This window comes from Nannobrachium achirus, assembly GCF_963921795.1.
Source record: "Nannobrachium achirus genome assembly, chromosome: 7".
Lineage (NCBI taxonomy): Eukaryota > Metazoa > Chordata > Actinopteri > Myctophiformes > Myctophidae > Nannobrachium > Nannobrachium achirus.
Window position 1 is genome coordinate 31,921,500 of NC_137816.1, and position 144,179 is coordinate 32,065,678.

Below are 144,179 nucleotides of genomic sequence, written 5' to 3' on the forward strand. Positions count from 1 at the left end.
TAAGTGCCTTATTAGCTGTTAATTAGCCTTTATTGAGGTACTTCATTATAAAGTGCTACCCAAGTAGGCCTACTTGTTTGCTCAAGTACTCAGCCCTACTTTGCATCCGCCTGATTTGATAGGCAATCTGTGACCAGAACCTTGAACTGTACCAGCAGTAAGTGAGAGAGGCTACGAGAGCAGTTACGCATTAGAGCAGTGGTTCCCAACTCTGGATCAGGGCCCAACACTTCAACATCTTGAAAGTGTTCCTGGACCACCCATCTGACCACTTCTTAGCAAGTATGAAGAGGCAATCACATAACACAGAAAGGTGGTGTCAAGGCACCTTGGAACCCATCCAAACCCTGGGCCTTTAATGCACTCGATCTCAAACTTTTACTGTATAAGGGACCACTGGAAAAACACAAAAGCGTTCACAGCCCACCCATCCGATGCATTTTCAGAGCATGTATAATTTTATGATCAGTCAATCTATTGTGCTCTGGCTTGGATCAACGCATAATGAGAACTCATTTTTCAAGGTTAAAAAAACAACAACAAAATAAAATCATATTATGTTATATTATCATTGAAATCGTAGTGTTTGGCAATTATTTGGGGGCCCACTTGCAATACCCTCACGGCCCACGGGTTAATTGAGAACACCTGCATTAAAGAGTCTGTTAACCATGTTAATGAATGGATCGATGCTGAGATGTAGGCCTATGTGACCACAGGCTCTGTGATTAATGCCAGGGACACATTTAGTGCTCCAGTTCACAGAGAATGGTGCGCAAGGTAGCATTGGAGTCGTAAATTTGACAACTCAAGGAGAGTGAGGAACAAGTTGTGCAAGCGCACAATCCCATGACATAAAACACGACTTTGACTTGAAGAAAAGAGAAGTACCAACAGTAAACTAAAACAGACAGCATTCATTCATGCATGGCAAGGCAAGGCAAGGCAGGGCCATTTTATTTGTATAGCACATTTCAACAACAGGGCAATTCAATGTACTTTACACAAATGAGGTGATCTGTGAAGAGTGCCAACAGAAAACAAAAAACAGACAACATGAATTCATGCATGAGGTGTGATGTGGTACTGTATGTTGCCTTCACATTCACTCATGACATTGTGTTTATAATATGTGGGTGCATTATTGTCTTAATCATGTTGTCGTGTTGTTTGCCATGCCCCTCTTCTGAGCAAATGATGCTGTGAGACGCAGTGTTGTCTTTTTGCCGAGGGCTGATAAATACACAGGAAAAGTGAAGTTGGCGCGACCTTTTGATGTTGTGACCTTGTTCCACTGAAATATGGCTGCAGCCAGCGGGCGTAATAGAAATCAATAGGTCACCAAACTTTGCGCAACACTCGGCGGCCTTTCACACCTTAAGTCCTCTAAAAAGCTCCGGTCGGATCAAGAAGCTGACACACGCTCAAACTGGCCGCTCAGAGCATTTCTGTGGAAAATCATTTCATTGCGATAGTCACTGCAGGAAGTGGAGAATGAGGTCTGTGTTAATATGGTGAGAAAGTGGACATATTTAACTAAAATCAAAATGTCTGCCACTATTTTGTCTCTCAAAGAGTTTGTTCAGCCTTCTTCACCCCTTCCTCAGTTGTACAATGCTGTCTTGTAAACAATCTACTCCACCCTGAGAGCACTCCATAGAGGAACACTACACAACGGATATGTATTATGTTGGACTGTCTTTTATTAACTCATTTACTGCTATCCCCCGAGGAAACCGAAAAAAACACTGCTGTACCTCTCTGCCAGGCCCGGGCATCCTGAAGATTTAATATGCTTTAATTGCTATAAAACAATTAAAAGTATGATCGCCGATCCGCCAAGTTTGTTTTCTACCTAGAGTTTATAAGCCGTTGGAACAGGATACGGATGTTCCTGGACAGGAAACAGGGGGCGGGACAACCACCCTTTATATCCTGTCCCTGAATGCATCACTTCCTTTGTTTATTCATTCATTCAACCTTTATTTACATTTCTCGGAGAGATCAGTTGAGGGAGATCTTCATTTACAATGATGCCGAGAGTACACATAGACTTAATAACAGTTGACAACAATCAGTTAAAACAGTTACATACGGGGCACGGTGGTGCAGTGGTTAGCACTTCGCCTCACAGCTCGAAGGTCCTGGGTTCGATTCCCGCCGGGGGAAGCTGTGGGCGCTGGGGGTGTGTTCCTCCACCCGCGTCATCAGCACCCACACCCTAGGTGGGGTTGGCGATAGGGCCTTTCTGTGGTGAGTTTGCATGTTCTCCCCGTGTCTCCTTGGGCATAGGCCCTCACACAAAAACATGCAGTAGTCCTGGTTTCTATACTACCTCCCCCTTGCCAGCCGGGTGCTCCCCAATGTCCCCTGGCGCGGCAGGGGGAGAGCGGAAACCAGGACTACAGGTTAGGTAGTCACCGGGTGAGAAGAAATGGGTTGCAAAAAACGTGGGATAAAAAACATAAAAAAAAAAAAACATTACATTAAAAACGTTACATACAGGTAATGCCTAAAATGGCTAACAGATGCTAGGGTTCTCATCTTAAAATCTTGTTGCAAGAGATTCCAGGAATCAGGTGCACTAATGCTAAAAGCAGTCTTTCCCAGTTTATGCTGCGAGCCAGCTCGCATGAATGGACGCATGGATTAACACGAATAGGCCTACTGTTGTTTTCGAGAGTTGATCACGGCATGATAGAAGAACGTTTGTGGTCTGTGAATCGCTGTGCGCGGTGGACACGCACGCGCCCACGTTAAAAAGTAAGGACATCGTGGCAGGCAACCTGAGTTAATCATAATGCATGTCCCTTCTAAGCCAGGGATAATCTTTATTTGTTGATGTATGTCAATATGTATGTAAATGCATTGTTATTTTTGCCTTACATCTTCAGGCACAAACAATTTAAAATGTGTGCACATTTCTGTCAACATTCATTCCTCTACATGTGTTGACATACTGTCGTGTGTAGAAAAGGCAGAGAAGCCTGTGGCATATGATTTATTAAAATCATTCCTTGTTTCGACCTACAGTAGTAGATAAAAAAAAGGAACTAGTCAATCTTGGCTCTGTATCGCTGCAGGGACTAAACCTAGTACGGACTGTAAGCATACACATAGCCTACAGTATGAGTCAGAGTACACTGCCAAAGAAACAGAATGTCAAGAGACACTGGTCTATAGTGAGAGACCATATGTGAGCAGCAATATATACTCAAACTTGTGGGCCGGGGGGGTCAACAGTGTTTTTTTTGTTCTTTTTTTAACATGAAAAATTGGTTTTCCTTTTGATACAAATAGGAATTTAATGTACACTATGCTTGAACACGATCAATTGATCATAAAAATAAACATGAACTGAAAATGCACATGGGGGCCCCCCCATATGACCAGGCGGTCAGGTATAGGGGCCATGTCTTTTTGGAGGTAGTCCACATTTTTAAACATGTTGCACAAAATCATAACTTGCTTTCATCCACCCCATGTGGATGAAATATCAGTACAAAATGTTCAAAATCTTTCAAAAAGTTTAATAAAGTAAAAATGGCAGATCTACAAGCTCAAAATGCATTGTGCATTGTGAAAAACCTCCAAAGCCAGGAACAACTGACTTGAGCTGCGGGAGTTATTTCACAACTAGCTTTGTAACTATGCTGTAAGCCCCATGCACAGTGCAAGTGAGGTCAGCAAATACTGCGTGACTGCATGTTTAACATTAATTTGTTAGTGAAAGCGTAACCTGACTCAACCTTTTACTAAGTGTGACTTAATTGGTGCTGACGTGACCGGGAGCACCTGTCTGACAGGTGCTGCTTTTGGAGAAGGACTTGACTGTGAGTCTGAGGATCTCTTGTGACTGGAGCACCTGGCCTGGCCTCACCTCTGAGCACTGGTGCAGCTGGATGATTCAGCCATTTATACCACTGTATGATTTGTCTCCTTCACTTTCTCTCACTTACTAAGCACGCGCACGCACGCACGCACGCACACACACACACACACACACACACAGTTATATCATTGTACTTGTGAGGACATAACATTTTTAGGGCAGCACCTGCTGGGGGGGGGAAGCATATCTAAAAGCTCACAACTCTAACTCCTAAACCTAACAAAACGTCTAATTGTCCTAATTGTAAGTCTAATAATATATACTGGTTATATATTTTTCACACCAACAAACAACTGTTTCTCTTGTGAGGACCTCACAATGTCTATTTCTCCAAAAGTACACAGCCTGGAGGTTCAAACCTGTTACTTTCACATGCAAACACACATTCCATAGAACCTAGTATTCCCAGCACACACACACACACACACACACACACACACACACACACACACACACACACACACACACACACACACACACACACACACACACACACACACACACACACACACACACACACACACACACACACAATTACTGTAACACGCAGCAAGCCTCATTGAAACCTCAATCACACAAAAGTAGCAAAAATAGCTCACGTGTCACATTGTGACGCGTTGCGAGCTGCTAGTTTTGCTAAATTTTATTTTGTTTTAAAGTGAAAGTCTGTCTGTGGGTTTTATAAATATTGGATCGAAGCGTGTGACTATAATAACTACATGGATCCATAAGATTATTATTTTTTATTTTTATTTCCAAGCAACAGTTTTGGCCATATAAGGTTTCAGCGATAATAGTGACGATACAGTACACATGGCAAAGAGATATCGTTCATGCAACCACCACAAGTGCCTCTAGACACATACACGCATGCACACTTATATCCATACACACTCTCTCTCATATAAGGTAAGAGATAAGGTAAACCTTTATCGATCCCCTTGGGGAAATGCATCTGCTTCAGCAACAGCAGTAAGCATAACACAGGAAAGGTAGAGGTAAAGAGCGGACAGATAAGAATGATATCAAACACAAATAAAACTAGAAAGGTGCAATTCTGGGAAATAGCAAGAGTGTTTGCACTGACGCGAATCGCAAGGAATCCGCTGCGAAAGTAATGTGTACTGTTCCTGATGAATTCCGTCTTACTATTTACTGTATATTACATATTGTGATTGTAATTCGTAGGTTTATTATACTAGAAAGTTCTAGTTTTGGAAAACTAAAAATTCAAGTTTTACAAATCCCCCGAAAATCTGAATGAAATTACACAAGCGACTGGACTATAATTAGGTCTATGGGTTTTATAAATATTTAACCAATTAAAAGTATTAACAAGAGCTTGTGACTAAATAACGGATCCATTGGAAAACCTTTCTTCATTTCCTAAAAAAAATAACAGTTTTGGATATTATAGGATTTCCACTCGACAGCAATGATATATAGAGTCTATCAACAATGAACGTTTGAGAAAATATAAGTGAATCTCACAATAGTTATCATTAATCTTGGTTCTAATAGCTTGCAGCACAGTAGTATGTGTGCACATTTTCCAGAGTCAAAGCAAGACTCTGTAGTCCCACTCCACAGTGAAGCTGTTAAGTTCTATGGAGGTCAGACCTGGTTGTTGCGTCTGATGGCTCCTGGCACAAAGGACTACACGCACACACTCACACACACAGGGGTGTCGCACCAAAGTATGGGCCCTGGGTACAAGGATTCACTGCGGCCCCCCCATGAATTATTTTGTGCTTTAACTATTGAAAAATAGCAGATCTAAAAGCTCACAGCGCGGGACCGAGTGCCACGCTGCGAGCTTGTAGATCTGCTATTTTTGAAAAATCTAGATTTTCTTTTTGTCAGTGGTGCTTTCACAGCTTTTCAAAAATAGCTGCTCTACAAGCTTGCAGCGTGGCACAGCTTGTATATCTGCTATTTTTCAATAGCTAAAGTATAAAATAATTAAGGCCCCTCCACCTTGGGCCCTAGTAACTCAGTCCCACTTTCCCCCCTTGTGACGCCCCTGCGCGCACACGCACACGCACACGCACACACACACACACACACACACACACACACACACACACACACACACACACACACACAGGTGAAGAAGTGCGATGCAGTCAGTGTCCATGGCTGATTGTCATGAAAATGAGCGCTGAGCTCCACAAAGCTTCTCCAACAGTATGTTGTCAGCCAGGCCAGTGGCTCTGCACTCACAGCACTTCCTGTTTACTGTTTATTCCCGCAGCAGGCTGCAGAAGCTAGATAACAGCGTGGCACAAAGCATGCTGGGAGATAAAGGCGCACTGCGAGGTACACAGGGGAGACCCCTGTAGTGCCTATCTTTTACCCCTGATGGGGCATCAGTCAGACTGAGATTACAGTACAGATGATGACGAGACAGACTGACAGAGAGACAGACAGACAGACAGACAGACAGACAGAGGGACAGACAGAGACAGAGCATTTGATTTACACTAAACTTGAACTGCACCGATTTAACCCATAGGTGCTGCCTATGCTTTCAACGCTCTCCATCTTCATGACAAATCCGAACCCGGACCAAGTATGTTTATGATCAATGACCTTATGATACAGTATCCTTGCCTGAAGCCAAGGGATTTGTTTGAGGAATGGATCCAGGGACTGAGGCTAAGGAAGTTCACTTGGTAGTGGGAAAGGCAGCAGATTTCGGTATACAGTTACATTGAGAATATTCCTGTGTTGTTAGCAAGGCCATTTGGTAGGCCTGTCAAAATGACATGATTGCCTGCATTCTTTGTAATCACAATTATTTTTGCATGATCATAATAATCATTTCCATGTGGAAAAATGCTCCTACATTTTACATACATACATTTAGTGGAAATTACAGATCTAGCTCACATCACTTTCTTCTTCTTTTTGAAGTACTGTCCCTTTTATGCACATTTATGGCCACCTTTCTATGGCATTTGATTGTTATGTGGAAAATAATTTCACCAACTTTACACCAGTAAACCTTGAAGTTGGTCTACCAACCAAAAGGTAACTTTTTTGATTCACCAAAATGGTACGTTAAATTGTACAGTATCTGGTGCCCACCCACACTATAGTGAACTGTACCTGACTAAAGGTACAGCAAAATAAGTACATCTTTGGAGTTCTTTTGAGGACAAAATTGTTTTATAGTCGATGCCGCTCTGCATTGAGTGCTGAATGCTAGACCCCGCCCGCCCACTGTATAAAGTGCTGGAACTGTGATTTTGCCACCTGGACCTCCAACGTGCTTTGACATAATTTGTCTCTGAGATTCCGCCATTCCTGGCGACAGACTCAGTAGATAAAGTGTGCCATCTCTCTCCATTAATTAATTGCCATCTGGTTGTGTTTGTAGTACCTCAAAGAGGGACCTTCTCAGCCAATAAGTCTTCAAAACTGTCCATGTTGTTGCCAGCAGACACACAATCACCTCAATGTGTCTGAGATGATGTTCAGCTAGTTAGAAAATCTTGGAGGTGAAAAAGTACCAAAATGAACTTTACCAATACACGTGCATGTGTTCCTTTCCTCTGGAATTACATCGTTTTGCAGAGGTAGTGTCGGCAAGAAGTATATTCTGCAGCCTTCAGGCAGTGAACCACAAACTGCTCTGGGGACCCAGCACTGTGACCACTCGGTCTCTCTCTATCTCCTCTTGACAGCTTGTCTTTTAAACCACATGTTGAAAGTCTGGTTAGGAAACTAAATGAGAGGTTGGATTTCTATTTCTGAAACAAGTCATGTCGTCATGCCTCCGCCAGAGACAGCCATGGCCGGAGGTATGATTCCTTTAATCACTACCGTTTTTTACTTTTTATGATTATGTTTTATGTATGAGTGCCTGTTCGCAGCAATACACCTGTTGGCCACTGCTTGCCATGGTGTATTAAGATTCACTAATACAGTAGTAGATCACTTTGCTGCTGTTGGGCAGAAACCTCATATCTCAATTCTTCTATTTGCCAGACCCATGAAATGGGTAGGCCTACATAAGCAAATGTCGGTCTGTCCCTTTTCTATATAAAGGGTATATATGATGATGACATGATGATGACATGCCTACAAAAGGCATGATGTCATAAATGATGATGACAGACAGGGGGTCTGGCACAACCAGGTTGACCTGGTCTAGTTTTTATATATATTCTTTTTCTTGTCCTACTTCATCATACGAGTGTGGAACAAAAGTAATGAAAATAGAAGATCTACGGACACCCGCTGGCCTACTGGTCCAGGCGCATACCATTATAGGCATTGCCATATGGGCATGGATGCCTGGCGGCATTGCCGGTTCGATTCCTGATCCGGATGACCTTTGACACGTGTCACTCCTCATCTCTCCCTACTGTCTACTGTCCTATCCAATAAAGACATAAAAGCCCAAAAACAAATCTTAAAAAAAAAGAAATAAAAGAAAATCTACTCACAGATCTACTCACAGCGCATTAAGATGCGTACGTTTTGTGAGCTTATAGATCGGCTATTTTCAAAATGTTTTTAAAGTAGTCAAACACTCTGCATGTGAAAGTCAACTGGCCGTCTCTGACTGCCCGTAGGCCGCTTCATTGGAGCTTGCTGCTTCTTCTATCAGCCTCCTTTTAACCTTGGTTCATACATCACGATTACATCAAACCCATCTGACAGCCTACGATCATAGGACTATGTACTGTACATGCCTCAGTACCCAGAACCCGCACTGGGTTTGGGAGAAGAAAAAAAAAGGCCTTTGTGTAGTCTGCTCCCTCTGGCTGGAATGAACTCAACCAATCCCATTCATTTTCATGTATGTTCTTGACGTTTTGTGTATTGTGTCTTATATGTTTGCCTTTTAAATGTTGCTATTTTGACCAATTCTTCCATGGAAAAGTGATCATTGATGTGACTACATGGCAAAATAAAATATCATGATGAATATGCAAAATCTAACTAATTCAATGCTCTGTAGTTTGATAGTGGTAACATTAAAGTTTACCAGGACGGAGCACAACTGATAGTTTTGGAGGTTTGAACACAGCAGTGGCACACAGCTGGAGCTAAAGGACTAAAAAGGTGGGACTAATATGGGACAACCCTCCACAAGAATCTACACACCACAAAGTAACTAGTCCTTGGTGCCAGTAACCATATTAGTCCGGGAAAAAAACTGTGATTTTTGGCTGAAAGTGGTTTCGTCTGTAAAAGATTTTTTCTCAACTGATTCCTGATTCTTGTAGCTTGGGGTCACCTCTTAAGGATTCAAGAGGATGACCAGTGATATCCATTGAGCATTTTTTATTATTAACCCCTTAATGCCTGAAACATGGGCTCCCATTGACTTTCTATACAGGAGGAAAATACCCAGAAAAAGATTATTTTTCTGGGTATTTAAGGAGGATCTGAGGGGTCTAACTAGGGGTTTGTCATGATGCTGAATCCATTGCAGGCATTTGTTTTGCACAAAAAACATTCCGTGGGCTAGAAATAGCCTCAGAAAACAATACACGTATGGGTGAGTATTCATGTTAGTCGGAGGCCTTAGGGTTTTTTTTCTCGTGCTAACCAGTCTAAAAGTGCAAAATTTTGCACAGATGTAGCTCAGGGCTTGCTCTAATGATTTAGCTAGGGCGCCCGAGTCTTAGCACGAGAAAAAAAACCCTAAGGCCTCCGACTAACATGAATACTCACCCATACGTGTATTGTTTTCTGAGGCTATTTCTAGCCCACGGAATGTTTTTTGTGCAAAACAAATGCCTGCAATGGATTCAGCATCATGACAAACCCCTAGTTAGACCCCTCAGATCCTCCTTAAATATCCTGAAAAAAAATCTTTTTCTGGGTATTTTCCTCCTGTATAGAAAGTCAATGGGAGCCTATGTTTCAGGCATTAAGGGGTTAATAATAAAAAATGCTCAATGGATATCACTGGTCATCCTCTTGAATCCTTAAGAGGTGACCCCAAGCTACAAGAATCAGTTGAGAAAAAAACTTTTACAGGCGAATCCACGTTCACCCCCATTTTTCCCGGACTATATGGGCCAGTGACCTCATATAAGATTTGTGTTGTTCTAAAGTTTTTTCAAATTAATTTCAAGATTTATTTTTTTACATAGTCGATGTACTGTATGTACTGTAAAGTGGTTAAACTGATTTTAATGCTATTTTATCTCATTTAGCTGGGGAACCGCTCAAGGACCCCTGGGGGTCGCCGGACCCCACTTTGGGAACAACTGAGGTAGAGAAACATTGGTCTCATATTCACTGTTCATATTGTGTACATATAATCATTCATAGGCTACCTTCATCTGTGAAATAGATGTGCATGCATGAGCAGTATTCACTGAAATAGCGAAATATCCAGAGTCGTCTTTCACACTATGCTGTCAAACCTTCCCCTTGAGCCATAGCTCTGGAGGTTGGCTATTCAGATGAGGAATCAAGTTGCCTGCAACACTTGGGACACATCACATGGCCTACAGGGAAGGACCTACCCTGTGTGTGTTCTCCCTGTAGAACACAGCTTCCTGAGGGTGCCGGGGGTGGCACTTCACACTCGTCAATGACCCACTGTTTTGCACTGAAGTGTAGGCATTTTATTTTATTAGACTTTCATAGTATTCTTATCCGTCTACTCTTACCCCTACCGATCCTGTGTTTCACGCTTGCTGCTGCTGCTTCTACGACACCTCAATTTCCCCACAGGGATCAATAAAGGTTTATCTGATCTTATCATCACTAGCTTTCAATGGTATTTTCCAGTCTATGCGGTTTTCCTAATAACGTGAAAATGGACGTGATATTGTTTGCTGGTTAGATATGGTGGCTTTCTTTGGTCAAACCTGCACATTGTCCATTAAATATTGCTGTCACACCCATATCAGGAATATCACCTCATGTGACACATTGTGTGACAGGCTACATTTCAGTCCCGAGTCAGAGACACCCATTCAAAAGGTCATTCCATGGATAATGTTTTGTGGTAGAGGGAACTACTGTCTGCTTCTCCAAAAGAGTTGAGCAGGCTCAACTTTTTGAAAGGGCAGCTACAGCACTGACTCTAACTTCAGAATATAACCATTCACCTGAAATATCACTTCACCCAAGAGGCAAACACTATGGGTAAGATATGAAGATACAAAGAGATAAACACCTTGGGTATGATATGCAGATACATGCAGACAATAAGAATGCATGGCAATATGTATAATATGTATATATGTATATATATATATATATATATATAGGTCAGGACTTTAGAAGGTGTTTTTAGAATGGGCCTCAGGTCTAAATGGGTTAATAGAACAAGCGAAGCAGTACGCAGTTCGTTTAACTTCAAATAGTGTACAAATGGAACCAACTCTTTGGAGTTTAATGAACACAGAGGAATTCACTGTGTAGCAGAGCATCTAATCATGGCTGCACTCAGGATAGAGCTGTAAGTGTCTGTGCATATGTCTGTCGTTAGAGAATATGCCTGTCGTTACTACAACAGACTAATTATGTTTCAGCAGCGGTGATAAATGTGGCGGAGGAGCAGTGATTTACCTACAGCTTCCCTCACTAGATTCACAGCCTGCATTCTCTCACCATCTCGCTCTCTCACTGCTGTCTGTGCCTCTCTGTCACGCACACGCACACGCACACACACACACACACACACACACACACACACACACACACACACACACACACACACACAGGCAATCTCAAACACACATGTGTGCAAGTGCATGTGCACATCGCGCACGCCACACACACACTTCATGAGAAAATGCCCCTGAGAGCAATTATGGCTGAGTTCCACTGTATATACTCGTGTTATTAATCTCTCCACTGACATTGCTGTGACAATAAAGCACTTTCTGCGTTATTTACAGAACAATTCCTGGCCAACGGGTTTTTAGTGCACCCTATAATTACAGCCACAAATACGCTGACATGTATATAAGTGTGGGGTGTGGGGGGAGGGGGGATATAAAAGAAAACGTGGCCAGCCCCATGCTTGTTAGTGAGGCCAGGCTGTCTTATCTTTATTTTATCTCCTCTCACCATTTCTTTCATAGATGGATACTGTAGATAGATACTATAGATAGATAGTACTGTAGATAGATACTATAGATAGATAGATAGATACTGTAGATCAGGGAGCTTCAACGTTTTCAGCCCAAGGACCCCTTAGTCGAGAGAGAGATGAAGCAGGGACCCCCACAACCTATAGATACCATATAGTTTCATCGTTTGACGGCACAATCAACAGTGTATTTTGGATTCATGTCATTTTGTGTGATCAGATATTTAACCACTTGAACCATCAATACTTAATAAACTTGACCTTTCACTCTGTACTTAGTCTGCTCTTTTTCTCCTCTACACCAAACCTCTTTGCCGTAGCCAATCTACAAGCTCACAACGCCTCGCAGTAGATCTGCTATTTTTGGCTTAAGTCTCAGAATATGGACACTAGGGTTCAAGTGGTTAATATAAAAAAGGAGAAAAAAAAGGTTCTATCACACAAAGATTTGGAGGACCCCCTGTGGTAACACTGAGGACCCCTTAGGGTGAATGATTGATAGATAGATAGACAGACAGATAAGACAGATAGATATATAGTTGGTTTGAAGCAAGTTACTGTAGGCATAGGCGATTTTAAGGGGTGTCCTAGGGTGCACGTGCAACCCCTGGCCGCCAGGCGGCCATTTTGATTTTCTTTTTTTTTGTAATGTAACTTTACATCCACTCAGACCGAATACAACAACACCCCCTAGTGGTAGTGATAGAGGCTGGCAGCTCCAGGCAGCCCCCCCCCTCCCCTCCTGATGTGATGTCATATCCACGCGCCAGTATTGAAATTGAAAACAACATCTGTTAAAAATAAAGCATGGAGTTCGAGCTCTTCACTACTATGGACGTGACTACCGGTAGATATTATAATATAGCTGCTTGCCCTGAAACATCACATGGAGAGGATCATTTTGTACCTGACTTTCCTCTACAAAACACAGACCTCAGGCTCTATCAGCCAGGACTCTTGTCTCACTGTGCGTGACTGAACCATTTCCTCCTGACCAGCCCAAGGTAAGACTAAGACAGTCAGATCATGCTTTTATAAACCCTATTATATTAAGCCCAAAATGGTTCTGCCGCCGTGTAGAACCGAACCGATTTTAACTTGAAAAAATGCATAATTTGCCCGCAAGTAACTTATTTTTACATTTGGGTACAAAATTAACTGCAGAACCGAGGTCGTGCACCCCTTGCTGGAAGAGGCTAGAGTCGCCTATGACTGTAGGTACAGTATGTAGTAAGATATACCTGTATATACACAGTATATTCTGTACACATACAGTACAGTAGCCTATATACAGTATGCAAACCCTGTGTTTGCTGTCAAGCGTTACAACTGTCAGGTACAGTACCTGTAGGTCTGGCAGCTCAGAGGACTGAAGGAGGGGAGGAGGTCATGAGAGATTTGGTTAAACACCAGGGGATGGAAATTAACAGATGGTCCTTCTCTGGTCTTCCTCCACGGTTCCCTGGGCTCGCTGGCTCTGCCGTCCGCCATGTCCTCCCCTACCGTTCAGCTTCTCCTTCTCTCCCTGTCTTCCCTCTGCAGCACCACATGTCCACATGCAGAGCCCATCGTTGGCCGGCGTCCGTTTCAGCAGCACGGCGGCGAGCGCCACACTACATTTCCTGTTTACTGTATATCGTCACTGTCGGGCAAAAACCTTGTATCTCCAACTTTCATAAAGTAAAGCCCTGCTTCATCGTACAAGACTAACACAGAACTAGTGAAAATAGCAGATCTACAAGCACACACAACGCCTCGCACCGCGAGACGTTGTGTGCTTGTAGATCGGCTATTTTCAATATTTTAAATTGTTTTAAACATAACAAAAAGGAAGGTTTTGGACATACAAGGTTTTCACCCGACAACGACGATATGCTTGTTTGAGAGTGATACCTCGCTGTAGGAGAGAGAGAGAGAGAGAGAGAGAGAGAGAGAGAGAGAGAGAGGAGAGGAGAAGACCAGGTCGAAAGTTGTTAATGCGAACAGCCAAAGTATGTCAGTTACTTACAGTACAGTACAGTACTACTTAGTCCACATATTTTCCCTGTCCAGACTTTCACTGGCTCCAACTTCACCCATAACTTTTAGAGCAATCCAAAGAACTATAACTAAGGCTGGCTGATATTGACAAAATCAATCACTCTAATGCCACAATATATTACTCAACTAATTTCAGAAAATGTTTATCACTTTCATTTATATTTTTTGGATTTTATGCCTTTTTATTGATAGGGATAGACAGTAGGCTGACAGGAGATGGGGGAGAGAGATGGGAAGTGACATGCAACAAATTAAGGCTGCCGGGATCGGGACTCAAACCCACAACAGGCTACAGTAAGCCTAGGTGCCTGGACTGCTAATGTTTACCACTTTAATGTAGCATGCAGCCTTTAATACAAGGAAAAACTGTTTAGCAATATATCCTTTGCTATTTTAGCAATCTAACTTCACAGCATTCATGTGAAATCTGACAACATGGAAAGACAAGAGTCTAAAGGCAGATGGAAGACGATCACACTGGAATACTGTATTATTATTATTATTATGTCTGTTTGTTTTTCTACAATTTACATCTTTGGCTGCAGTCACAGATTCACCCTGTGTCCACACTATACTCCGCCAAATCTACATTTTCTGCTACTTTCATTTTTAATATAGTGCAGTACGCACGCACACACACACACACACACACACACACACACACACACACACACACACACACACACACACACACACACACACACACACACACACACACACACAGTGTATTTTTCAGTTACAAGAGTAAATTGGAACAGGAGGTCCAAGGCACTGCTTCTAAGGGTAATTAAAAAGCAATTAACTTGTTTCCTGAATGTGCCACGACCTCCTTTAATCGTATACTAATTGAGGGCCTTGTTTTAAAGTTTTAAAGTGCATTCAACTGTGGTCTGGACAGCATAGAAAGGTGCCTGACTCTCACTCCAAACCAAATAAACTGGGGAGACTTGAACAAAGCTAACTTCAGTTCAGTAATATTTAGATTAATCACGTGAGAACTTCTTTGCATTTCAATTAAAACCAGTGATGCATAAAAGCGAAACCAAACTCATTTTCCGCCGACAAAATGTGCAATCATTATCTAAAACAGAAAACAAATATCCCCTGTATTTCTTTCCTCGCCATTTTCTCAACAAACTAATTAACAACATGCAAATAGCATGAGTTGATAAAGAGTCATCAGTAACCAAAAGACATCTACGCCTGACAGTGGAACCAACCCACATCACACACCCTCAACCCCTGCATCCTCACACACCATATTTACTCATACGAAACATACATTAACCAATTAAGCCATATTTTATACTACGAGCTCACAACGTGTCGCATCGCATGTACAGATAGATGTGTAGATCTGATTAAAACAAATGTTTTTTGAAAGATGTCAGAACCTTTACTTTGGTACTGTAAGTATATTTTGACGACAATACTTTTGAATTTTTAGTAACAGTTTTACTTCTAACAGAGTATGTCTATATTGTGGCATTGTTTCTTTTACTTAAAGGAGTAGTTCACTTCCATTTTGATTACTCACGCCATGGAGTCCAATAATATTTTTAGGTTTTTGTCGCATTCCTAAGACAATAATTTGATAACTATACATGTAGATGGGGACCCAAAGGCATTCGGGTCCCCATTCAGAATCAATGGGGATAAATGTACTATAAACTATTTTTTGTCTTAGGAATGCGACAAATGCAAAAAAATATTTTTGAACTCAAGTCTCCATGGTAATCAATAGAAAAAAGTAATTGTGGGGGTGAACTACTCCTTTAAGTAAAAGTATCAGAGGGCATCTTCCACAACAGCCATATTTACCTGTCTATTTTCATAAGGGCCCAACACAGTCGCAGCTGCATTGTCAACAGCAGGCAGAAGCGTGAAAACAGGTGGGCTTGAGCGTCAGGACAGCAACATAATCTCCTTTGCTCAGCAACTCCGTTTACGGAAAATGGTTCGCGGCAGGGTGGTAGATCCTCTGCAACAACAACATTTAGACCATGTCACAGCAAACCCTGTGAGACCCTGGGGCAAGCTGTTTAGGCTGCAGTTAAGCTAAGCCCACCCTGCTTGTCCAGTAGCAGACAAGGAACACTGCTCAGCACAAATGGATTCTTCAAAAAAAAAAAAAAAAAAAAAACACAGTTTGACGTTTGTCGCACCAGGCTCGAAAAATTGGATATTTATGTGAAAGCCATCACCTCTAAACTAACTCAGGCTGTTATTCAAAATCGTTACATGACAACATAACATCCATATTTGCAACAGCTCTACAACATCCACAGTAAAATGCAGCATGCTGACAGGTGCGTAATTCATACATTCCCTAGGATGGGCATTGGGCAGTGCGACTTATACGGTTAAGTTTCTGATTGATCAGAAACGTAACCGTACTTGACTGTATAACATATTATATCAAAGTGTTTAGCATCGGCCACTGTGTTATATGAACAGTCAAACCCGAAAGGATCCATTCCATTCGGTTCCATTTGTACACTCTCGAGAGTTATCAATCATTTGATTTACCCTTGGATCCCCTAAAGGGCCACTGGGGGGTCCCCGGACCTTCGGTGCCTAGTACTGTTAATAGTCTACTATGTTTGTCACCTGAGCCATAACCTACCTTAGTCAGCTATAGCCTCATAGCTGAACGGGGACTAGGTGGGATGAGATGTGGTCTTTTTGTTTAGTTTCCTTGATTTTTTCAAAGAATGAATACATGTTTCATCTGCATTGTGACGTTAACACCCCCCCCCCCCCCCCCCCCAAGGTATGAAGTCAGCTTAACTACCATAAGATTCAGACAATTAGCATTAACCTGATCCTTTTTCAGCCATATTGACATAAATACAAATCTTATCTATCTATAAATGCGAGAAGTCTCTGCGTGTCTGTGTGTCTGTCTGTAATCCGCGTATCTCGAGAACCGTTCGTCCCACCGGCTTCAGATTCGGCACGCGCGTTCCCCGCCGCGGCACGGAGTGCAGTGCCGGGTCTCGACCCGACCCGACGCGCGGTTTTCCCGAACCGGCGCGAAACGTTCGGAATCTCCTTATGCGGGGTTGATTGTTGACATCAGGCTGTTCCGGAGGAAATCGGCGAAAGCTCTGACTCATAGTGACATCACTTCATAAAAGGCTCTGACATCACGTACGCCACATGAGTCAACAAAAAATCTCTGTGAGTGTGTATGTATGTATGTAATCCGCGTATCTCGAGAACCGTTCGTCCCACGGGCACGCGCGTTCTCCATATATGGGCATAAAATGAATGCCCCCATATATGGGCATAAAATGGATTGCAGACAGACAGATACAGACATCTCCATATATGGACATAAATGGACAGAGGCAAACAGATGGTCAAAGATCTCCATATATGGGCATAAAATGGACGCAGACAGACAGATACAGATATCTCCATATATGGGCATAAATGGACACAGGCAAACAGATGTTCAAAACGGGTCCTATGACAGGTATAATGAGGTTTGCATTAAAGGGGGAACCGGCACTGTGTCTGCAACACAGTTGGAGGCACAGACAGATACTCCATATATGGGCATAAAATGGGCGCAGATAGACAGATGCCCGTATGCGGAGCTGATGTCTGACATCAGAGTTTTCCGCAACCGGTACTGTGTGTGCAGAGATCTTCATATATGGGCATAAGTGGACAAAGACAAACAGACGGGTCCTATGACAACAGGTATATTGGGGTTTGCATTAAAGGGTGGGGCATTCATGGGGTTTGCATTAAAGGGTGGGGCATTTATTCCCTATTTCAAATTCGGCATGCATGTTCCCCACCGCAGCAGGTAGTGCAGTGCTCGGCCTCGACCCGACCCGATACACGATTTTCTGGAACCAGCACGAAAGGTTCGGATTCTGATGTCTGACATCAGGATTTTCCGGAACTGACACTGTGTCTGCATAGATCTCCATATATGGGCATAACATGGATGCAGACAGACAGATACAGATATCTCCATATATGGGATAAATGGACACAGGCAAACAGATGGTCAAAGATCTCCATATATGGGCATAAAGTGGACGCAGACAGACAGATACAGATATCTCCATATATGGGCATAAATGGACACAGGCAAACAGATGGTCAAAACGGGTCCTATGACAACAGGTATAATGGGGTTTGCATTAAGTTTGTCTCCTCCTCCATCTGTTTGTCTGTGTCCCTTTATGCCCATTATGGAGATCTCTGTATCTGTCTGTGCCTCCGACTGTGTTGCAGACACAGTGCCGGTTCCCCCTTTAATGCAAACCCCATTATACCTGTTGTCATAGGACCCGTTTTGACCATCTGTTTGAAAAAGCGACAGAGATCTCATATATGGGCATAAAATGGACGCAGATAAACAGATATCTCCATATATGGCATATATGGGCATACAATGGACGCAGAATCACAAAGATCTCCATATACGGGCATATATGGGCATAAAATGGACCCAGAACTATAACTGCAGTGATCTCCATTAGGGATGCGAAGATATACCGGTACGGATCGTAATCGCGATACAAACGTCCGCGATACGGTTGAATCGGTTCATTCAGTGTGTACCGGTACAATAGACGGCCGAAATCGTGATGGATCGTACCGTGAGTGTCTGGATCGGTAAATTCCGCGATTGTATCGGTTCTTCCATATAGTATTTCATTATATCCTGTGTTTCCGAGGCGCCATGAATGCACCATCATCAGCCGTTCAACCCCCTCCCCAAAAGCCAGTCTTTAACGCGAGCTGCGACTCGGACAGACGGACAACATCTGCACTCTGCATGCAGGCAACCAGGGAGACAGACAGTGCAGCGAAATGCAAGTGAAGTGAATCAACAGACGAACTAGCAGCCCCACGGGTTAAAAAGATGCAAGATTAGTTGTACAGTACTTAGCTTTATATCATCCAAGTCCGCTGCGCTGATTGTTGTCACAGAGTAGCACAGGCTGATCGAGTGATATGTAATCAACAGCCGTTTCTTAGCGAATCTCCGACGGACAATTGATTGAGATCATCTTCTGCGCTATATTAACTGCACAGTGCACACACACACAACAACAATGTTGCTGGGTGTTGTAGGACTACTGCTTGCATTTAAAACAAAGTATTTGTCACTGTTCTACAACTTTCCTGTTGATGCAAGCAACTCTCACTTGAAAGAAGCCTAATTTATACATCGCAGTACAAGGGTGTCGCACCTAAAATAGCAGACCTACAAGCTCACAATGCGTCGTGGATGCGACGCGCTGTGAGCTTGTAGATCTGTTTTAAAACATTTTGGCTATAAAAATTGCATAATCCTGGATTAAATATAATATAATATTATATTATATTATATTATATTATATTATAATATAATATAATATAATATTATATAATAATACAAACCAGGGAGGGACTTTATTGTTTTTCAGGTCAAGGACCCCTTAGCTCAGACAGAGATCAAGCAGGGACCTTCGCTGTAGGCTAGGCATTATAGCCTACTGTATCACACAAATATTTGGCAGGCCCCCTGTAATAACCCTGGATTGGGGTCCCTGACTCCCAGTTGAAGACATATAGGCCTACTAATAATGACATACTGTAGGCCTTCTATATGATTAGTTATGAAACAATTCTACAATAGCCAGCAGCTTTGTGTTCTTCCAGAATACTATAGGCCTATGTTGGGTTGTTAGACAGAGCCTAGTACTACAGTGAAACAATAAATTGCCTTGAATTTAAATTTCATAAATTTTTAGTCGCTATGTTTTGTACATTTTGGGATTTGGGCTTGAATCGTGGTGAATCGTGAATCGTATCGCATCGTATCGGGAACAGGGGTGGATCGCGATGTATCGTATCGGCAGGATTTCAATGTATCGCAATTATATCGTATCGCTGGCAGTGTATCGAGGTCCGTATCGCCTCAGTGGTCGAGATTCGCATCCCTAATCTCCATACATGGACATAAAATGGACGCCGACAGACAGACAGATACAGATATCTCCATATATGGGCATAAATGGACACAGGCAGGCAGATGGTCAAAACGGGTCCTATGAAAACAGGTATAATGGGGTTTGCATTAAAGGGCGGGGCATTCATTCCCTATTTACATTGTTCCGAGTTGGCCAGGTCGCCGACTAGACGCTAATTGTGGCTCTATCCATTAATTGTAGCACATAGCCTTTGGTTTTCCGAACATGTGAGGTGAGCGAACATGCACACTAGCAGCACTCTGACCCTGACCTGACCGTACACAACTTCATTAGTATAATTGGTGGTAGCACCTCAAAGAAGGACACAACATTACACAACTTCTTATGGCAATATGGCTGCCATGAAAAAGGTTCAATAAACAGGATGCAATGAACACTGACAGGCTAGTCAGTAAGTACCTTAAACTATCCCTATATTACCGGTAAACTAGTTAGTGTAGTGTCCATTACAATACAATTATATTATGCTATTAAACCACCTGGGTAATTACCTCAAGTCAACAGCAACTTTAGCATCAGAATTTGGCTTCAGGTTTTCAGCATTGCTCAACAGACAACACTCTGTGAATGTCAGCTCATTCCAAATTCCCTTAGTACTAGGACTCAGTTAGGGGTGTTCTCTTTCTCTCTCTCTTCCTTGACCGACTGAAGAAAGAGGTCACCTGACCCATCTAAAACTCCCTGTCTTATTAACGGATTCGCCCCCTTGTGGCAAAAATTGAAATAGATTGTTTTCTAGCTCATGAGTAGGTTAGGAATCAGCTTTCATTGTTCATATGATTTAGGCATGAGTTTGGTGTGGTTTAAGACATTCATTGTAGTTATGGTTAGGTGCTGTTGTGATTACGTTAATGTGTTTGACATGGTTTAACTAATTCATTTGAGTTAAGAGATTAAATATTGTTGATATGGTTTAGGCATGAGTTTGGTGTGGTTTGATTAACACATTTTATTTTAGTTACGGTCAAGCACTGTTAGTACAGTTATGTTTAAGTGTGAGTTGTGTGGCAATTCATTCATTTTAGCTCATGTTAGACATCATATTATGGTTAAGTTTATTCATTTTAGTTAATCAGTCAGCCATAGGTTTGGTTGGTTTAACTTAAAGGCCCACATCACCTCTGGGAGCATGCATCATCGTATGATGCAAAATGCATCACTAGTCATGCTGAAATACTAAAATATTTCAAAACACTCACATCACAAAAAAATAACTCAGGATTGTGTTGATCGTGTCCCAAACAATAAAATAAAATATGGTTGTCCCAGAGGTGAAAGGAAAGGATACTGCATTCACCATGTGGTCCGCTGAGAATAGCTGATTATAGTCAAATTATCATTGCTAGTTGCTGAGTCAATCCCATCATGTGAATTGAAACGGCAGTGCAACAGAATCTCTGTATGCCATAAACTTCATGAAACAGCTTCCTGCAAAGCTGACTGTACACAGGACTAGTTCTGCATAGGCAAGATGTGATATAAATGATCTGTCTGTTATTGTCCACTGTAGGCCAAGGAAGTACCAAACATGCTTAGCAATGTTTGGTAACATTGCATTCTAACAATGTCACCAAACACTCTTAACATTAATTTGTGGTGTGGCTAAATAAATAAAAAACAAGTAACCAACATAGATCTGCATCTGAAAAGAAAAAGCTGTGCCAAAAATTGATAGCCTACAAGGAAAGAGGAGTGCTAGCTCACTGAGCTTGAGTCTGAAGAGTTGAGTTGTCAGGCTGTGGCGGAATATGAGAAGTGTGTCTGCAGTTCTGACTGCAAGGGGGAGCTTATGCCACAGCTTCATGGGAGCCAGGAGGAAGAGCCTAGGTCCTAGACTCATCCAACTGTCCACATGTCCTAGACTCTAGGACATGTGGAGGGTTGGATAGGGGAGTTTTAGTCAACAGCAACAAAAGTAAGGGACAAGAGAATGAATGGATTGGAATCTACCTGCCTCAGCAGAAACAGCAGCATGAAAGTTTATATAATGGGTGATGAGGGAATAGGCTAACTGACAACCTTGTTTATAATTCATGAACTATGATTCATGGAGGAATGAAGTGAGGCAAAGAAAGAGCCAAAACAAAAACAAGTTTTACTCTTATGTACCTGTACAAAAGACGTAACAATAAAGTACAACCATGAACCTTGAATAATTGTCAGGCGAATAATAGATTTTTATATTAGAAGCATTTTGCCCAGCGGGACTGCGGGAAGAAGGGGACAGTGGAGGTCAGGTTATGGGTACAAGTAGGAAAGTGCAAACACCCAAAAGGTGTTTTCTAGTTAAATCTACTGTAACTAGTGAAGCACACCTTGTCAGAGTACTTAGTGTTGCAGTACCCGTAGACATCTACAACGAGAGTACAATGATGTCAGTGCCATGATGTCAGTATACAGTGACTTTAGGCATGAAGAGAGGCCGACCCAGACACTCACCAACCAACAGACACTCACCAACCAAAAACGGTTTTCGCGTTATAAGTGAAACTTGACCAATCATGGAGATTGGCCCATTTATAGTCTGGTCGGCTGAAATGTCATGTAAAGCTCACCAACCCACCAATCCTCAAGATTGTCTGACATACAGTATGCCCGTTTATGCCCATCTGATTGGCTACGGGCATAGAAGGCCCCTCGTGGCCGTTATGACGTCACCCTTTTCCCCATGGCCCGTAGCCCGTGATTGGCTGCATGCATAAACACAGACACTAAGACACACAAACAGACATACATAGATTTGTATGAGCCGTATGGCCTTGTATTTTATATCAGGCCGCTCTCATTGATGATGACGTCACCAAGAATGCAGGTCCCTCATTGGCTGTTGATGGTGATGATGGTCACCCAGGTGATGACGTCACTCTGTGTTACAGTTCATATATGGCACCTCAGCTGTGGTGAGTTTCATTGTGATGAAACACACAGAAAACTAGTATATCTTTTTCTGTGTTGACTCAACCTTATGACAAAATGGCTCGGAATGCGTTGAAACGTCTCATGACGGAATATAAGCAGCTGTCTATGAACCCGCCTGAGGGAATTGTCGCAGGTCCTGTCACTGAGGAGAACTTCTTTGAATGGGAAGCAGTGATCATGGGTCCAGAGGACACGTGTTATGAAGGAGGCATGTTCTCTGCTATCCTGAGTTTCCCCTCTGATTATCCCCTCAGCCCTCCCAGGATGAAGTTCACCTGTGATATGTTCCACCCTAACATCTATCCAGATGGCAAAGTGTGTATCTCCATCCTCCATGCTCCTGGTGATGACACTATGGGATATGAGAGCAGTAAAGAGAGGTGGAGCCCTGCCCAGAGTGTGGAGAAAATCCTGCTGTCGGTGGTCAGCTTGCTGGCAGATCCTAACGAAGAGAGTGCCGCAAATGTCCATGCTTCCAAGATGTGGCGCGAGGACAGGGAACAGTTCAACAAGTTGGCCCAGCAGACTGTACGCAAGACCAGGGCTCTGAAGATGACGAAAGCTTCATCACCCTGTGACGATGGCTCAGGCGTTCATGCCGCCACGACATCGCGCGAGGAGGACAGGGAACAGCCAGCCAGACAGTACAGCCAGCCAGACCTGCAGATGTTTCTCAGGTCTGGGGCTCAAAGGACAGAGACGCCAATCCATGACGACGCCAACCTCAATCGCTTCTGCCTCTGTGTATGCATGTGTGCATGGGCGTATGTGTTAGTATGTTTGTACATGATGTAGGTTGTGCGAGTGTGCCTTTACTGCACCTCATCCTGTGGTGGTTGGTTCTACATTATTAGACTGTGGAAATGAATAACTTGAGGGGACCGACCAGGGTTCGGCAGGACCTGGTCAGTTGTCAAAAATGCAGAAGCAAGGAGGCACACCCGTTACAGTGCTTGTGATTGTTGGCGTCTCGTGGTAGCTACTGTACTGTACATATACTGTATATACTTCACTGGGCAGAATTGAAGGCTTATGGATATAAGTGGCTTTTTCAAGGATGAAGGCCACGAGGCTATGGTGAGTCTAGAGCAGTGTTTCTCAAACATTTTCATTTCAAGGACCCCCAGTTTGATATGCATTAGACCACGGACCCCCCATGTTTTGATATAATCTTTTATCACGCGGTACCCCATCTACATTCTCTGTGTTAATTACAGGTCCATTTGTTTCCATTTATACACTGTCAGAGTTACAGACCCGTAACGGTCCATTCGGTTACTAGCCATATCAATCATAGATGGGTATCCTCTGGACCCCCTTTAAGAACCAGTGGTCTACAGAAGGTGGTAGAATAGTTCCACTATCTCCTGTTGCTGTAGCAGCACGAGTCACAGCCTCATTAGCAAAAGGTTGACCAAGACCTCTTTCATCAAAAGAGCACATCAAGGTGCGGCCATTTTGATCCCAGCAGGATGCTGAAAAACGGATTATGCTTTTATTTAACCCTAAGACTCTACAGAGTCTACATTCAAAGTTCTGTTGCTATAGGCTACTGAAGAGAATTGGGAGGCGACAGCCATATCAGCCCTGCCTTTGGGTACTTGGCCCCCTGTGTCATTTAGAATTGATTTCAGTCTGTTTTTAAAGCACTAAATGGGCCTGGGACCCCATGGGCCTACTTGTACCTCCCCAACTCACTAACATCATGCCATGCCCCCAAGAGAAGTCAGGTCCTTTTCTGCTGGATTATTGGACTATACAATCAAAACCCAGAATGGTGATGCTGTATTTAGTATTCAGTAAATGTGTTTTCAACTGCTCTTCAAGCCAGCTTTTAATTCGCATCTTATAAGGCCATTCTATAGTATATTTATTACATTTTTAATTCATAGCTCCTTTTGTATTTTATTATTTATTTTTGCTGTAATGTACAGCAAAAATAATACACCAATGTCTTTTTTTGTGAGCAGTGCTCCTGGAAGGAGCTAAGCTCCAACATCTGGCCTTGTCCGGGCTCTGAAGCGTGGTCTACATCTGGCCTGCATCTTCGCACAAAGTGCTCAAAGTTTGTTGTATGCTCAGGGTCACATTGGCAAAGTACGGAGCCCCTGAAGTGACATGGTGCAAAATATATTTTCAAGGCGTAGGAACGTGATGTATAGTGTAGCAATGCTTTATTAACTTGAACGAACGAGATCCTAATCCGTTCATTCACTTTATTAAAGTGTCCATTCGAGATCCTTGTTTCATTTCATGTTTTGGCTTGATATCATGTAGTAGGCCTACTGTAGGTATCAAAGCGTCACCTACATGTTAGGCTACCGATTATAGAGAATGTTATATTCTAATTTAACAGCTTATTTCCTAAGCAATTAATTAATTAAACAGAAGGGAGGGAATGGCTTTGCGCGCTATATGCACGGGACACATCTAGCCTTGTAAACAGACACATCATTACTGAGCTCACCACATGCCAGTGACCACTAGCATCACCAGGAATGCTGGTCCCTCACTGGCTGTTGATGATGACGTTGACAGAAATCCTGCTCAGCCGAACGCAGTACTTGCTCGCTCTGCTGGCGCAAGTAATTCAATTCATTCATTTTCCTCTAGTTCTCTGCATGTCCAGTAGAAACTGATCAGCTGACCTCAGAGCTCCAGCTGGGGTGTGACAGTGTAGTTCAGCTACTGTAGATACAGAAGAGACAATCAGTTTAGAGCTAAACAAACTAATAACAAAAGCTTAAACCTTGGCTCGGAGCAATGGGGGAATGGCTATGCATGAAAAAGTATGTTGATGTCAGTTGTGTTTGTACCAGACTGGGAACACAATTCAGGGCGGGCATGAAAATGACAAGTGTCCACCATGTCTATTCAAACTGACTGAAAATAATACATTTATAGTCGGCAGCCAAAGCTTAGCAAACGGCTAATTAGCCAGTGCATGAAAGTAATACAAAGTAGACAATTTAAAGAAACTGCAGTGTGGTTAGTTAACCAGACGTAAGTTGTGAGTAACCGATAAATCACCAGGGAAAAATCCTTTCTATGTCACATGAGTGTGAGTATGTGTGTGTGTGTGTGTGTGTGTGTGTGTGTGTGTGTGTGTGTGTGCGCTTTTGGAGGAAGACAGCAACTCGAGATGAGGCTTAAAGAGACCACCGGGCGGGGTTATAATGTGCAAATTTGCCTTCCCCGTGTATTTTTGGTTATTTCCTGAAAGCCAATATGAAAGAGATTTAATGACATCATAAACTCATCCCCTCCCCTTTTACCATACATCCAACACTGTGGGTGTAGCTAGCTTCAGCTGGGTCACCACCCACCTGACAACCAGGCATAGTTAATGAACCGGTGGGTGTGGTCACATAAAAACATAATTTTAACACTTTCCGTACACTTTTTGGGGAAAAAAAAACTTCCTCCTAGTATAATCATAATACCTGATCATCATGTAAGGGGGGGGGATCATGGCACCCCATCTTTAAGTTGCTTGGACCTCAAGTCGCCTCAAGACCTCAAGTCGATTGGAGCGAGGATCAGCGAGGGTACTTAAAGTGTAGGCTTCGCCAACTTTCTCATCTCCCCGGCGGAAGACTATAGCTAAATTCCAATTCTCAAATTGCCACCCTTGCATCCTCCACTCACGCATTACCCTGCCTCCCAGCAAGGAGGTGAGGATTAGATGCCAGAGGAATCATGCAGGTGGGAGTGAATAAGTAAATTCCATTACTCAAATTTCCACCTACTCGTCTCCTCAAGATGTCATGTTGTATAGGCTATAGCAAGGGTCTTCAAGCTTATATTAACTTGAAACCTAGTGTCCATATTCTGAGAACTGTAGCCAAAAATAGCAGATTGTTGCACGCTTGTAGATCGGCTATTTTCGGCAAAGAGGTTTGGTGTTGAGGGGAAAAAGAGCAGACTAAGTACAGAATGAAAATTAGGTAATGACGGCTCAAGTGGTTAAATATCTGAAAACACAAATCGCATGAATCCAAAATACACTGATGATTGTGCTGTCAAACGATGAAACTATATGGAATCTATGAAAAGGTTGTGGGGGTCCATGCTTCATCTCTCTCAACTAAGGGGTTCTTGGCCTAAAAACGTTGAAGACCCCTGGGCTATAGGACACTGTATTCAAGGTTTTGGCATTTGGCATATCTGTTTTGTTATTGTACTGTATACTGCAGCGGACTTCCTCCTTGGGCTATAGAATGGATACTAGGCAGACTTCAAAGGGATGATTTAGAGCCCATAAAATATTTGATATGATCATGACGCAGAGTGTGCCGTGCATGTGTTACTGCTGAGATTTAAGTTGACTCTTGATTAAACTGGAGAGATGCGCTATAGACTGTATCTCAACAGTAATCAAAGCTTGAAGCAGTACATTTTTATTTTGTAGCAGTGGCAGTTACAAGTTTGAACACAAGATAGACAGTCAGATGGACCTTCAGATCCCCATACATGGAGTACTCTGAATATCATCAATATCACGTGAGATGGATCTCCATATATGGGCATAAAAGGGACACACACTGACACAGACAGACAGACAGACAGACAGACAGACAGACAGACAGACAGACAGACAGACAGACAGACAGACAGACAGACAGACAGACAGACAGACACATATATCTCCATCTATGTGAAAGGCACCATCTACATCTCTGACTTCAGTTTCAGATCTGGTACATGCCATCTTCAGAAGTTCTCAGACGACTCATCCATCGCGGGTTGTATTACCGATGACAATGATGAAGAGTACAGAGGTGTGGTGGAGAAAATCATCAGTTGGGCGGAACATAACCACCTAATACTGAACATCAGGAAAACCAACGAACTGGTGATAGATGCCAGAAGGAGCAAGAGAAGAACCACAGTACCCATAACCATCCAAGGGGAAGAGGTGGAGATTGTGGACTCTTACAAAGTTCCTAGGCCTCAACGTGAACAAGGACCTGGACTGGAGAGACAATACAGAGGCTGTCTACAAAAAGGGACAGAGCAGGCTGTACCTCCTGAGGAGGCCCAAGTCCTTTAATGTGTACATGTTTTATCAGTCTGTGGTAGCCAGCATCCTGCTTTATGCAGTTGTATGCTGGGGAGGGGGTATCAAGGCAGGGGCGTTGAACAAGCTAAATAAAACCATAAAGAAGGCCAGCTCAGTAGTTGGCCTCCAAATGGAAGGGCTGCAGTCAGTTGCGGAGAGGAGGATTAGGGATAAACTGAATTCCAACCTGGTTAACCCCTTCCATCCTCCCTACAGTGATATGCAGGAGAGAAAGAGCACTTTCAGCCAGAGCCTCACTTTCCCCCCGAAAATGCACACAGAGCGGTATAGACGTTCTTTCTTGCCAACTGCCATCAGACTTTAAAATGTACATGTATAAGAACTCTCTCCCTCATGCACAGAGTCAAGGATTGACTCCATGTTTGTGTCCATGTATCTGTTGTGTCCTTGTTTTGTCTAATAGTTTATCAATGTATTGTCATACTATGCTGCTGTAACACATTCATTTCCCTCTGGGATTAATAAAGTATATATATACAGTATATCTCATCTCTCAAATAGACAAGTACAATGGGTACAACGGGTGATGCATAACCGGAAGGGGCATTCATTACCAACTTGCATTATTCAAGACTTAGCCCGGTGCCCAACTGGTCAAGTATATTCTAAACCATTCCAACCCTATTGGTTTGCAAACACAACGTGAGCAGCCATCGGCTTTGCTAACAGCCAAGGTGCATGATTCAGCAAATTGAATTCAAACTTAATTTGCTTGCTGTAAACATATGATGGATATCCACCTAATCAAATGATATTTTCCAGACAGGGCCATTAGTTATGTTTTCAACAAAGGCTTGCCTCCAGGTTCTGTTTTAATGCAAGGCCTGTTATGCATTTCCACATTTTAATTGATTTGAGATGACATGAGAGAAATCATGCAAATCAGTGATGACATTGGTGATTACATGCCCATGCGTGTTTCTTTATTCACAGAGCTCATATTTTAAATGTTTAATTATGTCTTTGTGTTCTCATCAAGGTAAATGAGCTGAAAACAAGCTCAGATCTGGCTAACGATTACTACTGGCATCGCCCGAGGTTTGCACATTAGCACGAGAGAGCATAATACATTTTTTATGTGAACAGTACATGACCTGCTTTGAGTTGTGAACTTGCAGATCAGATATTTTCGACGAGCGTTGCGGTCGTGCGACAAAGTAAGTATATGTATTAAGGGAAAAACTTCAGAGCATACACGAATACTATTCACAAATCAAAATCCTTTGGCAAAAATAATTCACAAAAGATGACACCCAAGATCTGAGAAGTTTCATTGCCAACAAAGAAATCCTTGTCGATCAGTTGTGCCAATCCCTTAAACATTCCCTTATTTTATTGCTCAATACTGTTCTGTGTGAAAAATATGCATACTCTTGTATAGATATATGTTTCATGTGTATGTGCTTGTTTATATAAGGTAGCCAGCATTTCTATGGAGTATAAGTTTGGTTAAAATGTTTGTGCCTCTGAGACTGTTATCAGCATTGTTTTGGTAGAATCTCTCACAGAAAGCCATAATATCAAGTTAATCCTGGAGTTGTTTAAAGTTTTGGTGTCACACCAACCCTATAGTTGCCTAGGAAACGGAGCACATTAATATGTCGACTGATGGCTTGACGTAAAGACATAACCCTGTGTATAAAACCTTTGTATCACTGTGTTAACGTAGGAAGAATTGATCTGGAACCATGTCGTTCTGATGCTTGTAAGATCCCTTTCCTGGAATAAACACAAATACTAGTATAACTTGTATTTAACTTGTATATAACTGTTTCCTCCGTTTATGGTCAATAATTATTTCACTGTCCAATAGATATGGGGTACGAAAAACTAAGCTATCACCAGCCCTTCCAGCAGTGTTGTTTTTAAAGTTACATAACACAAGTTGTAAAAAATGTATATCACTAATCCCATCCCCGTGTTGGTATCAGTCCTAAATCCTTGTTACGTGTTTTGCATCCTGTCAATTTCATACACACTGAACAGTGCCTGCCCCCCCTCAAGACCCCCTGGTAATATCACACACACACACACACACACACACACACACACACACACACACACACACACACACACACACACACACACACACACACACACACACACACACACACACACACACACACACACACACACACACACACACACACACACACACGCCGTAAGGCTGCTGATTCTCAATTAGATCAGCCAATACTGATGGTGGTCAAGAGAGGTTAAAGATGCCATGAAATGGCATTATTAAGTTGCTAAGTGATTGTGGCGTGTTGTGCCTCAACCAATCACATGTAGCAGTCGACTGTCCTGTCCCCTCGGGCTATGGGATCGATGAGACACGTACAGCCAGTTGTTTGTTTCTCATCAGGAGAGACAAGGAGAGGCAGTGCTAAGGCATGTTCATTGACAGTTTTCACCTCAAATGTTTCAGGTTTTAATTACAGACCAGGAGAGAGGAGACCACCACCATCGACTGCAGATGAGCTGCTTATATTCTATTAAGACACTCACTAAAATACAGACTGGTTCACATACTGGTTTCATTCATTAAAATAAGTTCCAGATTGCAGCTTTAGGCTTAATGAAGGGAAACTGAACTGTCAATAAAACCACCATACAAAGGCTACCACCTCTATATTACATGAGGATAGTGCTCTCTCCTTATCCATCTGTTAGGGAGTGCCGATGAATAAATATGAATAAATGTGTATAATTGATCAGAATATAAATTATACATGAAGACAGCTAATGATATTCCTAGGTCAGCTAACTGTGGTGTTTTTCAACTTTAGTGCTGCAATGCCCGCCCTTAACTTTTGGGTAACATTTGCTTGCATTGTAGGTGTTGTCAGTGAGAATTAATTAAATAAATTCCAAAACAAATCAAAAACACTTGTGTCTACCATCTACCGTTTCTACTCGTGCACAAGCCCTCATTTATCACTGGAGTGTATTTTTAAGTCAACGTTTAAGTGAGATTTATCTACGCATCCTATTACAGTCAATCCTAGCGTAAATTTGATCTCAGCGTTGATAAATGTGATGCAGGCTGAAACCTAGCGTCATTTAATGAACACGGCCTTAAATATTCTCGAAACGCCCCGATTATATGACCTGAACAACTGGAATACGACCGAACAATGTAAGGAAAGCCAATATGAAAGAGTTTCCCCCGCATGACTCGCTGCCTTTCATGTCCGTGTCAGAGAGACAACACACGCACTCACACGCAGTCGCACACGCATACTTATCTGACTGTACACTACACAGTACACACAAAACAAATTATATATAATATAAAGGCTGTATAAAGATAAAATAAGTACAAGCCTGGCATAATAAGATAAGTAAAGAAGAAGTGTATCAAAAAGAATGGGAAGTTTATGTTTGACAACTGCCCACACGTTGCAGGCTTTCTCGGTCACTGTCTCACTGACACACTGTAACCTATTGTTCTATGGATGTTCTGTTCTATCCATCAATTCTCTCAGTTGCACTGCTTACAGCCCACATTGTTTCTTAGCAGTAAGTTGGACCTTTGTCATTCACCTGTGGTTCATGGTTGTCAAAGTTAAAAACTTAGATTACATATTCAAATACAACAAAATTAAAATAGTGATTAATATTGCATTGTAATGCTGCAGGATAAAATGACTATTGCAACTCCCTGTGCATCGGCAATGATAGCTGTTGTTTAGGCAACTGCAGCTCATTCAAAAGTTAAACGCTGCTGCCCGCCTCCTCACTGGGAAAAAGAAGACTTTACCCGATACTGTTGTGTAATGTTTTTTTTCTTCTCTTTTTGTATTTCATGCAAATATTTTGTTTTTATTCTATTACTTAGTTTTGTTTGAACCTGTATAGCACTTTGGTTGACCCTGGTCATGTTAAATGTGCTCTATAAATACACTTTCAGTTGAGTAGTGTTGAACGTTCAGAACTCCGGGTTTTGATGTTTTTGAGTGGTAAAGTAGCCCACGGCGGGGTGGGTTTGAATCCATCGTGGTGCATCCGGTTTTGACCAAGCCCCCAGACACCAGGGGGAGGGCTGAAGCCAAATTGACATGGTGGCCATTTGAGGTACTGCAGCTTTTTTACGGATGGTGCCAGAAACATGAACGCGCATCTAGGCTTCTTTGTATTGACTGCGCGTTCATAGCGGAACTGCTCATTCATGAATTGGAGCCCCAGCTCGTCCATGAAAACAAACTATGGCGTAAAACGCGTCACTTAGCCCCCACTACGTCACGTTTTACAACCGGAAGAAGGGGTGAAATTTGGCTTCATGCGCTGGGTAAGCAACTCAATACAAGTGGACGGGCGGGGATATCTGGTGCCCTCTCTATACTTATTATAACTCTATGGTTTTGACTTATGGATATAGTTGATAATTTAAGTACTATTACTAGGTTTTCAACACCGTCTCCTGCACACCTCTGGATAATCCCTCCACCCATTGGCTAAATTATCTGATTACACACTGTTACTACTGGATATGTTAATTGTATCTTGCAATTGATCTTGTGAGATCCTGTCTGTGCTGTGTGTCATGGTCATGTACAGTATATTGATCTGCTTGACTTAAGTAAATAGAGCTGTTTACAGTGTACAACACAGGCTTCCATGGATCATGATGTCCTTGCCACCGTTGCCAAATGCCTGCTCATAGGGGAATTGTTGCGTCTTTGTAAATGAAAGACTAAAGCCTTGACCTTCTCTATACTGTATGTAAAGTGTCATGAAATTGTCATTGTGATTTGGAGTCAATAAAACCGACTTGACATTAAATCTATTTGGTAATAAAGGTGATTGTGAAATTGATATGTAGGCTAAGGCTAGTTTATTCATGTGTACAGTGCAAGCTGTCAACAGTAGTATGTCTTGTTTAGTTTGCTCTGTGACTGTGAGAACGAGAAGAAGATAGGTGGATGCACTATGAGTATGTTGTATATCGTCATTGTCGGGCGGAAACCTTGTATCTCCAAGTTTAAATGTGTATGTTCTTTCGCAAAGTAAAGCCCTGCTTCATCATACAAGGCCATCGCACAAAACTAGTGAAAACAGCAGATCTACAAGCACACAACACCTCACGGTGTGAGGCGTTGTGTGCTTGTAGACCGGCTGTTTTCAATGGTTAAGTCATTTCAAAAATGATAAATACAAAACAAGGTTTCCACCCGACAACGATGATATGATATAATCATAAACTATTATGGAATGTTGTCTTTCAACATGATTAAATTATATCAACATGATTTGACTTTATGTATCCAACAATGACGATTGCCTGTTTAATCATCAATTTCCCTGCAACGCCGACCAACAACATTGATGAAAATAGAACAGAACATGAGTGTTGGCTTCACTACGCTGGTTGACATGGTCCAAGCTGGCTCTCCTTCCACATCAGCGCACAGCAAGCCATCACTCAAAGTATTCCCTGTGGCCTGGCTTCCTGAGGCTAGTCAAACTCTGCAAAACCTCCTCCCTTAAACCTTTATCTATTCTGAGAGGTTTAACGAGCATTGATATTCTTTCCAAGCGGTGCCGTGCACCGCAGCAGTCATACATTCATACACTTCTACACTTGAGAGCTGCCAAGTAAAAGCACAGCCTGATCCTTTTGCACAAAGGCACCTCAGCTGTTGGAGTTTGAGGGAGAGTAGATAATTATATTCTTGCATTCTTAATCTTAAATTGCATTACCAACCCTTTTATTTAGCATTGTTGAGGAACTTGCCATGCTGTTGTCCCCGATGGATGCTTCAGCATTGTGCAGGAAAATTGTGCATTATCTGATTATAATTGTTGTGGATTTGTATGTTTATTCCCCTTTCAACTGCCTTGCTTATTCATTTATTGTGCTTGACTATTTGTTTTTATCCAATTGTACTCTTGTCGCAAATGAGTGCTTGACCTCAATCAAATATTCAAGATTAAATACAAATGTAACGATTGAACGAGCGAATGAATTGGATGCAGCAAACCAAATAATAAAAAACAAGTATTTTATCCTTTCTCTCAGTCTCTGTGTCATACATTGCTGATGTTTCTTCAGCAAGCCCGAGCATCCTGGCTACGTGACCAGTTCCAACCGTTGAACCGTGTGAAATCTTCCTTCAGTGGTCCTTGATTGAGCCGCACGTCATAAATGCACTGGTCACAGCGCTCTGTGCTTCTCCTTGTCACAACAGCTCGGCTATAAGAAGCCCACTCATCCCGATATGCTTGGCTTGCTCTGTCAGATGATCAAAGGCAGGGCACAACAGGGCCAATGTGTGCATTGCTCTTATGACAGCAAATTAGCTATGTGCACAGACGTTCAGGGGTTAAATTCAATTTCCAAACAATTCAGTTTTATTAATAGTGCCAAATCACAACAAGTCACTTCCTAGATGTAGAGCAGAAACTAGACATGTCACAATTATTACATAATCGTCTAATCGCAATTATTTGACATACTGTAATCACAATTATTTTTGGCATAATCGGTATAATCGTTTCCATGTTGAAAAATGTTCATATATTTTCAGAAATAGTGGAAATAGCAGATCTTAAAGCTCACAACACGTCGCAACGTGATGTGTTGTGAGCTTGTAGATTGGATATTTCCACTATCAATGTTCTTTTTTAACTCACTGAATGCTAAAAATGACTAAAACGTCTTTGATCTTTGTTGCCAAAAGCGTATAAAACGTATTAATTAATCAAAAGTTTTATAGTTCATAATCTATCATTGATCGCTAAAAAGTGCTTCACCACCGTCTTGTATGTGTCTGCGACGGGACTGATTTGACCGACGGACCGGAACCTGTACCGGAAGTAAACAACATTTTTTTTTTTTTTTTTTTGAAAGAGGGGAAGTGGGGCTTTCCATAGAAGCATAGATTTATATATGTAATTGAAGTACAACATATGGTTTGGGCCCCCATAAAAAGGTGAAATTCAACAAAATGGCTGGCACCAATTTGGTAGATTTTAATTAAAGGGTGGCATTCATTAAGTATAAAGTTGTCAAATATGCCAGCAATCTCTTTGTATATTTAGGTTACGTGTCATATCTGCCATGTGCAACTTCAAAACCCAAAAGCCGAAATGTAATTGTCAACGACAAAAACACAATTAAATCGCTAATAGTTACATTTGAGTGACAATGAATCGTCATAATCGTGACAGCCCTAGCAGAGACCAGGCATATCCCCCTGAACAAGCATTTGGTGACATTGGAAAGACATTGGAGACTCCCCTTTGACAGGAAGAAACCTCCAGCAGAACCTGGCTCTAGGGTGGGCGCATGGGCAGCCATCTGCCTTGACCGTGCTGGGGGGGAAAGAGTGAGAGAGAAGGGGGGAGAGAGAGACACAATATGGACATCAACAACAAATAACAGCCTTGCTCTGGGGCATGTTGGCATTAGTTGTTGAGAGAAAGGACAGTGCACGCATAATCCAATACACAGTGTTTGTGTGTGTAATCCCCAAACCAGCATGAAATTGCTAGGGAGGAGGCTATACTGTACCTGTTCATGTTGGAAGAACAGTGTGTCTGTTACAGCTAGCTCACAGTAAAGCCGCTTCTCTGGGACTGTAAGTGATATGCTCTACACAGCATCAAAGCTTCCCAAACACAGAAAGAGATTTATTATCTCAAATTATACCATGCCTCCACCCCCACTAACTACCGATTAGAGGGAAAACAGCAATTTAAATGCCCATCGTCCTATAATACCTGATTTTTACTGTACAGTTACACATTGTGTCACCCACCAAAAATAGCCAATCTACAAGCCATTTTCGGTGCACCACACCACCATGAAACTATAAGGATCGTGTTTTTGGAGGTGTGGTTGTCAGTGGGGCAGCGGGAGGCATACAGCATGCCTCCTGCCATAGCTTGCAATTGTTGTGGATGCAGCAGAAAAATGTGCATAATTGTGTGTATATTTAATTATGTCCACTTGCAAACATATTTTTGCATGGATTTTGCGTGTGTGTGCGTGTATGCATGGGTATTTGTGTAGTAGTGTGCTGGAAATGCGACAATAAAACAGAGATGACAAAGTGATTCTTGTCATGGCTTGAGGTTACGCAACAGGGAGGGCCTCTGTGTTAGTGTGCGTGCGTGCATGCGTGCGTGCGAGAAAGAAAGAGCGAGCGAGTGGGAGAGAAAGACAAAGTAAGAGATAAACAGAGTGCCAGATGAAGCTACATTGCTTGGGGGGCTGCGAGTGGCTGACATCAAGATCACAAAGGAAGATGGGTGGTCCAAGGCCGATGGAGAGGACATTGCTACTCTAGATGCTCTTTACATGCAAACTACAGTATGAGAGAGAAGCATGTTCTTAGTGGAGATCAGTAGAGATCTTTTTTGTACAAAACATTTACAGGGTCAACATTATTACATGATTTTGGTTATCACATTTTAGTCCATGTCAGATATTCCTGGTGTCATTTTGTTGGGTTTTATATTCAGACCATTTTCTCCCATTTCTCAAGGAACAGTTCTTCTTGTATCCTGAGTTTGTGTGTAAATGTCTCTATTGCCTCCACAATGCACAGCCACTGCTCACAAGTTGGAGGGTCACTTTTATACCAAAATCTTGTTATTGCTTTTTGCTGGCTGCCAGCAGCACCTTGACCACATACATGTGATCTCCATGTGTGTTTTATTGTTTCCTAGATACAGTACCACACTTGTCTTCGGTATTTCGTATTTCAATATCTCCTTTATTACTGACCACACATCATCCCAATAATATATTAATATATTAAACTTAGAATTGTCTAATTGTCTAAGACAATTTCAAAATATATGTTCGTGGCCAGGATCAGTAGAGATTTTGTGTAATAATAATCTAAATCTACAAACTTGTAACTAAAGTACATTATTTGCCAAGATGTAGTGGAGTGGAGTAGAAGCATAAAGTACTGACAAATGGACACACTCAAGTAAAGCAAGAAATTGTACTTAAGTACAGTACTTGACTAAGTGTAATAGCCGCTTTCCACTACTTTCCACAATCACAGCCACGCAGGCTGTGATTGCAGATGACGTTATTCATTAGAGGTTGAGAGTAAAAGAGCACACATAGCTGAGAGCGACAGGGTGCAATTGCACAGGGACTGCAGTTACGAGTGGGTTTGACTTCTTTAAACAGCAATCAATACTAATGCTTTTGGCTCACTTTTGTTTAAGCATGATGATTGGCCCCAGACGCCACATGCCAGCACTGCTTGTGTTGAATAGACAAATTGATTGAACAGGTGCTATTGGATTAAAACTCTAAAATTATTTGACGGCAATGCTGATATCTTCCTTCAGTAAACATGCACTGGTGATAAGATCCTTCAGCAAATGTAAACGGTTTACTTTTCCCCTCATGTCTTTGTTTGCAGGTCTGCACAGTGTTTGCATAAATGTACCTGCGGGATATGCAAATACTTTGAGCAATATGAATTACCAATTTAGTGAGCACGGCAAACACCTGGACTCAATTGAAAAATTCAAATGGAACCAAACTCCCTGGCTACCAGTGTTGAATTTCAGTCGATTTTTGGATTAACCAAATTGGAATCAACAAGGCCTGCTGTATTATGCTTAAAACTATAAGCTCAAGGCGCGTCATATCACATCATACAAAAAAGTATAACTCTTAAAATGACTATCTAATAGTGTCCTAGAGCACCATTTTGGTACACTAATGATGATGAAGATTGTTATTCTTCATCCGTAGGCCATGTGACTGCTTGCATCATGTCAGGGGTCCCTGCATGAAGTGGGCGTCATAGCGGAGGAGCGCCAGATCTGATGAGGGATGACGCTCGCCTACGCCATGGCTACTAGTCCCTCGTTGCCTTAAATGCATGCATGCGCGCATGCACATGGCACAAGCACTCAAAAGGCATATTTCAAGCGCACGCACGCACACACACACACACACACACACACACACACACACACACACACACACACACACACACACACACACACACACACACACACACACACACACACACACACACACACACACACACACACACACACACACACACACACACACACACACACACACACACACACACACACACACACACACACACCAACCTACCATTAGAAGCTCGTGGGAGTCTTGAGAATGATGGATGGGTTAAATTAAAATGACAGCAAAGCAAACAGAAGACATAAGAGAGCTGCGGGAGAGAGAGAGTAAAGACATCCTAAAGAAATGGTTTGTAATAATAACTCTTTAAAGGAATAATGCAACAAAATGGAGTTGACAGCCTAACAATTGTCCTTATAATTCAGCTCACACATGTGACATATGTGCGCGCGCGAGTGTGTGTGTGTGTGTGTGTGTGTGTGTGTGTGTGTGTGTGTGTGTGTGTGTGTGTGCGCGCGCACAAATGCACACACGCATATATATATATATATATATATATTTATATATATATATTATATATTAACGCTATATACTGAGTATGTGTGTATGTGTAACAGAGGGAAACATGAGAACAGAGAGGAAGCTCTAGATGCTAACAAAAGACATAAACATGCCTTCATAACAGAACATGATACTCACTAGTACATCTCCTCTTGGGAGGATAGTGCCTACTACTCTCCCCTTCACTTCCGTCTTCCCCTTTCACCCTACCCCCATTCCTCCTCCACCTCCCAGAGGGCAGAGCATACAGTATAGGACAGCATCTCAGTTTCAGGAAAGGATATTCCGATGGGGAGACATACATAAATGGTCTGAACATGAAGGCTCTGGTTTCAACCTGGACCTCCTCCTCCTCCCTCACTACCACCATCCATCAGTGGAGGAGGGGGATCATGGCACGGATGTGCTTTCATGTCTCCATGATGTTGTTTACACCAGTGGTTCTCCATTATCTTCATGTCCAAGGACCCTCAAATTGATGCGTACCGTACAGTAAAGGGCTTTGCACACAGGACCGTTGCGTTTCTTTCCGTTTGCTGCATGATTAAAACGCATTGGATTTGGTGCGCAGGGCTGTGCGGAATCCACACTGCGGATCCAAAGAGGAGTCATAAAAGGAGTCAATGAGTTTTTACCGCATGCGACAAGACGCATGAATCGAACTGGGTTCGATCGGGGGGGGGGAAAACGCACAGCCGCAGCCACCTGCAAAATGGCAAATTCGGAGCCGGTGTGCATGAGGTCATAGAGAATCATTGTTTTCTTTTAAAAAATGGAATTGTCCGTTTTTTCCGTGCGAGAAAAACGTGTCTGTGTGCAAAGGGCTTAATTGCGCACAGACTATTACAGGGGTGGGCAATTGTTTTTTCCATGGGGCCACATGAACAACAGAAAATATTGTGGAGGGCCGGGCCAAAAGGTAGTGCTCCCCACAAACTAAACACACAGCTTTACCTCCGACTTCTGTAAATAAATACTTAGCAGTCCAATTTCTAGCCACTTTAGCCATTTTTATGGCAGTCGTCTTGATTGACTGCTTAATTGTTATTGAGACAACGATCCAATGATCACGCACACATGCTGATGTACGTATTGCATCCATATGTACGTGAACAAAAAACATCAAAATAAAAGCAATACAGCATTAGTACATGCATGAGGCAAAATTAGAACATGTATTAATAACATTTGCCATTAACCTTACCCGGGCCGTACAATGCCCAGGTCTGGACTATTAGGTTGCATATGAATCGAAAATAGACAATCTACAAGCTCACAACACATCACATCGAGACAAAATAGTAGGCTACTGTAACCATAGAAATGATTATTGCAGACCAAAGATGGCCACCTCGGTATACAGTAGCTTTAAAAGTGTCTTAGGCTCACTTGATTACTCTGTCTATACGCTAATTTAAGCCCACTATGTGCTAATTTAAGCCCACTATGTACAGCATAGCATTTATAACCATGGTCCCTGCACTGTGACATGACACTGCCAAGTCAGTGCGGATGTGGTAGACAGAAATTAACCCAGTGGTCTGGACTATTAGGTTGCATATGAATCGAAAATAGACAATCTACAAGCTCACAACACGTCGCATCGAGACAAAATAGTGGTTAAGTATTAAACTGATTTTGATGCTTCATTATCTCACTTGGCTGGGACCCTCTCAGGGGGTCAGGCACTTTGAGAACCACTCTGGTTTAGGTTGAAATGCAGGAGAGGGGGGCAGTGAGGGTGGGTTTGTGCAAGAGGATGGATGTCACTCCAAAACGCGGGATTCTTCTGACAAAACATTTTGTGGGCCAAATGATAGTTCAGCACTGGAGAGCCTGTTCACCGTTGATTCAGCAAACCACCAAATGGCTTCATTGGTCTTCACTTAATGAAACTTTAATTTGTAATAAAACTTTAAAGACGTAATACAAATTGTGAGCCTATGGCTACACTCATACTGTCAGTGTTAGGTATTATTTAATAGTGACACTGAATTCTGAGTTGTATCCACCTCTTTCCGCGGGAATTTACTGGAGAATTTTTTGCACCACACTTCCGGTTAACAGCAGACATACAAGCTCACGTCGCGTCACAGATGCAACCGGTGTGAGCTTGTAGATCACACTCGGCTGCGACGCCGGAAGCTCCGTCCAACTTCTGTGCAATGCACGATGGGATGTCGGAACGTTGTGGATAGAACATGCAGCAGAGCGTATTAACAAATAGTCCGATTTCATTCCCTTTGACCACTTGAACCCCAGCATCCATTTAAGGGGGAATATTAGCCATAAAAAAGGCTGTCCAAGTTGAGAGCCATCTAGCATGTATAGCATGTGCCACAGTGGTTCCCAACTTATCTCAGAGCATGTTTATTTTAATGATCAATCAATCGGTTGTGTTCCACCTTGGTTCAATGCGAGTGCATCTCTCCATTCCGACATGTCTCCATTCCGACACTAACCCTATCTCTTACCCTAACCCTAACCTTAACCTCTATGGAAGTGTTGCCACTCCGACAATAAGAAGTCACTGTCGGAGTGGCGACATGTCGGAATGGAGAGCGCCCCCGTTCAATGCAACTAACTAGTATAATTTAAGTTCCTATTTATCGCTATCACAATGAAAATGAATTGCATTTTAAAGGGTTTAAAGAAAATGTTGTTTTGTTTTAGATTATTTCTTTATATGAATGTTATATTCAGGCCACAGCGTGAAAGTAATCACTGATGTTAGTAGGCTACTGTAACCATAGAAATGATTATTGCAGACCAAAGATGGCCACCTCGGTATACAGTAGCTTTGAAAGTGTCTTAGGCTCTCTTGATTACTCTGTCTATACGCTAATTTAAGCCTACAATGTGCTAATTTAAGCCCACTATGTACAGCATAGCATTTATCACCATGGTCCCTGCACTGTGACATGACACTGCCAAGTCAGTGCGGTTGTGGTAGACAGAAATTAACCCAGTGTTGGGGAAACTACTCTTAAAACAAGTAAGCTACCAATTACTCTACACTGGAAATAGCTACACTGCAGCAAAACTACCATTGAGAGAAAAGTAGAAAAGTAGATGGCTAAGATAAAGGTAACTCTATGAGAAACTCATTTCTAGTAATTCTTTGATTTAAAAAAGTTATTAAAAAATCACACCCGTGTGAACTGAGCGGTGGAGGCTGTGTGTGTGTGTATGTGTGTGTGTGTGTGTGTGTGTGTGTGTGTGTGTGTGTGTGTGTGTGTGTGTGTGTGTGTGTGTGTGTGTGTGTGTGTGTGTGTTTGTGTGCGTGCGCGTGCGTTCGTGTATGTGTGTGTGTGTGTGTGTGTGTGTGTGAATGTGAGTCTGAACAACAGCGCCCCTCCCTTAACATGTGTGGTCAGAAAAGGTACGGCAGGCTACATACAGACACGGACGCATACAGAAATCATCATAATCCCACGATTTTGCCAGCTATCATTCACACATTGCATCAGTCCTGTAGGTTCACACTCTATACAGTGGCTGGTCTTCAACCAGACAAAATTCTCACGTCTCCCCACTTCCACGCGGTCCTGTAGTTCACACACTATATCATCTGTAGAATCAGACCTTTCCTCACACAGGAGTCAGCACAGCTCCTCATCCAGACACTCCTATCAAAACTTGACTACTGTAACTCTCTCCTCACTGGCCTCCCGGCATAAGCACTTAAGCCTCTCCAACTGATTCAAAATTCTGCGGCACGACTGTCTTCAACGAGCCAAAATTCTCACGTCTCCCCCCGTCTCTGCTCCCTCCACTGGCTCCCAGTTGCGGCCCACACAGAGTACAAAACACTGACGTTAGCCTTCAAAGCAGCTATAGGTATGGCACCCTCCATACCTCCAAAATTCTGATCAACCCCTACAACCCCACCCGTTCACTCGGATCAGCTAACACAGGGATGCTGACAGAACCCTCACTAAAAACCCCAGGATAAAAATCCACTCGTTCTAGACAATTTGCCCTCCTGGCCCCCAAACTGTGGAATGAACTCCCTGTCGCACTTAGAACAACAGACTCACTCCCTAGCTTCTGCCGTTGCCTGAAGACTCACTTCAGACTCCACCTAAGCCCACAGCACTTACCATAGCACTTGCCTACCCTCAATGACCATACATGAAAGCTAGATAACATTTGTAGTTTATATATGCATTTTATTTACTGATTAGGTGCTCGGTCTACCTATGTTATTTTTTCTAGATTGATATGCAATTGATGTACTGATATTAATGTATTGATGTATTACCTTGCTTATTGTAAGTCACTCTGGATTAAGAGCGTCTGCTAAATGCCTAAATTGTATCAAATCAAACCCTGATATTTGAAATGGAAATGATTATAAGCACGATTACACATAGTTGCACGGCAGTGTTGTACATATAAGCTTACAACGCATTGAACTGTGACACTTACTGTATGCACAAGTTAACTAAATATAAATCAGGCTATATATTCTAGTCAGAGCCTATTATGAACATAATTTGTGATTAACTAATGTCAATTTCATTTAATTACTGGTCGGATTGACAATCAGTAACTAGAAATGATTATATGCATACTAAATAGCTTAGAAATTAAACAGACCTTTATAATTTTGAAGGTAATTGAGGTCACTGGAGGAGTAATGTCGATTTCATAGATGAATGAAAAACAGGAACACAAAATCATGACACTGCCTCTGTAACTCGGTTTCTACTATATGCTATTAAGAAAGGTGGAGGAGACGGTGAAAGAACAGAAAATACATAAATAAAGGCTGATGATAGGGCTTGAACCCTGAACACCATGAATCTGTGATCAGAGTGTACTGTACCTAAGCCTAACACCTTAATCCTACAGTTTAACAAACTGGGAAAAGGTGGTGTAAGGGTGAAGAGGGTACCTTTGTGGTAATGGGTTGAGCGACTCATACATTTCTACCTGATTTCTGTCTTATTAGGATGCAGTTGGGGCGTGACACTCACCACCACAAAGATGAAGCCTATAACCTACTCACTGTATATTAGACGATATACTTTAGTCTATGCAAACAAAATACGGGTCCATGTGGTACACTCTCAGAGATACAGACTTGCATTTGGTTCCCAACTATCAGTAATTTACCTGGGGACCCCCTGGAACTCCTGCAAGGACCCATGGGGGTCCTTGAACACCACATTGAGAACAACTGCATTACACAGACCACCAGGTCTCCACCCAACTCAGAGTTTCAATGATGAGAAAAACAGAAGTAAACGGCTAGGGGGTATAGACGCTGCGAAAGAGTTTTAAGATGTGTGATTTTTAACAGTCATGGGTTCAGATTCTCATGATGGCTTGTTTGATTCCTGCTTCAAGGGGAGTGTGGAAGAAACAGAGTGCTAGGCCTAGAGGAAACACAGGCAGATTTCACAGTCTTTGAGATTTTAGAAATAAAACAAGTTGGTCTCGTGGCCCTAGAGCTTGTTGCGTTTCATGGCAATCTGCCGAGTAAAGTACATTTAGACTTTGACATCTTGAGTAAAACTGGATTTTGGCAGGATAGCCACAAGGAACGTGAATAACAAAGGCGATGAAGCGGCGTAAGTATCTTTTGAAATGAGGTAGATTTTTCAAATTCTGAATGGCTGTCTGAAAGTGATCAGATGGGTGGGGCGGGAACACTTTGAGATAACTTTTGTTTTAGATACATTTGTTTAAGACCAAAGTGTTGGAGGATCACCATAGAGCAGTGGTTCTCAAACGTTTTTGGCTGCAGTAGGCCTACCCCCTTATACTGATTTCTGAAGTTCCCCTGACTACATCATTTTGCTTGGAAAGATTTACATAAAGTCCAGTTCCCATGCCAATATGTTCAAAATAAAACAGCATTTCTATTCAATAACTGTGTAAACATTTACATCTCAGGTTCACAAAGTCTGTAAATGTTTTATCATTGTCCACAACACTAATATACATATTCCCATTTTCTAGTTTTTTCTCCTGTACCCCCTGTAGTACCCCCATTTGAGAAACACTGCCATAGAGCTTGTGGGGGAAAGAAATTTACAATTGAGATCAGAGGTGAGATGAGACGGTTAATACAGTGGAAATGAGTTTGAAAAGCTTTTCACCAGCTTGACAGCTTCATAGCGCTGCTAGGCCTGGTTTCAGCCACACTCGGGTTCCAGTGGCTCATATCTTCTAGCTGGAGATAAGGCTGGCGACTCCAGCTCACTAACAGCATCTGAATGACAGGCAGGAATATGCTGCGATAAGCAGATATCACCACCTCATCTGCCGCTGGGGAGGGTCGTGATCAATGCTCACTTTACAGCCACACATCCATACGCACGCACATGTGCGCGCACAAGTGCGAGTGCACACACACGCGCACGCGTGCACACACACGCGCACGCGTGCACACGCACGCACGCGCACACACACACACACACACACACACACACACACACACACACACACACACACACACACACACACACACACACACACACACACACACACACACACACACACACACACACACACACACACACACACACACACACTCTTACAGTTCTATGTGTGAGGACATCAACATTTTAGGGAACTCCAACCCTAACCCTGACTTCTAAATGTCTAATCTAAATCTAATCTGAAATCTTATCCTAATTGTCAGACTTACTTCCCAATTTCTTTAACCATTAAGAACAACCATTACTATTGCGAGGACCAGTTAAACTGTCCTCACAATGTATATTTATAAGATTATTCTATACTTGTGGGGACATTTAGCCCTCAAAAGTAGTAACACACACACACACACACACACACACACACACACACACACACACACACACACACACACACACACACACACACACACACACACACACACACACACACACACACACACACACACACACACACACACACACACACACGCAATAACAACTTTGTGTCACAATTTCCCCTCTGCTCTTATATCAGGAAATCATAAATCTTAATCGGAAATGCCCGTTATCTGTTGATCTTCCAATTCCCAAGGCCTGCACCAGAGTGCGCAGCACGGAGATGCACCTTCAGATGAAGAACATATTGCATGGAAAGAACTGCTGCAGAACAAATCTTATTTGTCTGAGCAGAGAAGGTGGCAGCCTTTTCTATCTTATTTCAGAGGAAACGCGACCTTGTCTCCTCCGTTTCCACATGGTCTTATCTCCCACGGTGCCCTGCGCTGCCTCTCTCTTTATCTGCAGTGACCCACACACACACACACAGACACGCACGCGCATACATGCACCGGGCACAGAAAACAGCGAATGATGGCGAAGTGCAGGCAGAGGCTTGTGCTGAACTGAATATTCTGCAAGCTCCTACGCTGTGCTATTCAAACACCATGTGCAAAGTACTGTAGACCCTAGTTTGCTCGTTACACTGCCCTGTGTGATACTTTGGGATGTATACAGCATAGATGGATGAAGGATGAAGTACCTAAAGGAACTAGGTCATGCATATGCCGTTTTAGACCAAGGAATACAGTGTTATAAAGTAGGGCGGGTAAGAGACTAACTAAAAGCTATACTGTCAAAAGTTAGAGAAGACATTTCTAGACATGCAGGGCAGGTGCTGGGGATATTTTGTTTCCAGAGGGTCCATGTGTAGTGGAAAGTACCTCGCCCTTTAGGGTGAGGTCACGCCAGTTCTTGGCCAGTGATGTATATCGGACCAGTTACCCATATATGGAGACCCCTAGCTGGTACCCATATATGGAGATCCATGTGCTGTATATGGAGATATGCTGTGAGAGCACAAACATGCTTACTCAGTTATTTGTTATGTGAAAGTCCTATGATGTCTAAGACATATGACATCATACTCTTTGATGACCATACATGGAGATCCCTGTCTATAGAACCAGCCTAGTTGATTATATTTACTGAGTATTTCCATGTTTCAATTCATTATACTTCTAATCCACTATATCTGAGAGCAAATATTTTAGTTTTTACTCTACTTGGTTATTTTGTAGATTTAGATTACAAAAAGTAATAACTCACTTACACCAAGTCTTATTTAATAATTTGACTAAGCTCAAATCGCAACACATCCAGAGATTGTATATTGGATATTTTAAAATGGACAAATCTGCTATAACTAGTAGCTAGCCCTCACATCTGAGGGTCACTACAGTACACAGTCCTATACGCCTCACCCCCGCTCCGACTGATAGGCGTCTCAGCAGCCCAACTTGCAGCAGTCAGCATCCTGCTGCCGCTTAGTGTTTACTTCTGTCGTCATGATGAGGTCACAATGGGTCATACTGTATGTGTCCAGTGGACTTTGACTCCATATATGTGCATTTGACAGGGGCATTTGACTCCATAGATGTGCATTTGACTCAATATACAGTATGTGCATTTGATGGGGACATTTGACTCCATAAAGTACATTATGTGCATTTGACGGGTGGGCTTTGACTCTAATATATGTGCAATTGATGGATCTCCATATACCGTTGAGATTGAGATTGTTGAGATTGGCCCATTTCAACCAGTTATTTTGTTTTTCATCTCACTCACGTCACTTTGTCTGCTGACCTCACTCAGCAACGAAATAAACAGAAAATAAACAAATAAATAAATAAATAAAACAATTCACAGGAGGCAAGCAGTGATCACCCATGATGTGCACTGATGTGTGATCTGGGCAGCTTGCCCCAGGAAATGTGCCAAGCTCAATAGGGAACAACGATATGTGCATTTCACACGGTTTCTCAGTGTCACAGATTCTGTTGTCTGACATCAGTGCATGTTGGCCACGTTGCTGTTGGGGTGCCTATAATATGCATTTGACCGCACAATCGCACCAACCATTAGTCAATTTCAATACAGGATTTTGAACTTTTACTTTATATATTTTGCTTCTTCCACCACTGCATGCATGTTGGGGGAGGGGGAGGGGGTCTGGTCACACCAGTGACAGCAAGCGCCCCTGACAGATCGGGCAGGTGACGCTGTTTCCATGGAAACGGCAAAGACACCTGAAGCGCCTTCTTACCATGGAAGTGGTCGACGAAGCATGACTGGCGTGCATCAGACTGGTGACGGCTGGGGGGGCTGAAGGCTGCGCTCAGACACGCCTGTCAATGACTCACATCACTTTAGTTTAGCTCACAAGCATTTTCATTAGGGAAAATCCATTTCCTCGTAACAGGGTTATATTAGGTCGGGTTGGGTTTTCAATCAGCCCCAAAACCTGAAAATGTAAATGGCTGCTGATGAGGGGAAACCTTGTATCTCCTCAATGTTCTTTTCATGTTTGTTTCGTTTTTTCTTTACATGTAGATGCCTAATTGTATACATCGGTGAAAGAAATGTATATTGTGAATAAAAAACAACGAAGTGTTAACAATCGCTTTTGAAGTACAGCAATGGACCCATTGGAAAACCTTTTTTTCCTCTATTTTGGTTTTGGACATATAAGGTTTGTTGTGCCCTAAAGCAACACAATGATTGATCAGACCTTCTCTTGAGTTAATGGTTAAAGCGTGAGCAGTAGGCGCCATCCGTCTCACTTTGCTTCTGATCCAACCAACTAATTACCAGGCCAGATCAGTCATGATTTAAACCTCCAGTAAAAGACCGGGTGATGCAGCTCAACTAACAACTAACAACGTGACCCTCGGTCAGAGGCAAATACTGTACTTTTTACTCCACTACAATTATTTGAAAACCTTTGGTAAGTTAGATTATTACTAGTAAGACGCCTCAGGGCGACATGCGACCTCGCCCTTTACGCCAATTCTTGGCCATCTGTCCAGTGATGTATATCGGACCAGTTACCCATATATGGAGACCCCTGGTACCCATATATGGAGATCCATGTGCTGTATATGGAGATATGCTGTGAGAGCCCAAACATAATTACTCAGTTTGTTATTCGTTATGTGAAAGTCCTATGAAAGTCCTATGATGTCCTAACTCCTAACTACTACTACTACTTTAAGTAGCCTATATTTCGATGCCAATACTTTTGTAATATTCCGCAAGTCAAGTTTTGAATGCAGGACTTCTTCTTGTAACAGAGTATTGGTACGTTGTGGATTTGCTACTTTTACTTATGCCTACAGTATGTGAGAAAAGTACTTTTCCCAACCTACTGTAAGTAACAACCTGACCCTGACTCATGCGTGTAGGAGGTGCGGAGTCAAGTGTTTGGGGGGCTCAGCTCTATAGCCACTTACTTTGTGTGCCTCCAGCATGTTCCTGGTTAGAGGTGGCATTTTCATTCTTCATTATCGCCGCCCACGCATCCTCAACTGGATTGGAAGAGATTGAAGGGGATTAGACATGATGTGATGCTCTGTGACATCACTGCTTCCTCGAAAATGGCTGCCGGAGATGCACAGCCTCCAGCACACACACAGGTTTGTATTACAATACTTGTGAGGACGTCAACATTTTATGACGTACAATTTTGTTAACGTTTTTAATCATGGCATAGTTTTTAGCAGATCTACTCACAGCACTATGACTCGTTGAGAGCTTGTAAATCGGCTTGTACATTTTTCCAGTGAGGACCAGCAAAATGTTCCTCACAAATCTCAAATTCTACTATACTTGTTAGGGCATTTGGTCCACTCAAGTATAGTAATACAAACAAACACACACACACACGTGCACACTTTGCATACCTTACACTCATCCATATAGGCTGTACAGCCAGGAGTCATAATAAAGGGATGTCAGAAGTGAGTTCCATTTGTACACAGACATTTTTGGTACACGCAAACACTCTTGCACACACTCACTCATGCACGCACGCACGCACACCACACACAGATCCCATTACATTTTTATGCATGCCCACAAATTATATTTTAACAATTACACGTGACATGAATATGTACGGTACCCAGGAGTCATTAGCTACAGTATGCTGGCACTATAAAGGAGCAATGAATAAGCAAAACTCATTAGATGATAATTGTTTCTGTAATAGTCAAATACGTATGTGGCGCACGTTCAGCGGTTATTGTTTTAAGCATCTTTGTATTTTTCCATTCTGCCTTTGGCAGAAATTCCATCATGAAAGTGGAAGGTTTTCAAGTTTCAATATAGCATACAAGAAACTGGCATCTTGTCAGCTGCCTGTTAACATTTATATTAGGGTTGCAAACTAATCAATAAAAAGTAAAAAAGTATTGATAATCATTAATTTAATAAAAGCAATTCATTCTTAACTCTCATACTGCCAGATTATTTATTTATTTATTGGGTCTGGTGCCATCAAAAAGCGGCTTACCTTTGCGACGTTATAGTAGATAGACAGACAGACATTTATTTATTTATTTTTATTTTTTTGGGTTGTGCAATAGTGCACTTTGGTCTGCCAGGCAGCAGAGGGCGGCGTCATGCGAGAATGAATGTGAATTGTCCTGCTATGTGTTGCCGTACATTCAGAGCAGTCACTGGCTACAGAGCCTTACAGCCAGAGGAAATCAACAAGGAAGTGAATTGTTCTCCGTTGATCTAACGCATAATGGATTTTTTACACCATCACCGCGGAAAATGTGTTTACAGTAGACGGCCGCGCGACCCCTCATCAGCTTACAGTCATCAGACGAACGAACCGAACGAGCGCCGTATTGGCGGAGAGGTCTTGCGAAATCGGGCGAACGTGAACGTTCGAAGCGGTGGGAGAGTTAATCAATCCCTCCGTGTGAGCTTGTAAATTGGTTATTTTCACAATTTTTGAATTTTAAAATACTGTATTGGTTACTCGATTAATAGAAAAGGTTATTGATAGAATAATCACCAATAAAGTATTGAGTGATAATGAACATGTGTAAAATAAAGTTTGGAAGGGACATTTGGCTCCCCATTTGCTTGCATTTGCACAGGAACCTTGGCAGGAAAACATTGTGAATGCCCTGAGTGTGCTCTTACTGTGATTAATAATGATTAGCATAGATTTCTATAACAGCAGATCTTTTTTTTTCCTTTGCTGAGTTTGCTCTGCTCGAAAATGGCAAATCTGCGGGATTGGCATCTTGTAATCTCTGAGGACTGTTGTGATAGCAGCATTGTGGTGGCTTACAGTAGATTGCGACATTCTATTCCAGTAATGTAGGACTATACCTTCACAGAACACATAAGTGTTTGCTCGAAATGTAATGTTTCAGGTGCTACCTCCCCTCTCTAAAAGATTACTTGGAAACGGTGGCCACCCTTTAACCACAGAAAAATGCCTGTGGTAAATATAGCTGACTGATTTATTTAAAAAGACACAAAACACCAATATTGATGTTCTCTCTTCCCTGAGGACTGAGTCAGTGTTGCGTTTCCCTGAAAATCAATGTTTGACCCTTGGCCCAGTCTCTGACTTTCAGTGTGACTTTGAAGGGAACTCTATCTGTTAACATTAAGGGTGTTTTCACACCTGCCTTGTTTAGTCCACTTGAGTCAGAACTCTAGTGTGCTTACACCCTATGGTTCATTTGGGCAGGTGTCAAAGCAACCGTCAAACTCGTGTGCGGACGAAACAACTATATCGAGAGCTTTTTGAAAAAGTGGTCTTGGACCGATTCTGTTCGCACCCTGGTGAAGTTTGCTGAAGGTGAGAATGCGATCTAACCCAACTTTGGAAGGGTTAGATACACCTCTTATGTCCAGAACTGTTACTTTTAACTAAGTATTCATATTAAAAAATAGCAAAAGTAGTAGATCTATAAGCTCAAAACCTTTCAAGTGTGTGGATCTGCTACTTTTGATGCTTTTGTGTGACTATGTAATATGATCAAGTAGGGCATTCATTTACAAAAAAAAAAGAAAAAACACAAAAAGTCGAATATTGAAATAAGACATTTCCACCAACGCTATGCTCTGTTATGGTAAACACAGCTACATTAACAGCGATCTGAGCAATATGTGGCAGTTCGAACAAGATTGTGTGGTTTGTAAAGATCCTATAGGGGCGAGTAAGTCGGATGCTTTATTCATTGTTCATTCATTCATTGGACACAGTTCAATCCTGACAGGTTATGTGTGAGCTTGTAGAGCTCTGAAAACGGTCTGAAACAGTCTGAAGCTCATGTCACAGTGTAATCTGCCCCTCGCCCCCCAACAACAGCTGACCAGTACAGTAGGTAGTCATACAGTCAGGCTATACAGACAATTAATTTGATTGGCTTATAATTTCGCATCCCCACAATGACAACATAAAAATATGAACTTGTTTTTTAAGATGATTCTTAAAGTGACAGTAACCCTTTAGGTTACAGGCCCCCTTTAAGTAAATGTTAGTGCCACCACTGACACTAGTGAAGGACAAAGTGCCCTTCCAGAGGCTGCTCAGAGCTCACCCACCGATAGAGAGGTCAGCAGTGATCCAGCAACCTGGAAGAAAGCATGATGTGCAGGGTGGAAGGCTGCCCATTCCTGGGGCTCAGTCTGGGAAGCCTAAAGCCAAATCTTGTCAGGATGATATTGGGCCACAGGCTTACATGGATCAGCGGCACAGGCAGCTAGATGGAATGTAGGGAACTGAGCAAAAGCTATAAACACAGTCTGTATGCAGCGGGCAGGGACCTGCTGTGGAACAACAAAGCTGAGGAATGGAGATTCCTGGCAAACAGAATACTACAGATGTTCATACTATTGCTGAGCACTGTCACCAATACCAGTGATGGACAGTAACGGAATATATTTACTGTACTTGGGTACAGCTTTGAGGTGCTTTTACAACACACTGTCACTGCCCAAACAGCCTATCATGACTTCTTGGGACAAATTTGACCAAACGTCAAACCGGTGTCGCCTTGGGCACTCCAGGAATGTGGAAGTGCCGTTCTCAAACCCAAGACGTAAAAGAGTGATGGGTCTGCTAACAAACTGTTAAAATAAAATGAGCCACAAGCGCAGTTTCAGTAATTCTACAGGGTGTGCTAGACTCTAGCACACCCTGTAGAATTACTGATTAATGCACCGCTCACTTCGCACTGGTGCGATTTTTAGCTTTGTAATTACAGTTAAAGCTTAAGCTTTATTTGATCACTTTCAAGGGGTCTGAGTGTGTTTGACACACATTTGAGATATGGGAGATAGGATACTTTCTTCATAGTGCCGACTCTAGTCATGAGCTAGACTACTCAATATTTATGTTTACATATTTGTCTACAATTCAGACCAATGAAGGAACAATGTGCTCGCACATGGTTTGTTTACAAGTTTCGTCCGGTTTTAAATGGCGCTGATCCAAAGGAAACTAATCACAACACAGCAAATGAACTACAGGTGTGAATGTAAAGTATTGAGGGGTGAGGGCCTGAGGGGTCTGGTGATTGAAGGCTGCTACATTCCAGCTTGTAGGCTCCATGGACAGCTCCACACCGACTCAGCTGCATGCCTTAAGTTCCATTAGGCTATCTTCTTAAGAGCTGAGCAGAGCCCTAAGTGTGTGTGGGGGCAACTGGAGAGATGAGCTGCTTGGGGAGACAGCGTTGACCAAAGACTTTGTACAGTCCGGTAAGCCGAATAGCTTACCGGTTTCAGTTTTCTTTGCTCCAGTGAGCCAGTATTAATTTGATGTCTATTGTTTATTTCAGTTTATCGCAGAATAAAAGCCCCGGGCCATTGTCCCATGGCGGACTGCAATTCTGGCCCGACTGTGTATGTGATCCACACTACTTCCACTAAACCTTCCTGTTGCCTGCTTTTTACACCTCCTTTCCTCCACTTACTGTTCTACTAGAAAAGACCTACCGTATAAGTGCAGGCCAACCTGGGAAAGTAACACTTTACAGTAGACTATAACAAAGTTTGGATGTGAGCTTGCCTGCTTTTGTGAGACAGATTGTCATATAAAAGGCTAACATTTGGCTGTCATATCTGTCATAACTGTAAAAAGTAGTTGGTTAGAAAAGTGTCAAAAATTGGTGGTGAATTCTGAGCGGCACCTTAGACTGTGCCTGCAGTTAGCTGGCAGTTTAGGTATATTAAGGGTTCCCACACATTTCTTTTTTTTTTTAAACAATGACATTTTAAAACCTTTCTTTAACTTTTCCAAAATATTGTACCCCATTTCCAGCCAGGCCTATGATGATTGAAGAATCAATCAACAATCATAATGGCACAATATTAAGACAATTACTCCTGTGTGCTAAACTCTAACACAAGCAGTGTAGCAAAAACATAGAATAAAGAATGGTATACCTGAATTGTATTAAATTGTCTGTGCCACATTTTTGCTACACCACCTACCTGGAGTACAAGGCTCATTATAGCACCCATATTATTTTGTTTGTACTAATCTTGCATTTACTTTAGTGAATGTCAGCATTTTCCCCATTTATCGATTTAAAAGTAACGATGTGTGGACATTTTACATTTTTCACATCAAGTTAATCAAAGATTTGCAAGTATTTGACAGGAATGCATCTACTACAACATCATAGCACAGTATTCCTGGTTTGATTCCAGCTTGGGGATCTGTAGTGTCAAATCAAATAAACTATAATCTAACTACCAGCAAGACACCTAAGGGCAGTCTTGGCCATATATGGATTCTGTTTAGTGTGGTTTTCCTAACAGGGTATCATCTGGGATACAATCCCTTTTATGCCCATATATGGAGATCCCTAACAGAATCCCTTTTTTGCCCATACATGGAGATCCCTGCTCTGAGTATCTGACATCACTGTGATGTCACCTGTTTATGCCCATATATGGAGATCCCTGCTCTATGATGTCACCTGTGATGTCACAGTGATGTGTCAGGGGAACCACAGTGTCAGGTGTTACCCGTCAGAACAAGCTGTGACGGTTCTGATAGTAAACTAAATAATAAATAATAAATTAGGGAAACCAACTTCCGTCTGTGCGTCTGTGAGTCCACACGTACGTCATCCAAAGGGAAACTCCTTGAAAAAACACATGGTCACGTCATCCAATGGTAATACCTCTGAAATAACACAGAGTGACGTCATCAACGGGGTGGTGATGACGACAACATCATCACCATCAACAGCCAATGAGGGACCAGCATCCTTGGTGACGTCGCCATCAACAAGTGCGACCTGATATAAATAACAGGGTAGGGGCCATATACAGTATAGATTCGACTATGCCATGTGCCCATAGCCAATCAGAGAGGGGCGGAGAGGGTGATGTCATAACATCGAGGCATACAAGGGCCACGAGAGAAAGAGAAAGGTAGTGAAGCAATTGCTTCCCCTAACCCCCACGACACTGATCCAAGGGACCACCTCTTGGCACAAGCCCCTCTCCTCCCCGCCCCACGACACCTCGACTGTGCCGGGATGAGAGAGAAGGGCTTCGAAGCCCTTCCTGCAGTGGAGAGTACGGAGGCTCAATAATGAGACTCTGCTACTGACTAAGGTGACACTCCAGACCAAGGGACACGTGATGGTGATGGCGCTCCATACCGTGATGGAACGAGCCAGGTGGCTGGACAAATCCAACGTGCCAAGGAAGAGCGATGTTATGTCCTTGACCAGGTAATGTCCCAGGAGGGTCTTTTTGGAGCAGCTATGGCCTCCGTGACCACTTGCTGGGAGCAGAGGAGGAAGGAACGCGAGGTGCTGCGGATGTGCCTGCCAAGGAAGAGAGGGCATCCCGCGCCACCTCCTTGCTATACCGACCAACCGGTGGCAGTCCCCAGGAGTGGGCGCAGACGTTCTGCACCACAGGGTGCGTCACAGGTCAGTCAATGCATCTGTGTTCACGCCAGAGGGTTCTCTCCAAGAAAGACATCTCACTCAAATTATCATAAAAAACAGGGTTACGTTAGTAACCTAGAAATTCTTTCATTTCATTTTCATTTCATTTTTAAGGTGCCCTCGGTCAACTGCTCCTGAATGAGCTGGTGATCAAAGTTTATATCTGATCAGCCTTCTGGGCATGGCTTCCTAAGCCAGGGGAGAAATGAATATGCTAAATCCCCCTAATTTGAGTGGCACACATATTCCCTACTAATGTTTCTGTCACTCTGTCCTCAACCATAAATGGGTGACAGAGCAAAAAACATGAGCATTGTGGACTTTGCCTGCCTATCCAATGTTTTTGTCATGCTGTAACAGTCAGCATGACACAATGTTATATTTGATTGAAACTGCAGTGCATGGGAACTCTATATATGGTTATGGCTGAGTCATAATGACAAAGTTAAAAACAACCATACAGGTTTTAAAGCTCACAAAATGTATTTTCTTTATTTCAACCTTATAGGTCTTCAGGTGAATGATGTTTGCCAGTTTTGACATTGAAAACTACAGAACTGGAACATCTCTTCAAACTCTGCTGCGATTCATTGGAGATATTGAGAAAGTCTCTTGTTTGCATCGGCAAGTTCTATTGAACACCACTGCGGCAAGTTTTCATTAGTCTTTAGCGGAAAAGAAAATGTTTCACTGGGCCGCACTGGTGAAAGGAGGACCTGAGAGAGAGGATCATGCCACTGTGACAGTGGGCAAAAAGGTGTATTGCTTTGGAGGCCGCCGCTACGGAGAGAAATACATTTCAGACGATGCTCAGATTGAGGTCTATGTCTTCAACACAGTGTCTTTGCGCTGGGTGACGTTGACCCCAGTGACAAGTGAAAAACTTTCCCTCGATGTTCCCTCCAGGCGCTTTTACCACACAGCTGTACTGATAGACCACATCTACATCTGGGGTGGGTCTGCAGGGAAACATATGTACTGCAACACGCTTTATGGATTTGACGTTGATAATCTCAGATGGTTTAAGCCCATGGTTTCTGGGACTGTTCCGGGGGCAAGGATACATCACTCAGCATGTGTCTTGGGGAAGGTCATGTATATCTTCTCAGGATACTGTAGCATGCTGTCTAAATGGACTAATGACATCTACAAGTTGGACACCACCACAATGGTCTGGTCTTTAATTGACACCAGAGGGACTCCACCTGAATGTAAACGAAGGGCTTTAGATCCTCACTCTGCGACCATCAATGGGACAAAGATGTTTGTATGTTGGGGCCGAAAGCACCAATACATCAACACCAGAATGTTTGACACAGAGACTAACTGCTGGCTAAGCACAGATTCTGCACACCATCGTCCAAAAGGACGCGAGTATCATTCAGCCTTTGCCTACAATGGAGAGCTGTACATATATGGTGGCCTGCATCAAGACAAAAATGATCTGTTGAAATTCAGTCCAGAGACCTTCTCCTGGAAGGAGGTTAAGCCCAATGGGAAAGGCCCAGGTTTCCCTGACTGGCAGATGGCTATAAAGTGCTGTGGCATGGTGGGAGATCGTGTCATCTTCTTTGGAGGATGGAAACTATGTAACATTCCATTGACTTTAGAAAGGATATATAGTGAAGTGAATGACCTGTACATCTTAGACTTAAGTCCTAGTCTGAAGACGTTCTGCAAGGAAGCCATTATTCAGTACAGTCTGGAGCAGTCGGGACTCCCGCACAACATCAGGTGGGAATTGACAACCATGACTACCAACAGAAAAAGAAAATGCGAGCACACAGAGGAAAACAAAGAAACAACCCCTCCTCCTCCAAAAAAACCTGTTTCTGCAACAGTGTCACTATAGATGGAACTGAAATCGCCTTTGGCTCTGGATTGTTTAGCGGCCCCTCAATGTGATAAGATCAGACGCTGCATTCATTATTTGTGGCATTTGTTTTTTTTAACAGGCGCCTCTCGAAAAATATGGGAGCCAATGATAGCCAATCGGACAGAAAAATCAGAATGATGCATGTTGATCACAACATGATGACAAGTAATGCGTACCACAGTTTGGGCAAACGGTGTGTTTTGAAGAAAATCTATCTTGATCCAAAGAATCCAGGGAAGATGTTTTTTTATTATTATTTTATAACCTATATGGTTCAAGAGTTATAGGTCAAAACGTGAAGCTTCCTGTCATAGCCTTGATCCTGTAAGTGGGCCTTGATCCAGTAAAGGTTGGGAACCACTAGACATCCGCCAGAACACGGGAACAACTTCACCATATCCAGGAGGGCTTGGCTTGCACTCTTGTTCTGCTGCAATCATGTCAATACTAAGCCACGCGTACATACCAAGCTTCTAACACATGTTCCAAGAACAGATACATGCCATGTAAAATGGCCAGCAGATCGATGCAAGCTGACTGAAGCGTCACTGGATGGTGTGTCGGCGGTGCAGGGGTGGGGCACGGCCCCTCGCAGAGATCTGAAGCACAGCAGTAATCCATGTACACTAATCCCAACAGTCCTCCACTACTGGGGATGTTGAGTAATACCAACCTACAGACGGGGGATTTACACTGTAATCTACATGCACGAAACGCACAGACACACACACAGGGCTTACTGTGCCGCACTGCATACATGTGGCATTTTGTAAATTTTACATTCACGCACGTACTGTGTGCACATGCATGCATGAATGCGTGAGCACACATACTCATATACATAAACACACAGACAAGGTTTACTGTAAGCTGTGACTTCCTGCCTCTGGCTCCAAGTCATGCTGCCTCTCTCAGATGAAAACTCAACACGACAGTACCTCTAACACGCACGCACGCACGCACGCACGCACACACACACACACACACACACACACACACACACACACACACACACACACACACACACACACACACACACACACACACACACACACACACACACACACACACACACACACACACACACACACACAGAGAGCCTCATTATTCTGTACCTTGCCTTACATTTCTCTCCCTCTCTAGTTTTTCACTGACCCTCTACAGTCCTTTATCCTTCTGCACTCTCATACATGTCCCTGCATCAGTTGACGACGTGTGTGCATGCGCGCTTGCCTGCACGTGGCGTGTGTGTACCTGTGTGCGCATGTGCGCGCGTGCATGCGTGTCCCACAGGAGCCCTCTGGCAGCAGATAGAGACAGCTAAATGTTATTCTCTCCTCCATCAATCACAGGCAGAAAACGACTGCTGAGAAAAACCCACCTCCTCTCACCGTATTATCACACCTCAGAGAGAGAGAGAGAGAGAGAGAGAGAGAGAGAGAGATGGAGAGAAGTAGAGAGGATGAGAGAAAAGGATGAGAGAGGGAGAGAAGGATGGAGAGAGGGATACAGAGGGATGTAGATAAGGATGGAGAGAGGAACGGAGAGAAGGATGGAGAGAAAGGGATGGAGAGGGAGAAAGAGGGGAACAGAGAGATGGGTGGAGAGGGGGTATGAGGAAGGGAGATAGAGACAGGGAGAGAAGGAGGGAAGAAGGAAAAGAGTTAAAAAAAAGGTAAATTGAAGAGAGGGGAGATATTTTTTGTTCTAATCCCTGGCTGTGTGTGTGTGTGTGTGTGTGCGTGCGTGTGTGTATGTGTCAGGCTCGTTAATATTCTGTGCGGCGTGCAGACAGGCTCCCAGCGCAGCGACACCTGGTCACGGCTCAGAGCATCAGGGCTCTCCGGGACAGCTCTGATAGAGGCCTCCCCAGTGGCCTCTAACACACACACACACACACACACACACACACACACACACACACACACACACACACACACACACACACACACACACACACACACACACACACACACACACACACACACAGCTGCAATAAGGTCTTTTGTCTTCAGCCTCATTTTTCATTAATTACTCTGGTAATTTTTCAGAAAACACTCATTCAGCGTTCCTCTAAAGCCTAATTTATTATGCGGACAGAACATGACAGACCTACAAGCTCAGAACGTGTCCCATCGGCGACACGTCGTGAGCTTGTAGGTCTGCTATTGTCTAGGTGCGACACCGTCATGCGACAAAGTATGAATCCGGGCTTAACATGGCTCCCTAATGCACGACTAAAGTGGCGCTCACAATCGGGTCGGCTCAACACTTACCCCTCTAATGTACTGCGCAAATGGAACTTTATGCTGAAGTGAACCATACACTGTCGAGATCCAGGTCCACGGAAAAACATTATCCTTTTTAAAGTCTCAGTTACATTGCCACTCCAAAATGTGTATTATTCCCAAAATGTGATTTTTTTTTTTTTTGTATAATTTGACAAGGAAATGCACAACAAAGTGCATAACGGATACCTCACCTTTCCAGAACAAATCTTTGACAGATTCCACCTTTTTGGTATTACATTATATACTGTATATAAAATAAATATGCAAGTGGACATCTTGGGAAATTTCTTACAATTATTGGAATTTCTTGTTAAAGTATTCTCCTATAATGACATTCCCAAAATATTCTCAAAATAACTATATGCTGTATGCCAAATATATGCAATGCATTACAATACACACATAATAGATGCCTCTCCTTCCCAAGTCTTTGCCAGAACCCTGCTTTAGTCTAAGTGGAGGAATACATTTCCAGTAGGATGGATGGCCCCAGAGGGAATTGAACCCCCAACCTTGGCATTGTTGGGGTTATTCTTTACATAATGAGCTACACAATGTCACACCTGAGTCGCATAGGTTTGACTTTTTTGTTTTGTTGTGTTTTTTATTGGAGTATGCTGGGCACATGTCAAACAACGTTGTAATTTACTTCCCACAGAGGATGCACTTGAGCACCCTCTGCCAAAGGAGACTTGAGGAGATGTTCTCAGCATTTTAAACAGCCTCTCTCAACCTGCCACAGGGACACGGGGCCACGCACTGCCATAAACATTGTTTTTCAGGTCAAGGTGGAGAGGATGAGGTAATTGCCGAACAGGAGAAATGATTTTTGGACATGCTCCACTGCATGCATTAACAGGACGGCTGTAATCTACTCTAGATTAACGACACAATAAACCACAATCTGCTCAGATTAACCACGCAGCCACATCTTAATCTGCTCAGATTAACGGCACACTCATCTCTAAACTGTGCAGATTCACTGACTAATCAGAGCTGACATAGCACAAGTTTTCTGGTTTGAAAATCTATCTGAATGGAATGCAATCCAGATGTCTATTGAGTCGTGTGAATATCAAAATGTATGCCTGTATTTGCAGTTAGGGCTGCTCTAGTGCAGTGGTTCTCAAGTTTCTCAACATGTGGGTCGGACCCCCAGGGGGGTCCCCAAATTATTTTGGGGGGGCCCCAGATGATTAACTTAATATTCAACATTGTTTTCTCTCTCACAGGTAAACAAACCAACATAATGTTTAAGTGTATGGAGGGTATCCGCACATTTCTAAAGAGACAATTTGAGGACTTTTTAATACCTCTAAAATGACAAATTAAACATTGGCCAAATTGTCAAATATTACAGGCAGAAATTCTGAAAATAGCCGATCTACATGCTCACAACATGAGCTTGTGAGCATGTAGCTCTGCTATTTTCATAATAGAACCATGTTATACAAAATGTAATGCCTTAGTGCTCGTCAGGGTGGGGGGCGGGTCCCCAGTTAAAATATAATTATTTTGGGGGTTGCGGCCTGAAAAGGTTGAGAACAACTGCCCTAGCGTAGCGTTTAGAGCACATGTGCCTTTCGTGCGGATGGTGATGGTTTCGACTCCTGCCTGGGGTCAACGTCAGCGAGGGCATACGGTCGCAACGGGTTCCTGACGCCAATTCAAATGATCAGTCTGAAGCCTGTCCTGACCGGGAATCTCCTAGCATAAAAACGGAGGATGATGATAATGCCTATATTTGCATTTGTTTCATTTTCTCCCTGGTGTTCTCCGTTGAAAGAATCTGGTGGAAACCTACCCTTCGCCTGACTCCTCCTGTAATAAAGTGTCTGTTTATTAGGTCTATACTATTTTTTTACAACAGCATGGGATCATACGATATAAACTTGATCCTGCAGAATGCTGTTTAAATAAACTATATTGCGTGTGCGTATGTGAGCGTGTGTGCGTGCACGCATGTGAGTGTGTGTGCTTCTATCACAGCTCCTTCCCAGCACCTCACATTTCATTAGAGAGGTGGACTCCACACATAATATGAAAATATTTGGCAGCATGTCTGAAAGATGAGGCATAAAGAACCATAATGGTGCCAAAACATTGTCCTTACCATTGTCTATTCATTGCCTCAGCCATTACATCGAACATAAACGTAGACCATTTTCCCATTAATGGCTTTATCTTTAGAATTCCATTTGCAAGCTATTGAATTGTTACTTTCTAAAACGTCCTGAATAATTCACAAACATAATCATGCACTTTTTAATGTAATTTGTAAATAAATATTCTCTCCCCTGACTATTTTCAAATCAATCTGCACTTTAAAGTGCATTGAAACACAACCGCAACATTACTTAACAGGAAATAGCCATGCAAATAGCATTTTGGATTATTAACATCTCAAGGAAGTGTCAATTCCCTTCAAGTGAAGTTACTTTCATAACTGAAATGAAGTCAGTGTCTTCCTTGAAAAGCAAACATTAAGCCAAGCTATGAAAAAGAAAGTATGAGTACAGGTGGAAAATACTCAAGTAAAGGTGCTTCAAGTGTTAGTGTTTTAGTTTATTTTTAGTTTTTTTTTGAGGATCTGTACTTTTAAAGTAAATGCACTTTTACTCTTACTTTGAGTCATTTACATTGTAAATACTCTAAGTGTAAATATGAAAGCATAATCAGTCAAAATTAGGGATGGTCCGATCAGGTTTTTTGGAACCGATCACCGAGCACCGATCACAAAAGTTTGATCACCCGATACCGATCAATCACCGATCCGATCAAGTTATTATTTATATATTATTTATATTTTCTAAATGTTAATGTTTTAACTTTAATTAATTAATTCACTCGTGAATTCATTTATATATTTGCCTTATAGTTATTTACCAGCATTACTATGTATTTATTATCATAGCAGTAACTAATTATTCCTTCAGCACTGTGGAAATCAATACCCCAAAATGGCCTCAAGTGGGCATACTGAACGGCTGGTTGATCGGATGCACCGATCGGATCGGATCGGTGAATTTACCTTTTGATCTAAACCACCGATTATCGCCGATCACGCTTTGATCTGCCCGATCCGATCCATTGCCGATTGATCGGTAACATCTCTAGTCAAAATGTCAAAAATGATTTTTGCAGGATTGATTTAGTTACTTTAATCTTTATTGTACATCACTATGAATCAACAAAAGGGAAAATATTTATTTTTATGGTTTTGGTGGAATGCCACTATTATGTTATGTGCAACGTTTAAGCCATTTTTCTCACATTTTACTTTTAGACACATTGCCGATTAAAATACTTTGATCTGAGAGAGTAATTCAAAAAGCCCTCAAGGACCCCTGGGGGTCCCCGGACCCCATTTTGAGAACCAATGCTGTATATACAGTATATGAACACAATCCCCTGTGTGACTCCTGACTCCCTCAGGCTGGGGCAGGACCTCTCAGCGGGGGGGTGAGGGGGAGGGGTGTAGAACAGAGGCACTACGACCTCCCGGTGGGGGCTCCTCACTGGCAGGTGAACCAGGAGGGTACAACTGCAGTGGCAACACGGAAAGGGGTGGTCAAGGTTAATTGGCATGATGAATAAGTTGGGGGAGAATAGGGGGTAAAACAGTGGGGTGGGGTCATGAGTGGGGTGCACTGGAGGCTGTCCAGGTAGTGTGAGAATCTCATTAATTGCAGCGGTCAATAACGGCTCAAGGCTGGCTCTCTGCCCTCCGTTTCCCGTCTCTACTTTCCTAACTGCCAAAAAGATATTTAAACAAAATAAATGTTTTGAATGAAAGCCTTAGCTCAACTCAGTTTAGTTCAATATATTTAGGATAAAATAACAATTGAAATGGGTATAAGAGTTGATTGATTGATAGGCTATTATCACGGAGCAGGGCAGGACTTCCACTTTTACGGCAAACGGGCAGCCCGACTTCCGCCGCCGTTCTAACTCTATGGTGCGGGTAGTCTCGCGAGGCAACAGTCTGGCCTCGTGAGACTACGCGCACCATAGAGTTAGAACGGCGGCGGAAGTCGGGCTGCCCGTTTGCCGTAAAAGCGGAAGTCCCGCACCGCTCCGTGATAATAGCCTATTGATTACTGTACAGTTTGCAAAAAGTACAGAGATACAGTTATACAACGAGTAAGACGCCTCAGGGCGACAATCGACTAGGGCAAGGTTGTGCCATGTCTTGGCCGTCTGGCCACTGATGTATATCGGACCAGCAGTTACCCATATACAGTATGGAGACTCCTGGTACTCATACATTATTTGGAGATCCGTGTACTGTATATGGAGATATGCTGTGAGACCCCAAACACGCTTACTCAGTTATTCGTTATGTGAAAATCCTATGATGTCTAGCACATCTGACATCAAACATACAATCCCTTTTATGCCCATTCTGTACAAGGAGATCCCTGTCTGAACCAGCCACACAGATATAGGCTGTCTTCCTCCATATATGGGCATTGCCAATGTTCCCATATGAAGTCCTGTTAGTTAATATTGATGACATCAGGCATCTCCATGTATGGGCAAAAAAGGGATTCTGTTAGAGTGGTTCCCATGACATCACAGTGATGTCAAAGCGTGACGTCAGAGCGGCAAACCCATAGACCAAGGGTCTTCAACACCGGGTCCGGGACCCCTAGGGGGTCCCCAAAGTTACTACAGGGGGTCCTCCAAATCTTTGAGTGATAGAAACTTTTTTCTTATTTTTTATATTAACCACTTGAACCCCAGAGTCCATATTCGGGGAAATTTAGCCAAAAATAGCTGATCTACAAGCTCACAATGCAAAGAGGTTTGGTGTAGAGGGGGAGAAGAGCAGACCAAGTACAGAGTGAAAGGTCAATTTTATTAAGTATTGATAGTTCAATACTTGGTTAAATATCTGAAAACACAAATTCATAATAATCCATAATACACTGATGACTGCTCTCAAACAATGAAACTATGGAATCTCTGAAAAGGTTGTGGGGGTCCCTGCTTCATCTCTCTCTCAACTTGGTCTGAAAACGTTGAAGACCATAGACCGTAAAACGTGTACACGTCCAGACAGACAGACAGAGAGACAGACAGAGTCAGCATGTTCCGTTTCACATACTTGCCGGACCACTTGTCTTTTTTAGGGTGGTCCTTCATATTGTGGGCAGCGATTTAATTGCCTTCTAAAGCAGTAGGCCTAGGTTTGTTAGCCACCTTTCTAGAAACGACCTCGCATTTAAAAGTCTTCAGCAGAGCAGGAATTTCATAAAGGCCATGAAGACCGTGGTCATCATTGCTCTTCAGCTTGGCCTTAATGCCTGTCAAAATAATGATATGCCCTGTGGCCACAGCCCACCTCACCTGCACTGCTGCAGCTGATTTAATCATGTTTTCCTCTATCTCTTTCCTAATAGGGATTTTAGACACCAGTGACTATTGTTAAGATTTTATCTATAGTCTTAATTCCCCTTGAATCCCCATCCGTACCGTGACATCCGTTATGTCGATGGGCTGAGTGTGTATACATTTGACTAAGGAGTTTGGTACGGATATTGGTAATTTGTAAATGCCAATTAAAATTGTTGTGAAATAAACAGCTTTATACTGTTATACTATTTATTAAATATACAGATATCCTTAACCCTTAAATTCACTTAAAGAGTGGTGCCATAGTTTTGTACTTTTTCTGTTTTGTATGTGTCTTTGGACATTAACATTCCTCTAATACATTGTTTCTCAAACTTTCAAATTTCAAGGTCTTACCTTAACTCTGACAGTGTACAAATGGAACCAAATGAACCTGTTAGGGTTCATTTGTACTCTGTCAGAGTTACAGACTTGTATGGTTCAATGTAGACCCCCATAAAGAAACCCACAGAGTCCCAGGAATCTACTTTGAGAACCACTGCTCTAATAGACCCCCATGTCTTCCCTGTGTATTTTTGGTTACTTCCCGGAAAGCTGTAAACCTCCGAGTGAAAAGGCCCAATTGAAATACACAGATTTAATGGCATTATAAAATCATCCCCTCCCATTTTTACCATACAGCAACACTGTGGGTGTGGCTAACCTCAGCTGGTTCACCACCCACCTAGGTATATTTAATGAACAGGTGGGTGTGGCTGCATGAAAACATAATTTTGAAAAAGGGGGGGAGGAATCACAGCACCATGGGCTCTATTATGATCCAGGTCTTATGCCTTATGCCTTAACTTCTTTGCCTTTTTTTTTACTATTTTGAAAAATCTGCACCTTGTGAACTTGCAGATCAGCAATTTGAAATATAAAAAAAATATGTCTATATAGTAAAAAGAAAGGCAAAGAAGTTAAGGCATAAGGCATAAGACCTGGATCATAATAGAGCCCCATGTCTTTAATTATTTCAGTGGACTCAGATGGCCTTGCTACCCTGCAGCATTTGTATCTTCAAACAAGCTCACAATGCCACAAGCCAAGTGCCTTTGACCCTAAAATGAGGAAAAGTCCAGGCCTGCCCCAGACATATCGATAGGATGAGATCTCTCTACGCGAGACTAGCATAAGAAAAGACAATTATGCAGGGTGGGTTGAGGTTTGTCTAGCTTAATTTGTGTAGTCTGAATTAATACTTTACCTGATCAGATTTGAGCCTAACTGTATTAAGCTACTGTAGCATATTTGAATATAGTTCAAGAAATTACATACAGTACAATCCCATGAATAAATAACGAATAACTGAAGAATCCATGCAGTGGAGACTGGAGAGGCGAGTCTCTCATGTTTTTATGGAATGACTACTGCAGGTGCCATGGTGATATATGACAGTGCTTACAATTGAGTCAATTCAGGAGCAAACTTCTGAGTTATCGCGGAACACATTATTCCTTTTTGTTTATTACATTTATACCGTACATCTATCTGTCTCTCTCTCTCTCTCTCTGTCTCTCTCTCTCTCTCTCATGCAAACACAGAGAGGCACAAAGAGAACGCCGTGCATAAATAGGAGCTGGGCTGTGGTAATATAGCGAGAACCCGAGAAGCCAGGTGAACTCTGGGGCTTGCACTTCCAGAGAGGGATGGCTTACATCAAGTGTAAAGAACCAAGGGCATCGTTAATATTCTGAAGGTTGAGAGGATGCTATCCAACTTTGAGAGCATCACAGAAGAAAGGCTCTAAAGGCACCGTTGTGTGAAGACAGCTTTCAGGCTTCAGCTCCAATCTAATGAACTGGAGGGAACATCAATCACAGACAATGCTCCTCACAGTCTGGTGGGCATACAGTACCTATTCAACACTCACTCTGCTAGCAGGACATCTTTGAAGTGTTCACGGACCACCCATCTGACCACTTAACACAGCAGCCGTTAAGTGGTTGGTGGGTGGGCCACGTGCATTTTCAAGACAATGTCTATTATTATTATTATCGATCAATCTTTTTATTATGCTGCAGCTTGGATCAATGGAACTAACATTGTACAGTTCTTGCCATTTACCAGCATCACATTGAAAACAACATTTTTAAAGAAAATATATTGTATATTTGTATTAACTGTTATATTATCAATACATTCAAGTGTTTTGCCATTGATTTGGGGGGCCCAATTGGGATGTCCACACAATGGGCTCTGGTGCACGGGTTGCACTATACTAGCAGTGGTGCGACACACACACACACACACAGACACACACACACACACACACACACACACACACACACACACACACACACACACACACACACACACACACACACACACACACACACACACACACACACACACACAGAACTGAACATAATCAAAAGTCGAAGCCACAGAAACAATCCTGCAAGCCCACACCTTCGTCTATAACCTCAGTCTTCTCATCTTAAAGCCTGCTGAGTGGAAAAGCATTGCATTATTTATAGCTGTGCGTCTTCACCTACTGGCCTATCTCAGTCAGTGCACAGCACTGTTGAATGCAGAGACTCTGCGTTATTATGGAGAGCAGGAGGCAGAGAAGAGAGAAGAGTGATGACACATATCATACTCATAGACAGCCTGTCAGGTGTGCTTTCATTAGACCTGGATCAGTATTTCCACAGAAGACATGTTGGCTCCAACAGTTTTCGAATGCTTCCGCCTAACTGTTTGTATTAAGTAGAACATTTGTTCCATTTTTGATTGATTGATTGAATATCTTATAGTCAGAAACAGCACGTGGTACAGTAAGATATTGAGGCTAAAAGGACAAAAAACTTGTTTCCATTGTGGTCCAACTCCTAGCTACTGTATGTATTCAATTACCGGTAATTAACATAGCATAAAAATACATGTCATCAACAAATACAAACACATGTGCAAAGGACAAAAAGGAAAACCGGCGGCAGTCTTTTGATGGTAATTTCCATTCCACTGGCCGGTTGTCGGCCACTGAATGTGGGTCATGGGTTTAAGGCCGAGAAGTAGCCGTAACAGTCCAGGTGAACCCAAGTGCAGAACCCTGGTATGGGTCAGGTGGGGGTTCAGGCAGGCAGGCAAACAGATGGGCTGCATGGCCGAATGGCAGACAGGTCAATGAGTACAGATGAAGACTGTGAGTTAATTTGGCTAACAAATAGACCTGCAACTGATTAAGCTCGCCTTTAACTAAGTCTTTAACGATACCGTCTGAAGAGTCCTTATGTAGCCTTGGAGGTTACGTGATGAGGCTACCCCCACTGACAGATTGTGTAAGAGATAGTCTGGCTCGAGAGACTAGACCTAGATGAAATGCCAGTCGCAAATACTCTATAGTGTTAGTGTTTTAAATTAAACCCATTAAACCCACCATCTTTTTTAGGGTTGCCATCTAGTTAGCACCGTCTGGGGTGGGGTTTCCCACTGCCAATGTAATTACAAAATGACAGTGGATTAGCTGGGTATACAATATTTTAATAATGTCACGCACGAACACGTACTGTACACTACGCATACACAGGTTTACGCTGTATAACCGTGTATTCAGACCACCTCTACACAGTACCACTGGTTATTGGGGAGCACCAACCTTGCATCACCAGGCTTTCCATTGCAGAGGAGAGCCTAGATTTAATTCTGAATTCTCCAGTGTGATCCAATCTAGAGGCCACCTTGTAATATCCATATCTGTTTGGGCACCACAATATCATTATTGTTCCCCCACATAAATGCTGAACTAAGGGGGCACGGTGTGCAGGCGGTAACGCTGTCGCTTCACAGCTAGAAGGTCCCAGGTTCGATTCGCGCCGTGGATGCTATGGGCACTGGGGGCGTGTTCTATCCTCTGTGTCATTAGTGCCCACACCCTAGGTGGTGTTGGCGAAAGGGCATTTCTGTGTGGAGTTTGCATGTTCTCCCTGTGTCCACTAGGGGAGGTACCCTCACAAAAAAAAACATGCAGTAATCCTGGTCTCTATATGGGGCTGTTAAGTATGACATCATTTTGTAGGCAGAGGAAAATTTCTGCCCCCAGTTTCCGTGAATCTTTTTACTATTTTTACTATTTACACATTTTTCTTCTCTTTGTTGTTGAAAGGAAAGTGTTAGAATTATACTTTAGTCGTTATTTTTGTCTCGGATCTGTTGAAATAGCGAGGGACAGAAAATGCTCTGGGGGCAGAGTTCTCCTCTGCCTACAAAATGATGTCACAGCTTAAAAGCCCCATACTGCATCCCCCTGGTTAGCCGGGGCACCTGATGGATTGATGGAGGGGAAAGGTACTACACTCGCCACAAAAAGTTCGGAAATCTAACTTTGGTCGATTATATCTCCCCTTTAATAAACCCAAATGGTATTGTGTTTTATATCATTTTCATTGTTGATTTGTCACCTTTACAACAAGGTACAGCTTGTAAGCATCGGGCATTCAAGGCATGAGCTACACAGCCAAACATGTGGGTTGCGCTGACCCAAAATTTGCCAACATTCGGTCCATTATATCCCCCCTTTAATTGTGCCAAATGGTATTGTGTTTGATATCATTGTTATCGTTGATTCGTCACCTTTACAATGAGGTACAGTTTGTAAGGATCTGGCATTCGTGGAATGAGAAACACAGCCAAACGTGTGGGTAGCGCTCCTCCAAAAATTGTCAAAATGGCCTGGCAGGCCTGCAATACTGTTCTTTTGGTCTTCACCTTTTTTACTTGGGGCATTGAATGATTGCACTCTCCCACAGTAATAAGGAAAAGAAAAAACAACACATATTGGCAATTTTTACACTTTATTAATGTTAAGCTCAGTGTCAGGGAAGCCCAAAACGAGAGTAAATGCCAGCAGAACAGTATGTTGCAAGCCATTTTGGCAGAATTCTGGTCGGCGCTACCCACACGTTTGGCTGTGTAGCTCATGCCTCGAATGCCCGATGCTTACAAGCTGTACTTCGTTGTATAGGTGACAAATCAACGATAAAAATGATATAAAACACAATACCATTTGGGTTTATTAAAGGGGAGATATAATCGACCAAAGTTAGATTTCCGAACTTTTTGTGGCAAGTTTTAGTTGAAACAGGTTCCTTCCATGTACTATGTCCTACCGGGGAGACTATGCTACATCAGTGGGTTTCAAATTGGGGTCCAGGGACCCTCATGTTCCAATTGGCCCCTTGCAGTAGTGTAACTCTGAACTCAGAGTTTTGGGGTCCTTGAAATGTAAAGGTTTGAGAACCACTGTGCTACACAAAATGGAACAGAGTCTTCATTAGTATCATTGGCAACCACTGTGAAAGGGAAAGCTGGCCAATTTCTTTCTGATAGGGCTGCTGTGCATAGATTTCACGGGTTGATCCCAGACAGACTATATAGGAGCATGCTGCATGCTGCACTGAGCTCATCATGCAGGACTCAGTATATCATTCAAACCACATCAGCCATTCTGTTTAAAAACAATACACGTTGGAATCAAGTGGATCAAGACTACAGAGTCAAGTCAAGTATAATGAAGGATTTGTTGATCTAGGATTTATTTTAATTCGAGTTGTGTTACACCACTTACTTTTAAACAAACTGATGATTAAATCCTTAACCTGTGATTAAAACTTGAACCTGGCTTTTGTTAAGGGTTAGGGTAAGAGTTGAGGAATTACATTTTGTCCAACACGGTTATATTGTGAAAATAGCAGATCGTCTATTTTCACAATTTCTGCCTCTAATATGGCCAATGTATAATTGTCATTTTAGAGGTATTAAAAATCCTTAATTTGTCACTTTAGTGTTACTATTGAGAGAGAGAAAACAGTGTTGCACATTAAGTCAATCATCTGGGGACCCCCCAACATAATTTGGGGACCCCCCCTGGGTTGAGAACCACTGATCAAACCAGGTTAAATGTTAATCCTTGTTGTTGCAACCGGGCCTCAGATTTTAAATGGTTCTGTTCTGAATTTAAGAGGCGACAGCATCCCACTAAACTAAAGTGCACCTTGTATGTCTCTCAACATGACACGATCTAGGAGGTAGAAGGGTAGAAACAAGGACTGTGATGTGAACACTGTGATAGCCCAGGGCAGGGCTTGCATGTGGGGGAAGCGATAAGCACTGGCCCCTCCATTCTCTCATCAGGACCACCATGAGACTATGGGGTGAGAGCAGGGGAGTCACAAGGGGGGGGGGGGGGGGGGGAGTGGGACTGAGTTACTAGGGCCCAAGGTGGAGGGGCCTTATGTTATACTTTAGCTATTGAAAAATAGCAGATACAGTATACAAGCTCACAGCGTGGCACCGAGTGCCGTGCAGCGAGCTTGTAGATCTGCCATTTTTGAAAAGTAGTGAAAATGTGTGCACATCTTTGAATATACTGGGGGGTCCCTGGAACTAAATGTTTTGGGATGGGCGTCCGTGGCCAAATACATATCATTTTGGGGGTCCTGGACATGAAAAGGTTTGAGCACCACTGACATAGAAACAGTTTTTTCAAAAAAAAAACCTTAGAAGGATTTGAAATATTCAAAGACTTGCACAAATTTTCATGATTTTTCAAAAATAGCAGATCTACAAGCTTGCAGAGCTTGTATATCTGCTATCTTTCAATAGTTAAAGCACAAATAATGCGTTCCTAGTCTAAATGGGTTAAATCCCCTCCCCCTATGAAGAACATTCACGGGGGGCCCGCAGTGAATCCTTGTACCCAGGGCCCAGAATTTGGTGCGACGCCCCTGGGGTGAGAGTATTCCACACATCTGGCACAGAAGAGCTCCAGCAAAGATAACAAAAAGGAAAAAGAGAAAACTGTGAGAAAACCAGGTCTGTTTATCGCAGCAACTGCAGAGAAATATCCCACACTCAGTGTGGCACATTTGTGCCACATGCAGCCCACACCCACATAGCTGGCCTTGTTAATAAAACAACGGTCCTTCTGTTCTTACTCTCCTTCACTCTTGCTTTATCTCCATCTCTCTGAGCAACGCTCTTCCACCCCAATCTCCCTCTCTGAATTACCCACTATCTGTCTCACTCCAGCTCTCCCTTCCTCCATCTCTGTCTCACTCCATTCCTCTCATTCCCAAGCTATAAACCACCATACAGTAGTACACTTACCTCAGTTTCTCCCTCTCCCTCTCTCTCCCTCTCTCTATTCAGCAGTTGTCTGTCTATATTAGAAGATCAATTGTAATGGACAGCCAAAAAGTGTAATCTGCCCTTGGGTCCAATTCATAATTATATTGACTACAGTTAGTGTGCGTTTCCACTCAGCAGGCTTCATCAGCCCCAAACACAGAATAAGGAGGTAAGGGGGAGAATGCTGGGCGAGCAACTCCATAGAAGTGAATGGATGGGGATTCAATTATGCATAGCTGATCTGTATACCAACCTGCAGACTACAAATCAGCTACAATACTTGTGCTATTCAAGTAAACAGTATATCCTATATATCCTGGCTATGTCGTTCATTTGGGAGAACCCTTCTCCCTTTTCTTCCATCATAAATTTGCATCTGATTATCAGTTCCAGAATTACTCCATAGAGAGCTCTTGTCTCCTCATAAAGGGTCAATTGTATGGAATTCTCTACCTTTACATCTACAGGATTTGTCTCCTCTCTAATTCAAGATATTTAACTTGACCTCAGTTCTATTTGTAGTTTCAAAACTACTCACTCAATCTAATCAACAATTACATAATCTTTTGCTATGATTCCCCCCAAAACTGGCCCAGACGTCTGGGCACCTGACAGCGTGTCGTGGGTTCGACTCCTGATCCCAACGACCTTTGCTGCCTGTCACTCCCCTTCTCTCTCCACCCATTTCCTGTCAGTCTACTGTAAACTATCCATAAAGGCAAAAAGCCCCCTTCACAAAAAGCAAATATGCTAGACTCCAATTTGGTCACAAATATCTGAAATCACTTCTCTTAACCAAACAATATTTTCCATATGGGCTGCCTTTAAGCTGGGTCAAATCAATATTCTTCTTGGTATATTGTGCATATTTACATTGTGCATATTATATTTATTGTGTTTTATTTGCTGTATGCCTGTGTCTTAGGAGTATGAATATTATTTTGGTACTAAGTGTTTTCCAGTGTACTTCACATTGCTGTAATCTTAGCTTATGTTTACTGTAACAATTTTTTTCTTCTTCTGAGGAATACCTCTTCTCAAACCCCTGAAGACCTGAAGACAGTGATTTTTTCCCTTCCCATCTCACTTGTCAATCGTTGTATTCTTAAATAGATTCATAGGCATGTGAAACAAACATGTACAGATAATATCTGTAGCCTACATGTGTGGAATATAGGCAGCCTTTCTATAATCATACATTACATGAAAAGCTGCCTATATTCCTGGACCTGGTCATCATAAATCATGAACTTGCCTGCTATTCCTTCCTTCCTTGGAGCTTGATGTCGGCAACCTTATCAGGGTGGTTGTTAAGAGACCAGTACAGGTCGGATATGCTAATGAGAAGTACAAGATGCTGAGCATAAAACTGACGGTCTGAATTCCCAAACCGTATGGAAATCTACTGTATGAGAATGAGGAGAAAGTTAATGAATCCCACTCTCCCCAACCCTCAACAACACCTGTCAAGGTGCCCGTGAGCTATTGGCCAATGGCTGTGGCTGTACTGTACTGGGCTGGGCTGCTCAGTCCCAAGTGTCTCTGTGTCTAGCAGTATGGATGTGAAGGAAGTTATAATTGGAAATCATGTATCCTCTTTTATATTATTAAACAAAAGGTTGATTAATGGGGGGGAAAGGACTTAAGGTCTCATCTTAACCCATTTAGACCGGGAAAACCTATTTCTTGTTACTGTATACCTTTCAATCGGGGACATTAGCTACAGTATACAGTATATAGCAACATGTTTTTTTGTTTAGTTTTTTAATTAAATCAGACGTTTTTCAGAAAACCTAGGTCAGGATTGAGGTATATAAAGAAAATGTTTTATTTTTCTGTCTATGTGTAGGTTTCTGTGTACTGTACCTACTGTATGTATAGCTACCGTATGCACATACATTCTTAAAAATAGCACTGCAAGTTTGTACATCTGTTATTTTTTAACATTAATGTTTTGAAAAATATTTTAAAGTACAATTTTCTTTCTTTAAACACAAATCTTGTCTTCTGGGGGTCCCTGGCACAAAACATTTCCACGGCCAAATATATATCATTTTGGGGTCCATGGCATGAAAAAGTTTGAGAAGCACTGACTTAGAAGGCATTACTACAATAGGTTAATAAACCCTTCGATTTGTATACCATGTCTGCTCGTCCTGCATGGTGTCTTACTCTGCACTCAGACCCTGACAGGGCTCTCTCACTGCCTTGTCAAAATGGAGCTCAAACAAACGAGGACATGTCTTTGATTTTCCACCTTTCATACTGATAGATCAGCTATACTAGCCCTTACCCGTTCAAAGATATGAGCTCTGAAATGATGTGCAGTGTGTGGGTTATGGGGTGTGCACTGTGCACACAGTATATGAGGGATGGAAAGTAACTTTAACTGGTGCTTACATGATAATATGTAGGAGCATCAATGTAAGAAATACCCGTTTCGTTTAATGGCTACAGAGATACTGTGTACCGATCTGCATGATTTTTGGACAACATCTGTAACAGGGCCAGACAAGCATACGATTTGTGAAAGTGACAAACGGGCTTCACAGTTATGTTTGGTGTGTTCATATGCTAATGCTAATATATATATATATATATGTTACAGGATGTTTGGGTAACCCAGGACGTTCATTGTAAGAGCGCTCGTTTTGTAGTTCACCACACACTAATCACCACCAGGTGGCGTACGACAGCCATTCACTCATACTCTATGCATTTACTAGTGAAGGCGCTGACGTCACTCGTTTGCGACTATATTTGCGACGTTGTTTACGTAGCCTAGCCTAGCCTAGCCTAGCCTAGCCTAGCCTAGCCTAGCTTAGCCATTATCGTGCGCTTGCCCAGGCCTTACGGCCAGGGCAAATATTAATATAACGATTGCGTCCACCACGGCTTCGTAACTCGCGCGGCGCTCCGCCGGCCGCGCGGCCCTGGCCCGCTCTTCGCGGCCACTCGCGCCTACGGCGCTCGGGGGCGAAGAGCAGGACCAAGGACCGCTGGCCTTCGCGCCGCTTGGGGCTTCGTGGATACAGGGGGGCTTCGTAACTCGGTTGGGCTTCGTGTCTGGGGCTCCGCCAGGCTCCGCCTGGAACACGTTGCTGTGGGTGCCCCGGCGCCGCCCCGGCACCGCACGGCGAACGCTCCGCGTCTTGAACGTGCTGGTTCTCTATTAGACTATGACATATATATATATATATATATATATATATTACAATAATTGTTAAAAAAAAGAAAGAGACACACAGAGAGACAGAGCATGTGTGGCAGGTAGTGTATGAAAGAGAAAGGGAAAAAAACACTTGTGTTCTCACCTGTGTGCTCCATGTTCCCTTGTCAATAGCACTCTGAGACAGGTGTGTGAAAACCCAGAGAAACAGAGAAACGGGAGACAGAGTCATTCAGAAAGGCTGAGAAGGATACATGTGTGAGAAAGATAGAGAGAGAGAGAGAGAGAGAGAGAGAGAGAGAGAGAGAGAGAGCGAGCCCTGAGGCATCTTACTAGTAATACAGGACTTTTACTTGTAACAGTATTCTTTATATTGGTTGTATTACCTGTAGATTAGATTACATTAGATTAGATGTCCTTTATTATCCACAAGGGGAACTACTGTAGTTTTGCTCGGGTCAATACATATTCAAGACCATGAACAATTATACTCCACAATTAAAACACGCAGGAACAGACAATAAATGCTATTGTTATAAAAAAGTATGTCTCTTTGTTATTATTGCTATCTGAGTACACTTCTTTCACCACTGATGTAGTAATAATGTGCTGTTTATGGGCAGACAGGCATAGATAGATAGACAGCCAGCCAGACAGACAGACAGACAGACAGACAGACAGACAGACAGACAGACAGACAGACAGACAGACAGACAGACAGGCAGGAAGTCAGACACATGGAGACAGATGTGAGCGCCTGCTGAAAAGTGGTGCTGTCAATAATTGGACAAACGAGGGTGGACTTCCGATCAGTTAAACCCCCCAGGGAGAGGATGGGCCTGGAGAGGAAGAGGAGAAGGAGTGAGGGGCAACGGTGGAACAAATACTCCTTTTGTTTTACTCAAGTAAAAGTAGCAATACTACAATATAGTTTAAAATAAAGTATGGACATACGGTACGAAAGTAAAAGTACTCTAATTATATTTTGTTGGGAAGAAATCACAGATCACAATGTGACGCGATGTGAGCTTGAACATCTTCTATTTTATTATAGCGGAAGTATAAAAATGACCTTGTTAATGTTTTTTAATAATAATCTAAATCTGCAAAGTAACCAGTGACTAAACATGTCAGAGTATAAAGCAATGAAAAAAAAAACACACACTCAAAATAGTACATAGGTACAGTACTCAAGTAAATGGTCCCTGTCAGGTGGAAACCTCATATGTCCAAAACTTACTTTTCAGAATTCAAGAATAGCAAACGTAGCAAATCTACAGGCTGAAAATGGGCCATGGATCGAGCTTGTGGATAAGTTACTGTTGATACTTTTGTGTGACAAGAATCACAGAGCGAACATATAAGATAAGAGGTTTCTGCCCGACAGCGACGATATGTACTTAGTTACTTTCCACTACCGGTGAGAGGATGTGAGAGGTAGAGTGAGACAGTCGGTGGCTCTGTCTCCCTGTGATCAATACAACCCTTAGAGGATCAATCACTCACGGGCCCCTCGCTTGCAGCCACCAGACCAGCAGCAACCCAACAACCCCAGGGCCTGTGATCCGCACCCCTGCCCTGACCGCTGCTGCATGAGCCCCACAGCTGTGACCTCGGCAGCCATGACTCACCCTGGACAGCCCCGCTCAATAGACACCAAACCTTTTTTTGGACAAGTAGTGCAAGAGTTGCATTCAAGAAGGGGTCATTTTGTCAATGACCGTCAGCAAAGATGCTTGTTCGTCTTTGTCGGGTGGAAAACTCCATCACTGCCCATAACTGTTACTTTTCAGGATTAAAATAAAATAAATGGCAAAAGTAGCACATTGACAAGCTTGAAACGTGTTGCTTCGCGCCCCGTTTCGAGCTTGTGGATCTGCTACTTTGGATACTTGTGTGTGACACTGTAGTGTGATCCAAGTAAGGCGTTAAAGGAGTAGTTCACCCCCAAAATGACTTTTTTTCTATTCATTACTCATGCCATGGAGAGTAGAGTTCAATAATATTTTTTGGGTTTTGTCGCATTCCTAAGACAAAAATTTGATTTGAGTAAATTTACCCCCATTGATTCCGGATGGTGACCCGTTTCGAAACGGGTCACCATCCGGAATCAATGGGGGTAAATTTATTGTTATCACATTTTTGTCTTAGGAATGCGACAAAAACCAAAAAATATTATTGAACTCTACTCTCCATGGCATGAGTAATCAATAGAAAAAAAGTCATTTTGGGGGTGAACTGCTCCTTTAATTTACGAAAAAGAATATGGACATAAGAGGTTTCTGCGCCAACAGCAACGATATGCCATCCCACGCTCTGCCGCTATAGGCAAGAAATGCTACACAAAATAGTCTCCTGTCTGAGTGGATGTGGTTGTACCCCCCCCCCCCCCCCACCACCTCTCTCTGCATGTGAACGTCATGTGGATGAAAGCATCGGATGTGTGTCACATGCCGTTAACCAGATCTCGCAAGAGTGCATTAGTGGGACAGAGACAGGTCGATAACAAAGTTCATCTTCTCCCGGTTTGTCTCTCTGAAGAATGCCATTTTTAGTGTCAGAATGTTGACTGCATGAGCCCCTCGGCTGAGAGACCCCGGCAGCCATGACTCATCCAGGACAGCCTCGCTCAATAAACCAAAGCTTTTTTGGATGAGTAGAGTCAAGAGTTCCGTTCAAGATGGGGTCCTTTTGTCGATGAATGTCAGCTTACATTTCGTGGCTGTCTGGCAGAAACCTAGTATCTCCATATTTCAAGTGTTTGTTTTTTTTCCTAGGTGAATGCCCTACTTTGTCATATTACATTGTCACAGAAAAGTATGACACACATAATGTGAGTAAAAAAACTGCAATAGTTATCAGGGACGTGCAGAGAATGTTCGGCCTTTTGGTGGAAATATCGAAAATAGCTGACCTCCAAGGAGGTGCTTGATACCACACTGAACTAAGCATGATCAAGTCAATACTGGAGATGTGGCGTAACGGCATGGATTTCTACACAGAGAGTGCAATTCTTTTAACATAAGATGCTGCATTCAAATTCAGGAGAGTTTGCAAGGCAATTCTCTTGAATGCTGCCTTCAGGTATGGCATGGAAAGAGGGCATTTGCATTTCTTTCACCATAGTAAAAACTGCTTTCATCGTCTGGAGAGGGCACTTTTTACAGACGGATAAAAGGGCAGGGGCTCAAGCCCCCTTTGATGTCTATGTGTGCATGTTCTTGGATGTAGCAGAGTGAAAGTCATAAGTATCTACACATACTCAAGTAAAGTACAGATACTCCAACATTTAGTCAAGTAAATGTGCGGTACTTTAATGTAGCATTACTCTGGGCTATGCAGGATTAAAGAGCAGAGGAGTCCAGATTAATCACTAATAAAGTAACCCAGTGGTGTAGGAGGAACTCAGGGGAAATCTAGAGGCTTGTATCTGGGATTGTCTGAACCGCTTTCTGCTCGCCGAGCACATCTCCTCACATCAATCACACGTGCACACGCGCATTCATGCACACAAGCACTCATACATGGCACACGTGCACGCGCATACAGACACCCACCCACTCACCTGCCCCGGAGTGGGCCTTCCCTTGCCTTTTACACAAACGCTCTGACACACCCCCCCACACACACACACACACACAAACAGTACATACACAGACCCTGAAGTGCGGCTTTCCCCATGCCATCTCACGCACACACAAAGCAGCATACATGTCAGCTCCGATTATGCCCAGCGCTTGCTTCAGGAGCTTCTATTTTAGTGCCGTTCCCCTACACACACACACACACACACACACACACACACACACACACACACACACACACACACACACACACACACACACACACACACACACACACACACACACACACACACACACACACACACACACACACACACACACACACACACACACACACACACACACACACACACACACACCTCTCTTACTGTTGTCATTTTAATGTGTTGTTTTTTTTAGACCTGGACATGAGTATTTCATGTTAAGGAAAAAGGAGCGCTCTGCCTCCGTGCCACACGAGTCATGACAAGGTCCACCACATACATGCATTTCAGTTTCATCCAGCTACATCTCTGTACACTAAACTTCTTCCTGCTCTTTAGTGATTCCTTTTGCACATTATGGTTGGTTTTCCCTTCTGCCATACATTTCCACTACATTAGACCAGCAGTCCCCAACCTTTCCTGGATCAGGGCCCACTTGAGTGTCTCGAAAGCCTTCGTGGCCCACCCATCTGACTACTTAACATGGCAGCCAATCTTCAGAGCATGGTCAATCAATCAATTGCAGGCCCCAGGTTGGGAATAATTTCATATTAGACAATTGTAAACACTTTGGTAGAGGTTTGAGTTGGGTAGATACCTTGCCATGATGTAACTCCCTGGACAAGAAATGCCCCTCATTGACTTATATTGTACCGTTAAACAGCTCTCAAAATCACTCCTTTATCCTGTAAACAAACCCAAACAAAGCTGATATGACCAAATGCAGTACCGTTTGTTTTTCAAATAAAATTTCCTGACTTTAATTAGGATCCGGGCATCTGGATCAAAAAGTAAAATCAACAGGAAGTTGAACATTTTATTCAAGAAACTGGGTATTTTGTATTTCTGGTCCACCTTTGGAGTTACATCATGGAAAGGTAACTACACAACCCAAACCTCTACCTCAGAGTTTGCTGAATAGCAGTATCTTTCATGAAAAGAAAAGAGGAATATATATATATATATATATATATATATATATATATATATATATATATATATATATACTTTTTTTTCACAGCAAGGAGTGGAAGCCTGTCCACCTCCACACCATGGCCTGAGGATGTCCTCTGGCCATGCCGAGGGGGAAAAACCTGGTTTTAATGCCAGCAGACATAAGGCCTTATAAGCCCTTTTCCCACTGCACAAAAACAAAACAAGAAACAAAACTAAACTAAAAATACGTACACCCACTTACATCTGGCTTTAGTCTCTGCATTCATTTCGGGGACTGCAGTAGTCAAAGGTATTCATGGATAGATCCAGCTCCGATCAGCAGCAATGGAAACAAGGTGTCGGACTGTGACGCGTTGTGAGCTTGTAGATGTTAGAACATTCTCCTGAGGAGGGCCAACATTAGGTGACCCTCATCTGAAACGGAGCCCTAGCATATAGTCTCTCTGTCGGGTGAAAATCCAAAATTTTTACTTTTCAAGCTTCAAATTCTAAAACATTAAAGTAACAGATCGACCACCTCAAAGCACGGCTCTACGGTTTCATTATCCAAGCAATCCCAAACAATTGTCGTCATCAGTGTGGATAGTTATAATTGTATTCATGGGTTGCATTTGTAGTCCTACACCAGCCAAGTTGAGGACCAACACAGGTGTTCTGATTGGCATAGAACATTAATTCTATGCCAATCAAACAAATTGAAACACCTTTCTTGGTCCTCAACATGGCCGTTTAGGACTACAAATGCAACCCATGAATATTGCGTATTGAGTGAGTGAGTGAGCGAGAGAGAACTACTTGCAGGCACTTTATTGGTATTCATGAGTCATGACAAGACAATATGAAGTATTCCTATATTTCTATTAATATTCCTGTTTATACAGCATTGTACAGTTAAAGACTCACTACGTGAAATGTTTAACAAGTGCTGATACTTGGGAAGATGAAAAAAGATAACCAACTGCAACTCTGTACTTTCCCCAGCAGACTTCATGACCACAGGCCTTTCGCCCCGACCTCTGTAGTCATGGAGACATTTGAAAGACGTATTACTTAAATGCAGAGTATTATTGAATACTGGGCAAACTCCCAGTCAGCCTGCACATGAAACAGTCAACCAAGGTCTGCACTTGATCTTGCAGCATCTGGAAAGCCTGGAGACCCATCAGTCCAGATCCACTGTGCCTGTCTTGACTAGTCTCGCGAGACACACTGTTGCCTCCCTCAATTTTTTTTTTTTTTTTTCAAATGCTTCCGCCAAACAGTCTGGAGCAGGGAAGCTCTGAAAATGATCAGAGGATAAAGCGGTGACACCTCCTCCCCACTTCAGTCTTGTCTTTACTCTTTACAGTCGCGCAAATTTGTCAAAAATATATAAATGAAAAATAATCATAGCATATAATAGCTTGCTGCTTATCATCAATGGAAATTCTAAAATAAAATGTAAAGATATTCATACATGTTTGACGAACAAATGACAGCTTACGTTCTCAGCTTTGGGGATGAGTAGTTTCAAACTCTCTCTCTATATATAGTATTGGGAGATTGTGGTATAGTTGTCTGGCTATACGTGAGTCGTGAGACCCCTCTGTCAGTAGATCACCAACTCCTGATTCTGAACTTCCTGACAGGCAGGAAGCTGCACTTGAGGCTGTGAAAGCTCATCTGAAACCCACTGACCCTCAGCACAGGGGTCCCACAAGACTGCATGTGTTCCACTCTCTTCTCTCCTCTCTCTGTCTACACCAGTCTCAACCTTGTTTGAGCTCTGGAACCACTAGCATATTAAATGTTTGTTTTTATTTTGCAAATGGGAAGGACACACAGCTTCACATACTTTTAATTTTAAACTTGGTTGGTGAGAATATAAGACAAGAGCCTCAACAGAAAAAAGCTATTCAACTAAGTTTAAATTCATTCAAACAAAAGAGTTCTGGCTGACTGACCTTGATCCATGCGCATGGAGACCTCTCTGCCCAGCTGGATATAGAAAGCAAAATCCAAAAAGATACGCATATGAATGAACTCCCTTTGCTCCCAAGGACTTACATTATGTTCTTTTTGGTCCAGTCCAGCACCCTGGGAAAAAGAGCAGGAGACATGCACATCCTATAGACCTATACTATACCTATTGGCTGGGTGCTGGATCAAAATGTAGTAGTAAGCTAAATAAATAAAATAAAAGAAGACTCCTGTTTTCAGATATATAAGAGAATTGAGTAACTAGACCAGCACCGGGCTACTTTGGAACAATGCAAATAGGAAGGCATGCCCCGTCCAGTTATGCAATACCCGTATTTTGTGCATTTATTGTAAGATGTTTTGAGCCACCGGGCTCAATGTCAAAGCATACTTGAAGAGATTTATTCACTTAAAACATTTTTTTATCATCTAATCAGGCTTTTGGGAACACCCAGGACAGTTTTTGAATTGCTTGATTCAGTATTTAGATATTTGATATTCATTGTTTGCCCCATTTGCCCCCTTCCTATACAAACCCATTGGAACTCCAAACTCCATTTTAACCATGATAGATTCAATGAAAACAACTGTCCTTTTTCTGGTGACTCCTGACACCCTTCAAATAGCAGCAGGCAGTGTTTTTCTTTTTCTTTTCGATAACTTGGGGAAATGAATACAATTAAATACAATAAAAAATGATTAAAAAATGAAAAAGGTTATCGAAAAAACACGGCCTGCTCACACATATTCGGAGGGTGTCAGGAGTCACCAGAAAAAAAGGACGGGTGTTTCCATTGAATCTATCGTGGTTACAATGGGTTTGTATAGGTTATTAACACCACATGAACAGTGGGTGGTAGGCCGAAATAACTAACATTTAGAGACGTATAACCTGCACTCCGACTTTATGGTAAATAATCACTTTATTAGAAAGATTCAAACCTCAGAGGATCTTCTTTAGGTCAGTTAAGAAGATGCTGTGAGGTAGGGAACGGATATGATTCAGTAGAGGGAATATGAAATGCACAACAGAGGTTACACTGACATTAAAAATACCAATGTGTGAGTACAGTGCTGTTGCAGTATGCCGGAGGCTTGGCCCACGTCCCAGTATCTGTACATAATCTTATAACTATACTTACTCACTCTCACGCTGTGTGAGCATACAGTGCAGTATAGATATGGGTTTCTGCAGGATATATACTGCATGTGTAAGCAAATATGTGTTTCTGACGTTAATGTGCTCTGGATACTGTCTGCATGCCCAAGAATACAGCATTTCATTGTTGAGGTCCAACTGTCATCTGCTTCAGTGTGAGTACTCTTCCAATGGCTTCCAGTATGCTTTCAATTTATTCCTATTTTATAGGAATAAAATGTGTCGCTAAGACAGAATCACAACTGCAAGCATATACAGTACAGTAGGTCTACTTGCTTTATGTCAGCACTGTCATTTTGGGCATGTCAGACATTGGTGATTTTTTTTTTAATCTGTGCACAGCACATCACAACGGGATGTGTTGTGCACTTGTAGATCATCTATTTTCAGTATGCACATTGGGCTTAAGCGGATAAGTGGTAAATGACCACAACGAACAAAACCAAACATGACAGTATGAATATGAGCAACTAAAGCAGGGCGCAGACTGATGTACCATGTTATAGTAGCACTAATAAAACAAGGCTATAGGCCAATTACTGTACTATTAGAATAACAGTATATATTATTATTATTATTATTTATTTATTTTTTCACAGTACTAGCAAATACAGTACATGAAATGTGTTCTCTCCATTTACCCATTCTAACTTTGCCCAATAGACCACTACACTGGACTATTGCCATCATCAATACAGTACCCAGGGCCAGTTAAGGGCTCAGCATCTTGCTCAGGGACACTGCTGTTACTAGGGCCCTCCAACTTGGGCTCTAGTAACTCAGTCCCCCCCCCCCTTGTGACGCCCCTGGGGACACCGACACATACTGAACAGGCAACCTTCTGTTTACTAGGCAGCCTCTCTAAGGCTGTCCGTATGAGCATGGAATGGAAAGCGGAGTACGCCAGGCTGTCTATGAGGGATTGAGGTTAAAGTGTGGAGCTCATGCCATTTACTCTGATTTCCCACTTGTAAGTCTCTCTGGATGAGAGCGTCTGCTAAATGCTCTGCTAAACACCTATATTGTAAATGTTAAGTTACCCATCACATACAGATGAGTACAATAATGTCTTATAATAATAATTAGACATCAAACGCAAGGATCGCGATCACGTATCAGCAAACCAGCCTGTAACAACGCACATGCATTGACCTGAAGTGAGTGAGATTGATGATATTGCAACGCCATGCTTTGGTGGTGATTGCAAGAATAGTATGTATGCTGAAATCTTTATTAAAGGGAATTATACATCCCACTCATGCATGAATCATACATCAATAATGCCCTAATAATATTATGCACAATCCATGATGATTAAAATGCAGAAAAATACAAAATGTGCAGCAAAAATAGCATAGCCAATACGGACAATATTTTAGAGGCCTACCAAATTTCAAAAGTCGTTTTTCAGGCGAACTCATGTCTTATTAAGAGGAACCCTCTGGCTCCCCTGTAGTTTGCATTTCGAATTCTGCTTAGATCATCATGTTCTGTCTGTTCCTATTCCCAGTGGTGGAAAGTAACTAAGTACATGTACTCAAGTACATGTACTTATACTTTATACTTCACTCCACTAAAGCCAGAATTTTTACTCCACAACATAAACATTTTAACTTCAGTTACAAATGACTTTGTAGATTTAGATCATCAATGCAAAACACACAAATATATTTGATCTATTCGTAAAGAAGCGATCTAAGCTCAGAACGCTCTCAACGCTTTGAAAATGTTTGAAAGGGACATTCTACATAATGAGTACTTTCAGTACTTTAGATTTTTCCAATAAACCAATGAACCAAGTTATTTTCTACTTCATTGTACAATGGTGTCGTGAGGAAATAGTGAAAATAGCCGATGAGCACACAACGCTTGTAGGTATTCTATTTTAACTTTTTTGTGTTGAAACCTTTCACAAAATAGGGAGCTCAAAAGCTTGACAAAAAAGGGATCAATCTCTGAATCAATTATTTTGTTTAAAAAAAAAGATATTATTGATTAATATGATCAGTTTGATTAACTGTTGCACCCCTAAAAAAGAGACACACCGAGAGACAGAGCATGTGTGACAGGTAAGAGTGTACGAAAGAGAAAGGGAAAAAACACTTCTGTTCTCACCTGTGTGCTCCATGTTCCCTTGTCAATAGCACTCTGGGACAGGTGTGTGAAAACCCAGAGAAACAGAGAAAAGGGGGAAACAGAGTCATTAAGAAAGGCTGAGAAGGATACATGTGTGAGAAAGATATACAGACAGACACAGAGAGAGTGAGAGCGAGAGTGAGAGAGCGGAGGCTAAGTGAGAGCTGTGTGATTCATGGGGACTTTCAGTGGCAGTGAAAGGTGTCACTTCACAGCAGCACACAGCAGGTCATTCACTTTTTCTTTCAGGAGCACACTGGTTTGCAACATCCATACACATGCTCACGGATTAGGACAGAAATACTCCCATTCTCTTGTCCTGCCGTAGGTAACTAGGTCTATATCAAGCCAGTCACGCTGTCACTATGTAGTCCACTCCACACACATGATCCCTGACTCCCTGTATGTTCCTTACTCTGTCCTACTCTTGCCTTCCCTCTCTCGCTCTTAAATCTGTCATTCCTCTCTGGTGTCGCTCTTCCTCAATCTCCTGCATAGATACTGTACAACCAAAGCATCAGCGTGAGAGAGAAGATTGAACTGCAAAGGGAGAGTGAGAGAAAATTTAGCAGAATGGGAGAGAATATGAACGATAGAGAGAACGAAAAAATATAAATATTTAATAAACAACAAAAAGTTCACAGTGGTTTAAAGGACCAGACCCCTGGTATGTTTAGCCCATTGACCACATATCATGGTGTACTTGAAATGACTTCCAATTATTTTTGGAAGCCATTGGATTCCATTAATGTCCAGTACAATATGAACATTCAGACGAGAGACTTGAATCTTGCTTGAGAAAGGTAAACCAACACACTAAACTAAACTACTGTGTCGTAATTATTGGCAACATTTACAGTATTGTTGCATTTTAATGCATTTTAAACTGGACTTTCTACACTGGACTGGTTTGATCAGCCCCAAACAGCCTGTGGAGAAAATATTGCTTTATGAACTTATGAATTCAATTGTGTTGCATCCGTGATTTCTTAACCACACAGTGAGGTCTAGCAAAAGCTGTTTATGTTTGTGGCCAGAGCTGGAACTAGACTATGACATTTATTGATACCATTATGGTCTTTTACATTTGTATTCCTGTCTTCAAAGGAAGAGGCCATTAAGCATTTTGGCAAGGGCGAAACATGTCTCACTCTATAACAGTTACAGAAGGGAAACAATGCAGGCACTCTACACTTTGCAAAATCAATGACCGTGGCATTAGCCTTTGTAACAAACTTTTGCAGACAACAACAGCAAGAAGCAATATAATTAAATGTAATTACAATGAAGAATCAATTAACCATTAAGATTTAAGGTTGGCTGGGCGGTTGTGGAATAGAGATGGCTAGACAGCAAGTATAACAGCATTCAATAGACTAATGAAAGTAATGGCTTTGTCAGCAAGAGGCTGCAGTTCAAGCTTGACTAAGCAGGGGATTGTACAGTTAATGGTGAAAGTGAGTGTTTTCTGCCTTTAAAGCTCAGCACAGACCAGTTTGCATAGACCTCTGTTACAGCAAATCGCTGGGGACATCCACACCAGAGCCTGTTTGATCCCTCCAAAATCGGAACTTATAATGGCCTTCCTGGGTTAGGGGCTGGCAAAGTAACCCGTTTGAAGACGCTTTTCTAAAGAAAGTACCTTTTAAGACAGTGGTTCCCAACCTTTCCTGGATCAAGGCCCGCTTCAAAATCTTGAAAGCGTTCGTGGGACACCCATTTTACTACTTAACATGACAGCCGAATGGCGTGCACCGCATGCATTTTCAGAGCGATGTTTATTTGAATGATAAATCAATCTATTGTGTTTCGACTTGGATCAATGGAACTAGCATAGTATGCTTTAAGTTCATTATCGGTATCACAATGCAGTGACATGGCAGCTCTCGAGAGGAGTATTTAAAGGCTACGCCACAGGACCAGGAGTTAGTGAGACTTACAGGTCGGACCAGAAGCAGCAATAAAACCGTAGCATAATTTAAGATCTTATAGTACATCACTGGATTGTATCCAGCAATGTACTGTATATTAAGCATCTTACTCAGTCGGAGAGAACGTGTTGCTGCAAACCCCCTGCGGACCTGCCAGCAAACAGGGCATTGTCGAGCACGACCATTCAAGGCTTTATTTTATATTAGCAGTAAGACTCCCTAATCGGGAGATAAGCGCGCATTTAAAAAACGCTTTGCGTGATTTTAGGGCAAAATCTGTAGCAGCACTGTCCAAAAATGTGTTTGAAAAATCGGCTTGATGGTGGCGCTAAATGGGACAGATCCATGTTTTATCATTACAAGAAGTGTTTTGCCATTCTTTTGGGGCTCACTTGAAATATCCTCACAGCCTCTGTTACAAAAAAATATATGATTGAACTCACGTCTCCATAGCGTGAGTAATCAATAGAAAAAAAAGTCATTTTGGGGGTTGAACCTTTAATGCCATCAATATTTGCCAAAGGCAAATAAATACTGATGGCATTGAGCACTGCCTTGAAGTGCCTTCAGAGTTCAGACAACACAAACATCCAACTATCCTGCCGGCGGTTCCTTTAGTTGAGGAAAAACAAATGAATTGAGAGCAGACAAAACAAGGACATGGCGAGAGGAGACAGACCAAGGTTTTGTCTTTCTTTGCTGCTTTAGACTTTTTCTACTTTTTGGTCGACTCAGCCAAAGTTTGCATTGCACGTTTGCCCTACAGTCTTAATAATAAATATAGCACCGACGTCAGTACCCGGCCCGGCCCAGACCCTAAAAGCAGAAGGTCAGCTTTGCATGATTAGATTATGGATCAAGGATTGTTTACCACATCAAAACAATAACAGCAGCAACACATAAAAAAAATACATAAAGAAAGGTTTAACTGAGGGTGCCAGTGCATCTGCTGTAGAACGTGAGATGAAATTGTCAAATACTAAAGAATTCATTCCCTGTGCTGCTGGTAAAAATATAAAAATAGCACTATACTGTACTTCCACCCTGGTTACACTCCTGTCTAATCACCTAAGAGGGGGAAAGAAAAATCAGGAGCTACAACTATTTCATTTTATTTGAAAGCGCATACAAGGTTTCTCATAGCGGTTTAATTTAGCTGACAGTAAATACAGTAACAACAAGCTGATAAAGCAGTACTGCTTCATCAGCTATTCAGATGTTTTTTGTTTGTTTTTTAATTTAATTTCTGTATAGTTTCTGTTGATTCAGTTTTTACTGCACTTTATAACTAATGAATCACCCCCCCCCCTCTCCCTCTCTGCTGCCACTGCCAGTTTAATGTATGAATGCATTTGTATTTGTTGTAAATATTTTATTTTTGATCAGTTATGCGAGTACATATTGCTATTGGATGAACGAAGCGAAACTACAATTACAGTTTTGGCATTTAGCAGATGCTCTTATGCAGGGCGACGTACAGAGTTTTAAGCTGGGAGTAAACTTCACTAAATCCTGACAACCAACATCAGGATAAGTGGACAAGTACATGGAGTGCCAAGAAAATAATTAAGCCTTACAAAGTAATTAAGACATCATGAAATGTGACAGTCTAGAAGCATCTGGTGGTATGCTATATACACTGTGGTGCATTTATATCACTTATATTGTTATAAAATATGACATATTTACAGACATTTAAAATGTTCCCACAAAAGACAGCCATTCTGTGTTGGTGATGATGATGATGATCATCATAATCACATAATCAAATAGAAATACTGAGAAATATGGATATGACAGATTCTACCATTTTATAATAACCCTTAAAAATATAATTTCCATTATCTTTTTAGGTTTTTATTTTAGGTTTAGTTTAGTTTTTTTGGTAGTGAATTAACTTTATTGACACATCAAAAGTGTAACGGTGTAAAAAAAAGTAGGTGAAATTAGTTTTTGTGCAAGCTCCATCATTTTTGTTATTTCCATAAAAAGAGAAAGGCAAGATGCTTCTCGGTATCAAGGTTAATAATCTTAGATTGACTCACTGTTAGAGTGGGGGAACTCACTCAGGACACGCAGGTTGACAGGTGCCTGTACGTGAAGAGAGAAAGATGTCATGAGTCATGACATTTTGCTGAACAGCTGTTTCTGAGTCAATCCTGAGTCTTAACTTTCCACAGACTACATCTCATTATATGTGTAGCCTCCAGGCTACACATATCCTACAGCTTTTTTTTCCCCCCCAAATTTTTATTTTTATTTTTTTTGGGAGATCCATGGTAATTATTCTGATAGCGAATGACTCAGCAAAAGTATGAATTGTGTAGCTCAGCGATTCTTAACCTGTGGGTCAGGGCCCACTGATGGGCCACGAGGATATTGCAAGTGGGCCCCCAACTAATTGGCAGAACACTAAGATGTTATTTAAAACCCATTTAGGCCTGAACACATGACGCAATATTTTATGCTTTAAATATAAAAAAAACTGCAGATATACAACCTCACAGCGCGGCACCGAGTGACGCGCTGCGAGCTTGTAGATCTGCTATTTTTGAAAAATCGTGAAAATTAGAATTTTTACCCGATTCTATAAGTGTCTTTTGAATCCTTCTAAGATTTTTGGAAAAACCCCATGTTTCTATGTCAGCAATCTGGCCAGCCATCGTCAAAGAAAAGGTCCTTTTCACTGGAGCTCAGTTAGTCTGTTCTTGAGAGACTACTATGTCAGTGGTTCTCAAACCTTTACATGTGAAGGACCCACAAAATGATATTTATTTGGCCACGGACCCCCATTTCAAAATATCTTGTTCCACGGACCACCCAGAAGTATTTGAAAATACATATATTCAAAGATTTGCACACATTTTCACGACTTTTTCAAAAATAGCAGATGTACAAGCTCGCAGCGCGGCACTCGGTGCCGCGCTGTGAGCTTGTATATCTGCTATTTTTCACTGGTTAAAGCATTCAATAATTCTAGGCCTAAATGGGTTAACATTAATATATAAACTCACTGCCAGGAGGAGCGGCGGATTGAACCTGGAACCTTCAGATTCCAAGACGGCCGCTTCTTCATCCTCCCGCTGCCTAGATCATTAAAATAAACATGCTTTGAAAGTGCACGCCGCCCACCAATCTGACCACTTAGCGCGGCAGCCGAATGACTTTTCGAGATTGTCTACTGATCCGCAAAGGTTGGGAACACACTGTTTTGTTCTTTGTTTTGGTAGATTCTTCTTCCCACAGTAATTATTCTATAAGTGAGTGACTCAGCAGCACTATGGAAAAGGAAGTCGTCGTTGTCGGGCAGAAACCTCTTATCTCCATATTTTAACTTTTTGTGTTTTTTCGTAAATTAAAGCTATACTGTGTAAGTTGCTCAACTAGTGGTCAGTAGCTCTATAGCAAACCGCGGTCGCGTCCGCGTCTTTCGGACGCTTTTCGCTGCGGACCGGGCCTCACACCCCCGCGTCTGCCTCCACCTCGCCGAGATCTATCTTTAGAGGGGTCCCTGGTTCCTGTGCGTTCAGGCATTCCGGAGAAACGGACTCCTTCACCCGAGTATAGAGACACACGGACACGGGCGCCTACAAATATGGCCGCCCTATTGTGATAGCGACCCCACTTCAAGATGCGCTGTGATTGGCCGGCAGTGTATAACCCTCGCTGTGATTGGCCGGTAGTGTATGATGACGTAATTTTTCCGCGAAAACCGGGCCCCGGTCAGGATCATAGAAAACATATAAAGAGAAGGCTTTAGAAGCTGAAAATAACGGAGTGGGTGTTCTAAAACTTTAGCGATTTAACAGTTAGGACAATTTTAAGATTTGTTGGTATAACTTTAACACCCAACTTGATCATACAACAGTGTCACACAAAAGCATCAAAAGTAGCAGATTCGCGAGCTCGAAACGAACTTGTAGATCTGCTACTTTTGCCATTGTATGTTGAAGTTGAATCCTGAAAAGTAAACAGTTTTGGACATACAATATGAGGTTTCCACCCAACAGAAAGGAAGTGTTGCCTTTGTATGCAGAGAGAGTGCCACCACACTGGGCTCATTAAAATAACTGTTACTTTAGATGGCCAAAATAATGAGTCACTGATACTGGTTTGGTCGTAAATCACTTTGCCCGCCAATAAAATGCCTGACAACTTTTCCGTTCTCTGAGAAATAATGTAATGACTGCAACGTCTCTCTATAGGTACACCGTTTTATTCGTGGCTGTCAGGCGCACAAACATCAAACCAATTTTGACCACTTTGAACCTGTCGTCCCTATTTTGGGCATGTCATCATTATACAGTAGGCAATGTTCCAAATTAGCTAAACTATAGCAGATTGGCAAGCTGAGCTCGTAGATCTGCTATTTTCACCAAGCAAAGTTGTAAAGCGAACTATAATATAGGGTTAAAAGGACCACTTCACCCATGTTCAACTTATCTTCATGGGTTCTCACTCCTCACTGTGGTTTTATGGCTCATTATGGTTCCATTTGTGTCTGCATGTGTCTCAGAGGAGGGCAGTGACAGTTCAGCAACTTGCCAGTGACATCATCGGTAGGCAGGTTTGGTCATTTCAGACAACATTTAATGAATGTGACTGACCACTTCAGCTTGCACATTTTCTAGGAAGAGAAAGTCTGTGGTTTCTATTAGCTCGAAATCCCCATTGATGAGGTCACTGGTAGGCAGTTATCTGAACTGTCCACAGCCCCCCTCTGAGACAGAGTGAGTAGACACTAGACAGACATTGCTTATAAGCTAATTATGAAGAAGAGGTTGAAAATGGTTGAAATGCACCTTTGGTTAACAGGGACGTGCAGAGAATGTTAGAGAGGCAGGGTCTGAAATCTTTAAAAGGGCCTTTTGGTGAACATATTGAAAATAGCAGACCTCCAAACTCACAACGCGTCGCAGCGCGTTGTGAGCTTGGAGGTCGGCTATTTTCAGTGCTTGATAATATCACACTGAACTAAGCATAATCAAGTCAATACTAGAGATGTGGCATAACGGCATGGAATTCTACACAAGAGAGAGGGCAATTCTTTCAATATAAGATGCTGCTTTTAAGTTCAGGAGAGTTTGGACAATTCTCTTGAATTCTGCCTTCAGGTATGGAAAGGGGGCATTTGTATTTCTTTCACCATAGTAAAAACTGAATTCATGGTCTGGAGATGGCACTTTTTACAGACGGATAAAAGGGCAGGGGCTCAAGCCTCCTTTGATGTCTCTCTCCCTCCTGACACTCTAACATCTTCCTTTCTCTCCTCTGTCTCCTCAGCCTTCGATCGGCACTGCCCTCTCTCGACCAGGCCAGCACGCCCAAATCCACCGGCTCCGTGGCTATCTGAAACCCTCAGAACTGAGCGAACACCTCTCAGGGCGGCAGAGAGGAAGTGGCACAAGACGAAGCAACCAGAGGACCTATCTCACTTTCACGCACTCCTGTCAGGTTTCTCACTCGCACTCTCCACTGCAAAATCATCATTCTACCACACAAAGATCCAATCATGTACCTCAAACCCTAGGAAACTGTTTAGCACATTCTCAACCCTCCTCAAACCCCCCCCTCCCCCCCCTCCTTCATCCCTCTCAGCGGACGATTTTGTCACCTACTTTGAAAAGAAGGTTGATGATATCAGTAGTTCATTCTCCCATCTCCCCCAGAATACAGTGTCGAAAACACGCAATTGTATCCCTAACATAACATGTCTATCCTCCTTCTCCCCTCTCTCTGCAGATGACGTCATAAAACTAGTGACTTCCTCTAGACCTACCACCTGTGCCCTGGATCCAATCCCTTCTCCACTCTTCCAGACGATCGCACCTGACCTACTCCCCTTCATAACCGCCATCATCAACAGTTCTGTAACTTCAGGCTGTGTCCCAGCTGCCTTCAAGACAGCCAGAGTATCACCACTCCTCAAGAAACCAACTCTTGACGCCTCGGACGTCAAGAACTACAGACCGGTATCCCTCCTCTCATTTCTTTCAAAAACCCTTGAACGTGTGGTCTCTAACCAGCTTTCTCTCCATCTCTCACAGAACAACCTGCTGGACCCCAACCAGTCAGGTTTTAAACCGGCCCATTCCACAGAAACGGCACTCCTAGCAGTCACAGAAGCACTCCATGCTGCCCAGGCTGCATCCCACTCTGCAGTCCTGATTCTTCTGGATCTATCAGCGGCATTCGACACAGTGAATCACCAGCTGCTCCTGGACACCCTTGCTGACCTAGGCATCACCGGGACGGCACTAAAGTGGTTCTCCTCCTACCTGTCGGACCGGACCTACCAGGTCTCATGGAAAGGTTTGCTTTCATCCCCCCGAACCCTCCAAACGGGAGTCCCCCAGGGATCCGTACTTGGCCCTCTGCTGTTCTCCCTGTACACCAAATCCCTTGGTGCTGTAATCTCTGCTCACAATCTATCATATCACTGCTACGCTGATGACACTCAACTGTTTTTGTCCTTCCCCCCTTCTGCCACCCAGGTGGAAGAGCGCATTGCTGCATGTCTGGCCGACATCTCACAGTGGATGTCAGCCCACCACCTCAAGCTGAACCCGGACAAGACGGAGCTACTCTTCTTCCCAGCTAAGTCTTGCCCCATGCAAGATCTCACTATTTCCATAGATAATGCATTGGTGACTTCAGTTCCGACTGCTAGAAACCTTGGTGTGGTCCTGGACACCCAGCTATCATTTAAGGCACATATTGCATCAGTCACCCGGTCCTGTAGGTTCACACTCTATAACATCCGTAAAATCAGACCGTTCCTCACCCAGGAGGCAGCGCAGCTCCTCATTCAGACATCTGTCATATCAAAACTCGACTATTGTAACTCTCTCCTCACTGGTCTCCCGGCATGTGCACTTAAACCTCTCCAACTGATCCAAAATGCCGCGGCACGACTGGTCTTCAACCAGCCTAAGTTCTCACATGTCTCTCCCCTTCTCCGCAGCCTCCACTGGCTCCCGGTTGCGGCCCGCATGGAATACAAAACACTGATGCTGACCTTCAAAGCAGCCAAAGGTATGGCTCCTCCATACCTCCAAAAGCTGATCAACCCCTACACCCCCACTCGTTCACTTAGATCAGCCAACACAGGGATGCTGACCGAACCCTCGCTAAAAACTCCAGGGCAAAAATCCACTCGTCCGAGACAGTTTGCCCTCTTGGCTCCCAAGTTGTGGAATAAACTCCCTGTCGCACTTAGAACAACGGACTCACTCGCTACCTTTCGCCGTGGACTGAAAACTCACCTTTTCAGACTCCACCTAAACCCTTAGCACTACAGTAAAATCAATGACCATACATGAAGCATTTGTTTGTTAGGTTTCTTTAGAACTTGATTATATTGTGTTTTTCTCTAGATAGATATCCATTTACATTGTTATATTGCTGTTAATGTACTGACCTATTATCTTGTTTATTATTGCGATGTTGTATCTGCTTATTGTAAGTCGCTTTGGATTAAAAGCGTCTGCTAAATGCCTAAACTGTAAACTGTAAACTGTATGTGTGCACGTGCCTGTTGGTTAAGCAGTGAGAGGTTCTCAAAAACCCTATACATGTAGCTCCATGGTTTCCTCCATACACAACATTATAATAAATGGCATAACATAAAACACAACACTAATCCCCCCCCCCTAACAGATTCCCCATGACAAATAACACCACATTAACACAATAGTAGAGCAATAACATGTAGGCTACTGTAGGTGCGCCCATAGGCAATAGGCATGGGGCAGGGAAGTCTCTCCTCCTCGCCACTAACCGCCCGAGACCGCTACCATATTAAAACACTATCAATCTCACAGACGACAGCCATTCATATTACAGGCAGGTTTTTAAAAGAGATGTCAGGCCTCATTTCATGTCAGAATTTATCAGGGAAGTGACGCTGTTAATAATAGATCACAGTCAGCCAGACAGTACAGTATTAGGCTACTTCAATCAGTCAGAGGAGCGTGTCGCCGGGCTGCATTATCACTGCTCCATTCATGTCCCTTTGAGGGTGACACGTGCTAACATATGGCCTTGTTCCAGTGGTGTAACCAGTACTCTGACTCATTTAAATAACGTAGGTCCTCAGGCCCATTTAATGGGTTAAAGCTGCAATATATCACTTTCTTCTTCTACCCCGGATTTGAAACCGAAATTTTTTCTTGGCCTTCAGGCAGGGACATGCTGGGCCCCTGATTCAGCCCGGGGAAAAAAAGTTGGAGAGGCCCTCATTGCGCGCTATAGAGAGAGATCTCTCTCTATAGCGCTGCTGCTACTCAAAGATTTGCCATTTCAGATCATGACAAGTGACAAGCCAGTGGGCCAGTTACATGAGTTATATTTCGTTGTTGTCGGGTGGAAACCTTGTCGGGTCCAAAACTGTTTATTTTGTATTTATCATTTTAAAAATGATTTAAACTAGTGAAAACAGCCAATCTACAAGCACACAACGCCTTGCAATGCAAGGTTTTGTGTGATTGTAGATCGGCTGTTTTCACTACTTTTGTGCGACGGCCTTGTATGATGAAGCAGGGCTTTGCTTTGCGAAGAAAATGTACAAATTTGAAACTTGGAGATACAAGGTTTCTGCCCGACAGTGACAATTTACTTTGTAGGCCGCCCAGCCCCCAAAATGGAACGAAAGCCGACATTTTATTTTGATTTTGATCCTAATTGCCGGCCTGGACCGGTCGTTCGGGAGTTGTCCCACTTTTCCCAATGGCCAGCACGTCTCTGCCTTCAGGTCAAAATTTGTGTCAGATCCTAGGTGAGACAGGATCTAAATGTCTCAATAGAAGAGCTACAAGATATAGCAGGGAGACAAAATACAACCACCCCAAATGTATCAGTTAGTACATACATATTGGACAAACTTCCATTGTATTCATAAAAAAAGTGACATTAAGCAAAAATCTTGAAAAGTACACAAGTCTAACATGGTTAACATGGGGGTTTTAAGTTGAATGGTTTATACTGTACTAATATATACTGTCTGATCAAATGAATATCAGATATGTTAATATTGAAATGGGTAACTAACGGTCTGGGGTGTGATGCACACAAGAGCTTGAGTAGATGTTAAAATTATCGCAGAAGTGTTTAAAAGTGAAATACCCCTTATGTGTGTCTGTGGGTTTTATAAATGGTCAACAATATCTTGTGACCAATTCATTGTGATTAATTATTAACTACATTGGATCCATTGGAACACAGCTTGGTTCTTTCTGCCCGAAAGTGACATAAAGCAAGTTTATTTCACATTTGCTCATTGGCTAGTAGTGTCACTGATTTATTGAGCGGAAGCCTGCACAGAGTAAACAATTATGTAATAATATAATTATCTTTATTTGTATACCATTTTTCAAAATAAGTCTGCAAAGTGCTTTACAGAGCCTGGATAAAATCAAACAGCAACACGGAAGCAGCAGGACACTATGGCAAAATAAAAGAGAGCTGGCCAGCAGAGATAACAGAATGTCAAATGGGGAAAGGAACAGGACAGGTATAAGGCAGAGACAATAAATGAAATAAAAACAAGGACAAAATGTGGAAACAGACCAGCATAAAACAAATAATCTGATAAAATAAGATAATAAAACCAAAATAAAAATAAATGTATCATAAAAAGGTACTCGTAAAACAAATGTATTTTTTGTTTTTAAGATATGTTTTGGGGCTTTTATGCCTTTATTGGAAAGTAGACTGACAGGAAATAGGAAGAGAGATGGGGAGTGACACGTAGCAAAGGTAGTCGGGATCGGGACTCGAACCAGAGACACGCTGTCAGGCTACACTGAGCCTATGTGGTATGAGCCTGGACCGGTAGGCCAGCGGGCGCCCCCATAAAAATGTGTTCTAAGAAGAAATGTGTAGTCTAGCCACTGCACGTCATTGGATTGTCTTGCCTGTTAACTCTGCTCCTCATACTGTAGGTGAGCAGGACTAAACATCCATGCGTTCCATTCTTTATTGTCTCCTGGAGGCACCTGGGCCTGGTGCCTCCAGGAGCCTAAGAGTTCACAGCTCATGATCATTCTCTAGTCTAGATCAAGGTTCCATCACATTTCACACCCAAAAATAATCATATTTTAACTGGGGACCCCCCCCCCCCACCATGACAAGCACTTGGAATTGTAGGCATGGCATTTAGTTTGACTCTGTTCCACAGATAAATATTATGAAAGGCGTTGTGAGCTTAAATTTTAACTTTAGAAATGTGCAGATACCTTGTATTACACTGTTGGTTTGTTTACTGTTGAGTGAGAAAACAATATTGCACATTAAGCTAATCATCTGCTAATCATCACAGTTTGGGAACCACTGTTCTAGATTCTCTAGCTGACGGCAGACCAGCTGCCATCAGCTCTCCATGTTCCTTTTGTTCCCCATTGTTGTTTTGCATTAGATTTCCATCCACACACAACCTACATATTTGGGGGTTCAGATTAAGGACTCCACACCTCATAGGTATACACCAATGAGATACTAGACCGGTGAGGCCTACGTCCCGGTGTAGGTGGAAAAAATGCAGACCATATTTTCCACCTACATCGTCCCGAAAAACGCAGCAGTTTCTTTTTTGGTTTACTGCTGCAGCGGATCTTCAACATTATTTTAAATATGCAGTGCCATGATTTATTTCCCCCCTAAAACATGATTATCACTGTTTTTGGAACGGAACTTTTGACCCACAAGGTGTCAGTCTCCAGGAAGAAATCCAAAATACAAAGGGAATACATAATTGCTCATAACAACCACACCAGGGGGTCTAATGAAGTACTGTCAACCTCATAGACACATGAAAACCAGAAAAATAACAAAACTGTGGCCCCACCTCTTTAAAGACTCCTAAAATTCTTCAGAGAGTGCAGATGGATTTTGACAAGAATCTTCACCAGTTTATTCTCAAGGCTGTCCTTTGAGTTGAGCGTGCCTTTCCCTTGAAGTGAGTTCCATCAAATCATTTGCACGGATGCTGCCAATAGGCACTCTAATTGGAACGGTCCCCGGTGAAATGCCCAAAATCATAAGCATTATCGTTAAAAAGTTACTCAGGTACTTTTAATTCACACTTTTACAGTAAGCCTTAGGCCACCCACCCCTTCTTGACAGTTTCTCTCTGACTCAAGTGAAAGCGATATTATTACTGTACAGGTAGCAGTGTCGTCATAAAACTATTTTTGTGGTCTTAAAAGGATCCCTGGCTAATACGACAAATATGCCTTAATGCGTTATAATTGTCCTCTATAACTACAATGTAAAATTAAAAACACCTTAAATATTCTATTTCTTCTAGAAATAGCTAATCTTTCACTCAATAGGGGAAATGCCTGTTGCAAGTTGATGATGGCATAAATGTCATGTGTAATTTTTATGGCATGCATGTGCAAAAAACAAACAAACACAAACACATTTGAAATATTGATTTGATGCTCATATTAACCATAGCAAGTATTACGTTTGTTTTTATTTGCACATGCATGCCATAAATTCCATAGGGATAGATCACAAATTACATTTATGACATCATCAACTTGCGACAGGCATATCCCCTATTGAGTGAAAGATTAGCTATTTCTAGAAGAAATAAAATAATTAAGGACAATTATAATGTATTAAGGCATATTTGTCGTATTAGCCAGGGATCCCTTTAACTTTTTCCAGGCAAGGAAATGGTATTCAGTAATGAAAAAAAGACGCTGCTAGTTAGACCAGTTGTTTCTCAAAGCCGGGTCCGGGGACCAACAGGGGTCCAAATGGGTGACTGCCCATAAGTCCGAAGGTTCATTAGTCTGAATTTAGTTAGGGTTACTGAGGTTAGGGTTAGGGTTAGGCATAGTATTCTTAACAGATTCGGACTAATGAACCTTCGGACCAATGCCATGGCACCGTCCAAATGGACCCTTGCTGATCTGTAACTCAGTGTACACATGGAACAAAATGACCACACCAGCGTGGTCATGTTAAGTATCGATGTGTACACTGTCAAGAGTTAAATGAACACTGGATTTTACACTGTAGACTGGGGTCCCATAGCAAAAACAACAGTATCAACTAGGGGTCTGTGGCCCAATTCTTGTGAAACTGAGGATGCTTGAAAAGAATCACTAAACTATAGGCCTACTTGAATCCCAAACTACACTGTAAAAGCTGCAATGCTTATTTAACTGAGAGTGTGTGCACATGGAACCATGTGTACACCCTCAAGAGTTACAGACTCGTAAGGGTCCATTTGGACCTCTGGTGGTCCCCAGACCCGAGGTTGAGAACCAGTTGGTCAGACCGTTGTGTTGTTGCCATGGTGACCGTCTATGTCTCATGGGACAGAGAGAAAGGCGCGAGACACCCCTGACCTCTGTACACACCTAAACATCTATCACTCTGTCACACTGCACGTGCAGGTGTGTGTGTGTGTGTGTGTGTGTGTGTGTGTGTGTGTGTGTGTGTGTGTGTGTGTGTGTGTGTGTGTGTGTGTGTGTGTGTGTGTGTGCGCGCGTGCGTGCGCGTCCAACGCTCAGTAGCTCAGAGGAGGTATCTCTGTCTCTTTAAGGCCACAAACTCCCATGTAGGCTGGGGAAGTGGTGCGATGGAGGCCAAAGAGTTCAGTCTGTACTTTAAATAAAATACACACTTTACATAGAGTGCAATACACATGCTCCTTCCCACATCTTCAGAAAGGAGGTGATATAAGTTCACCCCCCCTTTCTGAAAACAAATATTACATTTGAAATAATGTAAAATCAACTAATGTCATTATTGCAAGAAAATACATGTTGGGGAAAATACAAAAACAACTCTAATCTGTGAATGATTATCATGTGATTCCTGTGACCCTCACTTCAATTAGCAAAGTGCAGTGCTGAATGAGAAATATTATATGAGAAATATAATTTACCAATAAATGATTTTGTAAAAAAAAAAGTTGTTTAACTGATTTATACTGTACTATATTAAAACGTAATCATCCTGAACCTTTAAGTTAAATTGATTATGTATGATTTAAAATCATTGTTTTATTTGATGGCCTTCCTGCCCTGCTGGTATTTGGGCCCCTCAAAAAAACAAAAATGCTTTGACCCTAAAATCACAAATTCAGAACATCCAGAACTTCTGATGGGTGGTCTCAAAATTCATATCTCCTGACAGTGCAAACTAGTTCAGGAAGCCTGTTCGAAACGGCATTATCTTTTTTCTGACATCGGAAAGAGCATGCATTAACCTTTATGTCTAGATGGTTCGTCTTTGCTTTGTAGCTAGCTAGCTTAAAAGAGAACAATTTGGAACCCATTGTTAAATGGGGAAGTCATAAGTTGTGTCACTCAGAGTCAGAGCAACCAATTAATCCCTTTCTTAAAGGTGATACACCATGCATTTAAAAAGTATTTATGTCATATTGTTTATGTCCCAAAAACGTTTTTCAAAAGGTTTGAGGCTAAATTACCACTCCTGAATAGAGAGCCTCTCTCATTTTTGAATGGCTCTCAGAGCATTTCAGCTGCAGTACCACCTTTGGCCTGAACTGCGCCACCCCCCCCCCCCCTAACCCTTTTTATGATGACGTCACAATCGGCAGATGACGTCACAATCGGCAGCAAATCTGGACAGCCTGTTTTGAGAACCCGTGGGATACTTTTAACCTTCGCCTTCTCAAAACCAGAGAAAGACACAACGGTCAGAAATGGGACTTTGTGAGGATAGAAGGTGCTAGTGGGACCCCAAAAAAAGGTTTTAAAATAGGAAAAGTGAAATTTCATGGTGTATCACCTTTAAAACAAAATATGGGACAAACTTTTGGGATGATTATCCTTTTTATCGTGACTAATAATTGAAGCCGAGGCCGAATTGGGCCGAATCGCATGGATGAGCCCTGACAGCACATGGTTGGTGCTACAGACTCAAAATTTCGCACGCAGATAGCTCAGACCTTTGCCTACGTTCTTAGCTAGGCCTCGACCCGACCCGTTATGCGGTTTTCCGGAACCAACGCTAAAGGTTTGGAATCTCCATATGCGGAGTCCTGACTACTAATTGAAGCCAATGGACGCCGAATCCGAATGGCCCGAATCGCATGGATGAGCCCTGACAGCACATGGTTGGTGCTACAGACTCCAAATTTCGCACACAGACAGCTCAGACCTTTGCCTACGTTCTTAGCTAGGCCTCGACCCGACCCGATACACAGTTTTTCGGATCCGGTACGAAAGATTTGGAATCTCCGTATGCGGAGATGACTGACATCGAGTTGTTCCGGAGCAAGCGCTGACTCATTGTGACATCACTTCATAAAAGGCTCTGACATCACATACGCTAGATGAGTCAACTAAAAATCTCTCTGAGTGTGGCATAAACTAAAGTCTTTCTTCCTCTCACTTCGAGGTGAGCAAAGTTCAGGGTGCTCTTCAGAGCGGTTGGGTTCAGAGGAATTAGCGGGCTGTGCCTTTAAGAGAACCAGGTGAATAATGTGGATAAGCCCGGGCAGTTCCCTCTCACGCTAAACTTAAATAATAAAGGGGAATAAGGAGCCCAGGGGCTAGGGAACTCCGGGGCGCTCTGTAAGTAAAGTAAGGGGTGCTGTGTCTGCAGAGATCTCCATATATGGTCATAAGTGGACAAAGGCAAACAGATGGTCAAAACGGGTCCTATGACAACAGGTATAATGGGGTTTGCATTAAAGGGTAGGGCCGGAACCGGTTTGGGCCGAATCGCATGGATGAGCCCTGACAGCACATGGTTGGTGCTACAGACTCCAAATTTCGCACGCAGATAGCTCAGACCTTTGCCTACGTTCTTAGCTAGGCCTCGACCCGACCCGATATGCTCTTTTCCGGAACCAACGCTAAAGGTTCTGAATCTCCATATGCAGAGTCCTGACTACTAATTGAAGCCAATGGACGCCGAATCCGAATGGCCCGAATCGCATGGATGAGCCCTGACAGCAAATGGTTGGTGCTACAGACTCCAAATTTCGCAAACAGACAGCTCAGACCTTTGCCTACGTTCTTAGCTAGGCCTCGACCCGACCCGATACACAGTTTTTCGGATCCGGCACGAAAGATTTGGAATCTCCGTATGCGGAGATGACTGACATCGGGCTGTTCCGGAGCAAGCGCTGACTCATTGTGACATCACTTCATAAAAGACTCTGACATTATGCTAGATGAGTCAACTAAAAATCTCTCTGAGTGTGGCATAAACTAAAGTCTTTCTTCCTCTCACTTCGAGGTGAGCAAAGTTCAGGGTGCTCTTCAGAGCGGTTGGGTTCAGGGGAATTAGCGGGCTGTGCCTTTAAGAGAACCAGGTGAATAATGTGGATAAGCCCGGGCAGTTCCCTCTTACGCTAAACTTAAATAATAAAGGGGAATAAGGAGCCCAGGGGTTAGGGAACTCTGGGGCGCTCTGTAAGTAAAGTAAGGGTTGCTGTGTCTGCAGAGATCTCCATATATGGGCATAAGTGGACAAAGGCAAACAGATGGTCAAAACGGGTCCTATGACAACAGGTATAATGGGGTTTGCATTAAAGGGTAGGGCCGGAACCGGTACTGTGTCTGCAGAGATCTCCATATATGGGCATAAGTGGACAAAGGCAAACTGATGGTCAAAACGGGTCCTATGACAACAGGTATAATGGGGTTTGCATTAAAGGGTAGGGCCGGAACCGGTACTGTGTCTGCAGAGATCTCCATATATGGGTATAAGTGGACAAAGGCAAACAGATGGTCAAAACGGGTCCTACAGAGATCTCCATATATGGGCATAAAATGGACGCAGACAGACAGATAACTCCATATATGGGTATAAATGGACACAGGCAAACAGATGGTCAAAACGGGTCCTACAGAGATCTCCATATATGGGCATGAAATGGACGTAGACAGACAGATATCTCCATATATGGGCATAAATGGACACACGGCCAAACAGATGGTCAAAACGGATCCTATGACAACAGATATAATGAGGTTTGCATTAAAGGGCGGGGCATTCATTCCCTATTTACATTGTTCCCGAGTTGGCCAGGTCGCCGACTAGACGCTCGGCCGCCCTTCTAGTTTAATTAATTAGTTTAGAGGATTTTTATTGTTCTGTTATGCTTGATTTGAAAAAAGAAAGAAAGAAAACATTCAACAATCATTCTTGAATAAAAATAAAATAGGTACGTTTGGATCACAGGACTTTCCAAGATATGAGGTTTGATGAAAACAGACTTGTTTTCCCCCCCACAGCGCAGGCCTGTCTAACACCGCAGATGCCTTGACAGGAGACTTCTGCATCTGCTGTAAGCACATGGAACAGCCAACGCAATGCTGTTGTTGGAAAACATCACATCAAGTACTGTTCATGCCTTAAGAGACTGAACAGGATGTCTCAGCATGATATCATGAAGATCAAGCACTTCCAAACATACTGTACACAAATCAGAATCATATCATTGCTGTGTCAAGCAGAAACCTCTCGTCTCCATGTCCATTATTCTTTATTTTTATGTTTTTTTTAATTAATTAATGCTATAATTCTGGCATTAATTTAACACACAAAAGTAGCAAAAATAGCCAATCTACAAGCTCAAAACATGTTGCAATGTGGCACGTTTTTAACTTGTACATCTGCTATTTTTGCTACTTTTGATTTAAACCTGATAATTAACAGTTTTGAAAACACTAGACCGGTGCCAGTTGGGAACTGGCCTACTCCGGGAACGATACAAATAGCGAATGCATGCGCCACCCAGTTATGCAATGCCCGTAATCAGAGTAACCATTGTAACCGTCTGTCTGTGTCCATTTTGTGCACATATGGAAAAGTCCTTGTGCAGTGGTAAACGGCTGTGGAGGATGTGTGAAGAGTGCAAACTGACTGTGGAAAATAGACTGACTAAGTAATCAAATGGCAGATGAGGGGAATTCGACAGATGTGGGAAATTTACCAAATCAAGCTTAGACTGGGGCTGACATATAAATCAATTTGCTTGATTTGGGCCACGGCCAGAGCCTTTTCTGGCGGCCAACTGCCCATCCGACCGACGTGCAGTCTGAGTGCACTCCCTTGAGTCATCTGCACCATGTTGTACTGCACAACCATTATTAATGTACTGTACCTCCACACGACCATGGTTAATATTACATACGCACTGACATATAGTAGAGTACAGATACGCATGTCAACACACACACACGCGTGCCACACACACACACACACACACACACACACACAGACACACACACACACACACACACACACACACACACGTCATGTTGCTTAAATGTCGTACATTGCATGAGTACAGGTAGAGCGGAAGAGGTCAGCCAGTTAAAAAAATATCCCATGAAAGAGGGGGGGGGGGGGGGGGGGGGGAGTGAGAGAGAACCAAAGAAAGATAAGGAGAGGGGGAGAAACGAGGTAAAATAGAGGCACTGGTGGAAGAGATAGTGAGAGTATAAAGGGAAAGAACAGTGGTGGAAAAAGTACCAAAGACTTTTTGTAAATGTATCAAAACCACAATATAGAGATACTGTAAAAGTACTAAAGTAGAAGCAACATTTACAACCAAAAATAGAAATATAATTCTTTTTTTTAGAGACTATTATTATTATTTCAAAATGTGATGGTTTTCTATTTATTTATTTTTTAGCTTTTTTTGTAACTAAAATGACAAGCAACTAAAGTTTTCAAATAGTTATAGTGGAGTAACACAATATTTACCTCTGAGATAACAGTAGTGGATTAGAAGAGTAGATTATTGAGAAAATACCCAAGCAAAGTATAAACTACATCAAAGTACGTAGCTACTTTGTTCCCACCCCTGGGAAAGGGAGGCGCTCAGACATGGTGACAGAGGCTAGCTGAGAGAGACAGTGAGAGAGACAGAGGGAGAAACAATCCAGCCAAGGCATGGGGAGAGTGAATTCCCATCAAGTTCTAATCATCCTCTCTCTCTCTCTTTCCTCTCTCTGTCTCTCTCTATCTTAGTCTCTCTCTCCATCTGCTAGCTTTCTGATACCTTCAAATCTTCAGTGCTGATACTTTTGCCAGCAATGTAACAAAGGCACACACACACATGCAGCACGTAGGGAAATAATCCTCGTTCTACAGAGAACAGAAACCCACAGCACCTGCAGTCGTATTAAAGAGCAAATCGTTGCAGAAACCTCTTATCTCCATGTATTAACTTTCTGTGTTTTCATAAATTAAGCCCCACTTGATCATACTACAGCCCCATACACAAAAGTATATAAGGTACCAGATCCACAAGCTCAAAATGTGGCGCGAAGCGGCATGTTTTGAGCTTGTAGACCTGCTACATTTACTATTTTTGAATTTGAATCCTGACAAGTAACCGTTTTGGACATATGAGCTTTCCACCCAACAGAGACGAAATGCAGAGAAGAAATCCATCCAATTATGTTACAAGGTACACTTTGGAAATCTGACTTAATGCATAATACCCTAACACCCATTCAAACTTGGCATTCAAACATAAACACAGATAAGGGATGCATTAAGATTCTGTCAAGATAGCACAGGTATACAAATATTGGCATCTACAGGGACGGATGTGGATCTGATTCTGATGTACTTTAATATTGTATGCATGTGGTTTCAGACAAGAGCTGTGTCGTGTGTGAGTACGAGTGTGTGTATGATTGTGTGCGCGACATTGTGTAAAAAAAGAAATGTAAACCCTATAAGAATGATACATACATACAGCAGAACTAGAGAAGTGCAGTCCTGGGAGCACAGATCTACGCCAGGTCGGGTTGGCTATACACCCAGGGTCCGCAAACTTTAGTAGTAAATCGTAGCCAATCGTAAATCGAAAAAAAGTAAATCGGATTTGAAGATCCAGAGGAGTAGTATCAAATAATTGTGTTTTTGAAGAAATTGCAAAAGGGCGCAAAATCGAGTCTGGCACAAGAGGGCGGGCCTATGTGGGGAGTTGTTCACAGTCGGAAAGACAAATGGGCACACAGATGGACAGGAGCGAAAACATAACCTCAGCTGTCATGCTTACTGTTAGCGTGCACAAGAAATATGACACCGATCAGCCTAGAATAGCATGCGAGATTAGCTGCAGACACACAGACATCAGACATGTACAACACATAAAAACAAGATCTGACATCTCTTCTTCCATCTCTTTTTTACAGAACTTATATGGCTGGCTGTACATTTTAGAAACCCTCTCTGTTGGGCAGAAACCATATCTTGTGTAATAAATGCCATATTTTCTACTTCATGGTATTACAGTGCCAGGTGAAAGTGATTAAGTAAACTGTGATCTGAGGGTGGTGCTAGAAGAAAGGTCAGAGGGTCACTCAAATTAGTAGGGTTCATTCTCCGGGTAGCATGAATCCAAATTCAATCCGCTTATTAGATTTTGAGAAATACCTTGCATGTGACCTATGGGTAGTAGAAGAAAGATCATGGGAATCACCTAAATCAGTTGGGATTATCCTGCTGTGAACATGAAGGTGCTCAGCAAATCCCATGGCAATCCAGACAGGGGTGGAAAATGTACTGAATTTTCTACTTAATTAGCCAGTAGCTATGCCCCTCCCCTAAAAGCTTTTGTCCAATGCTAGCTTAGCAACCGGCAGCTTGCCAAGGCTGTTGCCAAGGCAAACCTTGGCAAGCAGGAAGTTATTCTAAGCTAGCATTGGACAAAAGCTTTTTGGGAGGGGCATAGCTACTGGCTAATTAAGTAGCAATACCACAATATACTAATTATCCAACATATTCTCTCCCCCAAGTAGTCAGACACCTGACGCCTTGTCAAGGACCCTACCGCGTGACAAGAGGGGACGCTTTGGGTATGCCTACTGCTTCAAGTGGGGGACGCTTTGGGTAAGCCCAGGGAGGGAGGCGGAGGTTTTCATACTAACTTCTCCCTAAATACACATAGCCTTAACCGTCAGGTACAGTATGTACATGCGGTTAGACTTAAGGCCTGTCCATATTTTGACCGAAACCACCCTTTTCGGTCATTGCGAAAATTTGCACGTCAGAAAGTCCAACTCACCAAACATTTCAGAGATAGGTGCGAGGTGGTAACACTTCACAATGGAGCTAGTGGTTAATGTATGTTTTGTATTAAGAATCTAAATATGAAAAGTAACAAGTCACTAAAGCTGTGAAATTATTGAAGTGGAGTAAAAAGTATAATATTTGCCTCTGAGATGTAGTGCAGTAGACATGATGTTTAAAAAATGGACACTCAAAATTGTGCTTCAGTACAGTGTATGTGTAAATGTACTTAGTGGCTGTACTGCTGTAGTATACCATTTTCAGAGAGCTTTGTACATACAGTGGTTTGTATTTGTTCATGACCTGTAATATTGTGAAACATTGATTGACCACAATGGAAACATTGACTGTACCACGTGCTGTTTACATCTCTGACTAATAAAGTATTCAATCAAAATTATGTGTATCTTTAATGGTAATTTGCTAACCATCTAGCTGCTGTCCCTGACTGCTGCCAATCATCAGAGGAGAGAGTAGGCTAAAGTAGTTAACAGCAGAGGAGCTATGTGCATGGACATTGGACAACATGGGACTTGTAGAGCTGGGGAAAATGGGTCACAGTGGAGCACAGAGATTCAGCCTGTAGCCTCCATTCAACTGATGAGGATGAGTGTCCTGCATCACACACACACACACACACACACACACACACACACACACACACACACACACACACACACACACACACACACACACACACACACACACACACACACACACACACACACACACACACACACACACACACACACACACACACACACACACAATTAAAATGATTTTGAGAACCAATTAACCACTTTCTCCCTGGCATATGTTGAGCATGTCAATAAAAAAAATCTAGAATATATTAAAAAAACAAAGGAAATAGATACAATAGAAGAATTACATTTTGATGCAAGTTGTTGTGAGCTTGTGGATTGGATATGTTCACAATTGTTTTTTATATTTGGAATATTTTGAGGTGGTTAAAAGGGAAAGGACATTGTTTTGCATGCACACTTCCATGTGTCAATTCAGGACAGTACCGGTTTTAACATAAGCATTAACAATTGTTCTTGAAATATTGAAATGTTAAGTAATGCAAATGTGTTTTGGAACAAAGACAATTGTATATTAAAGTATATAAGGCTTAAGTGGTTAAGAAATGGCTGATTTTGCCATCCTCTGCCAATGGAACAGGTCCAGGAATAGTCTTGATGGCATTATTGTATTTATCTTAGCCTGTCATATTGTGGCTTAGCATAATAATTTGTTTGCCTTTGTATCAGCAAATGCCTGCAGAACACAAAAGGTGAGAATTAAGAAATTTGCATAAAAAGACAGCACCTCACATTAAGTACTTGGATGACCTACAGACATTGGAGGAATAAGTATATCAGATCTTTGTTCAAAACTTTACTTGAGTGAACTGGCATCTGGCATCAAAATATACGTACAGTAACAAAGTAGAATTACTCATTATGAATGACTTATTTCTCACACACACACACACACACACACACACACACACACACACACACACACACACACACACACACACACACACACACACACACACACACACACACACACACACACACACACACACACACACACACACACACACACACACCCTATGCAAATAGCAGTACCAGTAAGACTCCCTAATCGGGAGATAAGCGACCGTCAGGTCACATGTACTTTTGTGAGCATGTAGATATGCTCAAATAGCCTAAGTATAAAATATGGCTTAAATGCTTAATGCATGTTTTGTATTAATGTAAACAATGAATACAAAATAAAATATCTAACTACAACTACAAATATTGTCAAAAAGTACAATATGTGCCTCTAGAGATGTAGTGTGAGTTATCAAGTAACTGAACTGAAAGTACAATTGGTTAGAAATAGTTACTGTACTGTAGGCCAGTGTTTCTCAAACATTTTCAAATCAAGCACCCCAAAATTGGTATAGAATGAACCCCATCTGAAAATGTTTGGTGCCAGGGACTCCCAGAAGTGACGCGCTGTTAGCTGAACATCTGCTATTTTTTAATAGCCAACATATAAAATATGGATAAAGTGGTTAAAATTAACGTAATGCTGTTTTTTGCCCGAGGACCCCTGGGGGCCCACTTTGAGAACCACTGATGTAGGCAGAAACAGCCAACTGTGCTGCTTATAGTGCAATACACACAGAGCTCTGAGCTCCTATAGCTTTGACACGGTCAGATATGAAGGTAATTGTAAGGGGCAGGTGTTTGACAGATGGCCGCATGCCAGCACAGTACTCCAGCCACAACCTTATTGGCAGACAACATGTGGGCGATGGCCGATAGCACATATTGTCTCTGTCAGGTGGAAACCTCATATGTCCAAAGCTGTCGCTTTTCAGGATTCTAATTCAAAAATAGTAAAAGTAGCAGATCAACAAGCTAAATTGTCTTTCTTGACTTTTGATGCTTTTGTGTGATGCTGGTAGAAGTCAAGTAGTCAAATAAAATTTTAATTTACAAAAAAAAAACGTATGAAATAAAATGTGAAGATAAGAGGTTTCTGCCCTACAGCGGCGATATACAGGTATATAACAGCAGCGTCTAGGGCTCAATAGATTCATGGCCATGCTTGGCTCGCACCTATAGCTGGATCGACCCATTGTTGGCCCAATGTAAAGCCGAAGATCAAAGGCCAGCTATTAATAGGCGATCACAGGCTTGATCAAGCTTGTAGCAGGAACACTGTTGGCCTTAAGGCAGCTTGCTTACTGGCATCTGTGCCTGTGTAGCAACCTATAGTTGCTTTGGACTGTAATTCATATTTAGTAGGCTACTCAAGTTAAGTCAAGTCAAGAAATAACCTGCTCTGCAAGCTCGCTGGTGAAAAATGGTGGGCGGCAGCCTCCACAATGCACAACTCAGCACTGGCCCTTGTATACTCTGCAGCAGAATGATGAGCCCCTGTCTGGTCCAGGTCATCCCACCACACACACCATGTGGATACCCAGCTCAACACAACCATGATAACCATCATAACCAAGACAATTCGCTAAACACCACTCCCGTTTTTCATATTCTTGAATTTTTGTTATATTCGCGATTATCGTCAATTATCCAATTTAATTAAAAAAAGTTTGAAAATAAAACCATTTTTAAAACTCGTCTTGACATCAACACTTGCATTCTTGAATGTGCCTCCTTCTTGTTGAACGTCCCCGTGAACGCAGAACGCTCAATGCTCGTCTCCTCAGTCAGTCAAGAGTCAACAGCAGCACGGCACACACAGTGCAGTCATGCAGGCAGGCTGGCTGGCTGGCTGGCTGGCTAACTAAACATGCTTAAAAAGTTTGTTTCAACTGATCCAAGCTCGGAACTACAGACACATGTACAGTACCATACACATCCCGGGACTATATTCCTTTTGATACGATACAGAAAAAGGCTTTCACTTTCGTTTCAACACAGAGGACTGGAGTCAATGCTTTACTGCAGCTTTAGCAGCTACTCTGCTGTGGAGGGGATGATGATAACACAGACAGCGACTAGAGTATAGATGTTGGATCGTGATAAATATTATCGGCTATTGTCGCTATTTTCAGTTGTCGGCTATTTTCACAACGCATCGCGACGCGTTGTGGGCTTGTAGATCGGCTATTTTCACAACGCACCGCGGCGCGTTGTGAGCTTGTAGATCGGCTATTTTCAAATAGCCACGGTATAAAATAGGGCTAAAGTTTGCAAGTAAATGTACTTAATAGTTGCTTTACACCACTGAACTGATGTTCAAAAAGCAATTAAATTGCCCTTCTTCATTAAGGTGTACAGTATGAGTATTGTCACAGCTCATAGCCTACTATCATAGTTGCATAAAATGAAAAATACAATATATTCGTCAATCGCGAATATTTTGTATGACGATTAATCGTCTACAGAAATTCCTAACCGCGACAGTCCTATGTAAGGCACTTGTGAAAATAGGGCCTCTGTTGTCAAACCCCAACCAACAGGTCCCTGGCACCAACCTCCCAAAGACAGTATACCAGCGGTCTACACTCAATGTATCAATCGTTTCAGGACTGGACATGGCTCATGTTTGGCCAGCCTTCACAGATGGGGCAGTAGCCCAAGCCCACTGTGTGCTTGTGGAGAGAAGGAGAAGAAGCATAGAAGTTTGTCCTCTCCAAAGACTAAAAGGAGAATTAGTCACCATCCATACAGCAGACCAGGAGGCAACTGCTTGGCCTAAGGACTTTGCATTCGCTAAATAAGTGCTAATGCTAATGTGATGCTGGATTACAGTACATACAACACAACAGAGTATAATATTGCATGTTTTGGCATAACATTGTCAAATCAATGTATGTAAATAAGTTAGCTGGCATTTTTGTGTTATACCTTTGACTACTGTGTGCAGTTAGTACATTTGTTTGTCAATAAAAAAAAATCAATCAATTTGTAGCATGTGCCAGAGCACAGGTATAATATCTGATATACAAGTATAATAGTATAATGAAGGAGATTTTCTTTTCTCAAAGAAAAAGAAGACCTCATGCATGGGCCCACCGCAGCCCATGCATGAGGTGCATGGGACTAAGTGGTAGAGTGGCGTCTTGGAATTGGAAGTTCACGGCAGCATGATGAAGTGTCCTTGAGCAAGACCCCCTATTATAGGTTGGTTCCTTGCATAGTTTCCTCCATCGTCAGTGTGAATGTGTGTGAGCGAATGTGAAATACATGGTGAAGTGTTTTGGACGAAGGCGCAATATAGCAAATGCAGTGTGCGTTTACCATTTACCATCGTCAATGCTTCAGTGACCATGAGGACGTTGCAACGATCACAACCTCCATTTCCCCGGTGGGTTCTTCTCTCAAAGCGATCTCGTTTCTCGGGACAGGAAGAGGTTGTGTCACTCATTTTTCTCTGTCCTCTTGTCAGCATGTGACAGACACACTGTGTCACACCTTGGCCCTGATTGGAACAGAGGAGGTTTTTTGGTAGAGCCTATATTGAGTTTTAAAACCATTAAACCGGCAAAGCTCTGTGTCATTTTAGATTTTTAGCTATACTGTTTATGTGTGTGTGTGGGGGGGGGGGGGGGGATCTGGGGGTCCCTGGCAACATTTTCAGACGGACGGACAGACGGATGGATGGATAGATATAGATATACAGTAGATATATATAGAGAGAGACAGACAGAGAGAGAGAACACTCAATCCAGCAGCATTGCTGACACCTCATTGGGCTTGCTGTGCCCTGCAAGCTCACCTTTTGTTACAGCTATTTCACAGGCAGTGGTACAAGAAGTACTCAGGTTTTTTACTCAAGTAGAAGTAGTAATACCACAATGTAGAAATACATGTAAAAGTCCATGTGTCCAACATTTTGCTATCAAAATATACTTTGTAAAGAAGGCTTTCGCACATACACTGAATTCGGATGCAGTTGCGTTGGACAAAACTGGAACAATTATGAAAAACTATTTCATGAACAAATAATCCTGCACCCTGCTTTTGCTCTGCAGCTCTTTTTTTGTATTTAAGTTGATAGACATTTCGGTTCCCACTGGACCCTCATCAAGAGTCTCTTACAAAATAAATATTAAAATATACTTAAAAGTACCAAAAGTAAAAGTTTTACACAAAATCTAAATTTTCCCACTTTTGAAAACGTGTCAACTATTTTAGATTGGCTAAAATAGCCAAGGTATTTTAAAAAGAGGCTTAAAAGGTTTTATAGTAATAATCAAAATCAATCAAGTCACTTGTAACTAATGCTGTCAAATACTTAGTAGTGGAGTAAAACTTACAATATTATCTTTGAGATGTAGTGCAAAAATGGATAAACTCAATGAACCTCAAAACTGTATCCAACAGTACTTCAGTAAATGTACTTAGTTACTTCACAGTTTCCACCAATGTTCACAAGGCATTTTAAAGTCTTACACTGGAGAGCAGGAAGAGCAAATAAAGACAAGTCAATATGGAGCCCTGGTGGTGACTCCCCCATTTCTTATGTATCCCTCTCTTAAAGCATTTTGTCACTGTCAGGCAGAAACCTTGTATCTCCAAGTTTCAAATTGTTACATTTCTTCGTAAAGTAAAGCCCTGCTTCATCATGCAAGGCGGTCACACAAAACTTGTGAAAATAGCATCTACAAGGTGTTGTGTGCTTGTAGATGTGCTTGATTGTTTTTAAAACAAAGGGGTAAGGTTTTGGAGATACAAGGTTTCCACCCGGCAATGACAATTTCCCTCCCCTTTCTCCATTCATTCCTTCATATGCTATTCCTCCCTTTGTCACTCTGCCTCCAGGCGCTCTGCCATTGCATTGTGGGATTTGATGATTGGCGGGTTATAAGCTACAGCTTGGGCTGATACTCCCAGAATTTATGATCAGACAGTCCTGTTGGTTTCTGTATTCTGGGAATGGCTCGATCAATGCAAGCACACTGAGGCACACAGAGCCACTCAAAAACAAACACACACACACACACACACACACACACACACACACACACACACACACACACACACACACACACACACACACACACACACACACACACACACACACACACACACACACACACACACACACACACACACACACACACACACACTTATCAGCTAATTATAAGTGGTGTGTGTGTACAGTATAAAATGTGCAAAAAATGAGTTCTTCCTCCAGAATACCATTTCATCTTCAGAAGAAAACGTCCGGACTTTAAATACAAAGAACAATCACGAAATATATATTCCTTCTGCAAAACTTTCTCAAAGAGTCGCTTTTTCCCCCCCATTCTTCTTCTTGCCTATTATTATTCAGCAGTATTTCTGCAGCAGTGCTGCTGTACTTGCCAGCACACTGTTTAGAGTGTGTCAGTGAGGATGGGAGAAGGAGACATTTAAAGGTCAAGAACCCAGAATTAAACCTATATATGTCACCGACACACCTTTACCCACCGAGCCACTGGGATCTCATGCCAACCTGTATTCGGTCTCTGTCGGGTGTCCGTTGCTTTGTCCGTTAAGGTCAAAGCAATCACCAATTTTCAGACTGTTTCACCAAGGAGTCACGCCGCACCATAACTACTACTCCTCCTCCAGGAGACAGGAGCAGTGGAGTAGCAGCCTAGTTTTGTAGTAGCCAGGGTGGAGACAGTAGTAGTAGTAGTAGTAGTAGTAGTAGTAGTAGTAGTAGTAGTAGTAGTAGAAGTAGTAGTGTAGTCGCCAGGGTGGGGACAGTAGTAGTAGTGTTTAGGGCTGTCACGATATGACATTTTACAGGACGATTAATTGTCACTCAAATAATTGGTGATTAACGATTTAATTGTGTTTTTGTCGTTGATAATTACATTTCTGTTTGGCTTTTAGGCTTTGAAATTGCACATGGCAGATATGACACATAACCTAAATACACAAATAAATTACTGACATATTTGACAACTTACTACTTAAAAATTTACTCGATCTACAAGCTCACAACGCGTCGCATCGCGACACGTTGTGAGCTTGTAGATCTGCTATTTCCACTATTTCAGAAATTTTTCAACATTCACGATTATGACGATTATGACAAAATAATTGCGATAATGTCAAATAATCACGATTAGACGATTATGTAATAATTGTGACAGCCCTAGTAGTGTTGCTGTAGCCATGGTGCGGACAGTAGTAGTAGTAGTAGTAGTAGAGTGGCAGCATAGTAGCCAGTCAAGGAGAAGCAGAATGGACACAGTGATTCAGGAGCTCTACACTGTTAGTATTTCCCCACAGGCTGCTGCTCTATAGCTCATTAGTACAGACCCTCACCTGACTGTCACAGCTCTGCCTCCCGGATGAAATATGAGGCAGCAGGGTCACGGTCGTGCACGCACGCACGCACGTGCACTGACTATACTGTGAGGTATAGTCATCAACATTTTTATGACACAGATTTTATGAATGCCATAGTTTTTTTTTTCTTCTTTTTTTCCATTTTTAACCCAAACCTGAATCTGAAATAGCCGATCGGAACGTTGTGAGTCTGTAGATCTTTTATTTTTGGTGCACGCCACTGGCATGCAACAAAACATAAATAAAGCATAACTCCAACCAAAATGTCTAATCCTAACCCGAATATTTTCCTAATTGTCAGCCTAGTGTAGTAAATATAAAAAATAAACCACACAAACACAGCTCACAATAACAACTGGCTTACATGCACACAAATACGTATGCAATACTGTGCCAAATGTGTATGTTTGTATACATGTGCATTTGTATTTGCATGTATTTAGCCTAGTATATGTACAGTTACATAAGTAGGTCACTGCATGTGCATTTGTGTATGTTATTGTGCCTTTGAGTACACTAAATCTTGTGTTATTACAGTGTGTGCGTGTGCGTGCGTGCGTGCGTGCGTGTGCATGTGCGTGCGTGTGTGTGTGTGTGTGTGTGTTTGTTGTCGTCTTTGCAGGCTATCATTTTATTCTCAGAATTGTAAAGCATTAACGCTTATTATGAAACATGCTATAAATGCAATAAAAGTGTGTCATTAGTGCAGAAATATATCCACATGTGCATGCGCGTGTGCGTGTGTGTGTGCGTGTGTCCCTCAGAGGTCCTGTGAGGATGCTCAGCAGTCCGATTAGCAGCAATGAGAGGTTAGGAGGAGAGGAGTCCAAATCCAAGCTTTTTGCTGCTCACACAGAGAGCCCTTATCTCGTTGTGGGAAATCAACATCTGCTGTCCCTTCATCTCTTTGTGGGATATCCCACATCTGCTGTCTCCTCTGTGCTTCATCCTCATATCTCTCACTTTTTTTGACAAGCACTTAAGCCTAATTTTTAGGCTTGGTGGTGTCGAAAATAGCAGACCTACAAGACATGTTGTGAGCTTGTAGGCGGTGTTGCCAGATGTTGCAAGAGAAATAAGCAAACATGTCTGAATACAAGCCCAAAAGAAGTGACTAACACATGGGCACCTTAAATCTATATACATCATCTATATGAAATAGCCGATCTACAAGCTCACAAGGCGTCACATCAAATCTTGAGGAAAAAAAGGGTTTAAACAACATTAGGAAGCACGCCCCAAATAAGTAACTACAAGCACGCCCAAAAGAACTGCAACCAGCCAATATTTACAAGCGACTTCACAGAAAAGACCAAAGTCGCTTATAATAAGCAGACATGGTAACGCTACTTGTAGATCTGTTATTCTCGACACCATCGGTCGTACCAAAAAAGTATTCTTGCTCTCCCAGATCCTACCGTTTGATGGCTTTGGTTAAAAAAAAAAAAGACTGGTGCTGTCTTGCGAGGGCGGTGGGTGCAATCAATGAAAATGTTTCACTTAGGTACATCAAACGCTGTGAGGGGAAAATAGCCCCAGGGTCTCTCTCTCTCTCTCTCCCTCCACACTGCGTTTAAACACCTCTCATTTATAGCCACTGCATTCTACGAGGTCAGGCTGCTCTAAGAAGTAAAGCACTTCTGTCTATCCTAATGGGAGTGGCACACTGCTAAGCTTATACTCCATTTCTTCCATTCTTTACAAATGGGCACACACTGCCCCCCAGTGGCTAATCCGTCATCATCCCTCTCATGGTGGTGATGACAGGGTTATGATCAGTCTGTGGGGGTATAAGTGGTGGAATATATAGAAATACTTGCGGTCGTTGACTATATGTTTTGTAATAATAATCTAAACCTGCAAAGTAACTAGTAACAAAATTGTAGAGGAGTAAAAGGTGTATCTGAGTTGTGGTGGAAATATAAAGTATTGAACAATATTATATTGAGTGAATGCAAGTATTTTGCATGTAGTTATTTTCCACTCTGGGTGGACAGACAATCAGACATCATGCTGCTGTGCCGGAGGGAGGGGGTCAGAAGGTCCTGAATGTCCCGACCCTCACTATTGGAAACTGGTCTATTTATTTATGTATTGTCCCCGACCGCTGTTGATCTGGCGCCCCACTGTTGGCTACATGCTTGCCTCTCGCTGCAATGAACGTTCTGTTACTGGCTATGTGCAGCCACTCTCTCAACCCAATCAACCAGGTGCCAGACAAGCATACACAACAATATGTGTATGCTGGCTGTGGGTGTGAAATAAGCTTGGGCTGCAACTGTAATTGTGCTGCAGCGCAATATATGGAGGAGCAAAGTTGTTCTGCCGTCAGTTAAAGTGAGAGATCGGATCACAAAACCATTTCCCCGCACACACACAGATCAGGAAATCCCCCCCCCCCCCCCCCCCCCCCCACCTCCACACTACTGTCCCCTGACTTTTTCCCTCTTGCTGGCGCGCTTGGGCATAGAGTAATTCTTTTTAGTAGTAGGTGCCTTAGCGCGGGTCCCAGGAGGGCTGTTGTAGGTACAATTACTAGAGGGGACAGTGTCAGTGTCCCATCCTTGTACTGTAATTCACTCTTATCTGATGTCTTTGGTGAAAATGGGGTAGCAATTTATTGTTATAGGGCAGGGGTCTTCAACATTTTCAGGCTTAGCTGAGAGAGAGATGAAGCAGGGGCCGCCAGATTCCATATAGTTTCATCGTTTGACAGCACAATCATCAGTGTATTTTGGATTCATGTCATTGGGTTAGGGTGGATTCATGTCATTCATGTTGTGTTATCAGATATGTAACCACTTGAACCGTCAATACTTAATAAACTTGACCTTTCACTCTGTACTTAGTGTGCTCTTTTTCCCCTCTACACAAAAGCTCTTTGCCAAAAATAGACGAGGCGCTGCGAGGCGTTGGGAGCTTGTAGATCTGCTATTTAACTCAGTCAGGGCCGGTCGACTTTTAGATCGACTATCTCATTATGGAGTTCCCTGCCAAGCGACTTTTATCGACTTTTATATAAAAGCATTGTTTAAGCTTTTAATTTGGGTTAATAGACGGAGCGGAACGGTTAGCTTACCTTCGGCTAGTATACAGACGTAAACCGTGAAAAAAAAGGATACGATTATGACGTCACCTTTAAGCCATAGCTTCCTGTTTTTGTAGGCCTCTGCTAGCCGCTAGGCTCAATGCAAACCATCCGACCCTCACGCAGCTTCACTAGGTCGGATTTTGATTCGGAAACTTTCTGTGTGGCATCTGTATATGTTCCGGTGCCCATACCGATGGTGGTTTTAGACGATCAAGCACGAATTGAACAGTATTGAGCTCAGATGGCGGCCCGCGGGTCTCTCATTCATGTCAATGGGGATCGACGTCATCGTCCCATCCTTGAATGTTGTGAACCTTGGTTTTAACATGGGTTAACATGGGGGCTTCCACAGTCTATGGTCTATGGCTCGCTCTAGTGGTCATTTTGTGGTATGGTATTTCAACGTGGCTTGGTAAATTGATGTGATTATGATGATTAAATATAGCTATTTCCTGGCATTATAAGCGCACATTCATATTTAAATTTGGCTGGCAATGGGTTGTTCTCAGCGAGCAAAAAAAAAAAAAAAAAAAAAAAGAGTCATAGTAATTCTAATGAGATAAATTATAATAGGTCAGTACAATGTATTGTAACGTGCAACTGGAAGTACACAGTTCACCAGTCTGGCCAACAACCTCCTGCGCCAAGAAAGCTATCTCACGTTACATTGGTGTGGGAAGTGGTCGAGGACAGGTGGAGCGTACGTGCCCTTGCGTGAGGGACGTGAGTGAACAGTGTAGCACGAGGGTGCGCTTCTGAAAGGAGGGGGTAATGTAGCGTTCTGTATGTATGCATGCATGCATGGCATACAGTCTCTTGTCAGGTGGAAACCTCATATGTCCAAAACTGTTACTTTTCAGGATTCAATTTAAAAAATCGCTAAATTAGCCGATTTGCGACACATTTCGAGCTTGTGGATCTGCTACTTTTGATACTTTTGTTTGACGCTGTAGTGTGATCAAGTAGTGCATTTGTTTAGGGGGGAAAAAATACAAAAAGTTTAAAATATTTCATTTCAACCTGTATTTAATTCTATTTAATATGGAGGAATTCTGCCCAACAACAAAGATATGCATGGCATATTATACACACGATCAGCATGTATCAGTTGCGGCCACGGTACCTTATACACTACAGTATATACAGTTTAGCCAACACAGAATCTTCCTAATGCATGACCTACAACAAAAAAAGTTTGAAACCTGGACACATTAGTCCCTAGATCGGCTTTTAAAGACTATTTGTGTACATTCTTAAAGACAAAACGCTGCTGTCCTTTAGACTGTTTATTTGTCTTACCTGGTCTCTGCAGTAGTGGGTGGTGGTTGCATTTATGTTCATTGTGTTTTTATCTGTTGATTGTGCTCTTTCTTCTATTGTGCGTTTGTGATTTACTGTTTGCATTTTATTTTGCTTTTAAGCTGATTGATTTCTTTCCGCTCCCCTCTCACTCAAAAGGCCTTGCCTCTTGCCAGGCCACACTTGTAAATAAGAATCTGTTCATTTGTATTGCCTGGTTAAATATACTGCTCAAATAAATGAAGGGAACAAAATGCTCCCTTAATTATTTGAGCTTTCTTTGAGCAGTACTACTCAAATACATTCAAATAAATTAAGGGAACATTCACTTCATTTATTTGAGCACAGCAGTGTAACCCAAGAGGGCGATAGCAAGAGGGTGCAAAAGACCTGTACTTCCCGTTTCTGTGTGACGTAGGTAGATACCTTTTTAGGAGGCGGAAGCATGTTTGGAGTCTATTCATTTACAATGGGAGAGCTAACGTGAACACAGAGCAAAATAATAGTTCAGAAGCTATAGTCACTGAACTAAATATTGGACCAGATCATCACAAGCCACATAATATTAACAAAATTGTCATACTAAAGTGGCTTTTTTCAGCGACACAACAACTGAGAAAATCAACTTTATTATTGCTCTTTAGCTGTCCCAGCAACACACTCTCGCGGGATCTATAGCACCAGTAAACAGGATGTGCGCGAGATTTGCCGTCAGAGCCGGCGCCACTTAGGAGTCTATTTGTAGGCTTTGTGTACCATGTCGCACTCTAGTGCAGGGCTACTCAACTTGAGATGGCTCAGGGGCCACTCAGCAAAATACCAAAAGTCCAAAGGGCCGCAAGCTAAAAATGACGGTCCTATTTTGGACGTTTACATTGATTTTGTACAGTACACAGTCTACACAGCCACATTTCCATAAGCCAGGCCTCATTGAACCAAAAGATTGTCATGGATGGAATGATGAAATTGATGACATTTGAATTTTTTATCAAATTAGGCTTTATTCACAAAATGTGAAGTGAAAATGAACAGTTCTGGTTCAACCTTTTTGTAACCTCCCCTGTGTCTGGGTATAGGCTAGTGAACTTTGGCAATGTAAAGGTATGTTTTCTCATGCCACTAACACTCCTTTTCATTAATAGGACAGATTTAAAATAAATAAACGTTTATACTTAAAGTTGTACTATGTAACTTTTTTTATAAAACAAATCTTAAAATTCTCCTAACTATTAAATCACAAAAGTTTTAGAAGATCCGCGCCGTGAATTTCAGCCTGTAAAGCCTTCTCTATATGTAAACTGAGATCCTTGCCGTGGACCGGATCTCGCGCCAAAATTGCGTCATCACACTACCGGCCAATCACAGCGAGGGTTATACAACTGCCGGCCAATCACAGCGCATCTTGAAGTGGGGTCGCTAATACTCGCTATGGCAGCCATATTTGTTGTCGCCCGTTTGTACCATCCCTTCTCTAGGTAATTTCGCCTACCAGGCAGGGTGAAGGAGTCCGTATCTCTGGAATTACTGAACGCACAGGAACAAGGGACCCCTTAAAAGATAGATCTCAGCGAGGTGGAGGCAGACGCGGGGGTCTGAAGGTACGAAAAACGGACGAAAGACGCGGACGCGACCGCGGTTTGCTATAGGGCTAATGACCACTAGTTGGGCAACTTACACAGTATGGCTTTAATATTCAATCACTCAAACCCCAGCATCCCTATTCTTGGGGGACATTCACCAAAAATAGCCGATCTACAAGCTCACCACAAGATGCATTGTGAGCTTGTAGATCGGCTATTTTTGGTGAAGAGAGTTATTGTATGGAAAAATAACTCAAGTACAGTTCAACTCCCCCTCAGATGCACTGTACTTGTAAAACAGTTTGATGCTTTGAGCTTTGTAAAACACAACAGCTCGTTGGAGGAGATTTGTGTTAATAAGCATAGTTCCTTGGCTGCAGCGCGATCTGTTGGAATGCTTGCACTGTCGGTGTCATAGAGTTATAGTCGGAGCTGACTGGCGGAGTCGCGGAGGGAGAGACAAGCAGCGGAGACAAGGGCTAGGTCTTCATTAGCCTGAAACATGACGATCGCGGGATTCGCGGCCGTTCATATCGCACGACCGTCATGCGTCTCCGCTCCAGTGAGCCCGACTGTGGTTGTCTGCTGCAAATCTCCGCATATTTGTCTGTCTGACTGTCTCGTTGTACTGTAGCTCTAGTGTAGCCGCCTGCATCTCTGCACTGCTACTGCATTCGCTTCCTGACTCTTATCCCTAACTACGGAGTGCACCGAGGGTCAAACATCACCGCGTTTTGCGTTTCGCGTTAACTTTGACAGGCTTAGAAAAATCATATTTTTTTTGGCATGATCATGACGGGCCGCACAGACATGCGGAAAGGGCCGCATGCGGCCCGCGGGCCGCGGGTTGAGTAGCACTGCTCTAGTGGATCCAATGAGGATGAGCTATCTTCATTAATTAAATATCTTTGGTGTAACATAAAACTCCTTGCATGAGAGTTGGGCATCACTTCCTGTTCCTTTAAGCCGTTTCATTCTAATTGGTTGCTGTTGCGAGCCTGTGACACCTGAATCTCTGCATGTATGGCGATTACTCCTTGGCTCCACTGCGAGCGTCGAGTCAACGCTGGGAACGTTCCCTTTTTAATCAATGAAGGGTGCTCCACTGCCGTGGGACGCCAAATTTGCCCGTTAATTTTTTGCCGCCGTCTCGTCCTGGTGGAGCCCTAGCCTTACATGATGCTTGTTAAGTGATTTGAATCAGCGGTGTGGAGGAATTTACTGTAGAATTATTTGTGGGACACATCTGGTTAACAGCAGACATACAAGCTCACGTTGCGTCGTAGATGCAACCGCTGTGAGCTTGTAGATCACACTCGGCTGCGACACCGGAAATGCCGCACGCCTTCTGCGCAATGCACGATGGGACGTTGGAAATTTGTGGATAGTGGTTAACCACTTTTTCCCTATTTTGGGCAGAAATCTTCCAAAACTCCAATTTACAACCTTTTACACCTGACCCTACACAGCAATAAGCAGGCAATTTAAAATCACAAAAACAATTAGGCCTAACCCCACCACCTGTAGCGAAGCTCGGTATAACGTTGTGGCCTAAAATGGGTGGCCCCTTCGCTCTGAGCATGAAAACAAAACAAAAGCAGTGGTGGAAAAAGTACTCACATTTTAAGTAAACTACTTAAGTAAAAGTATCGATACTGCAATGTAGAAATACTCTGTAAAAGTCCGGAATTCAAAATGTTCTTGAGTAAAAGTATAAAAGTAGCCTATTGATATCAAAATGTACTTAATAAAAGTACAAAAAGTAGGGGCGCCCGCAGGCCTACCGGTCCAGGCGCGTGCCACATAGCCTCTGATGCCTGACAGCCTGTCGCGAGTTCTAGTCCCGATCCCGACGACCTTTGCTTGTCACTCTCCATCTCTCTCACCATTTCCTGTCAGTCTACTGTCCTATCAATAAAGGCTTACAAGCCCCAAAACAAATCTTTGAAAAAAAAGTACCATGGTAAAAGTACTCATTATGCAGAATGTCCCAAGTTTTCAAATGTGTACAAAGTGGTAAATGTAAGTTTTGTAATAATAATCCAAATCTATAGTAACTAAACCTTTAAAATAATTGTAGTGGAGTAAAAGTACAATATTTGGATCCGTCATTCGAGATGTAGTGGAGTAGGTCTATAGGCTAAGTAAAAGTGTGAAATTAGAAATAGAGTAGGCCTACTCAAGTAAAGTACAAATACCTCAAAGTACAGTAGGCCTACTTGAGTAAATACTTAGTTACATTACACCACTGAATAAAGGTAGCCTACCGTTATGACGACTTGACGAGTATCTGTGGGTGATGCAACAGTTCAGAGCCCCTCTCCAGCGTTGCACCTCAGTCCTTTTGTCCTTCTTCCAAACAGGGAGATTGGAGAAGATATAATAACAACATCTCTCCTCTATTATCCCGGCGACCATGCAAAGACTTTGTTGACTATGTATGTAGAACGCCCCTCTGAGAAAGGCCTTTCGGGAGTCCGACCAACGAACCGATGACACCGAACCGATAGTGACGACTTCCAAGCTAAAACGTCCTTGCTGGGTTTGGTTAACAATTAAGTAGGCTACTGATTCACTTCACCTGTAGAATATCAAAAACGTCTTTCTGACGTTCAGTCCCTTCCCCAATAGCACAAGTGATAGCCTGCCTAGTGCCTACTGCAATTTCACATCCGTTCTGTCGAGCAGACACACAGAAATACACAGTTGATAATCTTTTGCAGGTATAGGCTACATGTGAGATGACAAACTTTTGATCACAAACGAACTGACAGGCGTTCCTGTGACTGTCTTCCTGTCCTATCCTTAGTGTTGCCAGATTTTGTGAGAGATACTATGAAAACAAGCCCAAAGATGTGAACTTGTAGAAAATCGTGGGGGAAAAGTGCACATTTTGAAATATCTTGAAGCATTTTAACAACACAAATCCTGGTAGGCTAATGCACCCGGGGTCCCTGGCACAAAAAGTAAAAAAATAAATAAAAAAAAACGCAATAGCCAATATTTAGGCAACTTACAACAATTTTTTTTAATAGGCTATGTTGAAGTTGCAACCTCAAGCATTGACAGCCCATACACCAAACAGAAATGAAATCTATTAAACTCACCAAATTGCAGCTGTACTGAAGACTTGAATTATCCTCTTTCTATCTGCAAAGGGTTTGTTTCATGTAGACATCATTCATTATGAGCTACTTTCTGATAATAAATAAAGTGTCTCCTGCATTATGTGAAATTTAGAAACAGGTGGTAAGCAGGACCGTTGAGTGATTTCCAAGAATGCTTCCAAACTCCAACACTTTTATGACCTGCACAGAATGTATTGACAGAAAGTATCTCATAACATGTATTTTTATGAAACAAACACTTTGCAGATAGAAAGAGGTTCATTCAAGCTGCAATGTTGGTGATTTTAACAAGATAGGACCTTTCTGTTTCAATGTATGTACGGGCTGTCAATGGTTGGTGCCATGTCATTTTTCCTACCACCCAATTTTCCAACCACCTAAACCTAACCTTAACCCTAACTGGTGAATGCTAACCTGGTGAAATGCTAACCTGCCGACGCTGGTGAATGCTAACCTGATGAATGTTAACCTGGTCGGACCCATACCTCTATGGGTCATGGGTCGGACCAACGGGAGGTCGAACCAATGCTCTGTCCCCCATGGGGTGTGGTTGCAAGTAGATTCAACATATAAAAAATCACACCCGTGTGAAGTGGAGCTGTGTGTGTGTGTGTGTGTGTGTGTGTGTGTGTGTGTGTGTGTGTGTGTGTGTGTGTGTGTGTGTGGATCATGTGTACCGATTTTTGTGACATTTGAAGAAAATATGTAGGAAAAGGAGCAAAAAGTGTGTTTTGGAGAAAATTCAAGATGGCGGAAAATCTATCATGGCGCAAATGGGCGTGGCCTATATGGGGAGATGCGTCATGACCCAAGGAATCCAGGGAAAAAATATTTTTAATTTTCCGACCTACGGTTCAAGAGTTACAGGCCAAAACGTAAAGTGGGGTGTTATGGCGCCACCATGCGGCCAAATGACACAATTATTTTTTATTTAATCCTTGAAATCATTATGAACCTCCTCTCCAAGTCTTGAAACTCTAGCCCCTATGGTTTGCGAGAGACAAATAATTGAATGTGAGTTTTTGCGATTCCCATTATAAGTCAATGGGGAAAATTAATTCACTAATAAATTAATATCAATTAAACTATTGAACCTTTCTCTTAGCAAGTTACTAGCCCACGATTCCCGAGTAAGCCGGTCGATTTGACATATGGCGCGAGTGTGTGGTGGCAAAACTGTGGGACTAGTAGCGTGCCGAAGTTTAGGAAGTTCAGGCTACATACACACAGACACACACACAGACACACAGACAGACAGACACACAGACCCACACAGCCACGTATAGGGAGCCTGTGCTTCACACAGCTCCAAAAAGATCTGGAGTTGCAAGTTGCGGTTAGGCTACAAGCAACATTACAGAAAAAGAAGCCCAAAGTCGCTTGTAATAAGCGAACAAACATGGCGACATTGGAAACCACCCTCACCTGTCGACTTACCTGTCACTTTTACTTACCTGAAGAAAGGGAAGAGTGTGTGTGTGTGTGTGTGTGTGTGTGTGTGTGTGTGTGTGTGTGTGTGTGTGTGTGTGTGTGTGTGTGTGTGTGTGTGTGTGTGTGTTTGGACACAAGTGTGGGGCATGAGTAATCAAGGGAGATAAGAGAGGAGTGGAGCATGGCGACAGCGCTCTGTGGGAGACGAGTGGGTCCATGCGTGATGGCCTCACTGGCCTGTAGAACATGTCATTAGTGTCGCACTCCTCGAGGACTAATCAAAAAGGAAATCCTGTGTAGACCATGTCATTGACACTCTCATCGAAGGAGTAGCCAAACTCCTGATTCTCCAGGTACTTTGTGATCTCCACCTTTGTCTTGGGTTTTTGGACCTGCTGGACCAGCACAGTTGCAATGCCAGGCTATAGCCAGTTCAGGTCCAGTGGGGGGGGGGACATGTTGGCTCCAGGAAGGTGGATTGAAGATGCCAGAGAAGAGGGGTGATGAAGGAGCTCCTCATTTTGTGCTCAAACGTCTTCAAAATCAACCTCCCTCCTTTTTGTGACATTTTGTGTCCCCTCAACCATAAGTGCGCCTTTGGCTTCATCCACCGATTTCACCACTAAAGAATGAGCTCAGCCATCACGCCTGGTGATCTGTACAGGATGACCAAGCAGACATTCTACCATCTCACACTCTTTCTTCTGGTTCCTGTCTCTAAGTTGTGTGTGTGCGCTCCTTGGAGACATTTCCATTTTCAATCTCCAAAAAGGCCCTGCCGTTTGCCATTTCGTCCTGGAGTCCTTGCCCTCATATACCTGCAAGACTGCAGATCAAACGCCTGCCTGTTATAGGGACCACTGCCAGTCATGTCAGATGCTTGACAAAGCAATGCAGAGATGGTGGTATCGACGTAACAGACAGACCCGGGCATCCAAGCTTGTGAACTGGAAAACCAGGCTCAACTGGGTGAGGCAGTTGCCTCATTTGAGGGAGATGAGGTTGGCTGTGTGAAGTGGCAAGGCCTAGACCGTTAAGACTAATCCCCCACCCCACCCTGGTGCATCAAAGACACTCACACAGCTCCACCACACAGCACACTCACACAGCACCACTATTATCCTGGATTGTAAATGTTTTGCTGGAAAAAGTGAAGATTTTTTTTGCCTGAAATGTGGGGGTTTGAGTACTCATTTTCTTTTCTTTTTTTTTAATTATGCCACAGCTTTAAATTTTTGGACAACACAAAAAGTATAACTATTGGGGAAGTGTTAAAGTGAACAGTGCATTTCCCTGTGGTTGTACACACGAAGACGATGCTAAACTAGTTTATTTTTTGTTCTGGTAATTTATGGCCAGCCCATCATTTTCTTGTTAGGTCTCAGTTTGGTTCATTCACAACTCCTATCCTCTGGTTTGTTTAGTAGTCTGACTTATGTTTAGCTGAATTTGAAATAAAAAATCGAACCTCTGTTCGAAGTGGAGCTGTGTGTGTGTGTGTGTGTGTGTGTGTGTGTGTGTGTGTGTGTGTCTGGCCTGGCCTGAACAACAGCGCCCTCGTGTGGTCACAAAAGGTTACTGCAGGCTACATACCCGGAGACAGACAGACAGACAAACAGACAAACAGACAGACAGACAGACAGACCCACACACACGGCCACGTATAGGGAGCTCCACACAGCTCCAAAAATAATTGCAATAGACCTTTGCCCTATCATTATGTTATTGCTATTGGTGTTCAAGCCAGCTATACGTTTAATGGCCATAACAGGGGACATACAGTTGGACTGTATGTATCTCGCTCTTATAACAGCCTACCGGCCTGGTGGAGACAAATATAATACAAAAGGGAAACGGGTCATCAACATGTCCATACACGGACATATGTGTCTGTGGCAAACTGTGTCCGTTGCAAATTCTAGATTTAGTTTTTTACACACCATTATAATTTAATTATTTTCATCATAAGACCTGATTACTGAATGTCAGTCACCAGGTTTTCTTCAGAATATGTATGACACTTATTTACTTTGACACTATGGCACATTAGGAGTCCACTAGTACTAGTTGTTCTCAATTGTTTTATTTGCAAGGAACCCCATAACACTGTGAGTGTTTATGGGTCCATTTGGTTCCATTTTGTACACACTCAAGTGTTACAGACCTGTTATGATCATTCAGGGCTGTCTCTTTATGTGTTTCTGGTAATATTGTCTTCTCATTTTGGATGTCCCTGGCAAAAATGTAATTGTTACAAAAATGTCCACCACAAGCCAAAATGGCGATGACCCCTGAAGGGAAATTAAGTCTGTATATTGCAAAGTAGCTTCCAAGTAGCCTAAATGACAGTTTTTATTTTGCACTTTGCATGATATATTATAGGCCTTATTGTAAGGTCAACATGACTTCTGCCAGCTTAAATGTCATTTTTGCTCAGCTTAATGCTGAGAAAAGATTGATTGGTAAATACTTTAGTTATGCAAACGAAAATAAAACAGTTAGTCCCCAGAGTCAAACAGATAAATGCTGACAGAGATTATATAAAAATCCCACTGATCCATGCAAGATTTTCATCTTTCATTGATGTTTATTTACACAAGAGCAGTTTGCACAAACATCTTGAGAATGGTTGGGTTATGACATTTTTCACATTATGGTAACACAGTGGAAATACTTCTAAAAACCACACCCTAATACGCTGTTTCTCAACATCCGGTCCAGGGACCACCAGGGTTCCAAAATGGACCCTCACGGGTCTGGAACTCAGTGTGAACAATTGGACCCTGTAAGGCTCCAATTGGTTCCGTTATTTAGATTCCTGTAAGGGTCCATTTCGACCCCTGGTGGTCCAAAGGTTGAGAGCCAGTGCCCTAATAACTAGCCTGTGCATGAATGCCTTTTGGTCGACTGTCTCGGGACAAGGACACCATGGCTTACAATGTGTTGTCCACCTGCTGCTTTATTGCAGTAAATTGCACTTCTAGAATTGTAAAATGTGATAGTCCAGAGTTGCTCATGACCCCATTAGAAGTGCTACTCGATACGTGCTCCTACAGTTAGCTCAGTGTTTGTATATATATTAAATAAAAATGTACATAATATATCGTGTCTTCGGTGTGAATGAGGTCTCATTCGGCACACAACGCTTAGAAAGTTCAAAACAACTGCAGAGTTCGGCTGGTGGCACACGACCACAGAGTCTGTGCTCGGACATTCTGAGAAGAAGCACAGTCGAGCTGGTATACAAAGTACATATGCTATGTACAAAAAAAAAAAAAAAAAAACAATAATGTGATATCACTGGACAAGGTAGCCAACCACAAAGCACCAGAATGGACAAAGAAACCTGGAGAGGCTATACCGAGTGAGTAGAAAATCATAATGGAAACACAACTATCTGCATAACTTTGTTTCCTTTTCATTCCAGAAGGACATAATAGGCTGTATGCACAGAAGCCATTTTGGAGAGAAGTTGGGTCTCTTCTCACTTCCAGTAATACTAATGAAGGCTCTGTTCCATTCTGGTCAAACAGAGTCAGGGTGCTGATATTGTGCATGTTGGCTTACTGGAAACACTCTGCTACACCAGTGGGTCTGAAAGTGTGGTCCAGGGACCCCAATGGTTCCTTGGGGGTTCCAAATGCGGGTCCATTTGGTTCCATTTGTACACTCAAGAGTTATGAGGGTCCTTGAAATAAAAGGTTTGAGAACCACTCTGGAAATGGAACAGACACCTTCATTGGTATCATTGGTGACACCTTTTAAAGTGAGAAGAGACCCAACTTATCTCCCATAATGGCTGCTGTGCATATAGCCCTAGGTTTTGTTTTGACAACAAATTACACATTTCTGGGTTGGATATGCTGGCATGATCCTCTACAACAGTGGTTCCCAACCTTTTCTGGAACAGGGCCCACTTGACAATCTTGGAAGTGCTCACGTTCCACTAGTGGGCCCCGGCCCATAGGCTTGGAATCGCTGCTCTACAATGTTATGCAAAGATAGCACACCTGAGTAGAGAGAAAGATTTAAGATTTAATCATGGCTGTCTGCAATGAGAGGTATGACACGTCAGGGGAGGACGTCCTTTTAGCTTCTCTGCTTGGCACTTCTACCACCTATGATGTCTTAAATCGGAATTCCACTACAAATTGACCACTTATGGGCTCTTTTTATTTGACAGAAACATTTCCAGTTCTTTTTTTGCTGCGGCTACCTGACAGAGAGGCAAAACTTCTCAAGATCAGACAATTCACATTTCTTCGGCCCGAAACCCATTCTGAAATCAAATGTGTGTGCAGTGTGAGTCATAATGTAACCGGATCAACATTAGAAGGATTCCACAGAATCTACATGCATTGATATCTCTGTATGTTCCTGATGCAATGGAATATGTTTTTAAAACTTCCCTGCAGTCAATATACTATCAAAGGATTAAATTGTCAATGATCTTGCGAAGTTATTATCCAAGCCCATCAAACAGGTACAGTTTGTAATAAATACAGGGAAATATCTACTATTGCAGAGTAACATCCCGAAACCCGACTTTACCAAGTGTAATTCCACAGATACCTGCAGTGTGAATGTAAAGAGAACATGAAACACGTTTACTAGAGCATGTTACGTTTCTGTAAAACAAACTATTCCTAATAACAATCCCTCATGTTAATGCAAATATTGTTAGCTGCTGTTATTGTTTTAGCACACAGTCTAATAGCAGACTCACAAACCTGACCTCAAAGCTTTACTTAAAGGAGCACGTCACCTATTTTCAATCTTATTTTCAAATAATTGTTCCTCACTGATGCTGATTTTAAGATGACACCAACTACTCTGTGTCTCATAAGAGGGCTGTGGTGGTAACTTTTTATTTTATGTTGTATTGATGCAAGAACAGTGACTTCTATTTCAGAATGCTAACTTTTTATGAAGAGAAAGGCTGTAGTTGATATATTATTAGCTTGGAATCCCCATCGATGAGGCCACTGGTAGGTCGGTTTCTGAATTGTCCACAGCCCACCAATGAGACACTGTGGTAGACGGAAATGGTGGCATCTTATAATGGTGAGGACCGATTATATGAAGATATGGTTGATAATCTTAAGTGATCCTTTAAACCGCCTGGACTAACATCTAGCCTAATATCCAACAATTAAGACTTAGTGAAGCATAATAACAATCCATTTTCTGGATGCTTTTTGTTGTGGTGTAGGGGAGGATGAAAATAAATGTACTATACATTCAGCTGTTCATGTTTGTGATGATGCAATACACCCCCCACCTGGTACCTAGTGCCAGAGCACATATCACAATGTACGGTGGACTGGATCTGAGCAATCTTTTTACAGCGCAAGGATCCCCAACCTTTTCTGGATCCGGGCCCACTTGAAAATTTCGAAACAACATTTTCAGAGCATCTTTATTTGAATGATCAATCAATCCACTGGGTTCCAGCTTGGATCAACACAACTAACGGTTGGTATAGTTTAGGTTCCTATTTATCGGAATCCCAATGAAAACCACATTTTCAAGGTTTTTTAAACAAAAAATACCATGCATTTTCTTAACATTAATTATTTACTATATTAATGTTATATTATCGTTAAAATTGTGGTTTTATTATTTGGTTTTACCAGTGGGCCCTGGCCCACAGGTTTGGGAATCGCTGTTCCAGGGGATAGCAAAGCGTAGATCATGGGGTCTTCAATGTTTTCAGGCCAAGGACCCCTTAGCTGAGAGAGAGATGAAGCAGGGACCCCCACAACCTGTTAATAGATTCCTTATAGTTTCATCTTTTGACAGCACAATCATCAGTGTATTTTGGATTCATGTCAATTTGTGTTTTCAGATATTTAACCACTTGAACCGTCAATACTTATAAAACTTGACCTTTCACTCAGTGCTTAGTCTGCTCTTTTCCCCCTCTACACCAAATCTCTTTGCCGAAAATAGCCTCGCAGCACGAGGCGTAGTGAGCTTGTAGATCTGCTATGTTTGGCTAAAGTTCTCCGAATATGGACGCTAGGGTTCAAGTGGTTCAAAAAGGAGAAAAAAAAAAGTTTCTATCACACAAAGATTTGGAGGACCCCTGTAGTAACTCTGAGGACCCCCTAGGGGTCCCGGACCCCCTGTTCAAGACCCCTGGCGTAGATCATGACAACATTCACAACAACGTTCTGTATTATTATTATTATTATTATTATGAAGGTTGATTATGACTGACCTGCTCTGAGTGAGGTATGTTTAAGATATATCAAACTGGAATGCTTTTTGACAATAATGTGTCTTTGTGGACTCACCCATTAAAGGATTGACCATGAGCCCTTTGGTGAAGGGTAGCCCTACGCGGGCCAACAAACATTTCGTCACGGATCATGAGAAACAACAGTGTCAGCGAGAAGAATCAGTACACAGTGAAATACTGTGTTAATTTAACTCTGAGAGTTCACAATGTAACCAAATGAACCCTCCAGTTAATTTAAAGGTAGGGTAATTGATATTTTTCAGGTAAAAATTTTAAATCTCTATATTGTCATAGTGATCATTACTAGATTGTTTGTTTGATAAAAGTGGTCTCCCTGTCTCTCCAGCTCATTACAGAAAACACATTTTCGGGTGGGTTGCCAATTTCAGCCAATCAGGAGAGAGTACCCCAATTCACAAGTTTCTATTTTATAGTCTTCCAGTTTCCGTTTGGTCCTGCTCACTTCTTTGTGTCATCACTCCCAATTGCTCTTAGTTATCCTGTGTGTGTTCGATTCTCTTTCCTGATTGGATAAAATTGGTAGGCATATCCCAATTCCAGACCTGAAAATTCATTGTGTGTTCATTAAAGAGCTAGAGAGACAGGGAGACCCCTGTTACAAATCAAACACTGTATAGCAATGATTATCCTACTATGGGAATATAAAGATCACAAAATCACTTTCTGCACCTTTAACCCAAAAGTATAAATTAGCACTGAGGAGTTTACTGTGTACCGTGAGAACCAGCCTTGGGTTAAACAATATTCCCAACAACCTGTGATAGTTTGCTTTAGCCTACTTCACTGCAAGGCAGGGTTTACTCAACACAACCATACTGTGATACTAGCTGAATTGCAGTAAATCCCACCCCTCTGATACTCCGAGCAGGTTAAAACAAACACTTTCTTGCCACTGCTATTTGACATGTAATTTGAGATCACATTCACTTCTGTCTCTACATGACAACTGCAACCGCGGTCCACAGTGTGTTCCGCAACTTTGCTCGAGATACCAACAAGTTTACGGCAAGACTATAAAAATAAGTCTCTGTGTAAAGGTTTACAACCATGCATTTTGTTCAGAACAAGAACAAAACATCATTTTTTTGTAGTAACGGTAATTAAGAAGGTAAGAAAAAAGCTCTTGAGCATCGTCCAAGAACAACTATGTACATTTTCATTTTTTCAATGTGACAGAGATGTATTGTAGCTGGTGAAATCGAGACACTTGCATGGCACAGAGGTGGGAAGGCGGCTCATGTGGAAGTGTTCTCCAAAGGTTATGTCCATCCCTTTTATCACTGCTGGATGTGGATGAGTAGAGAGAGAGCCCCCTGAGAGAGGATGGGACATCACATGCAGCCAGGTGGGGGCAATTTACATTCAGTTCAGTCCGTGGTAGAAGTAGAAACACTTATCAAAGTGCTCGAAAATTGTCCCTTTAACCACATGAACCCTATAGCGCCCCTATTCTGGGGCGAAACCTTTTAGCGAAAATAACCAATCTCCAAGCTCACAACAAGCCTATAATAGATGGGCTGTTTTCTGCAAAGAGATTTGGTGTAGAGAGAAATACTAGTATAGGCTGCTGTGCGACCCCGGTCAACTAAGTATAGGTTAAGTTGTTCAATTTGCAAAGACTTCTTTCTTTCCTAACCTCCTGCAGACCATCTTGCTATCAAAGGGGAGAGGATGTGAGAATAATAATACCAATAATAATACAATCTATGAAGACATCATTGTCAGTGAAGCACACTGTGTGTATGATAATGTATAAAATAGGGCTTAAGGCTTAAGGTTAAACAAATAATGTTATAGTGTATTGCACCCCCCACCCAGACGTCTAAAGCCCCTATCATAGTAGGCACCGCGGTGATAAGCTATCCACCGCGGTGTAGTCTTTTTAAGTCATAAAACTACAACATTACGTCATTACTCGCGGTGAAGAGCTAGCTATCCACCACGAACCCCGACACATCTCTCTGTTTTTACTTTGAGACAGATCGGCCCATGACCCAGTCAGTCACAGTGATAGGACTTCACCGTGACTGACTATGATGGCCTCCACTTGTTTTCTCACTTTAGGTGGATAGCTTTACACCTAAAATTCTCTCTTTACCGCAGACTCTGATAAGGGCTTAAGTGGGGAGATCGAGCTACCATGGAGGACGTAACCAGTATCCAGTATCCAGTAGAGTTTGCTTGTCTAAGGCTCTAAAGGCCTATGGACACCAAGAGATTGAGATGAATTGAGGTATTTAGTGAGTCAACAATCTTTATCACCTCTCCCCAGTTTATGTCCTTAGGTCTCCCAAAATGTGACGCATTATGAGCTTGTAGATCAGGTATTTTCTCCATTAGTCAAAGGACAAAGTAGGTAAAGTAGGGCTTTAAGTGGTTAAAAAGAGTTTCTTTTTTTTTCCTTTTCAAAAGTTGGATGACACAGTATAGGACGAAAGATCAGAGAATAAGTGAATGAATCACTTATGCACCAGAGATCTTATTTCCTGCTGGACACCAGCACATACACACATGTGTTGGTACATTCACTTCGACCAGCGCCAAATGGTCTGAAATCAGGCGAGTTAAGAAATAATTATTTTGTGTTACACACAACACTGATGAAAGCACATTGGAAACTGTTCTGTAACAAAATGAGGTAGTGTTGATGATGGTGAGCCAGGGAGCACCGATGTCACTGCCAACATCAATTCCACACACCAACGGTGGGGGAAATGACTAAGTACATTTACTACTGTCCTTTTTGAGGTACTTTTACTTTACTTGAGTAATTCCATTTCTTGACACTTTGTATTCTACTTTGCTACATCTCAGAGGCAAGTTTTGATGTTGAAGTAAGTATAAAATAGGGCTTAAGTGGTTAATGATCAATACTTATAGTCCAATAACATGATATGTCTGTTTCTGAAATGGGCATTCTGCATATTGAGTAATGCTACTATTGGTATTTTATATTTGTCTACCTTTGTTCTTTTAGTCAAGTACCAGAGTACTCCTACATTGTGGTATTGATACTTTTGCTTCCACCACTGTATACCACTTTAAGTATTGCCTGTTAATGGGTACATACTGTATCTGACCCATTACTTCTACTTAGCCATATAGAATGAGACCATTAGTCTGAAGTTGTTCGACAGAAATTATAATGGCAGCCTCATTTTTCAGAGGTGAAACATCATTTGATGTGTGAAAAGGCAGAAAATTAAACATGTTTTGGCATTGATTTGATTGAATGTCTAGTGTCAACCAGAACTGATGGGCAGTTCGGGGTAATTTAATCATCATTTCGATCACTCAAAAAAAGAAATAAAGTTCAATGATCCTTATCTCAGTAGGGGCTCAGTGCCTCTTTACTCAAGTATACTCAAATATTGCTAAATAAAGTTGATACTTTACTTCTAATCCACTTTGTCAGAGGCAAATATTGTATTTTTACCCCACTACAATTGTTCCACAGCTTTAGTTACTAGTTACTTTGTTTGACTATTACTACAAAACATACATTAACCAATTAAGCCCTGTTTTATATTGTCACTGTCGGGCAGAAACCTTTTATCTCCAAGTTTCAAAATAGTATGTTCTTTCGTAAACAAAAGCCCTACTTCATCATACAAGAGTGTTGCACAAAAGTAGTGAAAATAGCAGATCTACAAGCACACAACGGCCTCACAGTGCGAGGCGTTGTGTGCTTGTAGATCGGCTATTTTCACTACTTTAACTTGTTTTTTTAAATAATAATAAAAAAGGGAACGGTTTTGGACATACGTTTCTACTAAGGCTGGGACTTTAACTGATTAATTGCGATTAATTAATTACAGAAAATTAACGTGATTAAAAAAATTAACGCATTTTAATCGCACTTAGTTTTTGCACCACAGAACCTTCAGTTTCGGGCATACTGATCATAGCAATACACCAACCAAGAAGAGACAACAAACGCAAAGGGAGAAGTAGCCGATCAGAGCGCTTTGCTTGGCCCAGTGGATGTGAAATTTAGATTTAAAAAACTCACTCATTGATTCACTCGTACAACAAAATGTGTTTTACTTGACAAAAAATGCTTCTCAGGTTCAAATATCGATGTGCGATTAAAATGCGATTAAAATGCGATTAATTGCGATTAATTAATCACAGAGCCTGTAATTAATTAGATTAAAGTTTTTAATCGCATCCCAGCCCTAGTTTCTACCCGACAGCAATGATATATGTTGCCTTGTGATCTTGTAGACCATGTAGAGAAAAGTGCAGCACCTGGCAGAATGGCTGTGAACACATCCCTCACCCGGAAGCAAAACACCACCACTAATCAGCAGAGGTGGAAAGTAACTACTGTAGGTATACAGCTACTCTGTTGCTGTCGGACGGAAACCTTTTATCTCCATATTCTGACTTTTTGTGTTTTTGCTACTTTTTGCTCCTTTTGAATTTGAATCCTGAAACGTAACCGTTTTGGACATATGAGCTTTCCACCCGACAGAGGTGACTTCTTCCACCACTGCACATGAGTTGCTGTAATGTCTTCTCGGTGTTACCCACATACACAGTTAAAATCCTCAGTGTTACAGAGGCTAACTTTAGATACTTATTTATTGTTTTTATTAACTGGGGATGTCCCCATTCTCGGCAGAAAATATTCAACCAAAAACTTTCATTATTTTTCTAAAATGTTCAAATATATCTTAAAAATAAAAGTTTAAAATTTGTTTAGCCGAAACAGCGCAAATAGCCGGTGAGCTTTTCCTCCTGTATTTGCCATACAATGATGTATTAATTACAGCTTAAGTGGTTAGGTGAACACTGAGGACTTTACTGACACAGAAAGCCATACCAACCATGGACATGTGAAGGGTTTTGCACCAACAGAGAGATATCCACCCACTGAAAGAAGGGACACCAGCAAAGTACAGAAATGTCCAATGGAAGTATAGTTAAAACAATCATACAAATTAAATAAAAACAAAGCAGAAATTCCAGTACTTTTGAGTGTGCACCTGAAGTCATTCCACTACCAACTAGATCTGAAATTTATGTTTCAACTCTCCACGATGACAGTTTCATAGAAATTGCTTGACGTCTGGTGAGAAGTTTGCTGGTTAAATAGGTGATTTGGAATAGAACCCTCCATGTGTTGTACTACTATGTTCATCCTTCATGTCGTGTTTGCTGTTTTTACATCCTTTCCACAATGTGTTTCCTACTTGTACTGAATAGAATCATCTAGTAAATATACAAAGGGGATAAACATGCCTAGAATAATTAGGCACTTGAGACCCCCATGCTCCAGTCAGGAAATGTGTGTTTATATCATTGCTGTTGGGCACAAATGTATCCTTTTGAGCTTCACGTTTTGCTCAGAAATTGCGTAAATCCCCAAGCTCACAAGCTAATGAGCATTTCCGCTATACTTTTGGAAAATTTGGAAAGTGAATGTGCTTGAGTACCGGTATGTCTGTAGGTTTCCTAAATATATTTATTTCACCAATTAAAAGTATTAACAAAGAGCTTGTAATTAAATAATAGCTACTACTAATTAGAAAGGTTACAGGTTTTGGACATACAGTACAGTAAGGTTTCTGCCCGACAGCGACGATATCGCTGTGTGTGACTACGTGTATTTGAGAGCGATACAATGAGGAAAAAACAGACATTTATGTGAGTGCATTAACATTGCATGTGCGTAGTGTGTGTGTGTGTGTGTGTGTGTGTGTGTGTGTGTGTGTGTGTGTGTGTGTGTGTGTGTGTGTGTGTGTGTGTTGACCCTGAGACAGCAGGAGGCTGGAGAGAGACACAGTCATTCTGCACTCTCAGAGTGTGTAGATAATGTTTTTTAGTTTTTTTTGTTTAGTTTTTTGTTTGTTTTTAAGGCTTACTCCTCAGTGCCGGAGCAAATTAGCATCCGTTCAACGACGCTCAGGGGAGACCAACCTGGCCTACTGTTCCACTCCTCTCATTTACGCTGATGACGTGGGCATCCGGATGCACATTTAACACTCTGGTGTACATGCTTCAGAGACATTAATCTGTGAGGAAGAGAACGTGACGTCACACCGGTGAAAATAGCGGCGAACCCAGGCGGCGAAAATGATGGTGCCACCTGTCCATTGAACTCAATGGATGGGGGCTTGCTATGTTGTGAGGAGCTGCACCTTCTTGATGTCCCTGAAGCATAAACCAGGCTTAAAGGAACACCCAGGGGCCTTTTCCACCAAAAGAACCTTGGTTCAATAACCAGTGCCATTCAACTTTCTTGGAACCTTGGTTCGTTCTTGCGAACCAGCCATGAACCGGCTTGCGTTTACACCAGATTGAACTATATTGAACCAGAGGAACCAAGGATTTTGTGGTTCCCGTTACGAACCAACTTTTATGGTCCGGAACCAACTCGGTTCTCTGTGGAAAAGCTCACCTCTGGTTCATCCCATAGGCGGGAGAGAGATCCCGAACCGGTTCTTTGCCGGTCGAAAAGCGCCCAGAGTATTCCTGTTCCCCAGTGAAACCAGGGGCGTCATATTGGGGAGAAAAAAAAACAATAATATCCGCTCAAGCCCTAGCAGATCTTTAAAACAAATATTTAAATCAAATCTTCTGTTCTGGGGTTATCTGGCAAAAATATTTTGATCATTTTGGGGGTCCTTAACATAAAAAGGTTTGAGAACCACTGCTATCGGGGAGTGGCTATATTGACATCTCCTGCAGGACCCTGAATGTGACGCCCCTGAGCGAAACCGAACCCACGACACGGCAGGAAATAGTCACCTTACTATCTGCTTCTTTCTTGTTAGTCATAAGTCAAATATGACCCCCCTGTCAGGTCAAACATGACCCCCTGTGTTGGGTCAAATATGACCCCCCTGTTGGGCAAAAAGCCCAAAAGGAACATACTGTCAACTATGCAAGAGAATGCATACCCATATATACTCTAGCACTAAAAAATATATATACTGTATATACACACGTTATGAAACAATGGATTCAAAGTACCTATAAAAACTCAGCAAGGAAGAGAACAGAAATCAGTCTAATACAAGTGGTTCTCAACGAGGGGTACAGGGACCCTCAGGGTTCCTTGAGGGGGGCGGGGGGGTTCCAAGTGGACCCTTACCAGGTCTGTAACTCCGTTTTGAAAGTGTCCAAACGGAACCAAATGGGCACTTATGGTCCATTTGATTCCATTTGTAGGGGGGGGGAGGGGGTCCTTGAAATTAAAATGTTTGTATATATATATATATATATATATATATATATATATATATATATATATATATATATATATATATATATATATATATATATATTTTGTGTGTGTGTGTGTGTGTGTGTGTGTGTGTGTGTGTGTGTGTGTTCAGGGACACTGCAGGAGGCTATGGGCACAGGTAACTGTGTGCCACTGAGGTAGAATGTACAAGGCCGGAGCTGACAAAGGGGGTGGGGGTCAGGGGAAGCCCAGAGGAGACGGGGGGCTTCCCCGCCGAGGAGGAGGGGCAGTGTCTGGACTCCCCGTTTTCCAGGGGCTCCGGCCTCAGCTCGGGGCGGCGGCGGGGGGTCCTGGGCGAGTGGAAGCCGTTGGTCAGCGGTGGTCCCGTCATGGCGTCCTGCTGCTGCAGCTGGACATCTGCCATCAGCTGGGGGGACTTCACGCCTTCCAGCTCCCTGCAAGGTTGGTACAGTTAACTAGAAGAACACTAATCCAGAAAGACGCTGGCAAATATCCTTGATTATGCAGGTTAAAATCCTTGCTTTTGCGATGAAATATGATTTTTTTTATTCGATTCTTTATGTGATTTTAATGCTTTAAAATTCTGTGAGTTTTTATGTGAGTTTATGCTGAAAATGTGTGAAATATATGTGAAAAGTTGCAAAATATGAGGAAATGTTTGGAATATTCAATGTGATTTTGCTGCCCTTTTGAAAAGATGTACCCTCCCCCCCCCCCCCCCCCCCCCCCCCCCCCCCCCCCCCACACACACACACACACTCCATATGGATATAGCTCCATATATGGATATGGATATAAAAGTCAATAGGGAAAACAATCTTTCTCTACAGAAAAGCAGATCACACGATTCCCGATATAGCCGGATGATTTGACATAATGGCGCGAGTGTGTGACGCAAAAACTGTAGCGGTCACTCTTGAATAATAAAGTTGGACAAGTACTATCGTGTGTTGCCCTGTTAGGACAACCAAACTAATACAAACGAAACAAGGAAACCCACGTACGGTAAATAAAATTATAATATTCAAAATGAACTGAAATTGATCAAGATGAGGTAAAAAAGAAGAATAAATAAATCCCAAACTGTATTAACCTTGGCTCCCTGCTGTGATTGCCCAGCTGCTTCCCAGGGAGGGAAGTGAAGGGACTCTGCAGTGACAGCATTTTGAAGGTGTCCTGGTCCTGTGGTGGCGCCGCCAGGTTAGACGGGATGCTGGGGGAATACTGGGCGTCCGCTGCCAACGAGGGTCCCCTGATGCTGTCCCCCGACGACTCCCCTCCGTAGGCCTGGGGCACAATCAGGACATTTAACTTGACAATTCATTCTCATACAAATAAGTTTGATTTAAACCAGGGGTCTTCAACAGAGGGTCTGGGACCCCTAGGGGGTCCTCAGAGTTAGTACAGAGGGCTGTGTGATAGGATCATTATTTTAAACTTGAACCCTCGCATCCCTATACTCTGAGTCTGAGGAGAGCTTGTAGATCAGCTATTTTTTTGGCAAATAGGTTTGGGGTAGAGGTAAAAAAAAGAGCAGACCAAGTACAGAGTGAAAGGTCAAGTTTACTAAGTATCAACGATTTAACATTTTAAGTGGTTAAGTGTCAAAAAGTCTATGACTATCTATGACATCGATGAGAATCTCCATCACAACATATATCCCTGCTTCATCTCCCTCTCAGATAAGGGGTCCTTGGCCTGAAAATGTTGAAGATCCCTGATTTAAACGATTGAATTGTGTTTTTGATGTTGATCATCGGAACACGCACGCACGCACGCACGCACGCACGCACGCACGCACGCACGCACGCACGCACGCACGCACGCACGCACGCACACACACACACACACACACACACACACACACACACACACACACACACACACACACACACACACACACACACACACACACACACACACACACACACACACACACACACACTCAAATAAACACACACACAGGACTCAAATAAAAAAACACACAAAAGTATCAAATCTACAAGCTCTACTGTAGCTTGCAGATCTGATACTTTTGACACTCTTGTGTGAGGCTGTAGTATGATCAAGATCAGGTACAGTAGGTTGTTAATTTACAAAAGAACACAAGTTAAAATATAGAGATAAGAGGTTTCTGCCCGATAGCAAAAAAAGACTGACAATGACTGGTACCAATAATCTAATTAAATATTGTCCTAATAGTCCAAATGCATTCAATATGATGGTGTTCATTTAGAGCCCAGCTGTGTCCTTCACACAGCACCTGCCAGTTATGGATGTGCTTGTCTTACTCTTCAGGGTGCATTCACACATGCATGTTTTATTGCGATTAAAACGAATCCTGTAGCGTATTGTCGGAAAATGTGCATCATTTGGGCATGTGTGAAGACACATGCGTATTCTTTTGAGGATTAAACAAACAAATGCAAATCCCCTAAAAAACTGTGGTTTTGATTCGCTTCAGCACAAGATAATTGTGATCAGGCATTTGCAGGGATTGGAGCAAAAACACATCTCACGGCTGAACGTTTTGTTAGTCCATAAGTCCCAATTTGTGATTTGTGAAACAGCATGTTGTGTTTCCAACAAGTACAAGTAGTACAATTATGTAAAAGTATGACGTTACGGTATTAACATTCTAAATCCTTGCTGTTCTACATACAGCCAATGATGATGTTTTAGTAATATTGTTCCTAAAATATTATTACTAAAACATAAATGTAATCCGATGTCTTGAATTTTTTCATTATAGTATTTTCTTTTGTAACGGCCGGTAGAGAAGGCCGCGTTTTAAACATGAACGTGATTTAAAAGTTAGATTAGGAGATAAATGCACTTTAGTGCAGCAGCATAACACTGGCATCTACCAGGCGCCGCGACTTCCTGGTCACGTGATACCCCGTTGCATTTCGGGAATTGGAGTGTTTCTCTTCACAGGCGGGTGCCTCGTACAGAAAACTTCAGCTTACTGTAGATTACTGTACACCGCGCCAAACGCGTCGAGGGCACCGGGGAGACATCGAAGAGTTTGATGAGTTGGCGCGTCGTGGGCATCAAATGAGTTAATTAGTGCCATATTCTAGTGCCAGTTTGACACATTCTGATACTCTTTAATCTTATAAAATAACGACAGAAATCTGTGGTGGCGACTGAGAAGTGAACTAATCCATGAGATGATGTAATAACGGTCACAGGCCCTACCCCTCCATTGGCACTCCCCGCCTCCTCTTTCTCCCTGGAGGGGTCCGTGGTCAGCTCCGTGTGAACTATGACCTCTGCCTCCACCTGGTTACTGCACAGCGACGGACACAGATGGCTGTCTGAGTCCTGCAAACACAGCAACCGTGTTAGGCCAGCGACAGTTCATCAAACTAATTCCCTTTAAAGGAGACGTTCGGACCAAATCATGACCCCCCCCCCTGAATCTGCCCTTTATAACACCCCTTCTTAACACATCGGACGCCCACGTGGTTAACGTGTCTTAATTTGCTGGTGCCCATGGCAACGCGTCATTTTACCTACCGGCGAGAGTACTGGCGAGAAAAGTAATCCGAGTAAATGTAATCCGAGTATGTCCTGTTTATTTCGCGAAAATCTTTTCTTTCAGTCAGGACCGTTTTTTATCATTTCTAAGCCACAGTGTTTGTGTTACGGCAGGTAGAAGAGGCTGCCGTTTTGAAATGAAAGTGATTTAAAAGCTAGATTAGGAGAAAACAGCATTTTTGTGCAGCCGCTAAACAGGAAGTCAACGAGACACACAGCACGTCCGGGTGACGTAATTGCGCGCTGCATGTTGGGAAATGGAGTTTGTTTCATCACCGCGGTAGCCAAGTGCAGTAGCTACAGTACAGTATAGTTTACTGTACAACGCGTCAAACGCGTCGTGGGCCTCCAGCGACATCAAAGAAATTGACTTGTAGACACCACGTGGGCATCCGATGTGTTAACTTCTTTAGTCTTAGATTTCTTTTCATAGCTGCCCCTGTTGCTAGATTTCGCGACCCCTCACACAGCTAAAACGGTGGGTATCGTCATCCCGCTAGTGCAGTTATTTCTTTAGCTTAAAAGTTAGTATTTACACACCGTCCAGAGACCAACCAAACCGCTGTATTTCCCTCATAGGCACCCTTAGTTGTAAAACACACAAGTAGATCCGGGGACGCTCCTCTGCTCCTCCCCTCTCCTCCCAGCTCTCCTCTCTCTGCAACAGCAGCAGTAGCAGCCGGCTGCAGCGACGAACAACGATTCGGTTCTTTTTTTTCGTCTTTTCAACTGACTAACAGACTTTATTAGCATGAAAAAAACTGTTTCAATAATGGCCAGAATTGATAATGACTCGGAGTATACGCTCAGAAGATTTTGAGTGGTAGCAAGCCTATGTTTGAACCGGAATGTCAATATACTGATGAATAGCTGTATATCGTCGTTGTCGGGTGGAAACCTTGTATCTCCAGGTTTCAAATGTGTACGTTTTTTCGCTAAGCAAAGCCCTGCTTCATCATACAAGGCTGTCGCACAAAAGTAGTGAAAATAGCCGATCTACAAGCACACAACGCCTCGCGGTGCGAGGCGTTGTGTGCTTGTAGATCAGCTGTTTTCACTAGTTTAAATCATTTCTAAAATGATAAATACAAAACGAACTCTTTGGACATGGTTTTTGGACACAAAGTTTTGCAACCCGACAACGACGATATGGAGATAAAAGGTTTCTACCTGACAACGACAATATACTGTCTATGTATGAAACACGCTTCTCAATTATTCGATTTAATCGAAATCGCTAGAGTAATCGCTAAGACAATAGTGGAGAGTTGCAGCACCAGCCATCACCTTGTCATGAGCTGTATTTAACATGTGCAGAGCTCCGTTGGTGACCGCGGAGACTCCTCTGTGATGGTGTCTCTGTAGGTCGTGATTCTGTTGGCCCAGTTCCGGCTCACTGAGCCATTCCACACTGTCTGGTAGAGAAAACCACACACACCCGACAAAGCACAGAGGCAAGCCTGAATCACGCTGCTGCTGTTGCTGGGAAGTGTAAGAATGAGGAATATGAGTCCTTCTACAAATTAGTTATTGTGGTTTTTTTTTATGTCTGGTCAGTGTGACATGACATGGTGACTGAACTGAAAGATCTGTCTGTATGTCTGTCCATCTACTGTACCTGTACCTGTACTGTGTATCTATCTTCAAAACTTCACGTGTGCTGCCATTGGCAAGACAATAGATTTCCAGTGGACTGGCAGAACATTAGCTTGTAAATCAGCAATTTTTTTTTGCAATTTTTATGACCTCTGACTTCGAAGTTCAGATCTATCTATGGAGGTGGATTCTGCCATTTTCTGCAAAAATACGCTCCATTCTCC

At 42.4% G+C, this 144,179-nt stretch overlaps 2 protein-coding genes across 2 annotated transcripts in view; one reads left to right on the forward strand and one right to left on the reverse strand.

The window, feature by feature from the left end:
• Positions 1-22,984: 22,984 nt before the first annotated feature.
• LOC308288713 (uncharacterized protein) lies at positions 22,985-96,983 on the forward strand (the record flags this gene model as incomplete). Its single annotated transcript, XM_080730183.1, has 9 exons — positions 22,985-23,674; positions 27,648-27,888; positions 50,938-51,048; positions 54,959-55,150; positions 58,840-58,916; positions 62,771-62,873; positions 92,179-92,415; positions 92,704-93,562; positions 96,953-96,983. 9 exons carry the CDS (start codon positions 22,985-22,987, stop codon positions 96,981-96,983), a joined length of 2,541 nt encoding a protein of 846 aa, XP_080586309.1.
• A 41,929-nt stretch (positions 96,984-138,912) lies between these two features.
• Positions 138,913-144,179, reverse strand: part of igdcc4 (immunoglobulin superfamily, DCC subclass, member 4) — a 158,359-nt gene continuing 153,092 nt past the window's right edge. The window contains 5 exon segments of the mRNA XM_080730184.1: positions 138,913-139,250; positions 139,910-140,103; positions 142,018-142,143; positions 143,647-143,693; positions 143,696-143,774. Of these exon segments, the coding sequence (XP_080586310.1) occupies positions 138,962-139,250; positions 139,910-140,103; positions 142,018-142,143; positions 143,647-143,693; positions 143,696-143,774 (735 nt within the window). The 3' untranslated portion in view covers positions 138,913-138,961.